General features: G+C 41.2%; 1 protein-coding gene across 2 annotated transcripts; it reads left to right on the top strand.

Moving 5' to 3' along the window:
- The first annotated feature begins 12,450 nt into the window (after nucleotides 1-12,450).
- Nucleotides 12,451-102,396, top strand: GABRA2 (gamma-aminobutyric acid type A receptor subunit alpha2). 2 transcript variants are annotated; one of them, XM_038400372.2, is made up of 10 exons: nucleotides 12,451-13,254; nucleotides 13,931-14,019; nucleotides 16,768-16,883; nucleotides 41,024-41,091; nucleotides 63,934-64,154; nucleotides 66,793-66,875; nucleotides 71,715-71,858; nucleotides 72,731-72,883; nucleotides 84,647-84,849; nucleotides 94,373-102,396. In XM_038400372.2, the coding sequence occupies exons 2-10, from the start codon at nucleotides 13,949-13,951 to the stop codon at nucleotides 94,679-94,681; spliced, it is 1,368 nt and encodes a 455-aa protein (XP_038256300.1). In that variant the 5' UTR covers nucleotides 12,451-13,254; nucleotides 13,931-13,948; the 3' UTR covers nucleotides 94,682-102,396. The 2 variants fall into 2 exon arrangements, with proteins under 2 accessions (XP_038256300.1, XP_043369840.1); XM_043513905.1 differs by lacking the exon at nucleotides 84,647-84,849 and having other exon boundaries at nucleotides 13,060-13,254.
- Nucleotides 102,397-140,325: the final 37,929 nt, after the last annotated feature.

Consider the following 140,325-nt stretch of genomic DNA (forward strand, 5'->3'; position numbering starts at 1 on the left):
AAGTCCCCTAAAGGGTCCCCCCCAGCCTAAAAGGGGGATCCACAGGACCTAGATACCCAAAAAATTCCGGGGGACAACTAATAAAATAACAGGGACAGGAGTGTGGTCAAAGGGTCAAAAGAAGGGAACCGGACGGGGACACCGAGCAGAGAACCCCGGACAGAGCCCACTGCTCCTCAAAGGTGTCAAGGGAGTCAGAGGACGCCGCCCAGAGGAACTCTGCCCGGATACGTGAACGGACCGAGGATCGGAAATAGGCCCTACAGTCACAGGAGACTCCATCGGCCAACCTCCTCACTCTGGTTTTGTAGATGGCCATTTTAGCTAGGGCCAGGAGGAGGTTGACCAGGAGATTCCGGGACTTTGTGGGGCCACGGAGAGGGAGTGCATAAATGAGAAGGTGAGTGGAGAAGTGCAACCAAAAACGTAATAAGATATTGGTGAGGAGCCGGAATAGGGGCTGCAGCCTGGCACACTCCAAGTAGACATGTGCCAGGTAATCCCTCACGCCGCAAAAGGGGCAGGTGTCTGGGATTGTGGTGAACCGCGCCAAGTACAGGCCCGTGCTCACGGCTCCTTGAAGGAGCCGCCAACTGACATCCCCGGCGGGCTTTGGGACTAAGATGGAATATAGGCTGGCCCACCGGGGCTCTTCACCCTCCAAAGGTGGCAGGAGGTCCCGCCATTTTGTATTGGGGCGGGACACGAGGGTGCGGGCATGAAGGGTGTGAAGCACAAGCGTGTAGAGATGTTTTCTTGGCGCGGTTTGAAAACAGACCGGCTGCATCTCGTGCAGCCGGCTTCTAGTGAAGGGGTGAAGGGATCGGTTGGGTCCACGGGGCAGGGGTCCAATTAAAAGGTCCGGCGGGTCTGGGGTAGTGGCTGGGCAGGGCGTGCCCTCGTGCAGGACCCGGTCGAGATAAACCCGAGCAGCGGGCGGCAAAGCGGTCTTCACCTCCTGAAGTATGCGTCGGGGAGTACAAGGTCTGGAAAGCCCCATGCGCTGAGCGAAGGCTAGGGGATCCAGCCAGTCTCCCCGGTCATAGTCCAGGAGGTCTCCGACTCTTGTGACCTCTGCCAGGACCAACCTCTGGCGCACCGAGCGGGACTCCGCCACCTGCAAACAGAGCTGGGGGTTGTGTAGCAGGGGCTCCGCGAGGAGATCTGCCCCCTCCTTGGCCGCCACGGACCTGCTCGTTGTAAAGAGTTTCCAGGTCCGGAGGAGGTCCTGGTAGAAGACCGGCAGCCCGGAGAGGTCTCGCGGAAGACCTCTCGGATGGAGATAAAGGAGCTGTCGGTCGTATCGGAGCCCTCGGAAGCGGCGCAGGAAGGCGTGCGCCAGTATGCTCCACGCCAGACTACCTGCACCATAAAGGAGCCTCTGTAGGGTCTGGAGGCGGAAGACATGGACCTGAGTAAGCAGACATTTTAGGCCCTGCCCTCCCTCCTCCACAGGTAGATGGAGAACCCCTGCAGGGACCCAGTGCAGTCCTGACCAAAAGAACTCCAGAATCGATGTCCGCAGGTTGGTCAGGAAAGCCGGGGCTGGGACCAGGGTGTTGAGCCGGTACCAAAGCATGGACAGGATTAGTTGATTAAGCACTAACGCTCTCCCTCGAAGGGAGAGGCACCGGAGTAGGCCTGTCCATTTCCGGAGCCGCTCTATCACCCCGCCCTCTAAATTCTGCCAGTTCTCCGGCGGAGAGGGATGCGTGGCAGAAAGGTAAACGCCCAGATAGAGCAGCGGATCCGTGCTCCACCGGATGGCTTGAAGCGCGGGTGGGCGGGGGCTCGCCTGCCGCCAGTCCCCTACCACCAAGCCAGAGCTCTTGACCCAGTTGACCCGCGCAGAGGAGGCTGCTGAATAGATGGCCTCGCAAGCCTCCACTCGCACCAAGTCGCCCGGGTCCTGGACCATGAGGAGCACGTCATCAGCGTACGCCGACAGGACCAGCCGCAGCTCCGGCTCCCTTAGCACCAACCCTGTCAACCTCCTTCGGAGGAGACAGAGGAAGGGCTCGATCGCCAAAGCGTAGAGCTGGCCTGAGAGGGGGCACCCCTGCCGTACTCCTCGCCCGAAGTTGACCGGTTCGGTCAGGGTCCAGTTGAGTCTTACCAGACACTCTGCGGAAGCGTACAGCACCCGGAGAAAGTTCACAAACCTGGGTCCGAAGCCAAATGCCTGCAGAGTGCTCAGGAGATACCCGTGATCCATCCTGTCGAACGCCTTCTCCTGATCTAAAGACAGGAGGGCGAACGACAGACCATCCCTACACCCAAGTTCCAATAGGTCCCGGACCAGATATAGGTTGTCGAAGATACTGCGGCCCGGGACGGTGTAGGTCTGGTCTGGGTGGACCACGTCCGCCAGCACGGACCCTAGCCTCAGGGAGATGGCTTTTGCCACGATTTTGTAGTCCGTGCTGAGGAGCGAGACGGGATGCCAATTTCGTAAATCGCGGAGGTCCCCCTTCTTTGGCAATAAGGCCAGCACGGCTCGCCTGCACGAAAGAGGGAGGACCCCGCTCTGCAAAGACTCGGCCCAGACGGTGACTAGGTCTGGGCCCAGGATGTCCCAGAACACACAGTAGAACTCCACGGTCACCCCGTCCATGCCGGGAGATTTATTGGTGGGCATGCGACGGAGGGCTTCCGAGAACTCGGCACGAGTGAGGGGCAGCTCTAGCCGGTCTCGGTCGCCCACGCTGACCGTCGGGAGCTCCTCCCACAGCACTCTGCAAGCGTTAGGATCGGTCGGCTCCGGGGAGAAAAGGCTTGTGTAGAAGGCTCTCGCCCTCTCGCACATCTCCGCCGGATCCGTGAGGGGGGTGCCATCTTCTGCCAGTAGGCAGATGATATGTTTCTTAGCCCCCCTCTTTTTTTCCAGGGCGTAGAAGAAGCGGGAGCCGCAATCCATCTCCCGAAGGAGATGGATGCGGGATCGAACAAAGGCACCCCGGGCCCAATGGTCCTCGAGGGTCCGGAGTTCCTCCCGCTTCTCCCGGCACGCTCCGCAGAGGAGTGGATCCTCGGGGCTGGCGGCCAGACGCCTCTCCAGCTCTAAGACCTCCCATTCCAACTGCTCTATCGCTGCATCCCTCCGTCGGCTGGTGCCCCGGGTGTAGTCACGGCAGAAGAGCCGGGCGCGCACCTTCCCTACGTCCCACCACCGCCGTGCCGAGGGAAAGGCACGCCGCTGCCCTCGCCAGGCCAGCCAGAACTCCCGGAAGGACGCCACGAAGCCCGCATCCTCCAGCAAGCTGTTGTTAAAATGCCAATAGGCCGGCCCCGGCCTCTCCGCGCAGAGGGAGGCTGTCACGGTGGCTATGTGATGGTCAGAAAATGGGGCCGGCCGGATGTTGGAGGAGTGGGCTCGTGTAAGATGAAAGCGTGATAAATAAATGCGGTCCAACCGGGAGTGGCGCGACCGATGGACCTCCACCCGGACAAAGGTGAACGTGGAAGTGTCATCCGGGTGGTGGTCGCGCCAGACGTCCACCAGGGAGTGGTGTTCGACTATCTCCTGGAGGACGGCGACGGCGGCCGGGCTCTGCTCGGTTCCCGAGCGGTCCCCCCAATCCAGCCACCAGCTGTCTTCGGCGGTCGGATCCGTATGGGTCTCCTGCAGGAAAACCACAGAGTACCTCCCCTCTCGAAGGAAGGAGAGCACCTGGGACCTGCGGAGACCCATCTTACAGCCACGGGTGTTCAATGTTGCGATGGTAAAGGGTGCCATGAGGAGGGCTGGGGGGGATCCTCGCCGGCAGGGATGCTCGTGGCTCCCGGCGGGCCGCGCAGCAATCCGTGACCCACCCCGTAGGTGAGTAAGGAGTCACGGAAGTGGCGGACCCGCTGGTAGGCCGCGGCGCCCTGTCTCCCGGTCCTTTTCCCCTCCCCCATGAGGGCCCTTGCGGCCTAGTAGCAGCTTCCCACCTCCCTCCAAGCTAGAAGGCTATGGGAGAGCCGTGGGAGGGAGAGAGAGAGAGAGATTTGCTCCAGGCTAAACAAATCCCTTGTACCAGGATCAGTGAAATGGAAGCTGCTCCAGGTCAATTAAGACACCTGGGGCCAATTAAGAAATTTCCAGAGGGGAGGGAGAACGCTATGTTGATTGGGACACCTGAAGCCAATCAGGGACTGGCTGAAACTAGTTAAAAGCCTTCCAGTCAGTGAGGTGGGTGTGTATGTCAGGAGCTGTGGGAGGAAGTTGTCCTGTTGGAGAGGCTGGTAGTACATACCATAACAGGCACAAGGAAGGAGGCCCTCAGGTAAGGGTGAAGCAGAGCTTGAGGAAGTCCCTGGGCTGGAGCCCGGAGTAGAGGGTGGGCCTGGGCTTCTTCTCCCCCCCCCACACCTTTGCTCCTGATTAATCATTGAGACTGGGAGACAACAGAGACTGTGCAAGGAAGGATAACTTCTCCTCACCTCCCTCGCTGGCTTATGATGAAAATGGCTCAGTAGACTGTGACCCTTGTCTCTAGAGAAAGAAGGGTTACGTGGAGGGTGACAGTGAGCCTCTGAGGCTAGCGAAATCTGCCAGGAAATGAGGGACCCACGGAGTCAAGGATGGAGCTTTGTCACACATCCACTGTTGAATTTAATTCCAGTTACTCTGCAGTGCACTTAAAGGTGATCATCCTTAACTGGAGGAATTATCTAAATCCCTACAAGTCAGAGGTGGGTGATTTGGTTAGAGGTTAGTGATTTGTGGGGAGGGGATTAACACCCAGGCATAATACAGGCTAGGCAGCATCCCAAGAGAATCTAATAGTGAATGATAGAATACAATTCTATTAGCAAATTGTAGAATTTTCACAAGTATTTTCCCACTTCTTGATGCAACCCACATGTAAATCTTAGAGGAGACTCTAGTTTTAAGCGTTTTGATTAAATGAGGAAGGTGTTTGGAGGGAAAGTGCATATAACTGTGAAAAGTCTTTATTCCACTTCTGTCTTCAGAGACCCATACCTTCCACATAAGAATAAATTGCCAAGACTTTCATTTGTGAACACTTCCATGATTTTCTTCCCAAGATAAATGTTTAGGATTAGTTTCCCTCCTCATACACTAGTCATTGGAACATTCACCTTTAAGAAATCTTGATATTGGTTTCAACACAAGTCAGTACTTGTTTCTGCAAAATCATTTAGGGTCAGATTCTGATACACTGGTTCACAATGATTTCACAAGTTGTTCCATTAAGGTGAATAGAATTATTTGTTAAGCAGGGTACTACTTGACATGAATAAAAGGTATAATAATTTGGCTCTTAAATACAACAAAATATTAAATAAATAACGCACCCAAACCTGCATTTCCACTTAATGAAATATTGACTAAAATTTTTCCAATTCATTCTATTTTCTTATTCTTGGGTATGATTGTCATTCCTCACAGTTCTGGGTCAAGACATTCTAAAATGACCAGTTGAGATCAGAATACAGTGAGGATCAGCTAACTAAATTCTATTTAAGTCAATATGGAGTAAAGATAAAAGTTAATATATCAGCCTGACTGAAATGTATTAACATTCTTTTGTTTCAGCCACTCATTGGCACATAGGCTAATAGACAGAGTAAGGCAGTTTTTCTCAGAAAACTAATCTGGAAAGGCATAGGGTAAAGAAGAGGAACAGCAATATGTGGAAGGGTTTCAAAGTGGTAGCTGTGTTAGTCTGTATCAGCAAAAACAACTAGGAGTCCTTGTGGCACCTTAGACACTAACAAATTTATTTGAGCATAAGCTTTTGAGGGCTAGAAACCACTTCATCAGATGCATGGAATGGAAAATACAGGAGCAGGTATAAATACATGAAAAGATATGAGTTGCCTTACCAAGTGTCAGGTCAGTCTAACAAGACAAATCAATTAACAGCAGAATACCAAGGGAGAAAAAATAACTTTTGAAGTGGTAATGAGAGTGTCCCATTTCAGACATTCACAAGAAGATGTGAGTAACAGTAGAGGGAAATTAGTATTGGGGAAATTAGGTTTAGGTTTTGTAATGACCCAACCACTCCCAGTCTTTATTCAGGCCTAATCTGATGGTGTCCAGTTTGCAAATTCATTCTAGTTCTGCAGTTTCACGTTGGAGTCTGGTTTTGAAGTTTTTGTTGTTGAAGAATTGCCACTTTTAGGTCTGTTATTGAGTGACCAGGGAGATTTGAAGTGTTCTCCTACTGGTTTTTGAATGTTCTGATTCCTGATGTCAGATTTGTGTCCATTTATTCTTTTGCATAGAGACTGTCCAGTTTGACCAATGTACATGGCAGAGGGGCATTGCTGGCACATGCTGGCATACATCATATTGGTAGATGTGCAGGTGAATGAGCCACTGATGGTGGGGCTGTGATTAGATCCTATGATGGTGTCCCTTGAATAGATATGCAGACAGAGTTGGCACTGGGGCTTGTTGCAAGGTTTGGTTCCTGGGTTGGTGTTTTTGTTGTGTGGTGTGTAGTTGCTGGAGAGTATTTGCTTCAGGTTGGGGGGCTGTCTGTAAGCAAGGACTGGCCTGCCCCCAGGGTCTGTGAGAGTGAGGGATCATCCTTCAGTATAGGTTGTAGATCCTTGATGATGCGCTGGAGAGGTTTTAGTTGGAGGCTGTAGGTGATGGCTAGTGGCATTCTGTTACAAGACAGGCTCAACAAAAAAAGTAACAGGTGACTTCTGGCTCTGTCAATCTGTTTCTTCACTTCACCGGGTGGGTATTGTAGTTTTAAGAATGCTTGATAGAGATCCTGTAGGTGTTTGTCTCTGACTGAGGGATTGGAGCAAATGCGGTTGTATCTTAGAGCTTGGCAGTAGACAGGTTTCAGAGTAGCAGCCGTGTTAGTCTGTATTCGCAAAAAGAAAAGGAGTACTTGTGGCACCTTAGAGACTAACAAATTTATTAGAGCATAAGCTTTCGTGAGCTACAGCTCACTTCATCGGATGCATTTGGTGGAAAAAACAGAGGAGAGATTTATATACACACACACAGAGAACATGAAACAATGGGTTTATCATACACACTGTAAGGAGAGTGATCACTTAAGATAAGATAATCACCAACAGCAGGGGGGGGAAGGAGGAAAACCTTTCATGGTGACAAGCAGGTAGGCTAATTCCAGCAGTTAACAAGAATATCAGAGGAACAGTGGGGGGTGGGGTGGGAGGGAGAAATACCATGGGGAAATAGTTTTACTTTGTGTAATGACTCATCCATTCCCAGTCTCTATTCAAGCCTAAGTTAATTGTATCCAGTTTGCAAATTAATTCCAATTCAGCAGTCTCTCGTTGGAGTCTGTTTTTGAAGCTTTTTTGTTGAAGTATAGCCACTCTTAGGTCTGTGATCGAGTGACCAGAGAGATTGAAGTGTTCTCCAACTGGTTTTTGAATGTTATAATTCTTGACGTCTGATTTGTGTCCATTCATTCTTTTACGTAGAGACTGTCCAGTTTGGCCAATGTACATGGCAGAGGGGCATTGCTGGCACATGATGGCATATATCACATTGGTAGATGCGCAGGTGAACGAGCCTCTGATAGTGTGGCTGATGTGATTAGGCCCTATGATGGTATCCCCTGAATAGATATGTGGACAGAGTTGGCAACGGGCTTTGTTGCAAGGATAGGTTCCTGGGTTAGTGGTTCTGTTGTGTGGTGTGTGGTTGCTGGTGAGTATTTGCTTCAGATTGGGGGGCTGTCTGTAAGCAAGGACTGGTCTGTCTCCCAAGATCTGAGAGAGCGATGGCTCGTCCTTCAGGATAGGTTGTAGATCCTTGATGATGCGTTGGAGGGGTTTTAGTTGGGGGCTGAAGGTGATGGCTAGTGGCGTTCTGTTATTTTCTTTGTTGGGCCTGTCCTGTAGTAGGTGACTTCTGGGTACTCTTCTGGCTCTGTCAATCTGTTTCTTCACTTCAGCAGGTGGGTATTGTAGTTGTAGGAATGCATGATAGAGATCTTGTAGGTGTTTGTCTCTGTCTGAGGGGTTGGAGCAAATGCGGTTATATCGTAGCGCTTGGCTGTAGACAATGGATCGAGTGGTATGATCTGGATGAAAGCTAGAGGCATGTAGGTAGGAATAGCGGTCAGTAGGTTTCCGATATAGGGTGGTGTTTATGTGACCATCGCTTATTAGCACCGTAGTGTCCAGGAAGTGGATCTCTTGTGTGGACTGGTCCAGGCTGAGGTTGATGGTGGGATGGAAATTGTTGAAATCATGGTGGAATTCCTCAAGAGCTTCTTTTCCATGGGTCCAGATGATGAAGATGTCATCAATGTAGCGCAAGTAGAGTAGGGGCATTAGGGAACGAGAGCTGAGGAAGCGTTGTTCTAAGTCAGCCATAAAAATGTTGGCATACTGTGGGGCCATGCGGGTACCCATCGCAGTGCCGCTGATTTGAAGGTATACATTGTCACAAAATGTGAAATAGTTATGGGTCAGGACAAAGTCACAAAGTTCTGCCACCAGGTTAGCCGTGACAGTATCGGGGATACTGTTCCTGACGGCTTGTAGTCCATCTTTGTGTGGAATGTTGGTGTGGAGGGCTTCTACATCCATAGTGGCTAGGATGGTGTTTTTAGGAAGATCACCAATGGACTGTAGTTTCCTCAGGAAATCGGTGGTGTCTCGAAGATAGCTGGGAGTGCTGGTAACGAAGGGCCTGAGGAGGGAGTCTACATAGCCAGACAATCCTGCTGTCAGGGTGCCAATGCCTGAGATGATGGGGCGTCCAGGATTTCCAGGTTTATGGATCTTGGGTAGCAGATAGAATACCCCAGGTCCTGGCTCCAGGGGTGTGTCTGTGCGGATTTGTTCTTGTGCTTTTTCAGGGAGTTTCTTGAGCAAATGCTGTAGTTTCTTTTGGTAACTCTCAGTGGGATCAGAGGGTAATGGCTTGTAGAAAGTGGTGTTGGAGAGCTGCCTAGTAGCCTCTTGTTCATACTCTGACCTACTACAGGACAGGCCCAACAAAGAAAACAACAGAACGCCACTAGCCATCACCTTCAGCCCCCAACTAAAACCCCTCCAACGCATCATCAAGGATCTACAACCTATCCTGAAGGACGAGCCATCGCTCTCTCAGATCTTGGGAGACAGACCAGTCCTTGCTTACAGACAGCCCCCCAATCTGAAGCAAATACTCACCAGCAACCACACACCACACAACAGAACCACTAACCCAGGAACCTATCCTTGCAACAAAGCCCGTTGCCAACTCTGTCCACATATCTATTCAGGGGATACCATCATAGGGCCTAATCACATCAGCCACACTATCAGAGGCTCGTTCACCTGCGCATCTACCAATGTGATATATGCCATCATGTGCCAGCAATGCCCCTCTGCCATGTACATTGGCCAAACTGGACAGTCTCTACGTAAAAGAATGAATGGACACAAATCAGACGTCAAGAATTATAACATTCAAAAACCAGTTGGAGAACACTTCAATCTCTCTGGTCACTCGATCACAGACCTAAGAGTGGCTATACTTCAACAAAAAAGCTTCAAAAACAGACTCCAACGAGAGACTGCTGAATTGGAATTAATTTGCAAACTGGATACAATTAACTTAGGCTTGAATAGAGACTGGGAATGGATGAGTCATTACACAAAGTAAAACTATTTCCCCATGGTATTTCTCCCTCCCACCCCACCCCCCACTGTTCCTCTGATATTCTTGTTAACTGCTGGAATTAGCCTACCTGCTTGTCACCATGAAAGGTTTTCCTCCTTCCCCCCCCTGCTGTTGGTGATGGCTTATCTTAAGTGATCACTCTCCTTACAGTGTGTATGATAAACCCATTGTTTCATGTTCTCTGTGTGTGTGTGTATATAAATCTCTCCTCTGTTTTTTCCACCAAATGCATCCGATGAAGTGAGCTGTAGCTCACGAAAGCTTATGCTCTAATAAATTTGTTAGTCTCTAAGGTGCCACAAGTACTCCTTTTCTTTTTGGCAGTAGACAATGGATCGTGTGATGTGGTCTGGATGAAAGCTAGAGGCATGTACGTAAGTATAGCAGTCAGTAGGTTTCCGGTATAGGGTGGTGTTTATGTGACAATCGCTGGTTATGAATGTAGTGTCTAGGAAGTGAACTAGTCCAGGCTGAGGTTGATGGTGGGGTGGAAATTTTTGAAATCTTGATGGAATTCCTCAAGGGCCTCCTTCCCATGGGTCCAGATGATGAAGATGTCATTAATGTAGTGCAAGTAGAGTAGGGGTATAAGGGGATGAGAGCTGAGGAAGCGTTGTTCTAAGTCAGCCATAAAAATGTTGGCATACTGTGGGGCCATGCAGGTACCCATAGCAGTCCTGCTGACTTGAAGGTATAAATTGTCTCCAAATCTGAAATAGTTGTGGGTGAGGACAAAGTCCTCATGATGGTATCGGGGATGCTATTCCTGAGGGCTAGAGGGAGAAAGTACAGGGTCCACCTCTTGGGAGCAGCAGACAACAAAGAAAACAGATACACCCAATGTAAAACAGCAAAAATAAAAGAAAAGACAGAGGAAAAAAAGAGAAAAACACACAAAAAGAAAACCAAGATAAAGATGAAAAAAAAACTAACAAATACAAGAGAGAAAAAATAGACAGAGCAATGTAAAGGTGATGGTAAATGTGCCAAGGCACAAGAGGAGGAGATATAACAAGAGTCACCAGTAAATTAATGGCTTGATCTTGCAGTTGTTCCATATGTTAAACACCCAGTTGACCAGTGTGACACTGCTACAAATGTGTATGTACTAGAACAAACTTTTGTGGTGTGTCTAGATGAGCATTTACAAAAAGATAGAGGAAACTAACCTATTAACTAAGTTAACAATTCTGTGCTAGAAGTTCCCTTGTAGTTTCTTTGATTGTAGCAGTAGCCCCCCTATATAACTGAAGAAGTGTCAATATTAAAAAATTTGTACAGAGGCGAGTAACAATGACCTTAATAAAAAGTCTCTCTTTTACATTTGTAATACAATTGCTGGCCTTAAATAATTGATACTGATTGTTAGTAACTCTTGCTTTTATTTGATCCCTGTATCAGGCCCATAGAAATAGTCTGGAAAAATAACTAGTCAAAGATCTTTTTCTACACTGGTAAGAGGCTTAAAATTTAAAAACATATCTAAAGTATTAGAAATAGAGTTTGTAGAAAAAAATTGAAATTTTCAACTAGTTCTCTGGTAGTCAGAAATATACTGAATTTTTCTTTGCAAATTTTATGTAAAATTTGACCTTTTACTTAGGAAGCTAGGAGTAAATATGAAACCTGGGTACAAATACTTCCCGCAAAAGGTAACAAATAGCTAGAGTAGTGATGTTGGAATACAGTTGAAGCAGTTGAGTCTTGCCTTAGCAGTTTGAAGGGTACGGCGAAAAAGCAGATAGCGTGAGGTGAGATAAGCCAAGAAAAGACACAAATGTTGGGCATGGTGCTGTTTAGCTCTACCTCCTAATTTCATGTTTTCTTTAGGTTGAAAATAAATCTAGTTCTTCAATTATCAAACAAAGCATGATCTATTCAGAGTAAAAAATCCAAGATAATAAACAGAACAAGTAACAGTAGTTCAGTCAATATCAAAGAAAGACTGTATACTAGAAGGAAGACAACATGATATAAAAGGGCAACAGCAAGTATGCAAGCTGGGTAGAAAGTTGAGGTTTGTTTCCTCAGCTGTCTGAAGCATGAGCTCCTCTTATTTTCATTTCTCTGGATTTCAACTAGATTGTGCCAATGGACAAGTGGGGAGGGGAATATTAATGATACAGGATGAGACCCATGGTGGGAATTAGATAAGCTGACAAAACTCAGTAATTGTTTGTTTAGGTTATAGCACATCAAACGCTTGCTTTGAAAGTGGTGATTAAGAGGTTAAAAAGGCCACTGCAAATATTATTTAGCATTTAAGGGATTTCTTTCTTCCCTACTTATTCTTGCATAGACAAAGCTAATGTTTTGCTGTGTCTTATCAGTATCTTACCACATTTATGTGTTCACGTTTACTCATGCATTGTCACTAGGGGAGGTCGTGTCTCCTGTATGTTTAATATGCTCATACCATCCTAACTTATGATTCATCAGACGTGAAGAAAGAAATTAACCACGCAGCTCCTCTCTGTCCCGCTTTGCATTTTCACAAGGGTAGCACTCTAAACACACCCAATAAGAGGCTATTGCCTCTCTTTTCCTCTAGACGTCTGCCCGTTTCATCTCAAATGAGATGCATCAACAGAAGAAGGTACCACTTTCGTGCAATCGCCCTGTTTGCATTTCATCACCTGAGATAAAACAGACTACTAACAAGGAAGATCAAACACAACCCCATAGAAGAGGGTGGATAGGGCTTTGTAGCTGAGCTCTACATAACACGCTCTTCAATGCACATGGCGCTGACAAGTGAAAGGCTAAATAAGGAAACAACCCCACCCTCCTCCCCACTCCGTCTTGCTTCAGTCGCTCTAGCTGCTGCTCGGCTGCTGCAGCGGCCGCACAAGTCACATTTCAGCCCCTCTCTCGCTCCTCCCCTTTTCAGTGCAAACTTCTTTGAACACGTTGGGCTGGGGTGCGACCTGGTGGCAGGGAGGGACGGTTGCGGTGGCCTGTCCGGACACATCAGCGAGAGGGATGCCCGGAGGGGGGGGGGGGCAGCGGCAAGGGACAATCGGACTCCCAGGGGGGCTGCTGCTGCCCCGAGAGGCCCGCTGGGGGGGGGGAGGGGGCGCACAGGGGGCCCGTGCTGGGCCCCCAGTCCCCGGTGAGGTCTGCGGCTGCTGCGAAGGAGACGAGGGGCCGGGAGGTTGGGCTTTGCTCCTAGGCGCTCCCTGCCACTCCTGCGAAGTGCCCCGCGCTGGGTGGGGTGCCTGGCGCTGCAGGGCAGCGGACCCAAGCACTCCCTGCGCTCCGCCTTCCCTTGCCCGGGGTGGGCTGAGGAGCGCGCGGGAGCCGCCGCTGCGCCAGCGCGCGGACTCCCAGCCCTCGCGCCGGCCGGCGGAGAGGCTCTGCGATTCCGCCTCCCCCTCCTCGGGGGGAGGGGGAGCGCGCGCCAGCAGCCTGCGCGCGCGCACACTCTCCTCCCCCGCCCAGCCGCCTCGCGCTGCTGGTGCACACAGCACTCCGGAGCGGCTCCTCTTCGCGGCGCCGCTGCAGTCTGGCTGCTCGGCTCCAAGTTCCCCCATCTTCAGCATCCTCCTCTCTGGTGACTAGCGCACGGGGAGGGGGGGGACTCCCCCTCGCCCACCCCTTCTCGGAGCGCCTCCTGCTGCTGCTCCCAGGTAGGGACCCCATCGCCCCTCTCCTTGCGCTGCTGGGCATGCCCCCACCCCCGGAAAGTCTTCGAGCGGAGATGGAGAAGGGAGGGGGGGGCTCCGACATTGGCCCCCTCCCTTAACCTCAGACAAGACAAGCACCCGGCGTTGCATTAGCTAAGCTCCTTGTATTCTGCAACTTTGCACTGCACAGGGGTTGCCCCTTTGTGATGTGAGTCTATGGCCATTATTATTATTTTTTTAAACGGCTGTCCAACATGTTCCGCGTTTGGCAGCGGCTGCACCGGTTGGTTCACAGTCATGCCATTGAACCCCTGCAAATGGGCATGATGATTGTTTTGGGGTGAGTGGGTTGCGGAGTATTGTAGTGAACCGAGGAATGATTGATTAAGAACTGATTATCTGTTCGGTCTTGTCGGGGCGTTCATGTGACAGAAAAAGGAAGCATCTGATGCATTTGCTCACATGCCACTTTTGATTATGAATTACATACTTATTCAAAGCAGGGTCCTTGCAAAAGATGGAGCTATAAGTTGATAGTAAGGGAAAGTGCTTCAGGAATCCAGTGTTTTCTCATCTCCATTGAAGTGGCATGCATTTTTCCTTTGGTTAAGTTGAAAGCCTTGCTTGGTGGAGACTCACGGTAGCTCTGAGTGGGTTTGTATTTTTCTTGCATGGTTAGGTTTTGCAAAGAGCAGCTATGAAGAGGAAACTGACACTCTACAAGATGCAGTTGGGTCTTCTCGTTTTATTGGTGGGGGTGCCAACAAGGTGAGCACAACGTTTCTTATGGCTGTTCAACAGAAACGCATATTATGTTTTGATCTGCTCCTAGTCATTTCCTGTAAGGAGTGATAAAAGCTAGCAGGGGATAATATTTCATAAAAAGTCTTGGTTAGTTGTTTTAATACAATATTTGGCAGATTCTAGATCAGGTGCAGTGACAGAGTTCTGGGGACAATGTCAAGTTAATTACTTATCTTAAACAATTTGCTACACCGGTGACTTCACATTTTTAATTCAGCCATTTGAAAGACAAAAAATACACCCTTAAATATTTTCTTTGTAACATTTTGAGTTGTAAGAGATGTACTGGACTCAGTATGCCACTGCCAATTTACATCATAAGTTAATCACACAGAACAACAGCGTAGGCAAAGTAATAGATTGTTGTGAAGTCAAATAGCAAACTACAATTTCTAAAATAATGTTGGCATTTTTGAGTATGGACTTGTCCTTTTTTTTTTTTTTTTTTTTTGGTCAACACAACAGACCCCAGAAATGATATTTAAGCTTTAAACCTCTAGGTGGAGATAGCATACAACTTCACAGAACCATAAAATAAAAGAATAGCCTGGTTGATTAATCAATTTTTCATGTTGTTGTTTAGAGATCTCCATTTCTAAAGTGACAACATACCAGAAAGTAATTTTAAATATAATTAGTTTAGTGTTGCCTACGCTCCCTAAATATGCAATTAATTGTAATTTGTAACTTCATTTTACTTGTTTCAATTATGATTGCAGTAGGTTTTCTGGGTAATATGATTTTCAAAATTTATAGGGGCCTCATATGGCTGAAAATCCCTTCATTTATTTTGGTCTGGTACAATTACCTGGTGGTTATCTCTCAGTGACCAGAATTACCTAATTTTTTAAAAATAGGTCATCTGTCTTACTTTGCACCCAAACATGGTGCAGTATTAGTTAAATCACAGTGAGCTGAATCCTGTAGTCCTTACTCACATGAGTAATCCCATTGATATCAAAGAGACAGTTTGCTTAATTAAGAGCTTTCGTGTGAATAAGACTTGTAGGATTACATCCTGACGTGATATAACTATCTAAACTGGGTTTTTCAATCACATCTTGACTTCAAAAACTATTCTGTTTTTACAAGAGTAATATAAAAGGCAGATATTCATACTATCGAAGTATAGGTGAAGAACAAACAGCAATAGTTTTAATTGCCACACAGAGCTTTTAATCTTATTTTACATGTGACATCTAGGTGTTTGGTTTGTAAATTAACTGATTATGCTTGATTATAAGGGTAGTATCTTGGAAACCACAGACTGCAATAATTTACATTTAAATACCTCCTGCATGATGATTAATTGTAGGGTGAAAGGAAAATCCTTTCTTTGTTAATTTTTAGGTTGTTTTGTCATAAATTTAAAGATGTCACCTGATTACTTTTGCTGTTGATCAGACAAAATGTGTTAATTTTACATAGTACAAATTGTTCAATCAAAATTCCTTGATCAACACTGCAGTTGCAGAAGATAAGCACACGCAAAAAAATAAAAAATCTGAAAGATAAAAATACCTGCAGATTTTTGAAAAATAGTATACACTGGTAATGCATCTAACATGCTGTTTTATTGCCCTAATGCTCTTCCCAGGTATTAAATAAAGATGGTGTTCTGATATAATTTATTTCACATAAATGATGCTTAAAATTTGGTTACACAAGAACATTTCAATATGAAGGCTCTATATAGGAGAAACAATTAAGGGTATACAAAGCCATGGTTTGGTTTCCACACCCAGATGATATGTTCAGCACCATTCTTGACTGGACAGCAGAATTCTATTTCGTTGGATTTATTGCTGTTTTCCAACAAGAGATGATCAGTGAAGAGAATTGGGTCTCTTTCTTCACCAAGGAAGTCTGATAAATTTAGATGATCTATACACTCTCCTTGATAGATTAATTTATGGTTTCATCCCAACATTTACAAGATGTGATTGGATCTGGTAAAACATAGGGAAATACTCTTGTCTTTTGAAAGACAAGAATTGTTTCTAAATACCATTTAAATCCACTACAGCTCTTGGGCTGTTCACAGCTCTCGCCCAGCTTGCTTGCTGCTGTCAGCCTCATTGTGCCCACCCACTATGTACTGACATCAGAGGACTCCCTGAGCATGATCAGTGGAGTTTTCCCTTATGTCAGTACTTCTGCTCATGTACGTTATATGGCCATTGGGTGGAGGCATAACCAAAGTATCTGTTCGAGAGATAGTGTATGCAGGGGATGAGGGAGTGGGCCAGCAGCTCCAAGGAGATAGTTTTGTGTTAGGACTAAGGACACCAATCCATGAATAATGACCCGTGGAAGCATATGGCATTTTTGGGGGGTTCTGTACTCGAACAGCCATATTTTTAATTGAGTTCTTAGGAAGCCATATTTACTGTATTTTAATATGTACTGAAAATAGAGGCTGTTAGAAAATGAAGTTCTTGAAAATTTAAAACTGTTTTTCTTAGAATCATGTTTCCAAACCATTGTTTAATATATAATTAGTGTATGCGTATACACTTACACTACACAGCACATATTTTTCATTTTTCAGAATACTCCTGAATGTACATTTTTATAAGGAAAAGGTGGTATGATTAGGATAATGTAGATGATTAGATGGCAACAACTGACACATTCAAAGCTAAATGATAACATTAGTTGCATATTGAATGTACATAAACAAATATTTTACTTTGTAAAATGTTGTCTTAGATCAGTGCTGGCTGACTCCCTAGAAGATGAAGCTAAGAATAACATCACCATCTTTACAAGAATACTAGACAGACTTCTGGATGGTTATGATAATCGTCTTAGACCTGGATTAGGAGGTAATAAAACATTAAAACTTGTTTTTTTTTTAAAAAAAATATAAAATCAGATTCTATATTCCATAATTTGTTTAAATAAATATATATTTTCCCTTAAGAACTTTTTTCCAATGATCTGATTACATATTGTTGCTAAATCATTTATGAATCCATATATACCTGTTTTCCAAAAATTAATGGAACAATAAAGGTATAATGGAAATAAAATGTCTTAACTAGTAGCAACCATTTATCTTTTTTAAAAAGAAAAAAAAGTCTGGAGGTTAGAAAACTGAAATAGGATGTGAACAAAGTCTTCTTCCATATAGATAGAACTCCTTCGGTATCGGTCACTTTTTATTGTGAGATCTCGAAGGTGCATATAGGTCTGATCATTCCTTTGCACATCCCAAACCCTCATGAATGTCCATGGGAAATTTGAGTGAACAAGGAACCCTTGGAATTGAATGAGTATATGAATAAATACATGTATTCACAGAATATTGGTGTCAATAACACTTGTTTCAGGCTAAATTCTCTCCCTGTTGAAGTCAGTGGGAATATTGTCATTGACTTCATTGGGCCAGGATTTGGCCTTTAAAGAACATGATGCTAGGCATCTTACCCCTATTTCTTATTTTGCAAGTGCCCAAATAATAGAAAGATTAGAGGGAGGAGTCAGGGGTCTGTTGTGTCCTTGTTGTATGTGATTTTTAAAATATTTGTTAGTTGTATTTGCATTTTAATTTAAAAATCTTATTCCAGTGAAGAAAATTATCCAAGTGGCAAATTTAAAGGATTTGCTTTGGCTACAAGTGATGGCATACGCTCCATGGCGTACCAAGAACTATCAAATATCTTGCTCTTGATATTTTGTGGTTGTGTCTATTTTTATTTTGTTTGAAATTTTGATAGGTACAGTGCTCAAGTGTGAAACTGTTACAACTGGAAAAAGCCATGCATAGTGTGGGCAAGGGCAAATTTGCTGAGAGCCCACTTCTGTTCCCATTCATTTCTTTGGAATCAGGCCCTAACTAAGCAAGGGCCTGCTTCAGCTCTTCTTGAAATCAGTGGGCCAGTAGTTCCCCTGCTGTTCCAGTTTGGAAAGCCTTGGCTAGCATATGACCAGCATAAAGTGGCACGAGCTACCTATAGCTCTCTCATTACGCATTCATCCTGACATGGAATCCCTTTTCATTTCCAGTCCTGGCCTCCCTTCAGTAGATATTTGCAAATACATTATTTTATATTTTAAAGGGCTTTAGATGTAGATAATTCATAAAATGAGAAGTACAGTACAATAATTGGATTTATGCACCTGTATAATGATTGATTGCAAGGAGATACTATTTCTTTGCAGAATTATTCGTCCTTTCTTAACCATTCTGATGTAACAAGAACAGACTGCCATACAGATGATGTGCAGAAATAACTTGTCAGAAAATTGAATTTAATTTGTAATTATTTAAAAAACCTTTTTATTGTAAAAAGTAATGGAAAAATTATCTGCCTGTTTACAAAGAGGAACATGCTAATTAATGAAAACAGTCTGCAGTTGCTTTGCATATGGATCTTTAAACTGAGAAAATTGGAATTAAACATTGAAAGCGTGAATTTAAGGAATATAAACTATATTTTTATCTTTTTCTGATGGATTTTTAAATTTTGAAAATAAGTCTATATAAATATCTTTAAGAAGAAAATCCCCAAACGTCCCAGGTAATTAATACATGTTTGGTGAGTATGAAAATAAAGGAATTAACATCTGTTCAGTATTGACATACATGCCATCAACCAATGCAGAACATATGTGAAATGAAAGTGAGTCATGCATATTGAACCAATAATGATTCATGATATGTGATAATGTTAGTCTGCAAGAATATTGGTAATTTAACAGAACATCAGTTTAATTCAGTTACACATCAAAAGCCTGGTCCTGGATATTATATATCCTACATAGCCTTTTTAGAGATAGTATGTTATTTCTACATAATATTACAAAAATTGTATAGCCTTCTCTCTTTCTTTTTCTTTCTTATAATGGCTACCTATGGTAAGAATTTGAAAACATTGGTTACTGGAGTTTTCTTTTAAATTGCATTCTTAGTAGATGTTGGTAGGTTCTAATTGTGTCTTCATGTAGACTACTGCATTTTAACCTTGCCTCGATGTTAATCTTGGTATATATGTCATTATTTTGAGTTACTTGGACTAGATTCTGATCTCAGATAAACTTGCTGACTCTGAAGGAACTCAACTGAAGTCATTAGAGCATTTACTTGGGCATAACAGATTAGATTACACTATTACAGTATTTATATTAGTATAACTCAGATCAGAACCTGGCACATCAGAACCTGTCTTAATTTATACGAAGACATAACTATCAAACACCTAACATGGATTCCTTTGAAGCCTTTTGAAAGGAAAATCCAGTGCACCAGTTAATTGTTTATCTGACACATTTCCAAAAGTGTCACTTAGCTGAATTTTCTCCCCTATACTTAATTTTTATTGAACTCCACAATTCCCTAATACCTTCGTGCTTAATATCGACACAGGTAGTGTTAATTTAGCACTAAATGTTTTAGCTGATTATTGAAAAATAAAATGCAATACAAGGAAACTTCTAATAACTGCACGTTCTGTCAAAGGGTTTGTGTAATCTCTAGCTAAGTGGGAGTCTGTTTGTACCCCATTCCTAAATTTTGGAATAAATTCAGAAACTCCTAATATCAAGCCTATTGAGAAATTAAGTGTATGTGTATACTACATGACTTGATTTTTTTAAATTATGGGTGCATACGTTTCAGTTCTGAACTTTATACTCTCCAGAGTGTTAAGGCAGCTTTGTGTTGTATTGTTGGTGCAAAGCTGTTGTAAAACTAATAGTATTGATCACTGGAGGCCCATCCTCACAGCAGGAGTCCTCAAGTTGGGTGCACAATCACTGTGGAGACTTATACAGCACTTCCCTTCAGCCAACAAAGAGGTTGCAGTCGGGGGCAAGGGGGCAATGCAGTGCCCCTTGGGGCCATAGACAGCAGGCAGAAGTTAAAGCAGCTCTCAGGCTACTCTAAACTCGTTTCTATGGACCAAGCTGTCATGGAGTAGCCCTAGGACTGAGCCTGCAGATTGGTGGATTTAAGCCACTTCATACCCCCTCTCCAGTTTTGCGTGATACTCCTTGGTTGCAGCTGCAGAAATGGGCGAGAGTACTTCTTCTAAAGCATGTTGTTCACTTAAACTTCACAGTTCCTTGCAATCTTCTGTTGGGACATCAGACTTACTGCAAATGTTGCTTTAAAACAATAAATACATAAATATGTATATCATTGGTAATATTTTATACGGTTTAGACCCAAATTTATTATCCTATTTTCATGCAAATGTTTTAGAAGGAGTGTCTACCTTATGATTATATTTATGGGTAAAGCCCATTATTCCATGCAGAAGTTTTCTTCTGTACATTTGTTATAAGCATCTAAAAGGGATTAAGGAGATTTTGGTGAAGTTCTATTCAAACTAAGCCACAGTAGGAAAATATGGATACATCTGGATTTTTTTTAATTTGTATTCCACAGATGGTATTTGGAATTCTCTGTCCTTGAAAGTATTTCCAGAATGTATCGTAATAGGACTTAAGGAAAAAATGGACAGTTACATGGGCACTAGTAACATCTCAAAGTTTACATACTTTAAGTTGATTTCTGCTGATGTGGATGGGCACCAATAGTCAGATATGGACATTTTCTCCAAGATAATTGATTGCATTGGATCCTGGGGTTTTTACTCTTTTATGGGAGCAGCTAGGTGGGAGTATGCTTTAGGATAAGGTGGGCATATCACACATGTTCAATTTTCTGTGCTTGCAGAGAACAGACATTTGTGGATCTTTGTCCTTCCCTTTTTTTTCTGTGAAAAATGTAAAGACATCAGTTTATTTTAATTTAGCTTCCCATAAATATAAGGTGCCTCCATGTTTTTTGTTCTGTTTGCACAGTACCTAGCACAATGGGGCCCTCATCTATTACTGAGGCTCCTACGCACTACCACAACACAGATTACAAACAACAAAGATAGTACCAACTTTGCTTTCTAAATGTAGTTTTAAAAGAACAAATACACGTGTGACGGGTTCGGTCACAGAGACCCCCTTGGAACTGTCACCTGGCATGCTGAGATTACCTCTGAGCCCGTTTTCCCTGCCAGCTTGGGACTCCAGAACCCTGCCTTGTTGAGCCAGACATGCTAGCCTGCTGCAATAAAGACCCAGGTCTGGTCCATGCCCCCAAAGCTGCAGACTTTAACCAAAAACTGCTCAACAGGTCATCTATCTTCAACACCCAGCTCCCAATGGGAGCCAAACCCCAAATAAATCCGTTTTACTCTGTATAAAGCTTATATATTGTAAACTCATAAATTGTAAACAAAAAGTTTTCCTCCTTCCCCCCCCCCTTCCTGCTGGTAATAGCTCATCTTAAGTGATCACTCTCCTTACAGTGTGTATGATAAAACCCATTGTTTCATGTTCTCTGTGTGTGTATATAAATCTCCCCACTGTATTTTCTACCGAATGCATCCGATGAAGTGAGCTGTAGCTCACGAAAGCTTATGCTCAAATAAATTTGTTAGTCTCTAAGGTGCCACAAGTACTCCTTTTCTTTTTGCAAATACAGACTAACAGGGCTACTACTCTGAAACCTGTTATTTTGCTCTCTTGGATAGTCTTTGCCTAAGACTTGGTAGTATTGTGAAGAAGCCAGGGCTGCACTGGCAGGTGAAAAATGGACCAAGCAATGTATTTTGTCCAGCTCCCACAATACCATGGGATCCTACGAAGTGTTGAGTGCCCTTAGTTTCCAATGAAGTCAATGAGTGCTCAGCATCTTTCAGGGGATGCAGAATACTTCACAGAATCATTCCAGTAAGGGACTAATATGTGATACTAAAGGTAGGTGTAAGAAGTCAGTAGCGGCTCTGGGGATTGGCTGGCATTTGAAGAAGGGAATATTAACACCTTGGAAGAAGGTCTTTGGTATTCTCCTTGAAGAATAAAAACAAAACAAAACAAAAAAAACACCAACAACAAACCCTGCCCTTCTGCACATCCCACAGGCCAAAAACAAACACTCTCAAACCTTCCTCTTCACAAGTATCTTTGAGGCAAATTCTTTCTCTCTTCCCCTTTGTAAAGTTTCCTCTCTCCCCTCTTAACAAAAATCAATCTTTCCCCAAAACTCCACATCATCTGTTATCCTTCCAGAAAATATCCCCCTTCCCCCCTCACCCAAAATTCTAGCATTCGCTTCACTTCATCTGAAAATGCCCATAGTTTCCCAGTGCTGGTCAGCCCCCTCACCCCAACTCCATCTTTGGTTTTGACCCCAATTACATCTCACTGTAATCTTTCACTGTCCCGAACACCAATTCCCTTGTTGCTTTGCCTCTTCCCCTATACCATCTCTCATACACAGCTTTCTATTCTGTTCTGTTCTATGTATTTTCTTATACTACACTAATTACTCTAGTGTACGAGTGCCTTCCAGTAATGCGCTAAGCAGTGTGACTAACATCTGTCGTGTTTGTTCTCTCATCCTCCCACCCCTGCGGGAAAAAGCATATGGAGTGGAGTTCCTTGTTGTGGTAGGTTTTAGGGTGTTTGTGGGTTTGTTTGATTGATTGATTTGTCTAATGAAATCAATCTGTCGTGGGATTGGGTAAGCAGAAAAATCTCAGGGAGGCTTTCTGGCTGGACATGAGAGGATGGGTTCCACCCCACACCCAGCATAGCCTAGGCACTTATTTTCTATTCATGCCAGTATAATGCTGTTGGTACTAGTGGTGGTCTATGGCAGATCTGCTGCTTCTAGTAAAGCTCCTGATTGCATACCAGTGATGCTATCTAAGAGGGATGCCATCATTTCATCACCCTCTTTACCAAACTATCCCTTCCCAACACACTGAACTACTGCATTCAATATTTACAGGTACTAGGGTGTGGGGAGGATGTAGTTTGATAATAGGGTGTGTGCAGAAGGCCAGTTGGTGTCAGTTATGTTGTGTGTAGTAACTTTAAATGTATTGCAACAACATTTTGTGTGTGTTAGTTATTGTAGTTGATTATATATACACTATGGTAGCACTCAAAGATCCCAATCAAGAGCATAGATGAAGAGACAGTTCATCATATTATTAGCATACCAATACAGGTGGTTTGTTAAATCGTTCATTTAGGTCTGTAAATGATGCTAAGTGATCAGGCACAACAAAGGGACTGAAAAGGGGATACCATACATTGGTCAGTGGATTAAACAGGTGACAAATTAAGGATGATAGTATTTTCAAAAACCCAGCTCAAAACTTCAGAATGAAACACTTAACATAATCAGTTGGATCATGATGGTTTATCCCTTTTTTTCATTTCTGACATTAATGGATTCGAATGATGAGTCAGTCTCAAAAGTAGCTATGGAAGATATATTAGTTAAGTTGCTGTGTTATTTTGTAATTCACTAACCTATTAAATCAGAACAACAGACAAAGAATCTGAATTAAAATAGTAAATCTAATTGTTTTTAATTACAAGAATCTGAGAGCTTTAATATGTCAAGATAAATCCTGCAGCAACTGGGTGTGTGAGGTAATATATTTTATTGGACCAACTTCTGTTGGTGAAAGAGACAAGCTTTGAAGCTTACTCAGAGTGCTTCAGGTTTCTGAAGAAGATCTCTGCAAGCTCGAAAGCTTGTCTCTTTCACCAATAGAAGTTTGGTGCAATAAAAGATATTGCTTCACCCACCTTGTCTTCTAATTTCCTGGGACAAACATGGCTATAGCAACACTGCAAAGATAAATCCTCACATGCATTTTTTTTAAATGTCATCTTTTCAGGCTGATACACAAATGAAGTTAATCACCAGAGAAAGGAAAGTTTTATTTACTCCCCAAAATATTTGCTTTTATATTTCAAAATCTGTGGGAGCCAGGTTTCTAAACATTTGGATTTATTGGTAGGGCCTGATCCTGCTAACCTTTACTCATGCATGTGGTTCCATTAATGCTTTGCAGAAGAGAGCTCTTGGATATAAATTCTACTCTTGCATGCCATATGTTTCAGAATACATACTTAAAGCAGGTATTTTAGTAAAATGTGCCCCAAATCAGCATTCTGTTTGGATTATTATGTGAGATTTGGGCCACAAAATATTCTAGGAAAGTTATTCTCTATTCTCTGGACCAAATTCTATCGTTGGCTACACATGTGCAATTTCTGTTGAAGTTAAAGGGAGTTATGTGCATATGTCAGAGGTCTGAATTTGGTACTTCTTTAGGCAAACTAATGCTAATTATAGTCACTCAAGTGAATCTGTGATATATAAAAATGCTAAGTAAAAGTGTTACATATTTAGCAATCTCATAAATATGACTAGTGGAAAAAATCATTGCATACAAAATTTCAGCTACTTGACCTTTGAAAATCATTATATTCTTGTATGTATATTCAAAAATTTTCACACACAGTTATCTAAGCATAATTAGTTAAAAAAAGCATAAATACTTGTGTATATAAAATATAACTAATCACATGTCATAGCATGTCTCAGACCTGTAACTAAAATCAGAAATATGGGATGTAGATCTAAAATACCAAATAGCATAGGTATATAAACATAATATATTTTAATTGAATATATTATTTCTATATATGTTCTCTTTTTTTATATAGATTACTTTTCTCATTGAAATATACAAAGGCAGTGTCCACACAAAGGGCCTATTCACGCAGGTAGTTGTGTGGTTTACATGGGACTACTATCATGAGTAGAACAATGTGTGTCCCAAAGATGTTTTTGATTTTAGTTTGAATTTAAAAAAAAATTGCACCCACCTAGTTCAGTTTTCTTCCACAAAGATGTGGGAGAAAAACAATATATCTTGTGATCCAATGACTGCTTTGTCATTTAGAAATTCCTAATCTTCTTCTTGGGTCTCTTTATAGAGGAAAAGCAAGGTAAACTGTAAAATAGGACAAGTTGCAGAAATTTTGTGATTGGATATTTATTTATATATTATATAATTAGCCAATCACAACATTTTTAAAAAGGTGACCCTACTCTGTTAACTTGTCAGGTCTACATAGGACTTCGGTTAATATTTCATGCTGTTTTTGACCTGTAGAATGCTCTTCCCTTCAGCTGCATAATTACAGTCTGGGAACGTCACTGTTTTTACAGAATGACTTCTCAGAAATAGATAATTATTTTTATGGATGAGCTGCATATCTTGAATTATTTGAATTGGTCATTCTCATGTTGCTGAGTCTCTCATCCAACAGAGGCAATTCTCTCTCAACACATCCATTGCTCTTGCACCCATCCTCTGGTGTCCTGAGATGATAGCTTTTTTTAGACCACTCTTTGCCAGGAGATAGAGAATGGTTAGACCTCCATCCATTTCCACCCCTTCACAATTTACAGGGTCACTGATTGAAGGATTAGACATCTCTGGATGAAACACAAGTAAGTGGCTGTAATGGGGAGTAAATGACAGTGAAAAAGGAGAGGGAAGAGTGTTGGATTCAATATTGTCTTGATAACAGCTCAGTATCAGGCTGAAGACATACTATGCTATTTTCACTGATGTCTTTACCAGTGTCCACATAGTTGATAAAGTGCAGAATGATGAGCTTCTTGCTGCTGGGTCTTTCTTTTGGGCTTGGTTCTGTGTCACCAGGTACCTTTTGTGGGCGAAAGGGAAAGTATTAATACTGGAAAAGTTTTTAAAGAAGGAAAGGGGGAAAATATAATCTATGATATTGGACTACAGAGCATCACATCATTAACTATCTCTTCTGTTCTGTGTAAGGTTTTAAAGCTTTTCACCGAGTGTAGAATGCTTTATTCCCACTCATTCATTACCTTGTTGATCATAGGACAATCAAAGAGAAAACCTTGCTGGTTACTAAATAATTGGTTACCCTGTACTTATAAAACAAGATATTGTGTTCTCTGGTAGTGCACACAATGTGCTAGGTGCTGTCCATGTACTCATGAAGGTATGATCCATGTACCAAAGAGCTCCCAAGCTAAGAAACTGGATCATATTAATTCAAAGTGATGGACTCATATTACACATTTATTAGACAACATTTTGAAGAACAATTAAACTTTGTGCTTTCTATGTGCAAAAGCTTCATGGTTAAACGTTCAGGGTGAGATCTTCACCTTCCTCCCCATTCCAGCCTGTTTACACCATATAAAAGTGCTGAAAAGTATAAAGGAGCCCCAAAAGCCCCATATCCAGCCAGGAAAGGATTCCTATGCCGTAGAAATGGTGGAAGACAGCAATAAGGCTGCCTCCCAAGGGCCCACCTTGCAATCCCTGTCATGGGGGAGCATGCTGAAGGTGGGAGAACTGTCAAGGGCCAGGATTCCAGGCAGCCCATAAGACAGCCTGGGGAGGGTGCTGTAACTTGGATACAGGACTGTGAGGTCTGTGCTGTAATGCTTACAGGGGCAGCACAGAATCTCTCCCTAAGTCTTTACTGTTCTTTTTATTTTTAAGTTTCAACTATGAACGTGTATTAATGGAGAAATAACTGAAAATGGTAACTTACATATGGATGACATGTTCAACTTTTGGTTACAAAAAAGATGTACAGTTACCCAAATGTCCAAATTCTGATTTCTGGCTTCTTGATAATGATTTTTTCCCATTTGAATTAAGTCAGAAACTAAACATTCTTAACATTTGTTTAAATTTTAATATGGACCCAGTCCTAAACCCCTTGTTTTGTCAAATCTCCTATTTGGCAAGAAGCTCGATTCCCTTCTCCCGCTCCTTTGATTTCTGGGGAAATCCTGATGAATGAGGTGTGTTAGGATCAAGAGAAGGCAGGCCTGAGGCTGCTCTGACCTGTGCTAGGATACAGCCCCAGGGATCGGGAAGTGTAAAGGTTACTTAATTGCTCTGGTCCATCTGAGGTTCTGAGCTGTTAACTTTAATGGGAGTTTTGCTGGAGCAAAGAGTTCAGGATTTGGCCCTAAAAAAAGCTGCTGTAAAACATGTAAATAATATAAACCAAACCAAAATCTATACAAAATTCATCAAGGACACTGCAAAGCTCCCTGCATTGGAGTAGCTCCCAGTTAAGGCTTAGCTACACTGTGAACTATAGATAAACAAGGAGATACAAGGTGAAATCTTGGCCCCATTGAAATAAATAGGAGCTTTACTGTTGACTTTAGCAGAGTCAGGATTTCTCCCACAATATGTACAAAAAATAAGTAGTAAGTAGGGCTGTCAAATGATTTTAAAAAAATCACAATTACTCATGACGATTAATCATGACTATTTTTTTAATCTCGTTTTAATTACCCTGTTAAACAATAGAATACCAATTTAAATGTATTATAAATATTTTTGGATATATTTCTATATTTTCAAATACATTGATTTCAGTTACAACACAATACAAAGGGTACAGTGCTCACTTTATATTTTTTTTAAATTACAAATATTTGCATTGTAAAAAGGATAAACAAAAGAAATAGTATTTTTCAATTCACCTCATACAAGTACTTTGATTCACGGGCTTATAGCGATCCTGAAACTCTGTAAGTGTACTCTGTTGTGGTTGCCGGCATTCATTTGCTACCCATGGGTTATCTGTAGCACAAGAACTTGAGGCAAAAGCATGTTTAGTGTGTAGGTGGCACTACAGACTTGAAGCACTTTGATGGTATTGGAACTCAGCCTTGCAATAGCTACCAATAACCATTTTTTTTATCCAGAGAACCATCTGGAAGTTTTTTAAAAATAAACTTCCCATTCAAAAGACCTGAACTTTTGCTTCTTTCCTCCATTAACTTTTTCCTGATATTTAATCACTCCAGATCATGAGAAAAATCAGTAGAACTGTGCCAAAGTCCGCCAAGCGATGAAGCACAGTAAGTGAAGAGGGTCAAAACAGAGGTTTGTGATTAACTCTCATTAAAAAAAAGGCAGTAATTTTTGTGTTAATCCATGGGTGGGCAAACTTTTTGGCCAGAGGGCCCCATCTGGGTTGCCAAACTGTATGGAGGACCAGGTAGGGAAGGCTGTGTCTCCCCAAACAGCCTGCCCCCTGGCCCCTATCCGCCCCCTCCCACTTCCCCCTGACTGCTCCCCTCAGAACCATGGACCCATCCAACCCCCCCCCCCCCGCTTCTTGTCCCCTGATTGCCCCCTCCTGGAACCCCCTGCCCCTAACTGCCCCCCCCCAGGACCCCACTCCCTATCCAACCTCCCCTGCTCCCTGTTCCCTGACTGTCCCCTGGGATCCTCTGCCCCTTATCCAACCCCTCTCACCCTCTTAATAGCTGGAGCCAGCCATGCTGCCTGGCAGGAGCTCGCAGCCACGCCGCCCAGAGTACGGGCCACGTGGCGAGCTGAGGCTGCGGTGGAGGAGGGGTGGACAGCAGGGGAGGGGCTGAGGGTTAGCCTCCCCGGCCGGGAGCTCAAGGGCAGGACAGTCCTGCGGGCCAGATGTGGCTTGAGGGCCATAGTATGCCCACCTCTTTTGTTACTTGCTTGCTTTAACTGTGATTAATTGACAGCCCTAATAGTAAAACTTCTAATTCTTGTAGAAGAGAGAATATTTCAGTAAGGCGTCTGATACCGTGCCACATGGGGAATTATTAGTTACATTGGAAAAGATGGGGATCAATATGAACATTGAAAGGTGGATAAGGAATTGTTTAAAGGGGAGACTACAACGGGTCCTACTGAAAGGTGAACTGTCAGGCTGGAGGGAGGTAACTAGTGGAGTTCCTCAGGGATCAGTTTTGGGACCAATCTTATTTAATCTTTTTATTACTGACCTTGGCACAAAAAGTGGGAGTGTGCTGATAAAGTTTGCAGATGATACAAAGCTGGGAGGTATTGCCAATTCAGAGAAGGATCGGGATATCATACAGGAGGATCTGGATGACCTTGTAAACTGGAGTAATAGTAATAGGATGAAATTTAATAGTAAGAAGTGTAAAGTTATGCATTTAGGGATTAAAAACAAGAATTTTAGTTATAAGCTGGGGACGCATCAATTAGAAGTAATGGAAGAGGAGAAGGACCTTGGAGTATTGGTTGATCATAGGATGACTATGAGCTGCCAATGTGATATGGCTGTGAAAAAAGCTAATGCAGTTTTGAGATGCATCAGGAGAGGTATTTCCAGTAGGGATAAGGTTTTAGTACCGTTATACAAGGCACTAGTGAGACCTCACCTGGAATACTGTGTGCACTTCTGGTCTCCCATGTTTAAAAAGGATGAATTCAAACTGGAGCAGGTACAGAGAAGGGCGACTAGGATGATCCGAGGAATGGAAAACTTGTCTTATGAAAGCAGACTCAAGGAACTTGGCTTGTTTAGCCTAACTAAAAGAAGGTTGAGGGGAGATATGATTGCTCTCTATAAATATATCGGAGGGATAAATACCGGAGAGGGAGAGGAATTATTTAAGCTCAGTACCAATGTGTACACAAGAACAAATGGGTATAAACTGGCCACCAGGAAGTTTAGACTTGAAAATTAGACGAAGGTTTCTAGCCATCAGAGGAGTGAAGTTTTGGAATAGCCTTTCAAGGGAAGCAGTGGGGGCAAAAGATCTATCTGGCTTTAAGATTCTACTTGATAAGTTTATAGAGGACATGGTATGATGGAATAATGTGATTTTGGTAATTAATTGATCTTTAAATATTCATGGTAAATAGGTCTAATGGCCTGTGATCGGATATTAGATGGATGGGATCTGAGTTACCCAGGAAAGAATTTTCTGTAGTATCTGGCTGGTGAATCTTGCCCATATGCTCAGGGTTTAGCTGATCTCCATATTTGGGGTCGGGAAGGAATTTTCCTCTAGGGCAGATTGGAAGAGGCCCTGGAGGTTTTTCGCCTTCCTCTGGAGAATGGGGCATGGGTCACTTGAGGGAGGCTTCTCTGCTCCTTGAAGTCTTTAAACCACGATTTGAGGACTTCAATAGCTCAGACGTAGGTGAGGTTTTTCGTAGGAATGGGTGGGTGAGATTCTGTGGCCTGCATCGTGCAGGAAGTCAGACTAGATGATCAGAATGGTCCCTTCTGACCTTAGTATTTATGAATCTATTAAATAGATTCCAGACCCAGAAATATAATTACTAACATATCAACAACAGTTGGCTCACTACAGATGGTCTATGCTAACTTTTTTTGTAAGTGTATTTATTAGACTACTCAGGCTCAAGATTAACTTCCTGTGCTTAATAGTTCTTTCACCTACCATGAAATAGGAACTGCTGTCAGGTTGATAAATAGATTCAAAGGATCTCTAGTTTCGTTTGGGCTTCTCTGATTGCTCTGCCTCAGCATCCTCTGCCGAAATTCTCTGTTGTAATTTCTTATAACGTTTCTGATTAAAATAAAACAAATATTTTTGAGCCTCTTATTGCAGCAGTACATTGTCAGTGTTCCACTGACACAAAAGCTATACTTAATGAAGACACTTAGCTTTTCTACCCTGGTATCAGCTTCTGTATTTAAAATACTGAGCTAAGAAGGAAAAATAAAGGTGTGTGAGCATTTTTAATCCACCCATCACTATAATAAAATAGTCTGTCTGAAAGGACCATAGTCTCCATCATTTGCAGTATTTTCATAAGCGAATATTCTCGCTTTTTCTCCAGGAGAGACTGTCAGCCGTTCTATATATGTTTTATTCATGGAAGGCTTGTGCAGAAACATACAGGCAGAAAGACTTGGGCTCATGCTGACCTCTGGTGACACATGAGGGCTTGTCACAGAGCAAGCATGGCCTTTGGCTTCCCAGAGTTTCATCCTGGGCTCCATCAACTGCAACAGCCCAGTTGATTGTATGTGTCGTAGTGGCTCACAGAAAGTGGGGGAGGGAAAAGGTTGTTCTCTAAGGGCCTCATCCAAAGCCCATTGATGGAGTCTTTTCCACTAATACCAATAGTCTCTGGATTGCCCTTCACTGCACAGTTAACTTAGGTCTGATCACCTGGGTTAGCCTAGTCCAGGTGCGTATTGCCAAATTCAAACATTTAAAAAATATCAGATAAGCCCTTTGCATATTAATTTCTAACTTGAAATGCTGACCTGATATGTTTTCAGTGTTTAAACCACTTTGTCCTGCATGTGTATTATGGTACCATTCCAAGTAGCCCTGAAAAGAGTAGGAATCTTAGATGAAAACACCCCAGGATGGCAATGACAAGCAAGGTGGGTGAGGTAAAATCTTTTATTGGACCAACTTCTGTTGGTGAGGAGGACAAGCTTTAGAGCTTACCCAGAGCTCTTCTTCAGATCTGGGAACCATACTCAGAGTGTCACAGCTAAATGCAATCTGTTCCACCATGTATTTAGCTGTGACACTGAGTACGTTTCCCACACCTGAAGGAGAATGCTGGGTAAGCTCGAAAACTTGTCTGTCTTACCAATAAAAGATATTACCTCACCCACCTTGCGCCTCTAATATTCTGGGACAGACTACTGCATACCAGGATGGGAATGGATATTTTGATTCCCTTTTTTGCCAGTCAAACAGCATTGATTCAAATGGGCCCATATCGATTCCTCCTCACCTCTCCCTCACCAGAGACTTCTATCCTCCCACCCCCAGACTTACCCCAGAACTCTCTCTCATATTTTGGACAGTGATGCAAGCCCTTGGGCTTTCTAGCCCTTTTTAGCTTTACATCATGCCCACCCTGTTGATCTAAACATGATAATCTAAAACCTGGTTATTATATGCAAGCTCTTTGGATCCTGGGGGAAGCTGTAATGGCTCAATGGATGAGGCTGATTGCCAAAAGGTTTGCTTTTTACTTTGGTTGACATAGTTTTGGTTCACTGCCAAACACCTTTTTTTCACACCAGATAACTAAGCTTTACCTCAATCTTGTGACGGTTGGACTATCTCAATACAATCAGACATTTTAGAGCCAAACTCTAATTTCCTTTCAGCTTCCAATTTTAAATCTCCAGTGCAATTTTTTTCATAACCTCTGACTGAAAAGAAACAAGCAGAACAGGACACAACTCAACAGCTAAGCTTTACGCTCTTTAATTATCATTTTAGAGCAAGATTTTTATATGTAACTGGATATTCCCTGTTTTGGGGGTTTTTTTCCTTTGGTTTTTGCAGCACATGAGTGGGCAAGATGCCTGGATTTTATTATGAATTTGTGAGGAGTGTTTTATCTTCCTTTTAACAAAGCCATTTCTGTTTTAGTCAAAAGCTAGCTTTATGGAAAGATAATTAGTTTTATCTTCAGGTCACAGAATCACAGAAGTGTAGGACTGGAAGGGACCTCGAGAGGTCATCTTAGTCCTGCCTTGAGTGCAGGGGACTGGACAAGTATTACCTCCACAGAAGTGAGCTGTAGCTCACGAAAGCTTATGCTCAAATAAATTTGTCTCTAAGGTGCCACAAGTACTCCTTTTCTTTTTGCGAATACAGACTAACACGGCTGCTACTCTGAAACCAGTCCTTGACAGGTGTTTGTCTAACCTGGTCTTAAAAACCTCCCATGACCCAGATTCCACAACCTCCCTAGGCAATTTATTCCAGTGCTTAACTACCCTGACAATTAGGAAGTTTTTCCTAATGTCTGATCTAAACCTACCTTGTTGCAATTTAAGCCCAATGCTTCTTGTCCTATCCTCAGAGGTTAGCAAGAACAGTTTTTCTCTCTTCTCCTTGTAAACTTTTATGTACTTGAAAATGGTTATTCTGTCCCCCATCAGTCTTCTCTTCTGCAGGCTAAATAAACCCATTCTTTTCAATCTTCCGTCATAGGTCATGTTTTCTAGACCTTGAATCGTTGTTGCTCTTCTCTAGACTTTCTCCAATTTATTCACATCTTTCTTGAAATGTGGCACCTGGAATTGGACAAAATACTCCAGGTGATGCCTTATCAGCACAGAGTAGACAGAAGAATCCGATGAAGTGAGCTGTAGCTCACGAAAGCTTATGCTCTAATAAATTTGTTAGTCTCTAAGGTGCCACAAGTACTCCTTTTCTTTCTGGTGTCTTGTTTACAACACTCCTGCTAATTCAAGAGTGAAATTTGTTCCTTTTTTTGCAGCAGTGTTACACTGTTGACTCATATTTAGCTTGTGATCCACTATGACCTCCAAATCCCTTTCCTCAGCACTCCTTCCTAGGTATCATTTCCCATTTTATATGTGTGTAACTGATGGTTACTTTCTACATAGAATACTTGCATTTGTCCTTACTGAATTTCATCCTATTTACTTCAGACCATTTCTTCAGATCACTTTAAATTTTAATCCTATCCTCCAAAGCAGTTGCAACCCCTCCCAGCTTGGTATTGTCCACAAACTTTATAAGTGTACTCTCTATGCCATTATCTAAGTCATTGATGAAGATATTGTGTAGAACCAGACCCAGAACTGATCTCTGCAGGACCCCACTCAGTATGCTCTTCTAGCTTGACTATGAGTCACTGATAACTACTCTGGGAATGGTTTTCCAGCCAGTTATGCACCCACCTTACTGTAGCTCCAAAGTAGGGAAATACAACCTAGATAGGTTGTATTTCCCTACTTTGTTTATGACCTGCAGCACAAGGAAGTGCCTCAGGGTAGCTGATCCTGTGGATACATGAGGCTCAGCACCCCTGGATTAGCGCAAGTGAGTCCAATCGAGCCAATATAAAGGGCTGCTAGTAGTTGTATTTCTTTATATTCATGAGAAGGTCATGCAAGACAGTACAAAAAGCCTTATTAAAGTAAAAATATACCACATCTACCACGTACCCTCCCCACCCCCATCCACAAGGTTTGTTACCCTGTCAAAGAGACCTATTAGGTTGGTTTGACATGATTTATTCTTGACAAATTTATGCCGACTGTAATTTATCACCTTATTATCATCTAGATGTTTGCAAATTGATTGCTTAATTATTTACTGAAATTTAGCTGTTTGGTCTGTAATTCCCCAGGTTGTCCTTATTCCACTTTTTATAGATTGGCACTATATTTGTCCTTTTCCAGTCCGCTGGAATCTTTATCATCTTCCATGACTTTTCGAAGATAATCACTAATGGCTCAGATATCTCCTCAGTCAGCTCCATGAGTATTCTAGGATGTATTTCATCGGGCCCTAGCCACTTGACATCTAACTTGTCTAAGTAATTTTTTACTTGTTCTTTCCCTATTTTAGCCTTAGATCCAACCTCATTTTCACTGGTGTTCGCTATATTAGATGTCCAATTGCTATCAAACTTTGGTGAAAACTGAAACAAAAAAAGTTGTTTACCACTTCTGCCATTTCCACATTTTCTGTTATTGTCTTGTCTTCCCCCTCCCCCAATTGAGTAACAGGCATCTCAAGTAATTTATTCACTTGTTTGTTATGCATCTCTTATCAGTTTCTCTATTAGTTAATACAAAAAATCATGCACAATGAAGTACACTATCTTAAGTACTTTTATGGACCCCATTGTCTGGGCAACTGAGTCTTCAATGGATGTTGTGAGGATAAATACATGTGGGGTTGGCAAGTGCTGTTACAGCTGGGAACAGAGGCACAGAGAGACTAAGTGACTTTCCCAAGGTGACTCAAGAAGTCTGTGCCAGAGCGAAGAATTGCGCACACGTCTCCTGAGTCTCAACCTAGTGCCCTAACCACTGGACCATCCATAAGTTAAGTTTATTTCATTACAGTAAATAGGATTCCAAAGTATATCTCTCATGGCAAACAAGAGCAAAATAGAAAAGTTTAAGTGAAGGGTCTCTATTATGTCAACGTTTGTCATAGATTCATCAATCCATAGATACCAAGGCCAGAGGACACCATCTAAGCTGACCTCCTGTATAACACAGGCTGTAGAACTTCCCCTAAATTTCTAGAGAAGATCTTTTAGAAAAAAAACATCCAATCTTAAATTTAAAAATTGCCAGTGATGGAGAATATGCCATGACTCTCAGTTGAATGTTCCAATGGTTAATTACCCTCATTGATAACAATTTATGCCTTATTTCCACTCAGAATTTGTCTAGCTTCAACTTCCAGCCATTGGCTTGTGTTACACACCATTGTCTCCTAGACTGAAATATCAAATATTTATTCCCCATGTAGGTATTTACACACAGTGATCAAGCCACCTTTTCATCTTCTTTGTTAAGATAAATTGACATATGGGGGATTCCCAGGGTTTGCACAAGGATCCCACGTCCCAGCCACGTACCTCTGCACGAACACCAACCCTGCCATGAGGAGGGTCAGAGTAACCCCCTGGAACAAGCACCACACTGAACAAAAGAACAACAGCATTATCTAACCCATGCAAAACCAGGAGTAGACCCAGGTCAGGCTATCTAGCTCTTGTTAGTAGTGTGTCGTTCCCTCAGATTTGTCAGTCTAGGTCTCCAGCTCCGTAAGCGGTGGCACAACTCATTTATCCTTAAAGACTGTCCATAAACTGGGTGAGTTGCCTTGGGATGTGACCTGAGGCTCTTCGTTGATATTTTGACATGGAAGCCCTTCCAGAACTATCATATTTCAGCACCATGCAAAGGGAAGCCTGTTTAAAAAATGACTTCATGCTTCTGTGCCAGCCTGGGTCTCTTCCCTCCTTGGTGATTGGGGAGTGTTTGGAATTCCCCAAGGGAAAACTTGGTGGAAGTGGATCATGATAAGGTTAAGGGTTGACTAGATCACCATTTAAGTACCTAGAAGGGGAACAAATATTTGATAATGGGCTCTTCAGTCTATCAGGCTAAAGTATAACACACTCCACAATCAAGATTGGATGTTTTTCTCAAATTTATGCTTGCGGAATTATTTTGGGGAAGTTCTATGGCCTGTATTATAAAGGAGGTCAGACTAGATGATCACAATGATCCCTTCTGGAATCTATAAAGCTGTAGGTGCTACTGTATAGAAATAGATGATAATAATACAATGCAGATTCATTGGTTTTCTGGACTCCAACAGACCTTTGTGGTCTGCGTCACTGCGCGCGCGCGCACACACATACACACACACACACACACACACAGAGATATGTGCTTCAGCAGCTGGTTTTAAAGAATCTCCATCTTGGCTGGTTACTTGTGACATAGGTATCTCTGTCTTTATCTCGTTGGTGATAGGTGCCATCCTCTGTTCAAATATCTAACCTAGCTTCTTTCTTTGGGTTTTTACATAAGGCTGAAATTGTAATATGGTATTGCCAATAATAAAAACTATCCATTCCTTTTGATTGCATAACTTGATATGCTTACACTTCAGGAGGTATAAGAACAACTTATAATTTTTTGCCTCAATCTTATTCCCATTGGAAGTGGGATCAGACCTTTCCTACTTCTGTTCCAAAGAAACAGTGAAATTGATTTTCCTCACACTTTTGCCAGGTTTATACCAGTGTAACTTCATTGACTTCAATAAGAATATCTCCTAATCTACTCTGGTGTGAGATTAGAATCAGGCATGATAGTTGCTTTATCATGGCATCAGTTTTGAAGCTATAATATGGCCATCAAGTAGCTTTGTTCTGTGGCTACCTTTTTGGGACTGGCAATACCATTTAAATAGCTTTTGTTAAGCACTCCTATTGCTGGAGTGGACAGGAGTGGTTAAATAGAGTCTAGTCAAGTAGACAGAATATGTACGGGTACTTTCACATATAGATAGCATTAAGAAATCTTCTTGAAAACGGATCAAGGGAAGGCTGAGGAGAGGGCAGATGAGGTATTGCAGTCTGGAGTGGGGAAAATTAATCTGTTCCCTTTTCTCCCAAAACCCAGCTTCAGTTTACAAGCTGAAATCCCTATGTATATCCTTACTTTAGTACCCATACATGGTTCAAAAGTGTTCTATTATAACTGATGACAGTGGGTAACAGTAGAAAAAGCTGAATAATTGGACAGGTATGGCTGTCCTTAAATCACTGAAGCAAAATATATACTGAAATATTTACATTTCCTTTCCTTCCTCCACTCCTGGAGCTCCCAAATATCTATGCCCCAGCCCTAAAGTGTCTTCAGCTGGCACTTTCAGCTATACTAACAAGCTTGTCAGCTAAGGAGAGAATGTTGAGTTGGAACACTGATGGATTAAGGCTCTTGCTGTTCTACTTGTCCAGCTCCTGGATTGTATTATGAATCACAATTTCAGTGTCTTTGGGCAAAATTGCCAAGCAAGTCTGTGGAGACCATATTACGATGTCAGAACAGTGTCAATTCGAATTAAATAATATATTGTAATCAAAAATAATAAAAATAACATCAGGGTTTTGACAGCTTTTCCACCCAAGTTTGGAAATCCTGGCTTAAGGCTCCCATAGCATTTTAAACTTGACCCTCTTTTTAATTTTATGTTGACATAATTAATAAACAATGCTTCATTTTCACTATTTTATGCCATAACAGCTCTTCAATCCAATTACAACATTGCAGCATTCTCCAGGATACTATTTATTGGACATACAAAATCTTTATATGATAAAGAGAAATTGTTGCATGTTGTGCATTAGAATTGTGTGTTTGCATATTTTAGATGCCCTGTCCTATTAAGAAAAAATTGGGTGTTTAGCTTTGTTAAAACAATGTATTTTCCTAAAGGCCACATGTTATTCATAGATCCTCCCAACACAGCCAGTCTGAGCTTGGCTTTGGGGTCCATGTAAAACCATGGCATAGGTTCTTTCATTTTCGGGGGGAAGACACCAGATCAATTTATAGCTGAAGGGGCCAGTGCTATTCAGGCTGTCACTGATGGCACTAAGGCCATTGCAGATTTCCTGCCAACTGCCTTCAGCTGAGTCAGCTCTTCTGTCTACCAGCCAGACTGCATGACTTGAGGCCACAAGGAGGGCCACCTCATGAGAGGTGGCATGGTCAGGCTGACTAAGCAAGGGCCTAATCCCAATGCTGACACAGACTCCCTCTGTACCCTTTGTCCTATTACACGCACACAGGTCAACATTTTCAAACTTGGCCCTGATACAGTTTAGATCAGCCTAAGTGGTGCTCTACATTGCATCTGGCTGACATAAAGTTCTAGCAGCTGAGAATCACTGTAGTGTTTGTCTTTTCCTCCCAGCCACATCCTTGACCTGCTCTGAGGTTGGGGCCTCTAAAGGAGGTAATTTAGGGACAGCTAGAGGAATCTCCAGATAGTTACAACAGATTTTCAGCTGTTCAGTGTTGCCTCTTTGATCTCCCTCAACATTGCACATTCACTTTCTGTTTTTCAAAGGGGAACCAGGAGTTTAACCCTACTAGTGTGTTTATAGTCTTAGAATTTTGGACTGATTTGCTCGCATTGAGACGTAAAACTGAAGCCAAGTTCAAGGATTGTGTGCATTATAGTTTACTGTATGCAAAATTGGTAATGAAATTCCAGTTTGTATTATATATTGTATTATTTGACAAATAATGTATAACAATATAAAGATCTATTGTAAGATATAACAGGACTATGTTGAGGTCCCTATCATAGCTCTACTTTTTTTGGATCAGATTCAAATCTGTTATACTGGAGTAACTCCCGAGTAACTCTTTTGCCTGCAGTGGTGTTACTCCAAATTACACCAGGGTAACTGAGATTAGATCTGGCTTCCTGCCTTTTGAAAGCTTGATTGTCAGTAATGCATTAACACCTTTTTTGCATAGAATTATAATTAGGGTTGTGAGTTTTGGGAATAGTGCAAGCCAACTTTCACAGTTAATCTCTGTAGCACTGTTTGGTGCCCTGGAGGGAGAGAGAGATTCTGTCTTGTCACTTTTAATTTCCTCTCAGCCTATAACAGGTGCTCATTTGGAGAGGACTATCCTTGTTTTGAGACTTTCTGACAGACAATATTCAATCTCTGTATTTTTGAACCATACTTGTGGTTTTCACATGTTGTTTCATCGAAACCTATGCTTACTCCTAGCCAAATACTGAGAACATTAACGCACCCCAACATAGAATCATAGAATCTCAGGGTTGGAAGGGACCTCAGGAGGTCATCTAGTCCAACCCCCTGCTCAAAGCAGGATCAATCCCCAATTTTTCCCCCAGATCCCTAAATTGCCCCCTCAAGGATTGAACTCACATCCCTGGGTTTAGCAGGCCAAAGCTCAACTCCCTTGTCTTATACTTGGATTGCAAGCTCTTTGGGGCAGGGACGGTCTCCTTGCTATGTGTTTGTACAGCACCTAGCACAGTGGAGGCCTGATCTACAACTAAGGGCCTAAGTGTTAATACATAATTCAAATATATAATAATCCTGATTTGGACACATTGAGGAAGGATCTTTTTTTTTCTTTTCCTTGTTTTTCTTTTTGTTTTCTAAAAAAGCAGATAAAATATAAATAATCCCAAAGTAAAAGTATTGTGAGGAGCAAAGAATATATTGAATACTATACTATAACAAATGTATAGCTATCTAGGAACTTTTGCTACTGAATATGGCCACTTGGAACTTCATGGTAGCTGTGGGGACAGAATTTAGATTGCTGTACTCCAAAAGCACAGGCCCTCACCACTAGATTGAGTGGCCCCTTTAACGTGTACAGGCGGCAAGGCAAAAAAAGCCTTTTCCCACTTTTCTTTCACTTCACATCCCCCTGTGTAGCAGCAAGGCATAATTACAAGTTCCGTGCTCTCCTTCAAAAGCTTCTTTTAGGACCCACTGGGCACAGCTGGTGGGCTGTGAAGGGGAGTGCATGTTTCATCATAAGCAACAACGCAGGGATGCATTTCCTCTATGCTCCAAGAAGCTGCAGAAGGGATTGTACCAGCACAGTTCCTCCTGGTGTTCCCTCTTGGGTGGGGGTGCATCTCTACACCATTCCCAAAGCACAGCAATATATAATGGCCCTTAGCTGTTAATAAAAATAAAAGGGACTGTTAGCCTATAGAGCCTATGTAAACAATTGATCACTTCTGATTTTATGCAGTAGAGGGCAGTGGCGCATATGCACACTAGCATGTTCAATTGCACTGCTCTTTGTCAGGAAAACATTGATTATATCAGAAACTAATCTATGCAGGTCTCCATGTTGTGCTTCTAATGCAAAGCCTACATTATTGTGTTCATCAATGGAATGAAAAATTTTAAATCTTATCGTACAACATCTTGATCAAAAGATTTTTTTTTATAACAGCTTTTAACCAGGAAAAGAAAGGACTAAATGTCTCTTCCTGTGTTTTGATCAAATATGAAGGTCAAGATACAGCAAAGAGCAGTTACAAGGTGCAATGCTCTTTTTAGGAAAAGGCATGGTACTTTCATTGTCAAATTGCACGTAGCTGTGTTTAAGTATCCCTTTTTTTTCTTCCTTTTTCATCTAAAAATTTGTTGTAAGGTGGAATATTCAGCATTCTAGGTGCCTGACACCTAAGTGGTACTTGGAAACTGCTGTGGGAAATTTTCTGCTGGTGTGGCCCATCCCAATTAGCTCACATTATTTAGTTTTGAGCCTCACTGAAAACTGAAGATAGAAAACTGAGCAATTATTTTTGCCTACAGCACAACAGATAATATGCTGGTGTCATGGCTGTCCAGCTATAATCATTAGGAGGACATTTTTTTTCTGCAGCTATAACAACAGTTCAGCAGCATGGTGAACACAGGAAAGGGACTATTGTGCTTAAACATCTGTCACTTAAAAACAATTAAAATATAGGATGCTGTTGCACAGTTATTTTTAGCAGCATTAGTAATTATATTGTAAACAGTTTTTTTGGCTTTGAAAAAAGCTGTTCAGTCTGAAAAAAATAGCCTTGAATTAGAAAGTTTTTAACAGCAGTGATCTACAATACTAGGCATAATAGCTCTGCAACAAAGGTGTTTTATGTTTAGAATTGTGGCACCTTATTAAATACCAGGCAATGTAATTATTTTTACTGGCTGTGAAAATGGGAAAGATGTTTGTATTTGCTGTAAGTGAAGCACTCGGTGGGGGGGGAGGGAGCAAGTTTTCTTCTAGTTACACCAGTGTAACAGCAGAGGAATTCTAATGAAGTCAGTGGAGTTACCCCATATTTGCAACAGTATGACTGAGAGCAGAATCTGGTTTAGAATGTTCCACATCATTCTGTGTGCAGAATACAGAAAATGTATATGCTAAATATGTGTTTGTTTCTCTCTTCTCTTATCAGACAGTATAACTGAAGTCTTCACTAACATCTACGTAACCAGCTTTGGACCTGTTTCAGACACAGACATGGTGAGTTCCTGAGTGAACTAATCTTTTGCTTGCATAGCACAGAAAGGCTGAAGAGAGCTACTGTTGACCTTAAAGAATGTTTATATTCTGCTCCCATTTACACTGGAGCAAATCAGGAGTATAATTGAAATCAATAGAATTATGGCACTATAAAATTGATATACATGTCAAAAGATGTAGTGTGTGACTTAGGTGGTCATAGGTTTTCTTTTGGTTCTCTGCACTTGGGTGGATTTCACCCAGAGTGAAGTCAAGGCAAGGAAAGCCTATCAGTAACAGTCCCCAAGTTATAAATGTTTTGTTGAATGGCTTTGTTTATATCCACTCTTTATAAAGAAGAGCATATATCCCTAATCACAGGACAAGTTGAGGAGCTTTCAAGGACTTTGGGTGGATGGCTTGGGACAAAGATAGAGAGTGGGCTGTGAGGTATGTTCTGGGTGGGCCTCAAACTCCGCCCCCACAATGAAATGCTCTGAGAAGAATTACTGGAAGGGAGGGGGCCCTTGTACTTTTGAGTTTCTGACAGGCAATTTTGAACAATGGCTCCAATCCAGCAAACACTTGTGTAAATTATTCTTAGGTAATCTCCTGAAAGTCATTGGAACTACTCAGGTCAGGAAGAACCAGCAGGATCAGGACCAATTAAAAGAAAGAAGCTAACAATATTGGCCTACAGGGCCAGTCCTAGGTGTGCTGTCACCCAGAGTGAAAAATGTTTTCCCCAAATGGCTGCGAAAACCCCCCAACAATCTCCTTCCCCCATAATTATGTCAATTTGCCACCCCCATAAGTTGGCATCCACAACAGATGCCCTGAGCTCCTGCCCCGAAGTCTGGCCTCTTCCCCTGTCTATGGAGAGCTTTCTCAACTGGCTCCCTGTTCTGGACTCTTTCTGTCTCTGAATCATCATGTTATGATATGGATCATTCTGTAATTGACAACTATTAACAGATTAGTTGGTAATAGGGCTGTGAAAGATACAAGGAATTTGAGAAATTCATAACATGAGGTTTTGGAGGGGTTTTTGATTCATGAAATGGGTGCAATTTTGCAAAGAAATACCAATTTTTTTTTTCTTGAAAGAAGCACTGTTTTTAAATAAATATTTACCAGTTGCAACTGACATACTATATACTGGATTTTATTAGATATTTCAAATAAAAAGCTGATTTTAAAAAAAAAAGTATGTTTGTTTTCTTGGGCGGCATTATAGATGGCCTTGATTCTTGTGAACAGCAGGAAATGTTTTTTTCCCCCTAAGGATATGAAATGAAGCTTCTAAAATAATTTGTATTTTATTAGCTAGCACTGTAGGTTTGATTATCCACACAATATACACCAGGGCAAAACAGGTATAAAATTCTATCTATCTTAGGTACTTATATGGCCCCCATTACCGTAATATCTGAGCACCTCACAGTCTTTAATGTATTTATCTTCACAACACCTCTGTGAGGAAGGGAAGTGCTGTTATCCCCATTTTACAGATGGGTTATTGAGGCTCAGAGAGACTTAGACCTGGATCCACAAAGGGGCTTAGGCACCTAAATCCCACTTTCAGGTGTGATCCACAAAACTCCTGTGTAGCTGCCACCTAAACTTGTAGGTGCCTAAACTAACATGGCACATAAGTTCTGTCTGAAAAGGTTCCCTAGGCACCTATATTTCTGCCTCAGGGCATGCTCATTGCTGCCTCACTCTGGGCACTTGGAGACCTATATCCACCTAAGCCCCAAAGTAATCTATGAAGCAGGAGAAGAAGGGCTGAGGATAGGATCCCACATCCCAGATGAGTATCCTAACCACAGGACTAACGGCTCCTCCTCCACTACTGCCGTCACTACCACCTGCCATTTTGTGTGGAGCAAGGCAGCTGCCTAACTCTTACTCGCAAGAAACACCTTACGCCGCAAACTGCTTGACTCCAGCAGAGGGGTTCCCAGTTGTGGCTCGGAAGCTGAAATATTGCCTCCTTGCAGCCTTGAGATAGACACTGAACTCTGTGAGAGGGACTGGGCTTAGAACACACTCCTCTTCTGGGCATCTCCCTTTGGCTAGCTTAGGCAATTTGCTGCCTAGCCTGCTGGCTTTTGTGGATTGTGTTCTAAAGCAACTGTTTCTCCCCATTCATTGTATAGGGAGCTAGGCAACTAGCTTAGGGTTTGTGGATCCCCTTGTTGTTCAAGTGATTTTCTAGGTGCCTAAAAGTGCAACATCCAAGTCCCTTTGTGGGTTTGGGTCTTAGTGACTTTCCCAAGATCACATAGGAAGTCTGTGGCTAAGTAGGGACTTAACCCCAGGTCTCCCAAGTCCTGGCTGCTAACCATTTGGTCATCCTTCCTCTCCAAAATATTGTCACTGGTGTAAGTGGAGAAGTTTGACTTTGCAGTAAATGATCACACAAGGTGTGTGACAATGGAGAATCAGGTCATATGATATCAGTCCTATTAATGCAGTTTTCAGGGGAATACTTGTGGAAATGAACTACAGTGAATCAAAATGACAGTTGTTACCATTGGCTGTAGATCTGTTTGCAGATATGTAGATAAATAAAAGTGGTTTAAGTGTTCACTAACATCAAAGTTTCAGGCTTAAATAACATGTGCAATTGACTCTTACAAAATTACGTTGTAATGCCTACCAGGAGTCAGCTTAAAAAATTGAGTTTAAAATAATTATTGATTTCCAAGTAATCACAGATCTGTCAAACATGAAAATGATAGTTGTGTAAATGCCATAAATTATCTTTCAAGCAAATATTACGTTCAGCTGGACTCTGTGTAAATTTAAACCACTATACCTGGGTCCACAGAATATCTGTATAAGGAGGCTCTGAAGGGAGGAAAACTTTTTGATATTCCCATGACTGATAGGCAATTTCCTTCAATATCTTTGGAAGACCTTATTTTATTAAGTTTATGTATTAAGTTGGGCAAAGATTGTATGTAACTTCCCTTGGGGAGAGAGATGACAGATGTGAAATCTGGGAAGTTTAAAGGGGTTCAAAAGACTATATTGAATTGTGCCAGATAAATATGGACTTCTGGGGACAATAAGAGTTAAGTGGATTCCCTGGGGAATTCCTAGAGAGTAGCTAATGCAAATTCCACATCTCCCATTATGCAAAAACCCAGCCTTTTGAATCTATGCCCTGAGGAGAGGGCCCTTGTTTGCTGATTACCTGTTACAGAAGGTCAAGATCAAAGACCCAAGCTGTATAAATGACTGATCTGCTCAGACTTCATTCTGGTCCTAGATCTAAGATGAATGAATGTGTAATCATGGGGAAAACCCAGTTGTGAGTTTTGAAGGACTAAAACCTACCAGAGCCCTAGATTTGGAGCTGGGGGGTGACCTCTGGTAAACTTTTTAGAATGCATGTAGGTTCTTTTATTGTTTTAATATGCTTCTCTGTAATGCTTTTTACCTTAAGAATAAATATGCTGTATGGTGACTTACATATGCAGACAATACACTGGTCAGAGCCCTCAAAGAAAAAGCAAATTGCAGTGCTGGCCTTTTAGGGTGTCTGGCTTGTTGGGGATATAACAATGGAAGGCAGGGAGTTGGTCTGCCTTAAGATCCCTAATTAGGAGGGAGTGAGATGCTTGTCTCCAGCCAAGAGAGGTTATGGCTGAGAAGCCGGAAGCCTTAAGTGGATGCCCTTGGTTGACTACAGACTGGGAAGACAGGTTCAGTTGCTCTGAAACCGACTGTTCTCTTTCAGAGTTTTCCCCAAATTTCACCAGGAGGATGGTTTTGATCCCCCCTGGCCTTCAGGGGTGGCAGGGTTGTAGAAATGTTGGTGGTGCCCAGAACCCACCCCTGCTCAAATTCCACCTCCCAAATTCTGCCCCCACCTGCCCAAGGCTGTGGGAGGGATTTTGGGTGGGGGAGGAGGAGGTATGGGGTGCAGGCTCTGGGAGGGAGTTTGGGGATGGGAGGGGGTGCAGAGGGTAGGGGCTGCAGGTTCTGGGAGGAGTTTCAGGATGGGAGGAGGTGTGGAGGAAGGGGATGCAGGGGTGAGGGCTGTGGGGTGAGGCTGGGGATGAGGGGTTGGGGGTGCAGGGATGAGGACGTGGGGCAGGGCCAGAGATGGGGAGCTTGGGGTGCAGACAGGGCTAGGGTAAGAGAGAACTCCACCACTCCGCTCCCTGCCGGCAGCAGCGAGCTCCGGGTGAGGGACCCCTCCTCTTCCCTCCCCCCCCCAGCACACTCACTCTGCACCACAGTCACTGCACATGGTCCTAGGGCCCCTCTCAGGTCCAGGAAGCCCCCTCACATCCCCTATGGTGTCCCCTATAGTGGGTACAGGGGCGGGGGCTGCCATCGTGTGTGGCCTCCCCTGCTGCTGCCCCTCAACGTAGCCTCACTTGGGGTGGGGGATGGGGCTGCCCTTTGCTCAATGCAGGAGTGATGGCTGCGGGCCAGGGGGAGGGCAGGGTGTCACAAAAGTCACTCAAGCCTCAGCTGCTCAGGTCCAGGAAGCCCCCGACCCCATCTCCCCTGCAGTGGGTGGGTGCTGGGTGGGGGAGGGGACTGCCATCACATGTGGCTTCCTTCCTCCCCTGCTGTCCCTCACCGTAGCCTCACTGGGGGTGGGGCTGCCCCTTTGCCAGCGTGGGGCAGGAGTGGTGGCTGCAGGGGGTGGGGGGTCAGATTATAGGTCAAACACTCACCAAAGCCCCAGAAGCTGCTCAGGTGAGTGAGGTCCACTGTAGATGATCAGGTCTCCCGCCGGAAGTCCCCTCGGCGTCTCCTCCTGGTGGGTGCCGGGGGAGGGGATGGGAGGGCTGCCAAGCACGTGTGTGCCTCCTCCCCGTCCTGAATGCTCAACCTGCTGCCAGCGTCACTTCTTGCCATAGGCAGCAGCAGCAGGCAGCGCGTGCAGGCAGGCAGGCAAGGGAGAGCCGCCCACCGCTTTCATTCCAGCAGGGACGCTGTGGAGCGGGGGGCAGGTGGGGGTCGGGGCCCGCTCCAGGCAGGGCTGTGGGAGAGACCAAGCTCCAAATATTGGTGGAGCAGGGCCCCCGGGTCTGAATATTCCTGGAGCATGGGCATCACGAGCCCATATAACTCACTGCCTATGCTGGTCTTAGTTCTCCAATGGAATGGCAGTAGTCCTGCTCCCAGACCATCTGAATCCCAGGGTATCTTCAGGAAAGTCAGATTGTTATTGCTGCGGTCCTGCACCTTCAAGTCAGGCTCTCTGAGAGTGCAGCTTCATTGCCAGGATGGTCCCATAGCTGGTGCTGCTTCTAGGACTCCTTTTAAAGGCTTTTTCCCTCCACAGCCAGAGGTGGGCTGGGGGTGGTAGAACATTGACTGCAGTCTTGGGTGGCGTTAACATTCTGCCAAGTTTTCTACTGGCATCTTGGGATGGAAGAACGATGCATGTAGAGTTAGGTCTGCAGAAAAGTCTGTGGAATAGTGCGGGTGTGGTTCACACTGACCTCCCCCTCTGTATGGAACAGGGGAGATCCACACTGGAAATGATAGGAATGGGGCAAATGGAATTGTGGTGGAATAGCATTGGTTATTCACATTGTTAACAAAACAGTTCATGATCATTATTACTGTTTACTATGAAATTAATAGTAATCAGTTATTGCTCAATTTCCATAAGCGCTAATTTATTTTGTATCTAATCTGCCACTTGAAGCCAATGCCATAATACAGGTTTCCATTGAAATTCCAATTTTTTTCAACTAATTATAATTTTGGCAGAAATAAACATTACGCTGTGAAGCTTTCAAAACTTGCTATCATGCTGTCAAGCAAATATTGTGAGTAAATCTGACAAAATGTAGTTCAACCATTTAACATTGGAAGAATTAAAAAAAAAATGAAGACTTTTTGTACTACTAAGCTGTGCTAAATCCTTTAATAGGGCATTGCTTTAGTCCTCGTCAAGATTTAATTAATTTGACCAGTATGAAAAAAAAAATCTTATCTCCTGTACATAAACTGAGTTACCTAATGTCCCAGTTGTGGGCTTCAGAATTGTTGCACAAACTGAATTTCAAAAGAACTACTGCATGAATATGTGCATTTATGGTAACTGTTTTTTCTCTGACGTTCAAAACTATTTACGGTGTGTCAATAGAAGGAAATGTCATTAGTGCTGATGTTTTGTCATGGTGGGTCACAAATTCCACATCATGGGAGCTCGTGTTTTTTGTCATGGTTGGTCATAGCCTCCATTTCTGCTTTTATTTAGGTTGGGGAGTCTGTGTGACTTCTTCCTGTTGCTCTGCCTCCTTTCAGAGGTGCAGATACTTGTTTCTCCCTTCCAACTACAAAAGACAGAAGTTACAAAACAACATTCTTCAAAACAAAAATCCACAGCTAGGCTATACATTTGCAATTTAATCAAAACTTGCCATGACTCACTTGTGATTGTTTTTCTTTTTTTGCACCACCCCCCCAAAAATTATCCATTGTAAAACAGCTTTAATCATTTCCATTTTATTTTCTGTGGCGTCTTTATAAATGTCAGGTTTCAGTGATTCTTGTGAGTTGACACTTTTGTTTTCTTAATTATTTGAAATGTTTTTCTTAGGAATTTGACAAGCACACAGGGGCTGAGAGAACCCTGAAATCATCAATGTAGTTCATATATATACCCACTACAGAACTTGGAAATTGAAGTCATAGTCACTCTTGCCCAGTTTTCCCTGCATTAGCTTGTTAGCTATTGCACTTCTATGTTATGATACAAGCCTCAGTGAAAAATCCACAAAGAATATCAGGATTATTCAACCAGTTATGGGCTATATCACCATCTTTATTACATTATTGGTAGACTATCTGGGTAAGCTTTAATGCCTGAGTCTTGTGTCCTTTCTCCATTTAGCCCAATTTTCATTTTCATTTTTTTCACATGATCATTACTTTATACATTTAATAGCCAACCAAACCAAAATAAATGCCTGGTTTAATTCTGAGATGGATAAACTTTGTGAGATGAGGTTCATGCAGTTCAGGATTATGGGAAAGTGAAATGGGATGACTCTCTTCTATAGTACTTAGAAAAAGTTGTTTGTATTTCTATACTGAGAGCTAATGGAAATTATTCTTCAGCTCTATTGCAACAGCTACCTCTGTATCTAAATGATCTTGGTTTAAATTTCACCTTGTAGTATTCTTTACTAGTAAAGAAGCTTCAAAGTTCAAAGTAAATAAGCTTAAATTTTCAGGTGGCTGTAGTGTTGAAGATATGTAAGGTTTAGTCTTTTTTTTTTTACTGTCACACAGAGTGCTTATGGACAAAAGATACACTACAAAATTCACTACTGCTTTACTCCACTTTTATGTTGGCACAACTCCATCAATTCTGATAGTTATACTTGAATATGACTGGAATAATTCTGTGGTGAATTGGGCCTATTACTTTTTGAATATTTTTGGGGGAAATAAAGTACCGTAAATGCTACTGCTTTGTAACATAGTTCATCTTTTTTATTTTTAGTCAGATTACTCTGCTTTTGAATAGATTTGAGTCCAGCAAAAAATAAATTGGATAACTAACATTAAAAATCAAAATCTGTTACCATTTTGAATATGGATACGTGATTAGAAGAAACTGTTCATTCATTGTCAAAACACCCTTTAGTACTGAATTTTTTTTTTAAAAAAAGACCTGAACAGCTGCATGTCACCTGACATTTAATGTATTAGTGCAATTTTTCTTTAAACTACATTTTGTTAATTTCAAATTATGAATTCCTTTTCTTGTGCTCTCCTCTGCCACACTGAAACTCTGGCACGTGTATCTGAATTCAAGACCTTAGAATTGCTTTCTTACAAATAATACTATACCTTTTCATCAAGCCTTGCTTGAAGGTAAACAGTGTTATTTACAGTTACTATTTTAGCAGTCTAACCTCATGTCCTGTCTACAATGAGAATTTTTAGCATTTCTCCCACTGATGCATTGGGGTTAGACCAGTTGTGGGAGAATTGCTATAAATTTTTTATATAATCTGAAATCCAGATCCACCTGTACTAGCTGCTTAATAAAGATATGGAAGTATATTGGCCACAGAGTTTAGTGTCAAAGAGAAAAAATGGGAATATGCTGGAGTTGTTTTTCAACTTCATTATGCTAAGTAATGGGGACTAATCCAGAGAAGCCAAGTGCAGAATAGAGCAGATTGCACCTTTAGAACTTCAGTTGTTGCATTGTTATTTCTATGAAACGTATACGTTCAGTATTGATATAAAGCCCTAAAGGCTTCCACCCAGGTCAGTGACGTAAATTTATTGTGACACTAGCCTGAGAGGAAAAAGCTGAATACTTAAACAAAAACAGAGCAACTGAAAAACAAAGCAGTATCTCTAAATTGTTAATTATCATAATTGTCCAAGGAAAGTTATAGGACAAAATGGTAATTTAAAGCAGTTAATTATAGCATCTATAATTAAGCTTAAAAAACTTTAACATTTGAAAATTCTGAGGTAGAAGGTAATTGAACTTTGGATGGAACATGGCTGACAAGACGACAAAATCTGAAGTGGGTTTGTGAATTTAGGCAATTAAAATTGGCTCTTTCTGTATGCCCTTTTCAAAAGTAATACTGAATTAAAGAGATCTTTATTTTTTCATTGTATATTTCCTCCTCGATTCTCAGTGTTTTTACAGTTTTTCCTCAGAATTGAGTTATTGTCTGACAAAGCCTCCCTGTCATTCACCCATCTAAAGCTTCTCAAGAAGCAAAAAGTGTTGATCTCTTCAAGAGAAGGGACTGTAAATTTTAAATGGAAAATATTATTTTTTACCTTCTGAGCAATAGTTGTCATATGGAGCACAAAATACACAGCCAGATTATAAAACTTGTAGAGTGCCACTGAGAGGAAACCGCAGCCAAGTTCCTCTCATGGAGTTTCCTCTTCTCTATTTCTAGTCTTCAGTGGCAGTACTCACAGAGTGAGATATTACGTGTGTAAGGTAACAAAATCTGGATATGCATGTGCAAAAACTGGGTTAAGCTTGGTCTGAATATTATAACAGACTTCCTGACATTTTTGTATTTTATTTTTTACGCTTAACTTTGCATCAAGAGCCTCCACAAGGACCCTGTTTTGAGGCCCAAATGGGACTTCATTGGTGCAGAGACTTTGTACGAGACCATGCAGCTGGATGGAAAAATTAAGGCTCGTAATGGAATAGATCTTTCAAATATAGGAAGGTTTTGCTATAACTCAATAGAGTAATATTACCCTCTTTTCATGCTTCTAACATAGCAGAAATTACTTTTCAAATAAAAAGTTGAATACAAATTCCCTGAAAGTGAACTGATCATTTTGAATGGTATTTACCCCTGCGTAGTGGGGCTGGTTGAAAATTTCCCATTTTTTTGACAAAATGATTTTTTTTAAATGGTCTGCTTTCCATATTAAATTTAGATATTTTATCAAAAATTCCCCAAACCCAAATAGTTTGTGGCCAAAATATGTAGGTTTATTTTATATTTTATTGAAAAATCAACATTTGCTGTAGAAGAATATTTTCCACAAAGGAAAAAACCTTATTTTTTCCATCCAGCTGTATGCTGCTGTGGTCTAGCACAAAGCCTTTGCACCACTCAAGTTTCATTTGGGCCTCAAAATAGGGTCCTTGTGCTGGCCCTTCAAACAGGGATGAATCTCACCCTTTATGAAACTAAGGTGAGTTTGTTGCCTACAGATGTATGTTAGTTTTTACTTCACTAGTAAGCATTCTTTTTTCCTCTAGAATCTGTGAGGGTATGTTTGTTATTAATGCCTAAAAAATGTGTGTACAACAAAAAGTTGTTAGCCTGGTTTTAGACAAAAAGCAATGGGTCCCCTGTCTTCCAAGTCAGGGAGGGGAGCAAAGAGGTGGAAGTTGGCCTAAAGGGAGGCAAAAGTAGTGGAGGGGGAGATGGTTACAGACCACATTTCCCCCACCTTTCTGTGACCCACAGGAGCCCATGTAAGTCCCTCAGCATGGACGCCGCAGGGATGGGAATCCATGGATATAAGGATAATCTTTGGACAGAGAAACAAAGGTCAGGATAGCCATGCTATGCTATGTGCTCCTATGGAAACCCCATGGAAATACATGTGAGAGATACTCTTGACCAGCTCTAGCTTCCTCAGAACTGGGTTGTAGAGAGCAGGCATATGGATCAAAGCCAGTGTACTATATTACTGAGGCTATGAGTTACATGGAGCTCTCCTGCATTTCTGGACCCATGGGATTAGACTTGAGTTCTCTGTGCACCTGGTGAAGCTATGCAGTTTCTGGCCAAACATTTTGCCATCAGAGAGGTCTTTTTTGGTAACTACAATTTTAGTTTCACAAATTTTCCCAGCGCCTTCTCCCCCATGTTTTCCAGGCTCAGGGAACATTTAGTCCAGTGTCCTGTGTTATGAGAAAAAGTACTGGGAAACAGTACTTCAATATTTACAGTATCTCCACTAAACAATGGTAGAATTGCCTCAAATCTCCTGGAGGTTGAATGAAAACATCTGACTTCCAGCTACTTGTCCTCTACAGTCTTTGGCTTGTAAAGATTAGAAGCTTGTCAGGCTTTGGGGAAAGAGAAATTGACTTTTTTTTTTTTTTTTACTTGTATGGAATCAGGACTTACTGTCAGGCTAACAGCTAATGGTATGCAACGTAAAGTGTTTGGTCTTCAGATGGTAGAGGGCAGAAGAGTTGGAGGTGGAGAAATCCATCCCCAAGCCTTGTCTGCTCTTCAGTGCTGTGGCCTCAGTTTTGGCTGCTATTCCACTCCTGCTATTCAAGTTGCACAAATTGTTGGTGATCATTGGATTAGCACAAATATTCCCATTGCAACATAGCATGCTGATTTGTGAAGTGCCAACATGGGGTGGGGTGAGCTCTCCACACAACATGGTGAGTGTGCAGGTAACCATCTGCCTGCCGTTCTATGCACATCCCTGTGTGTGACATTGGCAGTGCATAGAGCCTTGAACTGGTCATCTGCACTGTGAGTAAAATCTTCCTACAGAGAATTAAATGATGAAGCCAAATAAAAGTTGGCTTATTGCTACCCCTGCAGAACTTACCTCAGCTTGAGTTTGGAAGCTGGGCCCAAATGTTTAGCATTTATTCAAAGGGAGCTGTGATGAATTATTCACCAGTAAAATAAGTTGCAGGATTTGCATTACTTTCTCTGAGTGCTCATCACTCTGGCAAATATCACATTATAACAAGGAGGCAGATATGTTCCCAAGGCTCAGATGAGTCTGCTTTGAATAATTGCTTTTTCTTATGGGTCTTGCCTAAAACTGTTCCTTTGGTTTCACAGAAGTGTTTGACAGTTAGCTGCAGAGTAACATTGTTAATAGCTTTGAAACTAAACTGAAAAAGGACTAATTTAGTAGGCTGAATTGCCTTAAGACTCAGTAAGAAAAATTAAGATGTGACACCAGGAGCATTGGTATTTTTGTCATAAATATAAAGGGAAGGGTAAACACCTTTAAAATCTCTCCTGGCCGGAGGAAAAATCCTTTCACCTGTAAAGGGTTAAGAAGCTAGGATAACCTCGCTGGCACCTGACCAAAATGACCAATGAGGAGACAAGATACTTTCAAAGGAGGAAGGGAGAAACAAAGGGTCTGTCTGTCTGTGTGATGCTTTTGCCCGGGACAGAACAGGAATAGAGTCTTAAAACTTAATAAGTAATCTAGCTACATATGCGTTAAATTATTATTTCTTTAAATGGCTGAGAAATTAGACTGTGCTGAATAGAATGAATATTCTTGTCTTTGTGTCTTTCTTGTAACTTAAGGTTTTGCCTAGAGAGATTCTCTATGTTTAGAATCTATTTACCCTGTAAGGTATTTACCATCCTGATTTTTCAGAGGTGATTCTTTTTATCTTTTCTTCTATTAAAATTCTTCTTGTAAGAAACTGAATGCTTTTTTCATTGTTCTTAAGATCCAAGGGTTTGGGTCTGTGGTCACTTACGCAAATTGGTGAGGATTTTTATCAAGTCTTCCCCAGGCAGGGGGGTGCAAGGTTTTGGTGAGGATTTTTGGGGGAAAGACATTTCCAAACAACATTTGCCCAGTAAACCTGAACTTTTGGTGGTGGCAGTGAAAGTCCAAGGGCAAAGGGTAAAATAGTTTGTACCTTGGGGAAGTTTTAACCTAAGCTGGTAAAAGTAAGCTTAGGAGGTTTTCATGCAGATCCCCACATCTGTACCCTAGAGTTCATAGTGGGGAAGGAACATTGACAACTTTAAACAACAAAACAAAACAACTGACAGTTTGTAAATAAATATCCAGGACCCAGTTCTGCCCTCATCTACATGGATGCAACTCCCAGTGGGGCCCGTTCTTCGAAAAGGAGGTTTGTAAAGGTCTTTTGTTATTCTCAACAGTTTATCAACCACATATAAATTAAAGGGAGGGTGAGGGACTGTTTCTCCACACATTTTTGACTGCCGTTGAAGATTCAGTAAAAAGGTAGTTTAACTTCTCATTGCTCCCAATTTACCTTATTTTAAATCAGTTTACATAGATTGTTTGTGTATTACTTCAGAGAGTTAATACTATTAAAAAAAAAAAGGCCAATCTGAATATAAAGGACCAACTTGGACAAATCTGAACAAGTCACTAAATGAGGAATTTTGGCTTGATCTAGTCACAGAACAAAAAAGCTGGGTTACAGGACATGATTGATAAATGTTCAACCTGCTCAGTGTCAGTGCTGCATGTGGATGGGCACTCGCAATATTTGAAGTGTTTGGAATGTTTCCATCTCTCCTCCAGATGCAAAGGCTGCCACAATCTGTCAGCCATGGACAGATGAGACAGATAATTTATTCCCCCATCCTTCCCCAAACTCTTCCTTTCCAAGTCTAGCCTTCATAATAAAGATTGTCAAGTAAGGGGAGAGAGTTGCTCAGACTCGGCTCAATTCGAAACTTTGCTCCAGAGATACTGACTTACATCTAATGTCTTCACTCACACAGGCATCAACTACAACAACTTTTTACTAGAAAAAGAATGAAATCCCTATCATGATTTTACCCCAGTGTCCAGTCACTGAGAAAACAGGCCCAACAATTCTAACCATGTAATATAAAATATTACAGCAATTGGCAGGATACAAATTTGATAGCTAATGCAACTTGTATAAATGTACAGTATTAGAATCCAGCTGAGACACCATGATCTCAAATACAAATCAACAGGGAGTATTCATTAGATCAGAAATCAGCACCAGAAGATTTCCGTAATACTGAAAGTATGCTCTTCTACTTTAATGGAGGTACTGTGCTGAATATATTTTGACTAATACCAAGTATATAGACAATACATCTTTCTTGATGAAAGAGTACCTGTAAAATTTACAATATAAATTCAAGTTTAAGGCTCTTTTTTTTCCTAGAGTCCATCTCTACATTTATACAAAGCGGTAGTCAGCATTAGGAAGTGTTTGCCATTAGATACCATACAATGGGATCTAAGAACACAGTTTCCCCTTCTATTTAGACTAGGAAAGCATTCGGTAAATGTGTGGTATCTTTTGGCAAATGCTGACTTTTTTTTGCTGGAGACCACTATATTTCAATAATTGAAGACTTGCATATGTGACCAAATATTTCAATCCTCTGTATAACAATATAGACGACCAGATTTGTAGGAAAGAGCAATATCAAAGAGCACAAGGAATATCACTTTACATACCATCCATTCCCCTCAGGCTGTATTTTTTGGGGGGAAAGTTATTCTTTTTGATCTTCTGTTGCAGTGGTTCTTATGCTGTGGTATGTAGAATACTTACTGATACTTACTGGTCCACCAAGGTCTCAATGTGCTGATTTTTTTTTTTTGGCTCAAGTTCAGAAACAGAAAAGAAGGAAAAGGGCAATGAAATGAATAGAATAAACAAATGGATTAACTTTAGTCAAAAAGGACAAAGCATTTATCACACTAAAGGCCGCCAAAATACTTTCCTAATATTATTTTTCCAGTCTAAGTGCTGAAGTTGCCATGGGGACATTATATGATTGTGAATAGGGTAGGAATTGGTCCAGGTGATTGCAAATGGAATGGAAATCTCCCCACTGTATTTTCCACTGAATGCATCCGATGAAGTGAGCTGTAGCTCACGAAAGCTTATGCTCAAATAAATTTGTTAGTCTCTAAGGTGCCATGAGTACTCCTTTTATTTTTGCGAATACAGACTAACATGGCTGCTACTCTGAAACCTGTAAGGAGAGTGATCACTTAAGATGAGCTATTACCAGCAGGAGAGTGGGGGAGGGCAGGGTAAAAAACCTTTTGTAGTGATAATCAAGGTGGGCCATTTCCAGCAGTTGAAAAGAAAATCTGAGGGGGGGGGGTAAACATGGGGAAATAGTTTTACTTTGTGTAATGACCCATTCACTCCCAATCTCTATTCAAGCCAAAGTTAATTGTATCCAGTTTGCAAATTAATTCCAATTCAGCAGTCTCAGAGCTTATGCTCAAATAGATTTGTTGGTCTCCAATGTGTCACAAGTACTCCTTTTCTTTTTGCGAATACAGACTAACATGGCTGCTACTTTGAAACCTGTCATTATGCCAGGCACTGAAATTAGCCGTATGGAGTGGAAATCTATCAACTTCATGAAAAAACTCGTACAGATACAGACAGACATCATCTTCCTTTCCAAATGCAAACAGATGGACATCATACCAAGAGGATTGACGATAAAAAATCCATTACAATCTACATACCACACAGACTATGCTGACAGCTTGTGCCACACACTCTCAAAGAAACTGCGGAACCACCTGATCAACATCCTCTACAGCAAACAGGAAAAGATTAAGAATGAGCTCTCAAAACTGGATACTCTCATAAAAAACGAACCTTCCGCACAAACTTCCTCGTGGCTGGACTTTACAAAAACCAGACAAGCCATTTACAACACACACTTTGCTTCTCTACAAAAGAAAAAGGACACTAAGCTATCTAAACTACTACATGCCACAAGGGGCCACAACAGTGGTTCCCTTAACCCACCCAGCAATATTGTCTATCTATCCAACTATACTCTTAGCCCAGCAGAAGAATCTGTCCTATCTCGGGGCCTCTCCTTCTGCCCCTCCACCCCCACGAACAGGATACAGTTCTGTGGTTACCTAGAATCCTATTTTCGACGTCTCTGATTCAAGGAATATTTCCAACACACCTCTGAACAACATACTAACCCACAGAGACCTTCCTACCAAGACTACAAAAAGAAGGATTCTGGGTGGACTTCTCCTGAAGGTCAACACAACAGACTGGACTTCTACATAGAGTGCTTCCGCCGACGTGCACGGGCTGAAATTGTGGAAAAACAGCATCACTTGCCCCATAACCTCAGCTGTGCAGAACACAATGCCATCCACAGCCTCAGAAACATCTCTGACATCATAATCAAAAAGGCTGACAAAGGAGGTGCTGTCGTCATCATGAATAGGTTGGAATATGAATAAGAGGCTACTAGGCAGCTCTCCAACACCACTTTCTACAAGCCATTCTACAACCCTCTGATCCCACTGAGAGTTACCAAAAGAAACTACAGCATTTGCTCAAGAAACTCCCTGAAAAAGCACAAGAACAAATCCGCACAGACACACCCCTGGAACCCCAACCTGGGGTATTTTATCTGCTACCCAAGATGCATAAACCTGGAAATCCTGGATGCCCCATCATCTCAGGCATTGGCACCCTGACAGCAGGATTGTCTGGCTATGTAGACTCCCTCCTCAGGCCCTACGCTACCAGTTCTCCCAGCTATCTTCGAGACACCACTGACTTCCTGAGGAAACTACAATCCATCAGTGATCTTTCTGAAAATGCCATTCTGGCCACTATGGATGTAGAAGCCCTCTATACCAACATTCCACACAAAGATGGACTACAAGCCATCAGGAACAGTATTCCCGATAATGTCACTGCAAACCTAGTGGCAGAACTTCATAACTTTGTCCTCACCCATAATTATTTCACATTTGGGGACAATGTATACCTTCAAATCAGCGGCACTGCTATGGGTACCCGCATGGCCCCACAATATGCCAACATTTTTATGGCTGACTTAGAACAATGCTTCCTCATATCTCGTCCCCTAATGCCCCTACTCTACTTGGGCTACATAGATGACATCTTCATCATCTGGACCCATGGAAAAGAAGCCCTTGAGGAATTCCACCAGGATTTCAACAATTTCCATCCCACCATCAACCTCAGCCTGGACCAGTCCACATAAGAGATCCACTTCCTGGACACTATGGTGCTAATAAGCGATGGTCACATAAACACCACCCTATACCGGAAACCTACTGACCGCTATTCCTACCTACATGCCTCCAGCTTTCACCCAGACGACACCACATCACATGATCCACTGTCTACAGCCAAGCTCTATGATACAACCGCATTTGCTCCAACCCCTCAGACAGAGACAAACACCTACAAGATCTCTATCAAGCATTCTTACAACTACAATACCCACCTGCTGAAGTGAAGAAACAGATTGACCGAGCCAGAAGAGTACCCAGAAGTTACCTACTACAGGACAGGCCCAATAAAGAAAATAACAGAATGCCACTAGCCATCACCTTCAGTCCCCAACTAAAACCTCTCCAACACATCATCAAGGATCTACAACCTATCCTGAAGGACGACCCATCACTCTCACAGATCTTGGGAGACAGGCCAGTCCTTGCTTACAGACAGCCCCCCAACCTGAAGCAAATACACACCAACAACCACAGACCACACAACAGAACCACTAACCCAGGAACCTATCCTTGCAACAAAGCCCGTTGACAACTGTGTCCACATATCTATTCAGGGGACACCATCATAGGGCCTAATCACATCAGCCATACTATCAGAGGCTCGTTCACCTGCTCATCTACCAATGTGATATATGCCATCATGTGCCAGCAATGCCCCTCTGCCATGTGCATTGATCAAACTGGACAGTCTCTACGTAAAAGAATAAATGGACACAAATCAGACATTAAGAATTATAACATTCAAAAACCAGTCGGAGAACACTTCAATCTCTCTGGTCACTCGATTACAGACCTAAAAGTGGCAATTCTTCAACAAAAAAAACTTCAAAAACAGACTCCAACGAGAGGCTGCTGAATTGGAATTAATTTGCAAGCTGGATACAATTAACTTAGGCTTGAATAGAGACTGGGAGTGGATGGGTCATTACACAAAGTAAAACTATTTCCCCATGTTTATTCCCCCCCCCCCCCCACTGTTCCTCAGACGTTCTTGTCAACTGCTGGAAATGGCCCTCCTTGATTATCACTACAAAAGGTTTTCTTCCCCCTCTGCCCCCCTACTCTCCTGCTGGTAATAGCTCATCTTAAGCGATCACTCTCCTTACAGTGTGTACGGTAACACCCGTTGTTTCATGTTCTCTATGTATATAAATCTCCCCACTGTATTTTCCACTGAATGCATCCGATGAAGTGAGCTGTAGCTCACGAAAGCTTATACTCAAATAAATTTGTTAGTCTCTAAGGTACTCCACAAGTACTCCTTTTCTTTTTGCGAATACAGACTAACACGGCTGCTACTCTGAAACCTATCATCATGAGTGTCTCTCGTGGTCAACGTCAATGCCCATTTGCAATCACCTGGACCAATTCCCACCCTATCCACAATCATATAATGTCCCCATGGCAACTTCAGCACTTAGACTGGAAAAATAATATTAGGAAAGTATTTTGGCGGCCTTTAGTGTGATAAATGCTTTGTCCTTTTTGACTAAAGTTAATCCATTTGTTTATTCTATTCATTTCATTGCCCTTTTCCTTCTTTTCTGTTTCTGAACTTGAGCCAAAAAAAAAAAATCAGCACATTGAGACCTTGGTGGACCAGTAAGTATCAGTAAGTATTCTACATACCACAGCATAAGAACCACTGCAACAGAAGATCAAAAAGAATAACTTTCCCCCCAAAAAATACAGCCTGAGGGGAATGGATGGTATGTAAAGTGATATTCCTTGTGCTCTTTGATATTGCTCTTTCCTACAAATCTGGTCGTCTATATTGTTATACAGAGGATTGAAATATTTGGTCACATATGCAAGTCTTCAATTATTGAAATATAGTGGTCTCCAGCAAAAAAAAGTCAGCATTTGCCAAAAGATACCACACATTTACCGAATGCTTTCCTAGTCTAAATAGAAGGGGAAACTGTGTTCTTAGATCCCATTGTATGGTATCTAATGGCAAACACTTCCTAATGCTGACTACCGCTTTGTATAAATGTAGAGATGGACTCTAGGAAAAAAAAGAGCCTTAAACTTGAATTTATATTGTAAATTTTACAGGTACTCTTTCATCAAGAAAGATGTATTGTCTATATACTTGGTATTAGTCAAAATATATTCAGCACAGTACCTCCATTAAAGTAGAAGAGCATACTTTCAGTATTACGGAAATCTTCTGGTGCTGATTTCTGATCTAATGAATACTCCCTGTTGATTTGTATTTGAGATCATGGTGTCTCAGCTGGATTCTAATACTGTACATTTATACAAGTTGCATTAGCTATCAAATTTGTATCCTGCCAATTGCTGTAATATTTTATATTACATGGTTAGAATTGTTGGGCCTGTTTTCTCAGTGACTGGACACTGGGGTAAAATCATGATAGGGATTTCATTCTTTTTCTAGTAAAAAGTTGTTGTAGTTGATGCCTGTGTGAGTGAAGACATTAGATGTAAGTCAGTATCTCTGGAGCAAAGTTTCGAATTGAGCCGAGTCTGAGCAACTCTCTCCCCTTACTTGACAATCTTTATTATGAAGGCTAGACTTGGAAAGGAAGAGTTTGGGGAAGGATGGGGGAATAAATTATCTGTCTCATCTGTCCATGGCTGACAGATTGTGGCAGCCTTTGCATCTGGAGGAGAGATGGAAACATTCCAAACACTTCAAATATTGCGAGTGCCCATCCACATGCAGCACTGACACTGAGCAGGTTGAACATTTATCAATCATGTCCTGTAACCCAGCTTTTTTGTTCTGTGACTAGATCAAGCCAAAATTCCTCATTTAGTGACTTGTTCAGATTTGTCCAAGTTGGTCCTTTATATTCAGATTGGCCTTTTATTATAATGCACAGCAGTGATTTCTTCTCTTGAGTACTTAGTACAGCTTCTCTACAACTGGGCAGAACCTCAGTTGAAAATCATCTTGAAGCTTTTTGGACAATTTCTGAATTACCTGGTATATCTAGCTAGGTTTCACATATTCCTCTCATCATTGAATAGTTGCTGCTCTTGATCTCCTCTGACTTTCAGATTTCTGATAACTGAGGTGTATTAGGCAACCTGGGATTTCTAAATAGGCTCTTGAGCCACAAGAAATATAGCAGCCAGACATTCAGGATAATTCACCCTGGCCTGCCATAGGGGAAAAGGAGTAATGAGGGAGTGTCGACAGAAAAGAACAGAGGCCTTTTACCTCATTCTTGTCGTACATTAAATATTTGAGAACTATGTCCTTTCCTTACTGCTACTAAGGCCAGGTGTTTGTAACCTAAAACATAATAGTATCTTGGAAAACTATGGCACATCTTAATTTCATGGGAGCACTCATTAATAAATAATGTTTAAATAGGATATTTTAAAAGAAGTCCCACCATATTTGAGACTCGTCTCCTATTCAGCAAAAAGTCAGAGGCAATACCATACCAAAATATATAAATCTACTTACAGCAAATTCTGAAACATGTAGCAACTACTGGAGGAGAAACACATTGGCCGGTAAAATAAAGTTATATAAGGTATGCATATTAAGGGAGAAAATATGGCAGTATGATTTGACACAATTTTCCAGGTTTTAATACGTTTTATAAATACTAAGGAAGATGGAGTTACTTGTGGATTTAAGCAAGCTTTTTCTTTTTATGATTACAAATAGAAGGTAGCATCAGAGGAAATAGAACTAATAAGTGAAAGGTAAACCATTATCTGGGGTATATTCAGTGTAGCTCTGGGATAGTTACCTTTGTGTCTTCCTCTTCCCGGCCCTGCATGAATGCAGTGACATGGTAGCCATAAAGGTTTCAGCAATAGGATTCCAGGATAAAGCATTTTAGTAAATTCAAAGTCAAATTGATTTTGAAGTTCTGATTTTGCTTCCTTTTGTATTTCATGTTGTGTGCAACTTACTAGTCCACTTTTTGTTAAATCACAAGCCCAATATTTGTAATAGATATGGTGTATTACAAATACCTGGTTGAGAGTTTCTCACAGTAGTTCCACTGAACTAGGTGGTTGTTTCTACCTCTGCAGAAAGTGGGGATATTGAAAGTGGGAATTGTTATGTTATATGTGCTTTCTCTGCCCAAGAACACTTGCTAATTTCATAAGGTTACTAATTAACAATATTTATTTTGTGTACTCATGCCTGTGTCTTTTTATTTCCTTTTTTCAGGAAAAATAAGGGAATACCTGTAGATTTGGATTTATGATTTACACATCAGACTCCCCACAACTCTTCTTGTAATTTTAGAATATTCTGTATGTGTTGTGGCTGTTCAGATAAGGCTGTTTACTGGTTCAGAATAGCAGGTCAGGGTTGGATTGCACTGGCAAAACTGAGGAAGTTTCCCAGTGCTTGTTCTTACTGTGCCTGGCTCAGCTCAGTGCCTTCAGCTCCTCACTTTATTGAGTGCTAATGTTGCCCAGTGTGCTATGTGGGTACATTGCAGGCACCACATAGTAGTTGTTGTTTTTATGAAGGATGATGTCCTAGGAATGTTTTTATGTTTATGTGCTTGGGACAGTATTTCCAATAGCTCCTCTTCTGTATGCAGATCATCCGAGTGAAATCCTGGTCCTGTTGAAATCAGTGGCACTTCAATAGGGCCAGGATTTCATCCCAGGTGTGTAGTTCCTGCCCGTGATCTTAAATCAACATAGTCCTGCCCTGGCTGAAATCCACAAGGTACCCCCATCTTCACTAGTATTTGTAAACAAACATAGAAGGCCAGTGTGAGAGTTTTATCAAAGGCCTGATCTCCTATCTCTACCTCTCCCTGTTGTAGGGAAGTTCTGTCAACTTCAAAGATCCACTTCTTCAGTCATTGACTTGTATAAATGATACTAGGATTCAGTCAACAGAAACTTTGCAACTTGTACAGAAATTAATTTTATTTTGATACTGAAACTATGTATCAAATCACTCATCAGCAGTTTGGTTCATTCAGTAGCTGCATTTAGCAAAATTTCTTCTAAGGATTTGGGAGGAAATTTTAAAGGGATACCATCAAATTAAAACTCACACATCTGCCTGAAAAAATACTGGATTGCTAATTTTACAATATCTGTAAATGGAAATTCTCTTTTTTTCAGTTCATTTACTTTTTGCATATTTGTAGAACTAGTTTTGTTGTTTGCTTTATACAGTCAGGTAGGTCCCAATTTTACAAGCAGCTCTTTGCAGATGGACCCCTGAAAGAGAGCCCCATTGAAGGTCCATGTGGGCACAGAGCTGCTTGTAGGATCAGGGCCTGTGTGAGTTTCCTCTGTTTGCATGGGGCTTTGCAGAGGGGTTGGAGGGGGACACACACACACACACACGCGCACTCACACACACACACACACCCCCCTATAAGAACTGAAAGTGGCAGAGGCAGGTATAGTAACAAACTACTTTTAACCAATTTTTTATACAGATTGGAATATAAGAGGACATTTAATTGTCATTCAAGCATAATGTGCACATAAGACAATCTCCATAAAGTATAATATTTGCAAAGTAATTACAATAGAACAGATTATTGGAACATACTGATTATTTTAAATGTACAGCTACATTTTGCAGCTATACAACAAAACTGCTGCTGCACCAGAAGATTTACAGTTTTATGCCTATAAAATTTTCATGCCCTTAAAATTCCAACTTATCTGCAGTACTGATAGTTACAAACCACTCAATAATTTGCACGTACAATTTTAACTTATTTGATATACTCATACTTTTAATCAATATTTTTCTTAGCTAGAAGAAACAACAATCATAAAGATGTGTACAGAATATCTATAGAATAGTGGGATAGCAGTTAGTGACTCATGCACCTGGAAGTAGAACATCAATCTCCTTCCACAGCCTCCTTTTCTGAGCACAAATTCCTCCCAAGATTAAACACCAAGGCATACTTCTATCAGCCCCTTCATAGGCATGGATTTCAGCGGACAATCTGCCCCCTTTTGTTCATCAGATGTCAGTGAAGTAATATAGCTCACTGTTCCCTCTCTATGTATGTATGCTAATCAAGCCCATAATTATTCAACAGCCTTGTTACTGACTGTGTTTTCCCTTGGGAAGAATCTTTCTTATGTTAATGTTTCTGGATATATCCTGCCCTTTCTGAACATGCTTGTTTTCTTGGCTCAAAACATGGCCATTCTCAGTGCTACTGAAGTACTGGCCTCCTTCTACAGGCATGTTTGCTGCAGTAATGCATTCTAATTTGGTCTGTATTGATCTTCATTTCTTTGGAACAAAATGCAAAGCTGTTTATGAAAACTAATTTGCACTACAGTCATCTAATCATTAGGCTTATATATACTAATGTAGCATGTCTATTAAGGTTAATGAGCATTACTCTATACTCTCCTTGGTAAGGGCACATAGACCCTAAATGCTTTCTCTCAGTTATTCTTCATTAATTTCGATATTATACAATTATAGCTGTTGACCACTCTTCCCCTTCAAATACTTTTATTAACAGATTTTATAAAACCAGCATTTTAGTGTGCTGTGCTTGGAAAACAGACTGCTGTTCATTATGACAAAAATAATGTCTTTTTCCATTATAGGAGTACACGATAGATGTTTTCTTCCGTCAAAAATGGAAAGATGAGAGGTTAAAGTTTAAAGGCCCAATGAACATCCTTCGACTGAACAACTTAATGGCTAGCAAGATCTGGACCCCAGACACATTCTTTCACAATGGGAAAAAGTCAGTAGCTCATAACATGACAATGCCAAACAAACTACTACGAATCCAGGATGATGGAACTCTCTTGTATACCATGAGGTATGGCTCTTTATCTGTTTGTATTCACAGTATTTATTTACATGGCTTTTCTAAGGAATGAATGCTTTATGGCTCATGCTTTATGCCTTAGTCCAACTGGAGAGATGGAGTCCACTTTCACAGTCAGTACAATTCATTAACTATGTTAAAAAAAATCATTTAAGAGTAAGTCAGAGGTTTCTGGAGATTGTTATACAATCATTTTCAACTGACCAGGACAAGTAACAGTATTGCAATAGAATATGGAAATAGGAAAATTACACATCATTTTCAGTCTCCAAGCTACTCTTTTGCTTCACTTGTGGCCTCATGGATACAACTCTGGACTGGAACTCAGGAGACCTGGGTCTTATTCTCATCTCTATCACTGCCCTGCTGGGTGACCCGAAAAAGGATCCTGGTTGCTCCGGTCAGCACCAGCGACTGGGACGTTAAGTCCGGTCATTGGTGCTGTGGGTGTAAGGTAGGCTAGTTCCTACTTGGCACCGCATTGCGCCCTGGAAGCAGCCAGCAGGTCTGGCTCATAGGCAGTGGGGAGCCACAGGGCTCCACACACTGCCCAAGCATCAGCTCTGCACTCCCATTGTCCAGGAACTGCTGCCAATGGGAGCTGGGAAAGCGGTGCCTGCAGGCAAGACCTAGGAGCCGGACCTGCTGGCTGCTTCCAGGGCGCAATACGGAGCCAAGACAGGCAGGGAGCCTGCCTTAGCCCCGCTATGCTGCTGACCAGGAGCCACCCAAGGTAAGCCCAGGCCCCAATCCTGAGCCCCAACCCTCTGCCGAAGCCCTGAGCCCCCCACAAACACGGAGCCCCCTTCTGCACCCTAAATCCCTCAGCCCAACCCAGAGCCCATACTCCCTCCTGCACCCCAACCCCCTGCCTCAACCTGCAGCCTCCTCCCGCACTCTGAATCCCTTGGCCCCAGCCTGGAGCCCCCTCCTGCACCCTAACCCCTCATTCCTGGCCCCACCCCAGAGCTCACACCCCCAGTTAGAGCCCTAACCCCCAGCCCCAGCCCAGTGAAAGTGAGTGAGGCTGGGGGAAAGCGAGCCACCAAGGGAGAGGGAATGTAGTGAGTGGGGGGGCAGGGCCTCAAAGAAGGGGCGGGGCTAGGGTGTTAAATTTTGTGCGATTAGAAAGTTGGCAGTCCTAGTTTAAAACCATTGTATAACAATTTCCCCAAATCTCTGACTTATTTTTAAATGATTTTCTTTGAACAAATTTAGTGAATTGTACTGATTGTGAAAGTGGACTCTATCTCCCCAGGTACAGTAAGGCATAAATCATGAGCCATAAAGCAATCAGTTATATTGCAGTCTTCCCCATACAGCTCTGCCAGTGCACCTTAATCCTGATTTGCTGTACAACTGCCAAGCAGTTACACTTCTGAGTCTTCATAAATAGACTGCTAATCATATTGAATTATGTGATAGTTTGAAGATGCATAGAAAAGTTTACTAGGAACTAAATTGAGGCTACCACCATTTATAGTATTTTCACTTGTGATCAGATCAATATTTGAATCCATGTTTGTATTAACTGACTGAAATGTCAACCGACCAGAAACTTGTCTTTAATCCTGTGCGGCAAATCAAAGAAAATGCCGTTTCCATCCAATTTGAAGAGATTAGAAAAAGAGGCAGCTAATGTAAACTGATAGATTATGCCAGATAAAATTAATCATGCAGTTGTGTACAATTAGTTAGAGATACGTTGCTCTTGAAGCTGTGAAATTCATGTCTTAAACTACTGTAATTTTATAAATTCAGAACTGGCCATTGTACATGTACTTGTCTCAAATTACCGTATGATTAATACAAGCCTTCTGCTTAACTTCTAACTACGAATTTTGAGAAAATAAAGCTAAAGGAAGCACTAAACCTATGTGATGGAAATTAAGGTGCATGCTTTAAAATAGACAGTTTTGTTTTTCAGTCTGTGATTACTAGTATTTATTCTTTTTGTGACTTACTATAGCTAGAGATGGTCTGTATTGGGGACCTGTCCATTCATGCAGTTTAGTGTTGAATCAAAACTAATCCAGATTAAAACATTTGGAATAATTTCTTTCAGATTTTTCAAATTACGTTTATCCTTGAGTTTGATGTAAGCATGGTGCTCATGATATTCCATGTATTTATTGTTAACATTTTGGCATTAGTGTGTGCACTGTAGTCAGCTGAGGAATGGGGAGAGCCATTTTTTCACTTTCCATTTAAGAAGTCAAAAAAACCCAAATGTTCAGAGGCTAGTGCAGCACATTCCTGGAGCAAATCTAGCTATGCTTTATGTGCTTTTGTAACACGTTATTGGGAGCCATACAGCATGTGCCTCTGAATATTAGGAGAAGAAAATGATTATGCATAATCAATCTGCCATTATATAATTCATGTTTTTATTTAAATGGCCTTTCCTCATAGTTTTGAGGTCAGCTGCAAGTTTTTGATGTGATAAATCAATGTCTTCTGAAGGACCACAAAAAAGTGAAGAAGCAAGAGGTGATTTAAATTTTAATTAGTTTAATATAACACTGCAACTTCATCTCCTTAATCAGCATGAACTCTGTTCATTTTTTGTGGAATTGATTTTCTTGTCTTGTTAACTGACTTAACCATATAGTGGTGTGTTGCCTTTTAGGCTTACAGTCCAAGCTGAATGTCCAATGCACTTGGAGGACTTTCCTATGGATGCTCATTCATGCCCATTGAAATTTGGCAGCTGTAAGTACATAGCTAGAAGTATAGCCGTTGGCTAATGAATATCTTGTGTGGTTCAAGATCACTTTGTTTCACAAATTGTCATTACCCAGGTTTATGTAGGCACAGAAAGTTATACTATATCATGTATTTTGACATGCTGAGATCTTTTTCAGTGTTCTATCCTGTAAGGCATTTGAATAATTCCTGGACTCTGCTTTAACTAAAAATATTATAGGGCTAATTTACCACTGCATTGTTTCAGTTTTATGCTAGTGTAACTCTGTTATTTTCAGTAACACAGTGGTGAATCAAGACCTGTGTGTATGACATATAAATATTATATTTATACAAAGCAAACTAAAGCCTTCTAAACAAAGGTACATATTCAAAAATATATCTATGAAGTTTCTAAAGATTTTAACTGGCATAATTTAGAATGCAGTGCATTTTCTCTGTTAATGGTATGTGTTGTTTCATTCTTAGTCAGTGAAGGCTGCAGCAAATGACTTATTGAGATTAAATCATAGAATCATAGAATCATAGAATATCAGGGTTGGAAGGGACCTCAGGAGATCATCTAGTCCAACCCCCTGCTCAAAGCAGGACCAATCCCCAATTTTTGCCCCAAATGGCCCCCTCAGGGATTGAACTCACAACCCTGGGTTTAGCAAGCTAATGCTCAAACCACTGAGCTATCCCTCCCCCCATAAGTTACAGTATACATTTTGTAGTTTAATATGTAGGGTCTGATCCTGATCTCACACCACTTTTATACCAGCATAACTTCATGAACTTCAGTGGCATTCCTCCTGTTATAAGAAAGATCAGAATCAGGCCCGTATTTTATAGTAGCTGGGGATTTTTAAATATTGTATCTCTTTCCTTGGTTTCTTGCATTTATTTTCCTTTAAGAGATAGCAGCAGATTCACTGCTGGGCACAAAACAGAAGGTGAATTTCAAGGGGTTGGTTACTGCTGTCTGATTCTCTGGCTGATTTCACACTTGCCTAATAGAGTACAAAGCAACCCCCACATTCCACTGGGTGGTTACTAAAGGGGTAATTTGGTTCATAAGCTAGGCAGTGTCAGAGCCCTGTACATGCCTCTGATGTGTACATGCCCTTCCCCAGGAGTGTATGGGGAAAAGACATAGGAATAGGCTGCACTAGATCTGTACCCTCTGGGATCATCTCCATGCAGGAGAATCCCCGGTTGGAGAGATACAGGTACTTTTTATTGTGCCTGGTGAGGACTGAGTAGGATTGACTCTTACAAGCCTATTTTGAATACATATCAAATTTCTTTCTTGTGGAAGTAATCTTTTGCTTTATATTCTAATTTAGTTGTGTGTTACCCAAACCACGTAACATAACAACATAACCCCAGAAGTCTTACATAAAATCAACTAAGAAATAACAGTATATGGGTCTTGCAGCCAGTGCTGTCTGTGTGCAGAGAGAGCGCCCAGGATTTGGGGTACAAATAAATGCATATTTGCCATGTGTAGTAGTAAAATAACAAGTTTTATATAGCGGTGAACTGGTCTGAAGACAAAGCATTATGAAAGGCTGAATTCCAAAGGGAAAGTTTAAAACTAGAGGTAATCCCAAAACATGAAACAAACCCATTGAAATATATACTTGAACAAGGCTATCACTGTATAGCAGTACTTCATTTGTACACAGCGGTTTGAAGCGTGTCTGTCTGGAACTGAATATGTTAGACTGAATGAGTTTCTTCTGCTTTTTGGTAATTGAATTGTTCTGTGTCTGACAGTGCTAGTGCTTATTTTGTTTATTTGGCATCCTCCCAAGCTTTGGGTTCTGTAGGAAGAGGAAGAATTGAAACCTGTTCACAATATTTTCTCTTTTGAAAAGCTGACTCTTTTTTCCTGCAGATTGCAGTTCCCAGTGCTACAGAACTGCTGAAATTCTCACATGTCTTTGCGTATGCTCACTTTCCGTCTCTCTCTCTTGTTCTTACTCTTACTTTTTTCATTGTTTAATTTCTCTATATTAAAATTATTTGTAGAGTCCCATGTATATTTCCATTTTCAATGAGGGAGAGAAAACAAGGAAAAAACTACTGAATAATTATAAAAACAAAGCTGAGTGCCTGAGGGCCTGTGGTATACACATATGAGGACAAATCTTCAGCTGGTGTAAATCAGCATAGCTCCATTGAACTCAGTGTCGAACATTACTGTCTGGAATTTCTGTATGAGGAAAGCTCAAGAGAGTCTGGCTATGCCAACTAGGGTTCTTGGTTTCTTATCATGATCAGCATTATTATCAAAGGGTACTGACGAGCCTAAAAAATCACAATGGACACTTAGGGTATGTCTACACTACAATAGAAGACCAGTGACTGGGGTGGGTCGGGCTGCAGGACTATAAAATTGTGTAGAATTTGGCTTAGGCTGGAACCTGGGCTCTGGTATCTGTCTCTCTTGCAGGGTCTCGGAGTCTGGTCTCCAGTGTAAGCCCAAATGGCTACACTACAATTTTATAGTCCTGCAGCCCAAGTCCTGTGAGCCGGAGTTAGCTGACCTGGGCTAGCTGCAGCTGTGCTGCGGGTCTTTTATTGCGGTGTAAACATGCATCCTCTGTCTAGGAGGATCATCAACCAGCAAGACTGTTGCAATCTCTCTGCCATACTCAGAACAAAAATCAAAGTGAAAGAATCAGAGAAATCATAAGATAACAACAGATTATACCAGCATTGCCTTACTTCATGCTTCTCAATAACCTAACCCTAAATGGGAAGGCTAGGGACAAGACTGTAATGGTGATTTGTCAGGCAAGAGACTTCCAGCTGCATATATGTAGGAAGCTGGCAACACACTATCCTTCAGGGAAATGTTAACAGTCTCTGCAATATTGGTCTCTGCTAAATTTTATTAGCCATTAGCTCCTCCATGACCTCTAGAGCTTTCTCAAATGAAAATGACTGAAACTCAGCTAGGTGATATGTTGTATTTCTTTCTCCACCTGCACTATAGCCACAGCATAAGATTTAAATTTACTTATCACTATCAGACTCTGAACATGATTTCTTCCATCAATGCTTTAACCTCCTCTCTTCACGCCCCATTTGCTGATTGGGGATATCAAACTGGAAAAGTGTGTTCTTTTCTTTGACAAAATAAATGTAAGGGACAGGATTATATTATTTCTTGAATTTTATTCCCCTCGGTGGTTTTATTTGGATTACATGGACAATTTTTCTGAATCACTTGCTAAGTGTTGTGTACAAACTGGAATATCTTTCCCATCTCATGGCCTTTGTTCTGCACAAATCTCCCTCCTACTGTTTCCTTTGTACTTTCTCCCACTCTGCTCTTCATGTCTTGCTTATTGCTGCACCCCAGGCTTGAAACACTCACCTACTTCTTGTATAATAAACAGCCCCAAGCATCCCATGCAGCAAGTGTTAAGCCAGTGTCCTAACAACACATAGAACAACACACTCATACTCTGTATGACCGCATCCACCTTTAAGAGAAGCTAGAATTGCTGAACATACTCATCTTTTCCTGTCTCCCAGTCATTGAAGATGCATTAATGCTGGCAGTTCTAGTTACTTTTATTTTTAGTTTATGTTGGCAGTGCTATTAGTTTTGCAATAAAGTTCCTGTGGGAGGGTTGGGGCTTCCCTGAGCCCCCAGCAGACCCCAGTTTAAGTTGTTTATAATGTCCTTCCCCTGTTTGCAGCTCATGAGGGGTTCTCCAAATAAAATCAAACAAACGAAAGAAAGGCCCTTTTCTTTCTCTTTCCCTTGAGCAAGAGGGGAATCAGAGTAAAAGAAAAGAAAGGCAAAGGTGGACTGTCTCTTAGGCAGTCTTTTGGGGTCACCCCTTTGGGCTTGGCTTATCAACTGGTATTGTGTCTTTAATTAGGGTCTACATACAGCTTCTTCTCTTAGGGTACCCTGTTTTTGAACTTGTCCATGTGGTTTCAAGGGCAGTGAGGCCTGCGACTGTCTCCCTCTTGGTTGATCTGTCTCTGTGGTCAGCAGTCTCTGAGATGTAGCAATCTTCTTCCTGTTCACAACCCCTTCCTATGGTGGTGGTCCATTTTTAAGCTTCCCCGCTTCAGGCAGAGTAAGTCTCACAAGTGTGCCTGGTTAGTGCTGAATGAGCTCAGAATAGCTTGCTAGTCTCCTCCCTACAGGAGTGAGGGTGGGCCCCTTCATAGTGCTTCTTGGCAAAGTGGGTATTTTCCCTTTTGCTATCCTCTGAAGTGGACTGTATGAGCAGCCGCAACAGTCTGCGTGTCCCACTCCTTTCAGAGGGGCCCGGTTATGGGGTGAAATTTAAGGGAGAAAAACAGGCCCAGAAACAGCAGGGCACAGTGACTCTTGTTGCAGTGTTAGGCAGACCCCTATATTTAGATATGAACGTCAAACAAGCAGGAAAAGCTTGTAGCTCATTTCAGACTCCATAGATAAGCAGAAACCAATTTCCAGAAAGTTAATCTGTCCTACACAAACAAATCATTGTCACAGGCACCCACTCCAATTCAGGTTTTAGGGCACATTAAATAAGTAATCGCCAATGAATATTTTTACAGTTTATAAATAGATTTTGCATGTAACTTAACAGCAATAATGTTCAGTTGGTTATATCAATGAAAATTAACAATATATAGTCCTGTGCTGCATGTATACTGTGAGGCTTGCATACTTATATATTCTCAAGCAATTTAAATATTATTTTTCCCTATTAGTCTTAGACTATGATGGCAGTTTTAGGAAAATAATTAAGTAGTTCTCCTAATTATTTATGCCCTGAAGTTGCACTTCATGGACACGTTTTGTTCTAAAATGCTGACAAAATATTTTCTTAATATTTCCCATAGATGCATACACAACTTCAGAAGTGACCTACATTTGGACTTACAATGCCTCTGATTCCGTACAGGTTGCACCGGATGGCTCTAGATTGAATCAGTATGATTTGCTAGGCCAAACAGTTGGAAAGGAGACAGTTAAATCGAGTACAGGTTAGTAAAATGCATTGGAAGAAAAGGATAGTTGCTTTACAATAAGAAGCATAAGATGCTGGTGGTATTATGTCATTAGACTGCCAAAACCAGTATTGGCAGTAATAAGATTACTCCATTTCAGTAATATTGTATATTATGAGCAGCCTGTAAGAACAATTTGCTAATTCCTTGAAGCTTAATGAAATTACAAGTGGCAGTGGAAGTGAACTGCTCCCTATTGCTGTTTCCATAGGGCTCCCGTGAAACCTAATATCAAGGGTTTTTATGAATCTTTGTAACCCAAACCTTGGTGAAGGTGAAAGATGGGAAGTGCCATTTTTAGTCTACTACCTTAATGGTATGATTTGGGGTTTTTTTTCCTCCTGGACAATGGATTATTAGCATTTCCTATTGGTATGTCCCACAGGCTCATACATGTAGTTGACCCTTGCATCTGCATAGAGCCCTATTGACTTCAGTGGGGCTTTGCGTGTTCACCAGTGTCTGCCCATGTGTATGAACGTGCAAGATTGAAGCCTAAGGTCTTTGTCATGGCACACAGTTTTTTCTTTGTAAATACAATATAAAAATTCACTTCTAGAATATATTGTGCAGGACAAATATTGGATCCAAGTTTGCTCTCATTGAACCCCATGACAACATTTTCCTTGAATTCAGTGACAGTAGGATACAGCCCACAGAGTCAGTCAAAAAGTTCATTTCCATTCAGTAGGATTTTTCTACCTAAATAGTTTTGTATACTGCATCTACAGCACATTTGTTTCACATAGATGTACCATGCTACCTTTAATTGCCAGGAAAGTGAATTGTCTATATAGGCTAATAGTTCATTTTATAGGGTTTTTTTGTTTTTCTCTTTCACGTACTAGGTGAATATACAGTAATGACCGCTCATTTTCACTTAAAGAGAAAAATTGGTTATTTTGTGATTCAGACTTACCTTCCCTGCATCATGACAGTCATTCTCTCCCAAGTGTCGTTCTGGCTGAACAGAGAATCTGTACCTGCAAGAACAGTCTTTGGTGAGTATTCTGAGGAACACATGGCATGTGCATTAGGCAACATCTGCAGCTGTCAGTAAGCATTTCTGAAACCAGCTGAAGCCCATTTAGTTCTTTTTATAGGGTGGCTTGCCCTGTATGGGCTGGAGGGCCTGGGGCTAGCCAACCCGGCTGACTGAAAGAGTAGAATCAGATGATTCCCCTATTAAAAGCATTCAGAAGTGGCAAGCATGTGTGCATGCTTAGGGAGAGCAGAGACTTTCAGGAGCGAGCAGAGTCTTGGGATCTGGGACTAAGACTCTAGCTAGGAAGGGCTGGGAGTGGTCTGCTGAGGCTGGGGACACCCTGAGAAAACATGTTTGTTGGACTTTGTTTTATTTTGAGTTTACTTTCTGGGCATAACCCACAGCCCAAGGAGGGTTCTTTTGACCACAGAAGAAGTCTGTGTAAGGGGCCCTGAAAAGGAGGGAGCAGAGGTGGGGTTCCACAGATTGACCTCTGGCTGTGAGGGGTGCTCAGGAGGTAGAGGAACTTGTCACAAAGACCCTTTCTGATTCAGGTTCATTATAGAAAGTGACAAAGTGCTGTTGTTTGTAGTCCATAGACCCTTCAGGTGCAAGCTACAGATCTCCTGACAGCCCTTTCGAGAATTAGCATATGAAAGTGGCATACAGATATTTCCTTGACTTTTTTTTTTAAGGGAACAGTTTGCATATAAAGTAATAAGGTTCTAATCTGGAATGTTTTCAAGTTAAATATTGTATTTATATTGAGGTTTGGTTCTGAAAGATTTCATCTATACTATCAAAGAGTGTTAGTGTGGTGTTGGTGTATATATACTTCTAGCTCTATTTATAAACTAAGCAGAATGGAAGTCCCACTTCATTTCAAAATATTGCAGTGTGCAAACCGCAGTTCTTTTTCTAGTGAATATGTGCTTCTGGGCCAAATCCTTCTCCTTCAGCCAAACCAGAATGTGATGCAAGGAGGGAGGTAGTGAATGAGTTCAGCAGCTGAGATCAAGGAGTTCTGTCTATCTAATACACTTACATGCCCCCTGTTACTGTAGTATCTACGAGCCTCACAGTTTTGAATGTATTTATCTGCACCCCTGTAAGGGGTAGAGGAGGACTGTTATCTCCATTTTACAGATAGGGAATTGAGGCACAGAGAGACTACATGACTTAGAGTCATAGAAATGTGGGGCTGGAAGGGATCTTGAGGCCATCTAGTCCAGCCCCCTGTGCTGAGACAAGACCAAGCATACCTACTCCATCTCAGAATGATGTTTGTCTAACCTGTTCTTAAAAAACTTCCAGTGATGAGTATTCATTATTTCCCTTGGAAGCCTATTCCAGTACTTATCTATTCTTATAGTTAGAAAGGTTTTCCTAATATCTAACCTAAATCTTCCTTACTGCAGATTAAGCCCATTACTACTTGTCCTACCTTCAGTGGACGTGGAGTACAATTGATTACTGTCCTCTTCATAACCACCTTTAACAGATTTGAAGACTGTTGTTAGGTCCCCGCTCAGTCTTTTTCCCTCTCAAGACTAAACATACCCAGTTTTTTTTTAACCTTTCCTCATAGGTCAGGTTTTCTAACCCTTTTATCATGTTTGTTGCTCTTCTCTAGACTCTCTCCACATTGTTCCTTAAGTGTGGCACCCAGAATTGGTCACTGTACTCCAGCTGAGGCCTCACCAGTGCCAAGTAAAGACCGTTACTTCCTGTGTATTACATATGACGCTCCAGTTAATATGCCTCAGAATATTAGCTGTTTTTGCAACTGCATCCCCTTGTTGATTAATTTGTGATCCACTATAACTCCCAGATCTTTTGCAGAAGTACTATTGCCTAGCCATTTATTCCCTATTTTGTGGTTCCTTCCTAAGTGAAGTACTTTCCATCTTTGTTGAATTTCATCTTGCTGATTTCATTCCAATTCTCCAATTTATCAACATCATTTTCAATTCTAATCCTGTCCTCCAAGTGCTAGCTTAGTTCCATACACAAATTTTGTAAGCATATTCTCCACTCCATTATCCAAGTCATTAATGAAAACATTAAATAGCACCAGACTAAGGACAGACCCCTCTGAGACCTTGTCAGATGTGTCCTACCAGTTTGATAGAAAACCATTGATAACTACTCTTCTAGTATAATTCTTCAACCAGTTGTGCACCCACCTTATAGTAATTTTTTCTAGTCACGAGGCTGTGATAAAAGCCTTACTAAAATCAAGATATATGACACCTACAATTCCCCCCTCCCTCCCATCCACAAGGTCATTAACCTGTTCAAAGAAAGGAATTAGGCTGGTTTGGCATGATTTTTTTTTGACAAATTAATGTTGGCTATTCTTTATTACCCTGTTATTCTCTAGGTGTTTACAAATGGATTTTTAAAATATTTTGTTTCACTATCTTTCCGTGTATCAAAGTTAGACTGACTGATCTATAATTCCTTGAGTCCTCTTTGTTTTCCATTTTAAAGACAGGCACTATGTTTGCCATTTTTCAGTCCTCTGGGATCTCACCCATCCACTGTGAGGTCTCTAAATTGATCAATCACTAATGTTTCTGAGATAGCTTCAGATAGTTTCTTAAGTACCCTAGCGTTCAGAGTTCCATTTATGTCCTGCTAGTGTGATTTATTGATTTAGAAGTAAAGTGTGCTTATGAATAAAAGGGAAAATATTATTACCCTTTTAAAATAAGATCATTTATTTGTCTAATATGGAGTTAGATGCCTATATTTGAAAATGTTAGCCAAGGTATTTTATGTTTCTGTAAGAATATTTCTTCTTTGCTATTCCATAGATATAATCGACTATCTTTATATTAATATTTTATACTAGTCTAGCATGGCATTGCCACCCTTACTTCTGTGCTGCTGATAATGGCAGCACTGCCTTCAGAGCTGGATGCCTGGCCAGCAGCCACTGCTCTCCGGCCACTGAGCTTTGAAAGCAGCAGCTGCCATTCTGTTCGCTCTGCCTTCGCAGCCGAGTGGCTGGAGAGCAGCGGCTGCTGGCTGGGTGCCCAGCTCTGAAGGCAGTGCCGAGATCAGCAACAGAACAGAAGTAAGGGTGGCATGGTTCAGAGGCGGATTAAGGTTTCCTGGGGACCTGGGCCAGAGAAAGTGAGGGGCCCCTCCCCACTCCTTCTGTCTGCAGTACCCTCCCCTGTTCTGCCCCTTCTGTCTGTGGTGCTGCCCACAGCCCCACCCCTTTCTGCCTCTTCCCAAGGACCCTGCCCCTGTTCTACCCAGGGGCCCCCAATTCTGCCCACCCTACAACCTGTTTGCTCCTTTCTGCCCCTCCCCCCTCAAGCCCCAAGACTGGAGAAGCTTTGTCCCTGCACGATGGCCATGGGGCCATAGCGTGGAGTGAGAGCTCCTCTAGTCCCAGGGACGCAGTGGGCGTCCGAGTGCTGGGGTTTCCACTGCCACCTGCCACGGTTCTGCAGGGGACCAGGGTCAGGGCTCTGGGAATCCTCCCTCCCTGCCACCCCGGAGCTTCTGCCAGGAAAGGGGTCAGAGTACTGCGGGCTTTCTCTGCTGGAGGCAGGACTTGGGGTTGCTGAGGGACTTCCCTCGTCCCATGGCTTCTGCTGTGGACGGGTGGGGTGGGTGCTGCAGGGGTCTTCCCCCATCCCGCGGCTTCTGCCGGCTATAGGATTGGGGGACACAGGGGCTTCCCCCACCCCACCCGGTGGGCAACAGAAGCCAGTGGCCTCCCAGTTGGTCTGGGCCCAGTGGCTAATCCAGCGCTGTACCCATTGCTCTGGGAGGAGTGGCTACGGGGAGGCTAAGGCAAATTTTGGGGTGGTACAGCTCCTGTGAGCTCCTCTAGCACTATTCCAATCACCTTCAGAAAAGGCAAAGTGAGGAGCATCAAAAGGAAGTTGCAAATAATATTTTTACACTTCAGTTAGTGTTGTTTACTGTAGCAGTTACCCACATGTCCAGTGTATTGAGGGCACTCTCGAGTATTCACATTTGTACTAGAAATTAAACTGAAATGAGTTGATATTGAATTCTAGGACATTGTGAGTCCCTCTCCTGTACACTGAATAGGAGAGGGAAGATAGGCCATCCAGTCTGTCTTCTGGGGCCTAGGACCATTTGATGCTCATTTCTATGCATCACTAGTAATTTTTATTTTTATTTGCTTTCTGATTTGGAGCTACATCTGTTAGTTCATGCATGTAATGCTAAGATATAGATAGGGTTCAGACTAATACAGAGCTTCTCAAAATGTTTACAAGGTGGAATACTTTTTAATAGCAAGATTTTCTCCTAAACCAACTCCTGTCCTATATGCAGTAATGTAAACCACATTCCACTCCCATTGCAATCATATAATATCCCTATTGCAGATACACTTCTTTAAAAGAATCACTGCCCAAGTGCAGGAATGGATAGGAGATGGGGCTGCTGCACAAGTATAAATAAGGGAAGTATTTGGCCTGGAAAACCTTTATTACTGGTTGTGTGGCACAAGAAAGAAAAAAAAACAGCTTGGTTTTCAGATCACAGATTGGGTTTGCAGGGCTGACAGTTAGAAAAGACATCTTCAGACTTATAAACTAAGTATATTTGACATAAAATCATTGAAACATTAAACATGAAATCCCACAATGTCATTTTTATAGACTAGAACCATATTTTAAACAGTAAAATTAGAAAATGCCAAAATTAAGGTTTTGTCTATCACTGTTTGTGGCCATCTTACTGTCTGACATAAAAGAAAAGAAGCGTTTCTTGCCATTGATTTGATGCCATATCTGCAATATGATTGGGAAAGGGTTAGGATATTATTGCCTGAGGTCAGGTGTAGTTGGAGACTGTTCATCTCCTTATTAACCTTCTCTCTTATGAAAGAGTGATTAGTCATTGGGCAATGTTTATGAGGCTTGTTGAATTGGTAGCATTGTTCAGACTGTTGCATGATTGAAGGCAGGAGACTGCTTTCCTCCAAAGAGGTTTTGTTTGTGTTACTTACCAGAGGTCCCATCCACTCATGACTCTCACACCAGTGTTACACCAGTATTTCTTCACTTAAATTAAAACTTGGGTAATGGAATGGAAAATCAGATCCTTAATATACTGTTTACAGCCACATGCATTCTATGTGTTTGCTAATGTACAGATGTGAATTTTCTTCCATCTTTGTATAGTAGATGAAATATATGTGCTTCCTTTTACACTAGTTAGATCTGATTCCTCAGCTTTACTGATTTTTTCAGTCATAGTAGGTCCAACAGTGAGAAATAGGTAAATTATCTTTATACAATGCTTTGCCCTAAGGGAGACCTTATGATGGAGAAGGTTTTTACATTTTCATTAATCCTAATAATTCAGAATCTGTTGTCTGTTGATTGAAGAACAGAATGCCACAGATTTCCACATTGGAAGTCTGGCATTGCAATATAAATTCTCTTTATTTTTTTCTTCAATCAGTCCAGGTTATACAAATGTGATGACTTGGACATCATTCAATTTATTGAATGGATAAATAAAAGTCCAGAAACCTTCATTAACAGCTGTTTGGTGATTTTGCAATTTGAATAGGATTTAGGACGCAAAGTGTGCAGCTGAACATTTTAGAGGAATTGGCAACCAGTAGCAGTTTATAGGATGCAAACTAATGACATTTAAAACAAGACTAGAAAAGATCACCAACGAAGCTTGCATTAGAATTCCAAAGAAGCCAATAAGAAAAGGAGTACTTGTAGCACCTTAGAGACTAACAAATTTATTAGAGCATAAGCTTTCGTGAGCTACAGCTCACTTCATCGGATGCATTTGGTGGAAAAAACAGAGGAGAGATTTATATACACACACACACAGAGAACATGAAACAATGGGTTTATCATACACACTGTAAGGAGAGTGATCACTTAAGATAAGCCATCACCAACAGCAGGGGGGGGAAGGAGGAAAACCTTTCATGGTGACAAGCAGGTAGGCTAATTCCAGCAGTTAACAAGAATATCAGAGGAACAGTGGGGGGTGGGGTGGGAGGGAGAAATACCATGGGGAAATAGTTTTACTTTGTGTAATGACTCATCCATTCCCAGTCTCTATTCAAGCCTAAGTTAATTGTATCCAGTTTGCAAATTAATTCCAATTCAGCAGTCTCTCGTTGGAGTCTGTTTTTGAAGCTTTTTTGTTGAAGTATAGCCACTCTTAGGTCTGTGATCGAGTGACCAGAGAGATTGAAGTGTTCTCCAACTGGTTTTTGAATGTTATAATTCTTGACGTCTGATTTGTGTCCATTCATTCTTTTACGTAGAGACTGTCCAGTTTGGCCAATGTACATGGCAGAGGGGCATTGCTGGCACATGATGGCATATATCACATTGGTAGATGCGCAGGTGAACGAGCCTCTGATAGTGTGGCTGATGTGATTAGGCCCTATGATGGTATCCCCTGAATAGATATGTGGACAGAGTTGGCAACGGGCTTTGTTGCAAGGATAGGTTCCTGGGTTAGTGGTTCTGTTGTGTGGTGTGTGGTTGCTGGTGAGTATTTGCTTCAGATTGGGGGGCTGTCTGTAAGCAAGGACTGGTCTGTCTCCCAAGATCTGAGAGAGCGATGGCTCGTCCTTCAGGATAGGTTGTAGATCCTTGATGATGCGTTGGAGGGGTTTTAGTTGGGGGCTGAAGGTGATGGCTAGTGGCGTTCTGTTGTTTTCTTTGTTGGGCCTGTCCTGTAGTAGGTGACTTCTGGGTACTCTTCTGGCTCTGTCAATCTGTTTCTTCACTTCAGCAGGTGGGTACTGTAGTTGTAGGAATGCATGATAGAGATCTTGTAGGTGTTTGTCTCTGTCTGAGGGGTTGGAGCAAATGCGGTTATATCGTAGCGCTTGGCTGTAGACAATGGATCGAGTGGTATGATCTGGATGAAAGCTAGAGGCATGTAGGTAGGAATAGCGGTCAGTAGGTTTCCGATATAGGGTGGTGTTTATGTGACCATCGCTTATTAGCACCGTAGTGTCCAGGAAGTGGATCTCTTGTGTGGACTGGTCCAGGCTGAGGTTGATGGTGGGATGGAAATTGTTGAAATCATGGTGAAGTTCCTCAAGAGCTTCTTTTCCATGGGTCCAGATGATGAAGATGTCATCAATGTAGCGCAAGTAGAGTAGGGGCATTAGGGAACGAGAGCTGAGGAAGCGTTGTTCTAAGTCAGCCATAAAAATGTTGGCATACTGTGGGGCCATGCGGGTACCCATCGCAGTGCCGCTGATTTGAAGGTATACATTGTCACCAAATGTGAAATAGTTATGGGTCAGGACAAAGTCACAAAGTTCTGCCACCAGGTTAGCCGTGACAGTATCGGGGATACTGTTCCTGACGGCTTGTAGTCCATCTTTGTGTGGAATGTTGGTGTAGAGGGCTTCTACATCCATAGTGGCTAGGATGGTGTTTTTAGGAAGATCACCAATGGACTGTAGTTTCCTCAGGAAATCGGTGGTGTCTCGAAGATAGCTGGGAGTGCTGGTAACGAAGGGCCTGAGGAGGGAGTCTACATAGCCAGACAATCCTGCTGTCAGGGTGCCAATGCCTGAGATGATGGGGCGTCCAGGATTTCCAGGTTTATGGATCTTGGGTAGCAGATAGAATACCCCAGGTCCTGGCTCCAGGGGTGTGTCTGTGCGGATTTGTTCTTGTGCTTTTTCAGGGAGTTTCTTGAGCAAATGCTGTAGTTTCTTTTGGTAACTCTCAGTGGGATCAGAGGGTAATGGCTTGTAGAAAGTGGTGTTGGAGAGCTGCCTAGTAGCCTCTTGTTCATACTCTGACCTATTCATGATGACGACAGCACCTCCTTTGTCAGCCTTTTTGATTATGATGTCAGAGTTGTTTCTGAGGCTGTGGATGGCTCTGTGTTCTGCATGGCTGAGGTTATGGGGTAAGCGATGCTGCTTTTCCACAATTTCAGCTCGTGCACGTCGGCGGAAGCAGTCTATGTAGAAATCCAGGCTGCTTTTTCGACCTTCAGGAGGAGTCCACCTAGAATCCTTCTTTTTGTAGTGTTGGCAGGAAGGTCTCTGTGGGTTAATATGTTGGTCAGAGGTGTGTTGGATTTCTACATAGACTGCTTCCGCCGACGTGCACGAGCTGAAATTGTGGAAAAGCAGCATCGCTACATTGATGACATCTTCATCATCTGGACCCATGGAAAAGAAGCTCTTGAGGAATTTCACCATGATTTCAACAATTTCCATCCCACCATCAACCTCAGCCTGGACCAGTCCACACAAGAGATCCACTTCCTGGACACTACGGTGCTAATAAGCGATGGTCACATAAACACCACCCTATATCGGAAACCTACTGACCGCTATTCCTACCTACATGCCTCTAGCTTTCATCCAGATCATACCACTCGATCCATTGTCTACAGCCAAGCGCTACGATATAACCGCATTTGCTCCAACCCCTCAGACAGAGACAAACACCTACAAGATCTCTATCATGCATTCCTACAACTACAGTACCCACCTGCTGAAGTGAAGAAACAGATTGACCGAGCCAGAAGAGTACCCAGAAGTCACCTACTACAGGACAGGCCCAACAAAGAAAACAACAGAACGCCACTAGCCATCACCTTCAGCCCCCAACTAAAACCCCTCCAACGCATCATCAAGGATCTACAACCTATCCTGAAGGACGAGCCATCGCTCTCTCAGATCTTGGGAGACAGACCAGTCCTTGCTTACAGACAACCCCCCAATCTGAAGCAAATACTCACCAGCAACCACACACCACACAACAGAACCACTAACCCAGGAACCTATCCTTGCAACAAAGCCCGTTGCCAACTCTGTCCACATATCTATTCAGGGGATACCATCATAGGGCCTAATCACATCAGCCACACTATCAGAGGCTCGTTCACCTGCGCATCTACCAATGTGATATATGCCATCATGTGCCAGCAATGCCCCTCCGCCATGTACATTGGCCAAACTGGACAGTCTCTACGTAAAAGAATGAATGGACACAAATCAGACGTCAAGAATTATAACATTCAAAAACCAGTTGGAGAACACTTCAATCTCTCTGGTCACTCGATCACAGACCTAAGAGTGGCTATACTTCAACAAAAAAGCTTCAAAAACAGACTCCAACGAGAGACTGCTGAATTGGAATTAATTTGCAAACTGGATACAATTAACTTAGGCTTGAATAGAGACTGGGAATGGATGAGTCATTACACAAAGTAAAACTATTTCCCCATGGTATTTCTCCCTCCCACCCCACCCCCCACTGTTCCTCTGATATTCTTGTTAACTGCTGGAATTAGCCTACCTGCTTGTCACCATGAAAGGTTTTCCTCCTTCCCCCCCCTGCTGTTGGTGATGGTTTATCTTAAGTGATCACTCTCCTTACAGTGTGTATGATAAACCCATTGTTTCATGTTCTCTGTGTGTGTGTATATAAATCTCTCCTCTGTTTTTTCCACCAAATGCATCCGATGAAGTGAGCTGTAGCTCACGAAAGCTTATGCTCTAATAAATTTGTTAGTCTCTAAGGTGCCACAAGTACTCCTTTTCTTTTTGCGAATACAGACTAACACGGCTGCTACTCTGAAACCAAAGAAGCCAATGTGGCTTCAAGAAAATTAGTCTTCTCCAAACATTATGAATTAAACAGAACATTGTTGGCCTCTGTATATATTTATATAGGAGTTCTTGTCATCTTATCTTTGGGAAGCAAAGATCTTATCTACTTCATAGATATCTGTATATAATGAAATTGATTTATCTGAATTACCTGAATAGAGGTACAGTTTGTATGTATTACTTCTAAGTTTAAGGTGTGGAGTCCCCTTCTCTCTTTTGGGGAAGGAATCAAAAGTAATCAGTAAAGTTCTTTGAGCCAGATAATAGAAATCTAAGAAGGGAAATAAATGCTTGAACAAGCATTTAATGCATATCAGCATGTTTTCATAAAGTATTTATTCTGCATTGCCACAGTGTACAGTGGGATAGCTCCCACCTGACACAACAGTATTGCTGTTGATTTTATAACTATTGCTACCTCCCTAATAGGTGGATTCTAAAAATAAAAATATCTGATGTGTGGCCTGATGCCTGGAAACTATGTGCAATAAGCAGTGTGTTTCTGTAACTTCTAGAGAAGTCCTCTTAATCACTGTGGGGAAGAGAAGAATGGAGGTTGTCTGCCTAGCCTCCTTTTCCCCTCACAATCCTCTCAGAGAATGAGATTCCTTGCTTAGGGTCTGAAGGGGGACAGAGACAGCAAAGGCAGAAGGGGACTGAACAGACCCACTCTCTGCTTCTTTTTCTTTCCCAATGGTGCTTAAAAGTACCTTGCCAGTAGAGGAAACATACATGGTGGAGCCCCATTCTGCACAGCCTGGACAACTGATTTCCAGTGATGGAGGATCTTGCTGAGTTTCCGTCCATGAATTCTCCATTCTTTGTTTGATGCTGGTATTCCTTCCTGTAATCCTGTGGAGTTAATATTTATTGCTGCTCTTTTAGGGATCTGGTTTTATTTCCTCTTAGTAACTGTAACCAGTTATAACAAATATTTTTTGTTTGTAATATTTGAATTGTGAGCTATGAGATGCTATTAGTAATTCTTTTTTTTGTCACTGAGGCTCTTTTGACTACATGTCAATATTAGTCTGGATATATTTATCTCTGGTATGTGTACAAGTTTGTATTGTTTCTTATCCAGGAGAGAGAGACATTTTTAATGGCATTCCAGAGATGGAAGAGTTAAGGGTGTCTGAGTGTAACTTTGGTGACTCTGGTTGGGTAGGGTTGATTTACTAGGGGAAGTGTTGGTGTATTTGTGTCAATGGGTGGATTTATATTGGCATATGGCTTTTTTCTGTATATCCTGTTTTTTGTATTGTTTTGAGTATGGCTTTATCATCCACTGTGGGGTTTCATGAAGTGCAAAGTATTTTTGTTTGTTTTCCCTGTTTTTTTTTCAGTGTTTAAAAGCAAATAGTAGATCTGAAAGTTTCAATTAATTTGTCGTACTATAATATTATCCGTTTTACCTCAATGAGAAATTGACCAGCTTACTTCACTTAATAATTGTACGTGGAAGTGAGACAGCCACTAGCAAAGGTACCTGCAATCTCCTGTTGTCCCCCATAGGAGTGAAACCACAGGCTGTACTTAGTCAGAATGGCTGCCAAACATGTATAGTCTTTGACAGTGGACACAAAAGACTACTCCTTGGAAAGATAGCCATTAATTCTTTTCCATTGTTTGCAATGCAGTTGAAGCCAGGCTGACCTCAGAAAAGTTGACCATCTCTTGGGTTCTCTAGTTGGGAAACTGGGCAGTTGTGAGGAGGCAGGGATTATTGGCACTGCAAATGCTCATCAACATGTCCTTTTTGCTATACTGCTGCAAAGTGATTTGACACACTTCATAAAGAAAACTAGTTAAATTTAGTTGCCTCACTGTGGGGTTTTCTCCCAAAAGTCTGATTAATCAAAAAATGAAAAAAAAAATCTGTATGTATTTTCAAGACTGTATCTTCAGATATTTTCAACCAAAATTTTATTTAAAAAAAAAAGTGAATCAAAACTAGGTTACAAAGGAAAAGTCTGCTGCCACCTTCAATATGGTGCACCTAGTATGCCACTATACTATATGAACATTACGTAAACATTTTTATAATTCTTAGAAATGTACTGTAAGATGTTCCTGTTCTGAATTTTTTATTCAATTTCAAAATTCAATTAAAATTGCTGACATTTTCTTTTTTTCCACCCTCTACAGGAGTAACAACTGTGTTGACAATGACAACGTTGAGTATCAGTGCACGAAATTCCCTCCCCAAAGTCGCTTATGCAACAGCCATGGATTGGTTTATTGCTGTTTGTTATGCATTTGTATTCTCTGCATTGATAGAATTTGCCACTGTAAATTACTTCACAAAACGAGGATGGGCATGGGATGGAAAAAGCGTAGTCAATGATAAGGTAAATGATAGTGAAACACATTTATATTTCCAGTCAATTCTAAGAAAACAGTTTAACAGATATTTTGATAGTTGGTTACTACTGAAAAATACTTGATATTTCAAACCAAAAGAAAGATTACGTCTTGTGAGATGAAAGTAGGTGTGGATAGAAAGATATTGTAAAGTGTGTGCTCAAATTGCCAACCTCTCGCAGAAATTAAACTGCATACAAGAACTTTCTCTAGCAGGCTGTCCTTGGAGAAATGATTATTGTGTCAAGGCTCTCGCCACATTAATCAATAGCCTATCTGAGTCTTGTTAAATGTCAAAAATATAAAATCTGAGGTTACACCACATTATGCTCCTGAGTCCTTCATGTGGAAATGAATAAAATCAGAGTAATATTTCTGTAAAAAATCTTTATTCAGACTTATTGAAAATAAGTGTAACCCTTCTGCCCATCGGAGTTGGCAGCAACAAGGGCCGGGTTCAGTATCTAGGGGTTCCATTCCAATAACACAATGAAAAAACCGGCTCAAGCCCCCACCCAGTGACCTGGGACAAATATATACCACCCTCCGCTGGGCGCCACCAAGAGGCAATTCTTCCCCTCTTGCAAGCACAGAGTCTGAGTGTAGCAAAAGCCTTTTAATAACAGAGAGAAACAATGTGGCATTATGTTGTGGAAACACCACCAACAGGATTCATAACGCAACCCAAGAGCAAAAAACCCACCCCAAGCAAATTGGGGCATGTCCTTTCCCTTTGGTTCTTGAGTCCAGCAACCCAAAGTCACAAAATCCAACAATCCAAAAGTCTCTGTCCCTAGTCAGTGCAGCACCAGAGTTCGAAAGTTTATCTGCAGAGTTTTACCTCCCAACCTGGGTGGAGGGGGGGTGTTAAGAGGTCCAAAGCCAATTGCCCCACCGTGCTATGGGGCTCTGCTCTGCTCCGCTCCGCTCCACTCCACCAGCCGTCGCACAAACTGCTCCGGTCCACCAGCCGCTCTGCTCTGCCAGCCATCCCATGAACCACTCCAGCTGTTCCGCAAACTGCTCTGCTCCAAGAGTTGCTCTGCTCTGCCAGCTGTCCCACAAAGTGCTCCACAATATATCTTCAGGCTCCCCCACTATTTAACACAACACTCCGTGATTTCAGCTCTTAGTAAGTTTAGCTCTTTTGTGATTACAGCTTGTAGTAGAGGAGCCTCAGTGCTGGTGCACCATTGGCCCAAAGTGAATTCAGCTCAGCAGCCTGTAACTAGACTCCTAATAGAATTAAAATTAGCTCTGATATTCCAAAGTGGAGAGAGGAGGAAGTGTAATTAGCATAATGGGGTCCATATCACCAAGTATTAATACCTGTCCCCAACCTCTCTCAATTCACTGAGTTTTGGAACCCATGTCCCTTGCCTAGCGAGTGCTACTAGGTTGATGGCGAGTCCCTCCATCATAACAAAAGGCCAAGCACAGTTCCACTATCCTTGACTCACATAATCAGGATAATAATTTATTCTTCCTGCCCCAATAACAGAAACTGGGGATCCCACAGCAGCCAAAGTGACCATTTGAGCAGCTATGGGCTCATGCTAGGCGGGGTGGGTGTGTCTATGCAAATGAGATCAGCCCCTGAAGTTCTCTTCCACAACTTGCCACAACTCACCACCAGATGTCAGGGTGGAGCTCATCCTGACTCTGCTTACATCACCTTCCTTAACTTGCATCCATTACATTTCAAAATATTGGAGATACTGTCACAGTCACCCAACTTCTTTATTTCCTTATTTGTTTTATAGTTATCCATTTCCCTCTTGTGCTTTATCTGCATTACTGTGAAGAATGAGGAGTTATATGTAGGGTTTTATTTATAAATATAATTTGCCCCTCAGGTTATGTCTGATATTAACCTGCCCAAGTGCCAGGAGTTAAATCAAAGAGGGTGTTAAGGGGAAGCAAACAGGAACCAAAATAGTGGCTCCTTAAGGGGTTAAGGGGGGGTAAACTTTTAATTAGGGAATGGCCCTGCTTGGCTCCCACCAGGCTGCATAGTTTACTCATCCTAAGGCTGAAGGCCTAGGATCAAAGGGGGTCCCAGAATCTTAAAGATGCTTCCCATGGGAATGAGAGGGGGCTGCCCAGGGAATGTCAGGGAGAGCTAACAGTCAGACAAGGAGAAATACGTAGGCGAAGACCGCATACTTCAGGTAGGAGAGTCTGCTCCTCCCAGCTAGAGATGGGAGTTAGCTGGGTTAAGGGGAATTTACAAAAATGTTCAAGGAAAGATTAAAGTGTAGGTAAGGGACAATATACTTGTGGGACTCTGTTCTTTAGCCCTTTGCTCTGTGTGCTTTCTACCTTTGGGTGAATGAATAATGCTTTGTTTTGAAGACGCTATTTCTGGGTCACTTCAAACTTATATTGTCGTGGACACCTGAAGGGAAAAGGTTTACAGGTGCCAAACTCAACTGGGGCTGTTTAGCTAGCAGGTTGAGAAATCGGGGGTCGGGGAAGGGGCCTGCAGCCCAGAGACCCAGTCTTAGAGTGGCTGGACAGTGTGATTCCACTCAGAACAAGGTGCAGGAAGCTAGCTTTGTCACCTGAGGCATGACTCAAGAGAGGCTGTCCCTAACCATGGGACGTGCAAAGTTGGCAAATTCTAGGTGGACCAGAGTGTTGTGAGCAGCAGTGCAAGTAGGGCGGTCTGCTCCAGTACACCGTACCAGCAAGATATTTATAGCTGGTATGGTGCACCAGAAAGAGGAGCAGATTGTGGGGCTGTTGGGCAGCTCCACGCTGGCAGCTCCTCTGGTGCAGCTGTACTGCCCCAGCCCTTCCATGCAGGGTCTCCTCCCTCTGTCCAGCAGCCAGCCCCACTGGAGGACAGGGCTGAGGGAGGTACAGCTGCTGGCGATGCTGCCGGTGTTCTGTTCCTTTCCCTGCTGTGGTTCCCGGGAACTTCAGGGCTCTCCCGGGAACCCCAGTGGGGAAAGGAGCAGAACATGGGGCTACCTGGTGCCCCATGCCGGCAGCTCCTCTGGTGTGGCTGCTGTACTGTCCCCAGCCCTGTCCTCCTGTGGGGCTGGCTGCTGTACAGAGGGGAGTCTCCAGCACGGCACGTCAGAGACTATCCCTCCCGCCCCAAAGTAAGGGGGGGTGGATCATGGGGCGGGGATGGGGAGAACGTGGGGGCCCTGGGCTGGGGGTGGGGTGTTGAGGAGTCGCATGGAGGGTCACATGAGGAGGTCATGTGCCCCCCCATGGCGGGGAGGGGCGTACCAGTAAGAAATGGATTTCACTTGTATCACTGCTTATGAGGAACATTGCAAAAAATAATTAAATTGAATATGGGCCTGGTATCTAAATCCCAGAAAGCATGGAAAAATGCAAGCACATAATGGTCCTCTGACCAATTTAATTTCAGAAGATGAGGCCTTTTTAGTTTTTATGAATCTTACGCTACCTGAAATTTCTTCTTGTCCATCTTATCATTACCCTAATCAGTGGCTTGGTCTGGCAAGGGTGCAAGTAAGTGCTGACCTATTGGTAGGACTTCTAAGCATGGTGGAGGAAGCTGAGAGTAGGAGGCAAGACAGCCGGGTGGGCTGGCAAGAATAGCCTGTCCAAAGTAGGTCACAAGGCATTATGCAGCTAGGAGTGAGAGAATTTTTTTCTTTAGAACTCAGGTCACATTTTTCAGTGGCTGGCTCATGTGGCTGCTCTCCCTCTGAGTTTCTTTCAAGTGCAGCTCATAAACACTCTCCAGACAAGCTGTAGGAGTAATGGAAAATCATTAAAATGCCAGCACCGTACACATGGTTTTCACTGATTTGGATTTCATCTAAACAGCTGTGCTCTGACCACATGGTGTCTCAGGCTCTGTTGCCCTTGGTCACGGCCACTTTCTCCCTAAGCCATCAGTTCTGAGTTTAGTGCAGTTCCAGTTTGTTCATGGTGCTGATCCTTGTGCGCATTTGTCTGCACTATGCGGAACCCTCTTTGCTCAAGTTCTCAGTAACATCTCGTAGGAGTGGGTGGGTGAGATTCTGTGGCCTGCGTTGTTCAGGAGGTTGGACTAGATGATCAGAATGGTCCCTTCTGACCTTAGTATCTATGAATCTCTTTTTGCACTTTTACTGGCAGCTCTCATCAATCTGCAAGAGAGTCAAGAAAATGTCATTTGGGTCCCTGTGGCCATGCGGTTTGCTAAGGAAAGCGAGACTTCACTACAATCGTTACTTTGACTCTGGTTCAATTTGTTTAATATTCAGTTGAATATTAGGCTTTCTGAGATATAGAGAGTAAGTGTTAATAGTTTGCTGTTCTTTAGCATTCTTCAAATACCACAGAGCACTTTACAAACCTTAAATGTAATTAAGCTTAGTAGCACCTGTGTGAGCTCCGAAGTATTCTCATTTTACAGATCAGGAAAAAAGACTTTAGTAAAGTAACTTGTTCAAGGTCACACTGTGAGACTGTGGCCAACCAGAAACCAGGACTTGCCATTCCTGACCCTCCAGTCCTGTGCTCTAGCCTCTAACATACACTTTATCCATTCGGTTAATTGTAACTTCTTGTTGGTTGAAAAGCTCAATCTCAAATCCTTTTTTCCACTTTCAAAGTAGGAGTCTAAGCAGCACTTTCAAAATAAGAATGCCATTATTAAACAGTTATCTTCGTGCATTAAATAAGTAGTTGCATGCACAGAAACTTGGTTTGCATAAATAACTACATATTTTGCACTTGTAATCACCTTTTTTGTGCTTACAGGATCTGCATATTCTACAGGCACAACTTCGGCACTTGTTATTGAAAATATGGTCCTGTATATTTTACCCTGCAGACTCCTTGCCTATTGATAGCTTTTAGGCCCAAACCCAACACCCATATAAGTTAGTGGAAAGACTCACATTGACTTCAGTGGGCACTAAATTGAATCTTTAGTTTCCACAATGTGACTGCCTGCCTTCACAAACAAGCTGAAATTAGTATATGTTCTATTCTTAGTGCCAACAAATGACATCTGAATGACTCAATGCAAGATTGAATCTTCAGTCATATCCTTGGATTTATTGAAAACATATAGTTATAACACACAGTCGTTACGCTGTAATAGCAGTAGCTGAGACACTGAGACTTACAACAATATCTTGCAATAACTCTCATTATAATATTTCATTTAAGAAGTCTCCACACACCAAAATTTTGTGTGCTCTCAATTTATATATTATCAAATCCTAAACATACTTAGTTTAAGACAAAATTCCTGCTGAAGTCAACAGAAATTTTGCCTGAATTAGAAGTTCAGGATTTAGCTCATTTATTTTAATGTCTGAACAAAAACATACTCATATTGATGACACTTTGGCTTGTTGCACCTGTTTTCAAATCACTTATACTCCATTATTAAACATCCTTTTAAAATGAAGTAGGTATGGGTTATTGTCCAGTTGTGTTTCTAGCTCATCAGACATTACTCACTTTATAATTTATTTGAGAAACAATATACCAGTAAGTTAATTTGATTCTTGTCATTTTTCAAGTCCAGTGCAGTTTAATATAATCCAATTGGACTGAAGGTAGCAAAGAGATCACAGAATATGAGAAATAATGTATATTAAAATGAGTGATGTCTGAGGACCAGAAACACAATCGGATGATACCAGACACCTATTGCTAATTGTAATGGATTCTGGAGGATTTGAAAACAGCTCAGTTAGCCAAAAGCAGTGTAGACATACTCTCAGGGACTCCTTAGATCAACAGAAGTTTGAATCAATTGAAAACATAAAATACTTTTGATATTGGTATAGAAGGGACAATGTGTGTGGAAACTTTTAACTTAATGTAAGAGTGTTTTAATCACCTGAATATACTGGTGTTATTGTAAGATTTGATGTCAAGTCCTGTACATTGTTGTTGTAAAAAATACAGAACAAATGCTATTGCTGTCTCTTGACTTTATATTATGTAATTACTCTCTCTACCATACCCTCATTCAGTAAATGAGAGAGAATCTCAGCTAAGAAAAACTCCAAGTTGTGGTTGCTCCTGACCCAAATCTGGGTACAATATTATGTATTTCCCTAATAGGAGTGAAGCAAAGATTAACAGTTAATGTTTGCACAGTGCTTTGAATGTGTAAAGTGGTGCATACAAGTGCAAAATATTATATTAATAATAAGGAAGAACAGTAGAAAAAGTGACAGCGCATCCTTTTTAACTCCTCTTGCTTCTAGTGAAGAATGAGACACCCTCAACTTCAGGCATCACTCTCTAGATTCTAGAACTAGATCCTGAATCACTTACCAACAGATTATCTGCATGTCAAACCAATGCAGCTTTTCTGACTGGCACATTGACGCTCCATTATAAATGATATAGGAAGACTTATGAACGCTCCAATCAACCTTCAGCTATTTCTTTAAATTAGTGTAAGAGTGTTCTTGCATGAGCTCAGAAGTGGCAGCTGCTTAACAGCTAAACTATGCCTTCCCTGAGCAAAACAAGCAAAATTCAAGTGACCCAGCATCAACAGCGTGTCTACTCAGGGTGTCATTCTTGATCTTAAATGCCCTTTCCTTATAAATAGGGTAGTTGATCTGTTCCCTATTTTATTTCTTACAACTCTCAAATGTACTGATGAGGAATCTAGCTCTGTTCCTCTGTAAGTGACTACTGTAGGAAGCCATTCCATCCTTTCTTTCAGTATTGCTACCTTAATTCTACTGCTCATGAACTGTCCATTCTGAAATTCATCTCGTTCATATATGACAAGATTAGTTCTGTAAAGGCTACCTACCGATTGTCAGTTGAAAATATTCTATCTTCTAACAACCTATTCAATAATTACAGTCTTCCCATATCCAATTGTCTAAATATTTGAAAATTAGAAATTGCATTCAGAACAAAATCATGTTGGGGTTTTCTACAGTACTGTAATATCTGTTTCCCTGAAATCATCTAATGACTAAAAGTTAAGCTTTCAATATTTCAATTGTTTCTAATACAAAACCCACAATTTACCATAATATGAAAAATCCCATTAATGGGACTACAAATACTGTAATAGATTTTTTTAAAATCACAGTTCTTGGGTATGAAAGAAGGGATTTTGCAGATTAGCTCATATGCACCTATCTCTCTGTTCTTTTTCTCTCTGGTTTTACACACCCTGATCCTGAACACAATACAAAGCTCAGCCACTTTCAATGTGTCAGGGTCAAGGAGAAATGACTGTGTTTACATTCCACTGAGGTTCTTTTCTAACTCTGGAGTAGGCTTGGAACTTGCATTTCGTTGGGGAACTGAGATGAGGATCATAGGAATTTCCATAGTACATAACAGTCCACATTCACACTCCAGTCAGTACACCAATTCACACCACGCCTCACATGAGGTGAGAACTGGAATGAAACTCAGCCCTCCCCTAGACCACCTCCAGCAGCTTTTTTTCCATGGAACATAGGCTACATCTACAGTTCACACCACTGTTGTGGTGTGTGAGGGTATGTGTAGCTACACACCGCAGTGAAAGGCAGGCTATGTCCACACTGCCATGTTTAGCTGCCTAAAGGGTGATGGTCTCTTGGAAAATTTAGCCTCTGAAGTCCAGATCTTGACCCGCCTTGCATGTGGTCGGACTCTTGAAGCTGGGCCAGTGAAGTCAACCTTGCTCTGTTCAGACAGAACACTTTGCAGGGTGTGGGCTTGTTTTCCAGGGGAAAAAATGACCCAAGACATGGCTCAGACTTGTATGTGTTTACCTACATTTGCTCACTCATTCATATATCTGATTGACACTATTTTAGAAAAGGTAGATTATCAGGGTCTACTATTACATTTGCTTTTTGCATAGTCAAAAAGATGAGTCACCATCAAGGAATATGGGCCAAAATACAGGGTTTGTGTAACTTAAGTCTTACAAAATTTAATATTAACAGAAATATTTTTCAGGTGGTTGAATTAAAAAAAAAAGCCAATAAAGACAATGTTTTGTTTTTGATTTTAACATTCCACTACAGCGTTTGCAACGCAAACATTGCAGCATTGTATTAGCACACAAGAAAAAATGGAAATTGAAAAAGCATGGAAATTATTTTTTCAAAATCATGTGCCAAGCAGAATGAAATACAAAACGTAAGCAAATAGGAAAGATGGTGATTAGATTTAAAAAATGTGGGTTTTTTGTATAACCTAGGAGCTGATCCTGCATAGTACAGGAAAGAGTGGAAAGGTTTTTTGGGCCACAATTGTTGAAAAGACATAGCTTTGTTAGTTCACATCTTGTTCAGGTATCTATGTTATGGAACATAGATAGCCAACCTACCTTGTACAGACTACAGGTTTGTACTCTTGTGTATTAAGGGGATGAAGGGACAGGGTACGGAAGTGGCCAGTGACAGGCCTCCTTAACCTTACCCTCACCCTCAATCCCGACCATCCAATCTGGGGCAGGGGTAAGTAGATCATACCTCACGTAGTGATGATAATGGGAAGTAGGGCTGTTACTCACTCACAGATGTCTCTTCCACAGGTCCATTGCAGGATTTTAAAATATCCTTAGCCACCCAAAAAGAAAAGGAGTACTTGTGGCACCTTAGAGACTAACAAATTTATTTGAGCATAAGCTTTCGTGAGCTACAGCTCAGCTCGTGGAAGCTTATGCTCAAATAAATTTGTTAGTCTCTAAGGTGCCACAAGTACTTCTTTTCTTTTTGCGAATACAGACTAACACGGCTGCTACTCTGAAACCTGTCGTTAGCCACCCAAGCAAGAAATATAAATATAATTAAAATATATGCGAATAACTGGAGTATTTTAAATAATTGAATTACAGTAAGAGTTTGTATTTTTATTGGTGTGGGATTATGGGGTTTATGAGTAATGCAAACATTAGATGGGGGGGAGAGATGTCCCACTTCCTAATTTTTATATTAATGTACTGACAGGTAACCTTAGTCATCTGGCTGTGCAATCAGTCTTAAATTATCCCCTTCAGCAGTCATTGTAATCCTCCTTTTGCTTCACTGTGGTAGGAACTGGGCATTAGATCAATGAAAGTGGATTGTATCATTCTCAACTACATTTTATTCTGGTGGTGGCCTTTTTCCTGATCCATTCCCTGTTTCCTGTTTACCGTTAGCTCTGTCAGAATACTGGGCCTCAAGACAAGACTAGAGACTGTAATCCTTTTCTGAAGCTGGCTCCTACTCAATCAATCTAGGGAGAAGACAGTCCTTCAAAGATATGCACAAGCATGGACCCTTTTGCCCCTGGAGACTCCTGTTGACTTCAGTGGGACTCCGTGTGGGCATAAGGGCCTATGCTTGCAGATTTCTCTACTAGATTGAGACACTATTCTGTAGCTTCCATATAGAAGACTGAGGGCATCATCTACACATGCTTTGTCGTTATAGTAATCACCGATATTTATTTTCCAATCTTCATTATTTTTAAAAAAACACTTGAAATGCTGTTTTATTGAATCTGATTTGGCAAATGTCCCATGCAGTAAATATTTAACCCCATGCTGTCTTCCAATAGAAAAAAGAAAAAGCATCTGTCATTAAGAAAAACAATGCCTATGCAGTGGCTGTTGCCAATTATGCTCCAAATATTACCAAGGACTCAGTGCTACCAACAATCTCCAAGAGTGCTACAACCACAGAACCCAACAAGGCAAAGCCAGAAGCCAAGCCACAAGAAGCAAAGAAAACATTCAACAGTGTTAGCAAAATTGACAGAATGTCTAGAATAGTGTTTCCAGTCTTATTTGGTACTTTTAACTTAGTGTACTGGGCTACATATTTAAACAGGGAACCTGTCTTACTTGGGTTTGCTCCCTCAACCTAAAAGCTGAATTACACTGGGAATGTATAGCATCATTATATCAGATAGGTTGTTTTGCTATGTACAGTACGACTAATAACTGCTAATCTGTGAACCAATATGTACAGAGTGTATATAGATATCTTATCCGTGTATCTCCAAAGGAGAGACACAGTGTTTATTCATGGATCTGTAAACGGATAACACCCATGGCTAATATAGCCAGCTCTTTAGAAGTTCTACCCAGGGGATTTCCTTTAAACTGGGATTCAAATGCACAGAATTATATCTTCTCCATACAATTAGAGGAAAATATGGTCCTGCATAACTATTTAGGAATGATATTTTTTTAATTTAAAGTTAAAATATTTTTCTATAAAATAACTGATTGATTCTACTTTAATGGGAGAAGCCGTCATTAAAAATGATTTTTTTTTAAAAAAAAATCTTATTTCATACAATGGGAGTGCCCATGTATATATTATAGACTGATGAGCTCAAACTATTCTGTTGTTCACAACCATTTTGGAAAGTAGTTATGTTTAAAACTTAGTAAAGACTATTGGAATGCTAAAGCCATTAGTTCCTTACTTCAAGACCTGCTTTGAACTTGTTAATGAAGTATTCCAACTCATTTAAGTGAGCAGTGGAGAGCATCAATCAACTTCCACTAGAAAAACTTTTTTTTTCTCCTCAGTGTTTGTTTTTCTGAGGTTGCTGAACCAAGTTCTCCTTTCCAGCAAGGTCAGAAAAGGTATTTTGGTTTTTTTTTTAATTAGATTGACATCAGGCTCATAACTATTGGTAATTGACACTCAAATTTTTTAGGGTCAAGTATATCAGAAATATAAAATGCTCTTTTTCCTCCTTAGTATTTACAGGAAAATCTGCCTTAAAAAGGCTTCCTCACATCTGCCCATAGAAGCCACTGTTTTCAAAGGAAACTGCAGTTTGTGATTGCAGTCCAGGAAGTTGTCCTCATCGATAAGATTTATTGCTGCTTTTGTAAATTGCAACTTTACATTTCACTGACATCACTTAACAACTTTGTATACTAGAAAGGGTTTTGCTAAGATTTGAGTGTTATTTTTAATAAACTTCAGTGCACCATCAGTAACTGTCAGTTATTTCATACACAAAATATAACAAAATTGGAGCTGCCATTTGCAATTTTATATGAATATTTAATGTTAGTAAAATTAATTTTCATCTGAACCTTTGCAAATATTCCGTATGCCCTGAAAGGCCTGGTAAATCATGGCATACCTAATAATTGTGCACTGTATTTAGATTTTAATATACTTGGCTAATCAAAAATATTTTGATTCACATATACATTAGCAGTTACTAGTTGGCCTTTTAAAATAGATACACCTTTATGATGGTGTGTTTACAGTAGAAACATATGTCATCGTATAGTGTCATTTATTGCAGTTTTGTACAGTACTTGAGTATAGTGCATAAAATAGGTATGTTCAAAGTTTGACAAACTGGTACAAATATTTCTAAAATGAATAAATGAATTATCTTAAGACATGGAAACTAGCAAAAACAAAGAAGAAGAATCTAACATTGCTTTTTTTGCTGTTTAATTTTCTTGTCTTTTTCTTTGTTTTTAATGTGATTCTATTTTGTGCTTTGCATGACAGTATAGATGCCAAGGTCACAAATGCATTTTATTAGTAGACTTTACAATGAAGACAGACTTGACTTTAGTCAAGCAAGATATTCCATATAACATCAGTAAAATAGAAAGGAGAACCACTGGTGAAATGTGTATTCCCTTCATCCCCTCTAATAAAACCATCTTTATTCATCAACGGTAGTTGAAAAACAAGCACTTTACTCAAAACATTAAAATAGAAATATCCTTATTTTCATATATATATTTATATATAAATGTAGATCTTCCATTTAATACAGAGATGTGTGCAATAGGGTGATAAAGTGTAAAAGGTTTGAAGGCAAGCAATAAAAAGGTTTTTCATGGTATAATTATACATTTTAAAAATGTTTTATTTGTAAATTATAAAAGATCCCTTTAATGTCATAGTTTCCAGGTATAACATATGTACATATGTAGAATATTTGTAAGTATTGGTTTGGTAGAAAAATCCTTTCATGTTTCTCTCTGTTTCTGGTAAAGGGCTGTGACTGTGTAGTATAGTGGAGGCCCAAGCTTATCTGCTCTCAGACTCAGAGTGGGTTGATGGCTGTTTTCATGTACCTTTCGGCACCATCCTGCAATCTGATGGGGGCTCTCAACTCCCATTAACCTCAACAGGAGTTGAGGACTATCAGCACCTCACAGGTTTGTGCTTATAAAGAGTAAAGTCTGTATTCTACCCCAATTACATCCCAGATAGCTCAGCAACGTTAGGTTTGCTGTCTCAAATAATGGGAAGTCGGAACTCTGCCCTCTAGATACATGAGCAGTGTTTAATTTGTGCCAGGGCTGAGCCCCAGCACCTCTAGGCTTGGCATTTCATAGCCCCCGGCACCTCTGTGTTTGCTGTATCAGTCATGAATGTAAAAAAAAAAAAATGGTTTGAGCCCTGGCACCTAATTGCTAAAGCTCTGGCGCCTCTTTCATTACAAATTAAGCACTGTATATGAGTGTGTCCAGAGGTGCATTTGATTGTGTGACGGGAGAGGGCTGTATATTTTTTTTTACACACAAAGATATCTGACTTACAGAATCAAGCAAGTCCTGTCTTCGCTTGAGAAAAATAACATGTTTAATTTATAGCTGCACTGGGACTGCGGTAAATTGTGCACCCTCAACTTCACAGAGGGCCTGCTCCTGTTCCCACCTAAATCAATGGGAGTTTTGGGAGCAGAGTCAAAAATAATGCCTTAGGAGCAACTATTTAATTCACTGAACAGTCCCTCTAGACTTGTGCAACACCTAGAGTAAATCGCATAACCACCAGACCTTTATCGCATACTTACCACATAGAAAAACAGACACCATGTCAATGCAATCTGTGTGCATAAATATGCTTTCAGAGAGCTACATGCAGTCAGTTGAATTTGCAAGGGCATTTCTCAAAGCAGAGTTTCAGCTTGAAGCCTTGTACAGTTGGTCTAAATTTAATGTTGGCTTCTTTTGTTTATTGCATTTTAAGCAATTTCTATCAGTTGTCCTTATGATTCCAGCGTTAAATCATTTATGATGATGAAAATGACTAAAAATAAAACTGGTGAGTTCTTAAGAGTGACAACTGTATAGCTGAATGCAAAGATTTATGTGAACACAAGTATCCGGACGTGAATTTTGAAATGCCAGCCTTAGGGGGTTTTTTTAATTCATTTTAGTCTGTGGCCAAGATTTTTCAAACCTTAAAAATTAGGCTCCTAAATTCATATTTAGGCACCTTCATAGGAGCTGAGCACTTGGAATACATCTACAACAAGGGGAAAAAACACATGGCTGGCCTGGGTCAGCTGACAGTTGCGGTGTAGATGTTAGGGCTTGGGCTGGAGCCTGAGATCTGGGACCCTCCACTCTCCCAGGGTCCCAGAACTCAGATGCCAGCCCAATCCCGAATGTCTGCACAGCAAATTTTAGCCCCACAGGTGAAGCCTTGTGAGTCCGAGTCAGCTGACTCAGGAGAGCTGCGGCCGTGCTGCGGGTCTTTTATCCCTGTGTAGACGTAGCCTTGGAAGCCTGATCAATTTCAATATGATTTGTTGATGTTAAGCATTTCCAAAAATCAGCCCACTTTTATTTAAGAGATTAATTTATGGATGTAGGAACCTAAATTTGAATTTTTGGCCTAACTTCTGTCCCTTTCTAGTTTATTCCCACCCCCTCTGCCCTTCCAAGGCTATTCTCCCAAGCCTTCTGGTATTGCATTTCTTACGTGACCCCAAAAATAAATAATTTAAAATTAATTAAAATTAAATATAATAAAAATTATTTAAAATATAAATTATAACAAATATTCTAAAAATATTAGAATTAAAATTTAATTCTAATAATTTAAAACTATAAAAAAAATAAAATTGCCTAACACTGTGGTACTGGGCTCAACATGGTTCCAAGCTAGGGTTAAAGAATAGCTTTTCGATGTAGGGACTGCAACATTTACTCCTTGATGAATAAGGCTAGAGAATAGTACCCAAATATTAATAGTAATTTGGAATTAGGGGGTGAGAAAAGATAGAGAGCCCAGGGTTTATCAATCTTGGCACCCTCTGTGGTAGTCTCCTATCTTAGTGTGTCTGTTGTAATGCACTGGCTTCCAAACATTCTTGTTGATGCTTTCAGACCGACAAAGTAACTTCACCTTTTATTTATATTTAATGCAGCTGCAAACTCCTGTGCTATTGTGATTTTTATTTATGTCCTTATGTTCTCCCAGCACTTTAGTGTACATTTTTTGCCTTATTCAAAATGGCCACCAGGTCCTATTATTTGAATTGGTGTGAAGTTACATGGGCCCAGATATTCACAGGTATTTAGTCTCCTAACTTCCATTGAAATCAATGGAAGTTAAGAGTCTAAATATCTTTGAGGATCTGAGCCATGATACTCTCAGGGAAAATGTCTGCCATGAAGGCTCTGTTGTAGTTTGGAAACTTAGAGGAGAAACTATATGCAGTTGGGGGAGGTAACCAGAATTCTGAAGGGAGTGCAAGAGAAGAATGAGAAGACTGAGGGAGAATGTGAAGAGAAAGGGACTGAAGGGACACAGAGGCAGGATACGGGCTCAGGAGACTATGGGTACTTGAAGTGAGAATGTGAAAGGGACAGGAGAGTGGTTGAGATATGTGGGGAGCAATTGTGAAGAAATGGGACAGCGAGGGATAGCATAGCAACTCCACTTCTCCAGAGGAGATGGTAAGTAGAGTCCCTTTCTAAAGAGCCCTTGGGAAAGCTTACGTACCTTTGTGTGCATTTGAGGTTGGATTTTGAACTTGCAGTTATCACACACCAATTGTGGGCAGACAGCTTTGCACTAAAGGCTAAAAGGCAGATCAGACCCCAATGGATTTTTGTAATCATGATCTTTTGGTGATCTGACTCATAATCTTGAATCCTCTGGATTAGCAATGCCGCTAACCACTTCATAACTATAATGTGCTTAATTTTGTGCTCTTCCATCTCTCTGCAACTCCTGAAAAGAAAACAGATATGTCAGGAATAAAGTAAATCCTATTAGTTCCCAATACGTTTTCCTCAGGTTGTATGTAATGCCTTATTTTGAGGGCCTAAGTGGAGCCTCAGAGGTGCATTGGCCCTCTGCACAATCACAAATATCATTATTTGCACTTTTTAAAAAATGTGCACTCCTAACTTAAGTGTTTATGTGAAAAATAAGTCCATATCTGGATATGAAATTATGATCAGTCCCAATCCCACTTTGAGTTAACACATGGCCCATACTATCAAAGTTCAGATCAGCAGAACACAGAGCCATGAAGCAGAGCAAAAAAAGATGATAAAGTGAGTGTTATCAGCAGAACCAGGAAAATTATTTAATGCTTCCTTCAAAAACAGCAAGTAGAAGGATAAGTGTACAAACATAGGAACAAGTCTAAATAAAGTTCAGTGATCAGGGCTTTATCATTTGATATCACAGAAATAAGGAACTCTAAATTTTGGTTAAAAATAAGTCTTTTGCAAAACCTAGAATCATTAATCAAATTATGTTTACCTGAAAAACTATTACTAGTTAGGGTTCCAAATAAGGGAACCTATTAATTTTAAAATATCAAACATTTTCCCTCAGAAACTGTATAATGTGTCTTCCATTGGATAACTAATTCTCAACATAATTTTATGCTTTAAAATACTTTCTGTTATGCTAATTGTATTATATATGGCGGGAGACCTTTTTCCTCATTATTGTAAATAAATCCAAATCCCTAACAATTGGAAAATATGGTTTTATTATCCTGAATTTAGATTTCTAAATTACAGCTTCATAAAGATTTTCAGGAATCCATGATAGATTCCCCACTTCACAAATAGAGGTGTAAAAGGCAAACACTTTGAGACCTAATTTTGGGAATGGCCCATGCTAATTGCATTGGTAGCTTGTTTTGCTCTGCTTCTATTGTTTAAATATTTATCTTTCACTTTATTTTCAACTAACCCCCCTTTATTTTTACACTTAGGTCATGCTTCTGTGATCAGAGCCACTTGGTGGATCCTTGTGCCCATGTGGTTTTCAGTGCAGGACTGGGGCCTTACTTGAGAAGTATTCACTTTGAGGGCCTGATCTTGCTCCCACTGAGATCAGTGTCTAAACTCCCATTGATCTTAGAGGACTTTGATTAGATTTTAAGGACCTGTCCATGCACTACAAAAGTCAATAGAAGTCTTTCCATTGACTAATGGGAGTCAGATCCAGCCCTCCCTGGGAATTCCTCTATTATTTACCTTTTCACATTGAGAAGATGAACTTTTAAATAAAGGAAGCAAATACATTTAAAACTGGGCCTTGATCATGCCTGTTTTACTCGCAGTAGTGTATTGATATTGGATATTCACAATATTGTGAAAATACTGTGAATTACAAGTCAGGAACAACACTTGTGAAAAATAATTTGAAATGTGTTTTAAAATATGCAAGATGTTTCATACCCTTCTGTTAGTGCTGGTGTCTACATACACACTCTCACAAATATTTTTATTCTGTAACTTGATGATTAATTATTTAAATTAAGCTGTACTTTGAAATGTTAATTGCTTATTTTACATAACTTTGTGAATTCTTCACTCTGTCAGCTGGCCTGGGGCTCATGAATATGCATTAAAGGTGCTCAAAGATTTCACTAACTGATTTTGTAAACTGTTAAAGGAGGTAAGCTTCAAGGGTCATCTTTGTTTTCCATCTTATGTTTTTAGGCTTTTGGGGATGGATTCAAATATAGAATGGAACAAGATATTGCGTTGATCTTCTTGTTTTGGTGGTTTTGTATTTAGATGTTCATTTTGGCTGAATTAATCAGTTAGCAGGCTACTGTAGATTAGCTTTAGAACAGAATGCAACTTAGTACTTTACAGCTATATATTAGAATACATATGTACAGTTCACATAGTATAAATTATTGAATAAATAATATCCAGCTGCTAAACAACAAACTTCCACACATAGTCACTTTACTCAGAATTGTTTGAGGGCACTTTAAATTTACTTATCGAAAGTGATCACACTAAATATTAATGCACGTGCATTTACAAATTCAAGTTTGATTCAGAGAGGAATCATTGGGAGTAATTTCTCAACTAAACAGGAATCAGAACATACCTAAACACTTGATGGTAAGTGTATTTCAGTGTGTCACCAGGGCTTGAAAATGTATAGGAGCTTGAAAAATAGCTGCTTAGTATATATTGCTAAGTAACAGGAAATAATAAGAATGGAGTCGATGCATACAAAAAATAGTCACAATTTTAAATATAAAGTACATGCACAATAAAGAAACTGCATGTTAAATGTAAGTATACTTAACCTTGAACATCAACATCCTATAAAAACTTCTGGGTGACAGTTCATTTATCTATCTAGTAGTATAAATAAGTAAAGGGGATGATAATATTCTGTAATTTGTGACCTTGTTTTAACTGGACAGAGTGGTTACTTTTTTAAAAGTGTAAAAGAAATAACTTGACTTATGTTTGAATGTGTCACTTTGCTTGCTGTTAAAGAATATTTATTAACCACATGCAAAATATTGCTTAACATTATTTTTTGTACTTCTTATTAAAAGTTAATTTAAATATACTACATTTTGTTTTGTTTGTTTTTAATTGAACAGCATAACTAGTTGAGACTGCTCATGACTTTTCTCTACAAGTGAAAGAATTTTAGCCTCTGCAAGGGTTTTTTTTAGTTATAGATGGAGTTTATAGCAAAAAATAATATTTTGGAAGAAAAACATTCTTTGGGGTTTTCTGATGTTGTTTGCTATTTCATTACGGAATTTTTTTTTCATTTCAAACATTAAACTGGTTGTTGTATGCCAACACATTGACTCAAAGCTTTCATTAATGAGAGTATATTAAAATTAGTGAGACTCTAATGGGAGTAGGGGTTCCTAACATTTTAGCACTCGCAGTCTTAAAAATACCAACAAACCCATATTGCAGAATATTTTGCAGCTTCTGGTTTATTCCCAATCTAATTCACTATTTCAGAACAGACACAACAGTGAAACATCAATGCAACAACTGAACCAATGCTTAGATTCTATAACAATCTAATACTATATTTATCATCTCTTAATTTGTTGCATCATATCAGATTATATAGAAAGTCCACATTACACAGTAGTTCAGCACATTATGGATGTAACACTATAAGAAACTGCATTTATATCACATTTATTTATATTAGTTGTTAATATTATTTAACATTTATATATATAGTCAAATAGTTGTGCATGATACTTTACATAGAAATAATAAGATGCAGTCTGCCCTGAGGAGCTTTTACTGGAAGGATATTATCTTGCAAATCCATATGTGAATAAATAGTCCTGTGATTTTTTAGGACTGGGTCCTGTGCTGAGTATTGCAAGATAGGATGCAGAAGAAGTTGACACATATCCCAACTAAGAAAGGTTTGCCTCTGGAATCTCATCACTGAAAACCAAAAAAATCCTACACTCATTCAGTTAGAAGCATAGGCAGGGGATAGATGAGGGGGGTAGGTGACAAAGATAAACAGGCAGCCTTGGGGCACCAGTTGTCCCACTTTGCTAGTTGGTGTAGGTGAGTGACATCATTAAAAAAGACCCAACTGGCCAATGGGAATGAGGCTTTGAACAATCAGTGTCCCCAGCCATGCTAGGATTCAAAAAGTTTATTCATGTATGTGGATAATGAGAACACTGGCATTTATATTAGATGTGTTTGGTTTTTTTAATATAAGAGAAGAAAGCTCTCAATAGTCAGTTTATTCCATAAATTGGTGTGGGGGAAGTGTGGACTTAATGAACCTTCTTCATTGGCTACTATCAGAGACTGGATACCAGATGACATGGCCCACTATTATGATCTAGTGTGGTAACTTCTGTGTACTCTGCCACCCTCTATCTGCCCATGTCCATTCTTGTCTCACCATTACTCTAACCAGAGGCGGGAAGTAAAATTATCAGAACCTTTAATCCTGTTTGTTATTTGGACCAGGAAGCTTTTCATGTCTCCAGCTCACATTCAGCGATGCAGAAAGACCAGAGGACAAAAAAAGTAAGTACAGTATCTGCTTTTGATCTTAAAGGATCTCAGTGGGATAGACCAGGGGTCAGCAACCTTTCAGAAGTGGTGTGCCGAGTCTTCATTTATTCACTCTAATTTAAAGTTTCGCGTGCCAGTAATACATTTTAACATTTTTAGAAGGTCTCCCTCTATAAGTCTATATTCTGTAACTAAACTATTGTTGTATGTAAAGTAAATAAGATTTTAAAAATGTTTAAAAAGCTTCATTTAAAATTAAATTAAAATGCAGAGCCCCCCAGACCAGTGCCAAGGATGTGGGCATTGTGAGTGCCACTGAAAATCAACTCGTGTGCCGCAGGTTGCCTACCGCTGGGATAGACCTTAAATATTTCAGAAATGGTAACCCCACATCTGCAACTGCAACCTTCCAGGGCAAGTAGTGCTGCTTCTTCGAGTAGTGTCCCTATGGGTGCTCTACTGTAAGAGCAGGTTTCAGAGTAGCAGCCGTGTTAGTCTGTATTCGCAAAAAGAAAAGGAGTACTTGTGGCACCTTAGAGACTAACAAATTTATTAGAGCATAAGGTTTCGTGAGCTACAGCTCACTTCATCGGATGCATTTGGTGGAAAAAACAGAGGGGAGATTTATATACACACACACAGAGAACATGAAACAATGGGTTTATCATACACACTGTAAGGAGAGTGATCACTTGTCTCCCAAGATCTGTGAGAGGGATGGGTCGTCCTTCAGGATAGGTTGTAGATCCTTGATGATGCGTTGGAGAGGTTTTAGTGGGGGCTGAAGGTGATGGCTAGTGGCGTTCTTTTATTTTCTTTGTTGGGCCTGTCCTGTAGTAGGTGACTTCTGGGTACTCTTCTGGCTCTGTCAATCTGTTTCTTCACTTCAGCAGGTGGGTATTGTAGTTGTAGGAATGCATGATAGAGATCTTGTAGGTGTTTGTCTCTGTCTGAGGGGTTGGAGCAAATGTGGTTATATCGTAGAGGTTGGCTGTAGACAATAGATCGAGTGGTATGATCTGGATGAAAGCTAGAGGCATGTAGGTAGGAATAGCAGTCAGTAGGTTTCCGATAAAGGGTGGTGTTTATGTCACTCTCACAGATCTTGGGAGACAGGCCAGTCCTTGCTTACAGACAGCGCCCCAATCTGAAGCAAATACTCACCAGCAACCACACACCACACAACAGAACCACTAACCCAGGAACCTATCCTTGCAACAAAGCCCATTGCCAACTCTGTCCACATATCTATTCAGGGGATACCATCATAGGGCCTAATCACATCAGCCACACTATCAGAGGCTGGTTCACCTGCGCATCTACCAATGTGATATATGCCATCATGTGCCAGCAATGCCCCTCTGCCATGTACATTGGCCAAACTGGACAGTCTCTACGTAAAAGAATGAATGGACACAAATCAGACGTCAAGAATTATAACATTCAAAAAGCAGTTGGAGAACACTTCAATCTCTCTGGTCACTCGATTACAGACCTAAGAGTGGCTATCCTTCAACAAAAAAGCTTCAAAAACAGACTCCAACGAGAGACTGCTGAATTGGAATTAATTTGCAAACGATACAATTAACTTAGGCTTGAATAGAGACTGGGAATGGATGAGTCATTACACAAAGTAAAACTATTTCCCCATGTTATTTCTCCCCCCCGCACTGTTCCTCAGATATTCTTGTTAACTGCTGGAATTAGCCTACCTTGCTTGTCACCATGAAAGGTTTTCCTCCTTCCCCCCCCCGCTGCTGGTGATGGCTTATCTTAAGTGATCACTCTCCTTACAGTGTGTATGATAAACCCATTGTTTCATGTTCTGTGTGTGTGTGTGTGTGTGTGTGTGTATAAATCTCCCCTCTGTTTTTTCCACCAAATGCATCCGATGAAGTGAGCTGTAGCTCACGAAAGCTTATGCTCTAATAAATTTGTTAGTCTCTAAGGTGCCACAAGTACTCCTTTTCTTTTTACTGTAAGAGTGTGGCTGTGTCCCTGCACTGCCGATCAGAGAACTTCAGTAGCAGTGTCCATTAGGTCCGCGCAGGCGTGCTGTTTCTTTGTGCTGCACCATGAGGTTAGTCAGTGTGTGCAGGCTAATCCCCTCAGTTCCTTCTCAATCACCCCTGGCTAAAGCCAGAAATACTCACAGTCCGCTAGGCCATTACTTTTGATTTGCATTTCTAAAGTTAGCCTTCTACTTCTTAGTCGTAGTTCTAGCTGTAGCTTTTTCTGTTTTCTTATTTTTTTCCCTTTTAAAAAAAATGAATAAAGGACTAGTTTCTTTTTTTCCTGCTTCTTTTCCTCATTGGGGACCCTTCTCCCAGTGGGGAATGCTGGCTCACTGGGGTTCAAGAAATGCCTCTCTTGCAAAGAGGCAATCTGTGTCAAAGACAAGCACTCCCAGTGCATTTTCTGCCTTAGGTTAGGCCACATTCAACAAAAGTGTGACCTTTGCCAGCAACTCAGGCCCTGGTCTCATAAGGATAGAGAGTAACACAGAAGATTATCTTCATGGAGGTGGCTCTCTGACCCTCTCCGGACATGAACCATGAGTCAACTGGCAGATGTCAGTCTTCCCTGCAGCTCTCAACATCTAAAGGCTGTGGGGTGAAAAAATAAGCCGCTGACCTCTCTCATAAATCATTGAAAAAGAATGTGAAGTCTTCACAGTGAGCACTGAGATAGCCGCAAATGTTCTCCAGCACAGTCAATATCCTTGGTACCTCTGGCACTGAGACCTTCTCAATCCCGTATCTATGGCTCACAGAAATCCTCAGCGGCAGGTACTGTTGACAAGCCCATGGCCCCAAAGGGTATGGGCACTGAGTCAATGACACCAAGGACAAGGACAGGAGTAAGCACTCCTCTAAGAAGGCATTACTGGAATGTGATTTTACATCAGTACCATCATCGACACCTCATTTGGCACCAAAGTGACTAGTAGAGACAATATTTTCATCTCCCCCTAGTACTGCCAGTGGCATCAAGTCAGTCAGCACTGCCAGAATTCCGACACTCTAATGACCGCCATGTATCAGACTTACTGGAGTCTCCTCTTCTTGGTGCTGAAACCTCCATACAAGTCTTTGATTGGCACAGGTATCTTCCCTGCTGCCCTGTCATGCTCCCCCTCTTTAGTGTAGATTCAGATAGTGAACCTGAGGAGGTGGCATCACAGTACTCCTTCCAGGCTCCTTATGGTGCCCAGTATCAGTAGGGTCCTCGCGCATACCCTCAGATAGCCCCATCACCACCATCTTGCTATGGTCACCCATGGGCACTACCACCTCCCCAGTGGCCATATTGGGACACATGGACTACATATTGGCACCATACCTCTCAAGATTCTAGCCCCACCCAAGAACCCACCCACACCCCTTTGGCCACAGCTTCCAGAGTTTCGGAACCTCTGGAAGAAATTGTGGAGGAACATGAGGGTGCAGTTGAGGAAGCAGTGACCCCGAGGACCATATTCTTCTCTTCCCCGGATGAGGCCGTCATGCCTCCTCCGCCATCCCTGGTGGACGACTTTTTTGCCTTTTCCAGGACCTGGCAAAGAGAATGGCAGAAGCTCTCCAAATACCACTGAAGGAAGTCAAGGACACTCACCATCATCTCCTTGACATATTCCACTCATCCTCTTTCTCAAAGATCCTCCTACCCATTAACGAGGCCATTCTGGACCTGGCAAGAACCATCTGGCAGATCCCAGTGTCAGTGGAACCTACCTGCAAGTGGCAGACAAAAATATTATGTCCCAGCAAGGCAGTCTGAATTCCTTTTCTCCCACCCTCCACCCAACTCCATCATGGTGGAAACCGTTAACTCTTGTGGCTGTCCACACCAGATGAGGTCCACTCCCTATGACAGGGAAGCATTTGTACCTTTTTGGGAGGAAGGCCACACTTCAGTTTCAAATTACCACTTACCAAACCCTCACAGTGAAATATGATTACATAAATTATTCAAAATGGAATGATTTTATTGAACAACTGCCCAAGTCGCATAGTGACCAATTAATGCCATCATTCAGGAGGCACATGTAACCTTTTATTTTATTTAAAATTAATTTGGTAATGTGGTATTACACCTCTGTGTGTTCAGCTCTGGCAGCTACAGTTTCAAGCTTAACAGAGTGAAAGTCACCTCTTCTACTTGCTTCAGATTTAGAGTTTCTAGGAACACATAAAGACCCAGGGTAGTGACCACACATACATTCACAAGTACAAGGTCTATCTGTTTTACAAGTTTTATTAAAGTTACTATTAAATTTATGATTACCCAGGCATATAACAATTCTATACAGCCCTTCAGAAGGGATACTGCTTGGGAGTCACCTACAGTGGAGCAACCATAGGGACACTACTAGAAGAAGCAGTTACTCACCTTGTGCAGGAATGATGGTTCTTGGAGATGTGTGTCCCTATGGGTGCTCCACAACCCATCATCTGCCCCTTTACTTTGGAGTTCCAGTCAATGACTCTGGTACAGAAGGAACAGAGGGGGGTTAGCCCATTTGCACTGACTAGCCTCATGGTGCAGCACAAGGAGAGACTGTGCACATGTAGGCCTAACAAACGCTGCTACCGAAATTCTCTGATCAGCAGCTCAGGGAAGCAAACACACCTAGAGTGGTGCACCCATAGGGGGACACATCTTGAAGAACCATCACTACTGCACAAGGTGAGTAACTTCTCCTCCTCCTCCAAGGGACTTTGCCCAAGGTGAAACCCACAAATGCAGGGAACTGGACTTTCTCAGTACTTGGACCAGAGCTATGGAACCTTCTTCTCCAATATATTAGCATGACCACAGATTACACTACCTTCAGAAGAATATATAAGAGCCATTTTTAAACACCCTGCTCTGAACAGAATATATACATGCTCTATGTAGTCCAAACTTATTCCCTGAGGTTTGACTTGACAGGTAACTTACATAATATAATACCTAAACAAACTCAACTTCAAGTTTGGCTGTTAGAGTTTTCTCTGTGACATCTCCTCTGCCCCAGTCCCTTGTTTACTGAGACTCAAAGAAATATTGGATGGAGTGACAAACTCCACCTGTCAGCATGAATCACAGAAATTACCATATATCTTTATGAAGGCTTCTAGCAACTGAGTTTAGGGTGACTCAATAAAACAACCTGGCATTCTCACACAGGGACCCTAGCACCCTAGCTATGTTGACACACCATGATTTTACATTAGCCTTCACACAGTAACTCCTCTGAAGACAGAAGAAAAGAAGGCAGGGTGGAAGAGGAGAAAAATGTTCCTTGTCTATATAGACTCTCATTGATCTGGAGGTTAGGCCTACAATCTGACTGACTGCACTGTATAACTTTGGTTGCATTCAGGAACTTTGTTACCATGCTCGGTTCCTGATGTAGGAGCCAGAAGAAGATTGGATAGGTACCCAGAAAAGAAAAAGAATAAGGGGGAAAATGTTATTCAAACTCTTCCAATTCTCTAAAATGATTTTTGTTCAAGTTTCGCTTGGAGGTTTGAATTGGGTCCTTTTTTTTTTAAAATGTATCTTGATTCCTTCATCTAGATGAACATGCGCTGGGAACGTGTATGCAGTGAGCAACGCCATTCTTCAATCATACTGCATACACGTTCCCAGCGCATGTTCATCTGAGATAGGTGCTCCTGCAGCTTCTTGCTTTCTTCACTATCAGATTGAGTGAATTCGGAGCAGCACAGGTTGATGGACAAGACGATAGCTTTGCGGTTATCAACAGAGTCTCCGTCTCCCATCACATGTGAAAATGTATTAAAATAACTATTGACAATGCTCAGGAGGCAAAGAGAGTGAACACGGTGTAGCCTTCACTGAGCTGCAGGTAGTTATTAGAAGCTGCTGGAGCAGTGATAACTTGCGCCAGAAACAGTGATGGAGTTGCAGGTAGCAATCTGCTCCTGCTAGGCTTACAATACAACACCCTCCAGGCTAAAAATGCAAACATACTCAAGCTCAGAATGCCTCACCCTCCTATTGGCACCCTCCACCACCAGGACCAGAAGCTCCTTCAGAACAGGACCCACCATAACCACCATTTGTTGCTGGGTCTGGAAAATTAGGGGTAGCTACAGTGGGGCACATGTGCAGACAGATTTATACGTTGCTTCTGCCAGGCTAGCCCACCTGAAGCTGGTAATTCCCTGCTCTGTGCTTCCTCCCTCTTCTGCATGCAGTACCTCAATGGCTGTCAGGTAGACTGCAGATTCCAGGGGTCAGAAGCACGACAACCCTGCCAGAAGTTCCCAGTGCCAGCAAGACATATAGTACTCTGAAGTATATCAGGCACACTACATAGCTGTGGCTCTAATAGTGTGACTTAGCCCCATGAGCCTCCAGTGACCACCCACCCCTGCTCCACAGCCTCTTGTTATGTCAAAATATTGATGGATAGTTGAGGTGATTTCTTGTCCATCTCTGTACACTGTTAAATCATCCCTGCTAGAGATGAATGATCCCTTGGGCTCTTAACACCGCTTCTGAAGAGCAACTTTTTCTGCCTTTGATTGCACCAAATGGGACGTTTTCCCACAACTGTTGCTGGGGTGGACAGCTCTGGACCCTTCTACCCCTCACCTCTCTTCAATGTGGAAACATTTCTCTGGTATAGCATATAAACATTTCCAATAAGAGTACTTAATATAAGTTTGCTTGACACGTTTTCTTGCCTTCTTCCTTCATTATGCCTAGAAGACATGAGGAAAAGGGGGCCTCTTCCCTACTCTCTGCAAGCACACAGATGCAGGCAGAATAATTTTGTGGTAGAGCCTTGTTAAAATACTGGCACATATTTTTGTCAGTGGCAACCACCCAAGGGCAGCTTGTTCGAACAAGTGGAATAGAATTTGACTGAAAACCTGGCTATTGATCTGATTGTTGTTCTCTCTAAGATTCACCTGTCCCAATAGAGAGTTGCTGTGCAGTTACAGAATGCACGAAGATTAGCATTTCTGTGCTGGTTTGTCTACAGCACGATGCATTTCTCATGACATTTTTGCTTTGAATCCAAAATCAGATTTTGTGGGAGTGAAGGTTTTGTGGCTTTGGGGTTTTTTGTGTTTTTCATTTTGTGTGTGGTGGTGGTAGTGTTTTTGGGATGTGGGGGTTACGTACAGGTAGTAATTAAATGAAGGACCATGTAACGTTTTTAGAATCAAGGGGAAATATGGCAAAAGAGAGACCAACATTTTACCCAGCAAAGCATTTAAAACATTTTGAACAGTTGTGCTTGTCACCTGTGGATGTGCGAGACCACTAAAGTGGAAAATGAATATTCATAATGTTTGAAATATTAAAAGCAACTCTAACTTCAATTTCTTTGCAGATCTTTAGAGTCCCTGATATAAATTATTAAAGAGGATAGAGTTCAGTATCTCTCCCACTTTGCATAGACTAACACAACCTCTTGCTAACGCTGTAGAGTAGTAGTAAGTGAAAAAGGATGCTACTGAGTTTTATTAAGGACCATTCTTTTGTATTGTGCTACAGAATATTTATTAGCTGTTCAAAAAAATTCTAGTTTCAACATTCCAAAATGTCCACAATTTTAATTAAAAGCTACCATTTTTCAACCAGCTCTGTTTTTTATCACTGTAAGGGACTGCGGAAGACTTTGTTAGGGCCTAGCCAGGGAACTTCTGCTTTCTCAAGCCGAGAGGTTACTGTGGGACATAGCTAGCTGCTTCGTTATTGTGGGATAGAGAGAGTTTTTGAAGGATACAGCTGCTTTGTTATTGTAGGAGATAGTTCTTGAAGGACACAGCTGCTTTGCATGGCCCTTCGCCAGGTTGTAGAAAGCCCCCCTTTCAGAAGCACCTAACTTTATATTCATGAGCTGTTTTTGTATAATGCTTATTAATGCTGACTGTCTGCCCCTCCGTCGGACTCCGTCCCAGGCAAAGCTCCGGTGTGCTGGGTTCCCCACCTCCGTGACTGCAATGCTTGGAGTCCCCGTTGCGGGTGAATCACTAACCTCAGTAAAGCCAATAACTCACAGCTGTGTGTAAGCCTTGTTTTTCTCAGAGTACTTCTGCCGGACCTGTGGTGCTTAGAGCACTGTGGCCCAGAACAATCACTTTGCCTGGCACATTGCCATAGCCAGAGTTTTTCATTTTTGGATGGAACAATTTTATACCCCACTTCTCTTCCTCCAGTCCACTGTGACCACACCACTGTACACAGGCCTGGCTTTACAGTTTTGGGTTATGCCAACAACATGATTTTGTGAGGGGGTGGGGGAGAGGTCAAGCCTAGCCTCCAACTGCAGGAGAACCAGAATCCAACTGTGCTTTTGCTGGGGTCTGTGCATAGTGGCCAACACTTAGAAACAAACATGCTAGGGACAAATATGCTAATAAGATAGAAGTCTAGAAGCCCCTCATCCATCAGCCACTGGAGGATATTGTGAGAATTCTGGAAAATCTTAACCAAACACTAATTAACCAATCATAACCCTGCCACATGGCAGAGATAAAAATTATCCCTAATTTACAGATGGGTAAACAAAGGAAGAACAGTTGAGTGAATAGTCAGAGCCCACATTAGAGTTAGGTGAATCTTTCTAGCTGAATCTTTATTAAGTAAAAAATGCAGATTTAGGTTTACTGAAATATTTCTCAAATTTGTATTGAATTTCTCAAGTTGTTTTGGTTGAAAACAAATTTTGAAATAAAAAAATTAACATTTTGGGGGGTGAGGGCACTTGACTTTTTTTTTTTTTTTTGGCATGGCCAGTGAGCTGAAAATCAATCATTTGCACATCTCTAGTTGTCAGCAGAAGGTAGGATTCACTTGTCCTCAGTCCCATTGTAGTTAAAACTAAATGAGGCCTGGATCCAATCCTACTCTCTGCAAAAGTGCACCTGGGTCTCCTGACTTCCTGCCCTGAAAAGCTACCTCCTGCACCTTAGTCCAGACCACATTATCATTGGATCCAAATTTTGTAGGTCTCTGCATTCCTTCCCAGAGAGGGACCGTTCTGCAGATCAATCTATTGCTGGCCACAAGTGGCCACGTTACCTGCTCAAGACAATTGTTGCAAGTAGCAAGTTGGGATGGACTTTGTGATGGCCTTAACACCAACAGTGGCAGGGAGTGTGACACTCCAGGCACAGAACTGAAAATTGGTCTGCACTTCCACACACAACCAATCCAGGGACATTGGCAATTTTAGCCCAATAGCTGATTTGTTTTCCCTTCAGAAAATTATGAGCCTGTCAGATAAGTTGGTGTTGAGGGAATATCTTAAAAAAGAAAATCTCAATACAATCTTCACCATAAAGTTCTCTTGGCTGTTTAACCGGCACTAACCCTCGCCATGTTACTTTTCAGACTCACTTTCTGTGCACCTGCTTCCCAATTAAATTTACTGCAGGTATATGACTTCACTTCCACCCATTACATAGCAGCAGTTCATACTTTCCAATACAACTGCTAGCCAGTGAAGATGGACATGCAGTCTCACTTTTCACACCATCATTTGAGTCAAAGTGTACACCTACACCTTGAATACTGCAGTTCTGGCTGTCTCACCTCAAAAAAAGATATATTGGAACTGGAAAAGGTGCATAGAAGGGCAACAAAAATTAAGGGTATGTAAAGAGACGACTAAGTGGGGCTATAATAAGGGTCTACAAAGTCATGAATGGTGTGAAGAAAGTGACTAGGGAAGTGGTATTTACCCCTTGTCAAAACACAAGAATGAGGGGTCACAAAATGAAATTAATACGCAGCAGGTTTAAAACAAAAGGAAGTATTTCTTCACACAATGCATAACCCGTGGGACTCCTTGTCAGGGATTGTTCTGAAGGTCAAAAGTATGATGGGGTTTGTCAAGGTTCCTTCCCCACTCTGAACTCTAGGGTACAGATGTGGGGACCTGCATGAAAGACCCCCTAAGCTTATTCTTACCAGCTTAGGTTAAAACTTCTCCAAGGTACAAACTGTTTTACCTTTTGCCCTTGAACCTTTATGCTGCCACCACCAGAGTGTCTAAGAAAAATAACAGGGGACATGCCCACTTGGAAACGTCTCCCCCCAAAATATCTCCCCAACCACTACACCCCCTTTCCTGGGGAAGGCTTGATAAAAATCCTCACCAATTTGCATAGGTGAACACAGACCCAAACCCTTGGCTCTTAAGAACAATGAAAAAAACAATCAGGTTCTTAAAAGAGAATTTTAATTAAAGAAAAAGTAAAAGAATTATCTCTGTAAAATCAGGATGGTAAATACCTTACAGGGTAGTCAGATTGAAAACACAGAGAATCCCTCTAGGCAAAACCTTAAGTTACAAAAAGACAAAAAACAGGAATATACATTCCGTTCAGCACAACTTATTTTATCAGCCATTTAAACAAAATAGAATCTAACACATATCTAACTAGATTGCTTACTGACCCTTTACAGGAGTTCTGACCTGCATTCCTGCTCTGGTCCCTGCAAAAGCATCACACAGACAGAGCCTTTGTCCAGCTTTGAAAGCATCTTGTCTCCTCATTGATCATTTTGGTCAGGTGCCAGCGAGGTTATCTTAGCTTCTTAACCCTTTACAGGTGAAAGGGTTTTTCCTCTGGCCAGGAGAGATTTAAAGGTGTTTACCCTTCCCTTTATATTTATGACAGGGTTCAAAACAGAATTAGATAATTTCATGGAGGAGAGGTCCATCAATGGCTATTAGTCAAAATGGTCAGGGATTCAAGCCCATGCTCAGGATGTCCCTAAACCTCCAACTGGCAGAGGCTGGGGCTGAACAATGCCCTGTTCATTCCCCCTAAAGAATCTGGCTCTCAGCACTGTCAGAGACAGGATACTGGGCTAGATGGACCACTGGTCTGACCCAGTATGGCTGTTCTTATGTACTTCTCCAGTTCAAAATATAACATCTTGCTCATCTCATTCTAATCTGGGAGTATGAGCTGTGCATTTTCAAGGCTGCCATTTTATAAATAAAATGGGACATATTTTGCTTTGATTTACAACCCATGCCATGGCACTTAAGTAAGCGGTTGCAGTCAGTGTAAAATCAAGGCAGATTGAATCCCAACAAATCCAAAGGAAGAGATAAAGCAAAAACACACAAAGAATAACCTACTACAGTGCATCTTACTACTAACACATAAATGTACTTCATGAAATATGCTTTTAACCCACAATTCTATAGGAGTTATGCTTGAGCAGTAAATTGTAAATTACTAACAGCAGCAGATTTATTCCTATTGGTGAAAGCTTAGTAAAGCTTTAAAAATGTTTGTTTTGAGTCTCTAAGTCCAAAGTATATTACATAAATCAGATGATTCCTTCACTTAGAAGAATAAAGAAGTCTAAAATATCCAAACAAATACCAAAGGTCTTTTCTAACGTGTCAGTAGCCTTAATCTTAGTCTTTGGTATTTTCCTCTTTGTTGGAGTCCATGGGTGAAATCCTGGCCCCATTTTATTCAATGGCAACATTCCCATTGACTTCAATAGGGCTGGGATTTAACCCTTATCTTGATTGCTGCCATATACATTGATCTATAACCTTTCTATTGTGTTTGAATGATAAAGAATGACATTAGAACACTAGTGATTTCTCACAGTAAGTAAGTTGTGAGTTCCAACAGTTGCTTTTTGGTCCACTGAGTTGTTTTTAAGTATAACAAAATCTTTTCTCCTACCTATGTGGTTGGAGAGTAATTCAAGCCCAGTTAACTCTATGGACCAGCTCCTGCAAATATGCAGATGAGTATTTGCATTGAACCACTGGGATGATTCATGTGAATATAGTTACTCACTTGTATAAGTGTTTGCAGTATTTGGCTCTTCCTTTTTAACAGTGTGAGCCATATGCAAGAGCCTATTTGGATCCCCCTTATTAAAAGCTATAATTAAACCAAATGGATTTAAAAAAAAATTCTGAAGATGTTTCCCTCATAGACTGCATATAATTTTTGGGAAATGTGTTTGATTTTTCACATTTCCATTGGCTGTATTAGTTACCAGTGACTGAACTGGACCAGCTCACTTTTTTAAGTGATCCAGTACTTTATTTGTATCTTGCCATTTTGTACTCCAAAATGTATTTTTATTTAAAAAGAAAAGTCTCTAGCAGCCCTTATTTTTGCAAAGAAAACTTTCACATTGTAAATGGAGTGTAAAAAGATGCAGTAGTGTCTGGCTGAGCCTGAAGAGTGTCTGAGCTAACAGGTCAACTCTGAGAAGTATTAGCTACCCCACTTTGCGTAAATGGGAACTCTTAAGCCTAAGGATGACAATGCACATGTCAACATTAATTATTTCATGGCTGACAACCTCATACAAGAAAGAAGAGGGGGAAACCTATTAAAGGTCTGTGAAATCTGCTGTGAGCAACATCTCATTTGGGGGTCTCAAATACCTGAGGCTGGTGAGTGAGCAAAGCCTGGAAAAATAGCACTACTTTTTTACCCATACTTTTTTTCTATTTCAACCCTTGATTCTAAAATCAAGCTTTCCACCTGCTTGTTTTCATTGATTTGTTTTCTAAGGGGCTTAGTTCCACATACACAAAATTACCATTTTCATTTAATGTTAAGGTTGTTGGTGCTTCGTTTCCTATAAAGGCAATCAGATCTACCTCCATTTTATATTCAGGGGCTCCAATTATTCTAACATTCATGCATCTAATTAGGTTTTCCAAGAAATGCTTGCCATTGCTAATAAATTACTTTTGATAGGTAATTGCTGTTCTGTGATTCAGTTATCAACACATAGAACCATAGGGCTAGAAGGGACCACAATGGTAATTTAGTCTAACCCCTGTCAACATGCAGAATTTGTTGTGTCCAAACCATTCAAGACAGATGGCTATTCAGACTCCTTTTGACAACCTCCAGTGAAGAAGCTTCCACAACCTCTCTAGGCAGTCTGTTTCATTGTCTTACCGCTCTTACAGGTAGGAAGTTTTTTCCTGAGATTTAATCTATATTTGCTATGCTGTAGTTTGAGCCCGTTGCCTCTTGTTCTGCCCTCTGTGGCGAAAGAGAACAACTTTTTCCATCTTTTTTATGGCAGCCTTTGAAATATCTTTCATATCCCCCCTTAATCTCCTCTTTTCCAAACATATCCAGTTCCTTCAGCCTTTGCTCATATGGCTTGCATTCCACGCTTTTGATCATCTTTGTCGCTTGCTTCTGGATCCTTTCCAGTTTCTCCACAACCTTTCTATACATTGGTGACTAAAACTGGGCACAGTACTCCAGCTGAGGTCTAACCAGTGCCAAATAGAGTAGTACTATCTCCTCCCGTGATTCTTGCATGCTATGCTTCTGTTAATGCAGCCTAAAATTGCATTTGCTTTTTTTGCAACAGCATCACATTGCTGACTTATGTTGCGGTTGTGATCCACCACAACTCCCAGATGCTTCTCAGCAGTGTTGCTGCCAAGCCAGTTTTTCCCCATTCTGTATTTGTGCATTTGGTTTTTCTTCCCTAAGTGTAGCACCTTACATTTGTCTTTGTTGAATTGTATTTTGTTGTCTGTAGTCCAATTCTCTAAATTGTCATGAACCCTCTGAATTTTAGCTCTATCCTCCAAAGTACTGACAACCCCGCAACTGCTGTCTAAGACTTATACCAGTCTCCTCCATCAGAGTTTCTTTTTTGACCAGTGTTGAAGAGAGTCAGTTTTAGTCTTTAATAGCTAGATTCTCCAACATTTACTCATGTTAAGAAGTATCTTATTCTGCAAGTTGTGCCATTGATTGAAAATTTTTAAAACCCAATCAAAATAAAAAATCTAATGCTGAATTCTTCTAAACATATTCCAATGGACTACTTTATTATTATATGTCAGAATTATAGACAAAAACTGTCTAAAATTGCTTACAGTTGAAAGTACAGTGCTATGCAAAAAGATAGTGTAACGCCAACAGACCCCAGTCATCGGTGGACAGGATTGAACCAGGGATCTCTGGAGCTTACTGCATGAGCCTCTACTGCATGAGCTAAAAGCCAACTGCTTGTTAGCTAAGGCTGTAGAGAAGACTCATTTTATCTCTCTCTCTGTGTGGTCTTGGTGCCAGTAGATGGGACAGAACTCCACACCCCGAGGTGTATGGGTTACAATAGCATATAAACACGGAGTCAGACTGCATTCTAATGCACGCACACACACAAAGGCCAAATTCAGGTTCCCATATATAAGCATTTCCTAACTCTTGAATGCCTAACTTTGCAACCTAAATAACATTCTTTTAGCATAATTTTTTATATAATTTCCTAAAGTTATATTTTAAAGGAAAAAGTTAAAAGCAAATTATATTATGTACAACTGTAGCAAACCCCAACAACATGCATTATCAGCGGGCTTTAACCCTAACCTTTCAGCACAGGGACTTCTACCCCTTACTTACAGGACTAGCTGCATTAGCTAGCAGGAGAAATGGGTATGAGCTGCTGGTACTGTGTACTGGGACAGAGGATGATCAAGGGGAGCTGCCTTCTCCTTGCTGAACTTCAAAGGCCTGCAAGTAATGGAGTTCTTAGAGCTTCTCAGAAGCAAGTAGCAAGAATCCTTTATAATGGAAACTGTTAGGTGAGCAAAAATAGGGGTTCACTGTTAGCTGCCCCTATAAGTTTTTGAGGTACTGTTCCAAGAACTTTTTCTTTACTCAGTTGGGGTCAGATTTTGTCACCCTTATTCTTGTTGAGCTGTACCTTATTGTGCAAGGAACTCCAATGAAATCAGTGGAACTTCTCACAGAGCAACATACTGTCCAGAATGAATAACGAGGGCAGAATTGGAACCTGTATTTTTTTCTAAACTTAGTTTTTGCAACTCTCCTTCTGTTCCTGTGGGTAACATTAACAGGATGACTCACAGAGTAAGGTACTATTCAATGTGAGTAAGAGAGACAAAATTGATCCCTAAGGTTGCAGTAGCAGATCACGAATCTTAGCTTTTAAGGCCAGAAGGAACCACCAGGTCATCTAGTCCAACCCTTATGTCCAACCTAAACTGCCCTTGCTACAATTTAAGCCCATAGTTTCTTGTCCTATCCTCAGAGGTTAATGAGAACATTTTTTTAAAAACATTTTAGGTACTTGAAAACTGGTATCATGTCCCCCCTCAGTCTTCTCTTCTCCAGACTAAACAAACCAATTTTTTTCAATCTTCCTCATAGGTCATGTTTTCTAGACCATCAATCATTTTTGTTGCTTTTCTCTTGTACTTACTCCAATTTGTCTACATCTTTCCAGAACTGAACACAATATTCCAGTTGAGGCCTAATCAGCGCAGAGTAGAGCGGAAGAATTACTTCTTGTGTCCTACATACACCCTCCTGCTAATTCATCCCAAAATGATGTTTGCTTTTTTTGCAACCAGTTTTACACTGTTGACTCATATTTAGCTTGTGATCCACTATGACCCCCAGTTCCCTTTCTGCAGTTCTCCTTCCTAGGCAGTCATTTTCCATTTTGTATGTGTGCAACTGATTGTGCCTTTCTAAGTGGAGTATTTTGCATTTGTCCTTCTTGAATTTCCTCCTTTTTACTTCAGGTCCTTTCTCCAGTTGTCCAGATCATTTTGAATTTTAAGCCTAGCCTCCAAAGCACTTGCAACCTCTCCCAGCTTAGTATCATCTGCAGAGTTTCTAAGTGTACCCTCTATGCCATTATCTAAATAATCGATGAAGATATTGAATAGAACAGAACCAGACCCAGAACTGATTCCTGCGGGACCCCACTTGATATGCCAGCTTGACTGTGAATCACTAATAAAAACTCTCTGAGAACAGTTTTGCAACCGGTTATGCACCCACTTTATAGTAGCTCCATCTAGGTTGAATTTCCCTAGTTCGTTTTTGACCCGTAGCACAAGAAAGTGTATCAGGGTAGCTGGTCCCTGAGGATAGATGAGACTCAGTATCTCTGGACCAGGGCAGGTGAGTTCAATCCAGCCAACATAAAGGGCTGCTTTTGGTTTGGTGTGGGGGATTGATTGGGACAGGCTGTGCTTGGGGAAGGAAAGCCAGAGTGGAGGGGAGGGGAGCTAACTACTGTGGTGGGTCCCCTGGAGCAAGGAGGTTAGGTGCTGCCCCAGAGAGGAAGCAAAGCTGGTCAGAACTGGGAACCAGCCACAAGTCTTTGAGAAGGGTAGAGCTGAAACCTGAAGGTAAGGACTGAGTAAAACAAACTTTTTCTGTTTGTTTGCTTGCTTCTATTAAGAGAATGAATCTACTCGCCAGAGACTGGGCGTGGCAGTGTATGTTTTGAAGCTAGGGAGAAGCCCGGCCTAGGGACAGAAGGATAGAAAAAAGTCATTCAAATGAATGAATGGGGAAAAATTATCTTGAAGCAGAAACTCAAAAGAACTACCTCCTTTTTTAATTTAATTTAATAGCAATGTCTAAATAAGTTGTTTGGAAACCCTTGAAGTAAATTCAGCATTTTAAACCAACCCAAAAATATTGAACATAATTTAGAAAGGCTCTTTCATCCTAAACTCCCTCCCCCACCCATGACCTACATTTAAAGATACCAATGGTGTTCCTGTTCCTTTGAATTTCAGAAATGACTAACTGAAAGAAATGTGCTTTTTTTTTTAAACCTCAGTAATAGTCACAACAGATATTTCTTTTACTCTTTTAAACAACTGACCCAAGAGGATGACCAATTCAATGAAATGTTAAATTAAGGTTAAAATGGAGTTCTTTGAAACCATGTTCAGTACACATCCATGAAAGAAAAGATCTGCATTTATGAGAAGCACCTATAAGTGAAATATAGAAAAGCCTCAGTGAAATAGATTACTGATGCTTTGAGGATCTTTCTGAAATGTATGCTTAATATTACAGAATATATGAAAACAATCCTGCATTTCTTCTTGATAATCTGACCAGCTCAAACAAACATTCAAATCATTTAAATATTAAATAAATGTTCAATAAATGTAATGTGGGATCACACAAATTTGCATTTCATGATGCATGCTGCTCATTCAGAATGACACATGTTCAAACTATTGCTAACTAGTGAGTTTTCATTAGACTGGTAATTAGTAGGTGATTTTAAAGTATTCTGTCCTTGATGCTATAGCTGGAACAATGTTAATATCTATATCTGTCTTCTTTGGGAATAGTTTCAACCATAAGAATCAATGATTTAATAATTAAAAAACATATGGCTAAATTCTGTGTTGATTTACACCCCATTGACATTTGCTGGAAGTCTGAAGTCAGCACAAAGTCTGTCTCACATACTCTAATATCTTTGGGCTAAATTGTGACTTAAGGCCCACCACTGAGCACTGTGATTCAGAGACACACCTCATAGTCATAGTTACTCCCCTGCTGGCCTATACCAGCAGCCAATTATAACAACTCTGCCCTAGCTCAGCTGTGCTTAGCCATCAAACCGAGGGGATGGGGAATGGGTTGTATGTTGGCTCCACTTTTCCCAAGGTGGGCAGTAGAAAGACAGGCACACACCAGCTGCTTACTTATACTACATGATGACCCAAGGTCTGGAAAGTGCTCACTAAGGTGCATAGGTGATGGAACTAAGAGTGCTGTTGCACCCCCTGGCTTGAAGTGGTTTCCATCATATACAGGGTTTACAGTTTGGTTCAATGACTCTTAGCACACCCACTATATAAATTGTTCCAGCATCCTTGCCAGGATGTAAAGGCAAGGATGTGCTGGCTTACTTTATACTGGCTGGTTGTCCAAGTCACAGACTAGCCTTTTGTGGTTTGGTCTCCGTGGCAATGCCAAACTGCTAAACTGTAATGTTAAATCCGTTTGGATTCTTATAGCTGTCAAGTATACAACACAGCGATGCCCATATAGATGTTCATTACGCATTCTCCTAGTCACTTCAAGTCAATCAGTGGAACACAAGTGGCCCCCAGATGTGCACTATGTGTAACACCCCAGTGGTTAAGGCAGCTGTCCGTCCTTTCAGGGGTTATCAGTAAGATGAGAAGCTGGGCAAATACTGTTTTTTGATTATATGACCTTGTACTGAAAAAAGGGGACTTTGAGTTGAGGGACACGGACATCTTACCTTATGCTAGAGCACAGAAATGTGGCTACCCTTCTACTGAGCAGAGAGAGAGGGAGATATCAGTATGAGGATAGGGCAGAGACCCCTTTCTGAAGTGATGTTTCACCAGTGAAGTAGAGTCTGACCTGCTGTGTGTTATGAAATGAAATATCCTAGGAAATGTATCATGTCATGGCTCTGTGAAATGACAGCCCTGCTCAAAAAGGCAGTAGCTAAGTTTCCTAAAAACCTGCTATACCTCTACAATGGGGTAGTCCGTTCTCTCAGTACAGTCAGCCTGGCAAGCTGCAGGGGTGAGAGGGGGGAGGCTGCAATGCCTCCTCTGAGGCTGGTATTGCTACTAGCAATGTTAGCCCTCCCCAGGTTTCTCAGTGATGTGAGGCTGAATGATCTATGCTGTGCCGGATATAGTGAATAGGGAAGGAAACTCACTGATGTCAGCAGGATTACAAAGGTGTAAATAATTCCCTAGTAATGAGTTTATTTTTTTTTCAAAGATCAAAACCGAGCCCTTTATTTGTACCATTTTAACTGGAAGCTACAATGCAGAAAAGCTGGAGAAGTTGGTCAGATGTTTTATCTAGTACTGACCTTGTGATGCACTTGCTGTTTAGAAAACCTCACTCTCACATATAACTTGTCTCACTTTCAGGGCTTGCAAGAGTGCAATAGCTCTCATAGTATCATGAGTGCTACAGTAAATTGAAGGTTAGCTAACAATTTTGTTGTTTCAACCAAAATGTATTTCATGTTAATTCAGCATTCACATCGCACTCCCCATTAGCTTCCCCAGCCCAAGTCTGGTATCGATGATCCTTCCAGTGAATCAAATTCGGTGATGACTTCTCATCATGTACCACCTGAGGCATGTTGTGCATACACTAAGAAGACTTCAGTATAGTATATCTTTGTCATATTAAGCACCTAGTAACTGAGGACAGAGTGGCTAAGATCCACAAATTCAGAACTAGATTGTGACCTGCATAGGAAATGTAGCTGAGTTTCTCTTCCCCTCCCCTTCCGCCGCCCCCAACTTCTCTATGATGTATAAAGAAAGCGTAGAGGGATTTGTGGAAAGAAAAATATTCAGCTTATTTTACACTAGAAATTCAGATATCAACTACCCTAGAAAACACCATAGCGACTGGAGAATTGGAGAACTTATGGTATCTCAAAGAATAAAAGTTGAGTAACTGAGAAGGAAAAGGATTTTGAATTAATGAATTTAAGCTCTATTTGTTTTGTTATGATTTATTTAATTCAAAAGTCTAAAATATGTTTAGGAGACAGGAAGTATTTGTTAAAGTTTCCACTGTCAACCCCTTTACTCCTTCAGTGAAAGTGTTATAGCTCACAACAAACATTTCTGAGGCATTTAAACATCCTCCAAGCAAAGAGACTTGACATTCCTAAGGTGAAGAACAGTCAGAAAGAAAAGAAGTTTTTTGGGAAAAACAACAAAAAAACCCTTTCAGGCCTTTTTCATACAGCACTTTTACCCTGAACTAGCTATGGAATCAGAATCAGTATGGAAGGAGTGGGTAGGATGGGAGCAGATCCAGACCAATATTCATCCCCAGTAAACCCTGTGTGAGCATCCTAGAATAAACATAATTTGGTACAGTTTAGATGCCAAAATGACAGGTGCCTTAGAAATGCCTATGAATGTAAAATACCCTCTAATCAGACATTTGCAGTCCTCTTACTCTCTGTATTTAGAGATTTAGCATGTTGCTTTTTTTCCATTCAGAAGCAAATGTGATTGTTGAAATATTGAGATAACATGGGAGACCACCAGTGATCGTAACAAGCATTAAACAGCCCTAAAGGAGCTTCTTGGGTCGTAAACTTATGATATTCAAGCCTCAAAACATCTACCATGGGATATTTAACTTACTTTCATTTAAGACATTCTCCACCTTCCCCAGATTTCCTGGTGCCTCAAATCATTTCTGAAATCTTGAGTAATGACTAGAATATTAATTCTTTCACTTGAATGCCTTGAACTGGTGTTCAGGGAATTCTTCTTAAGAAGAACATATTGTAGTTTTTGATAAACTATAGCTCATACTTTTACCACTTACTTTACTTTAGTATATCTATTTCCTAAACTGTTCTGAGTCGCTGGAACATAATTGTATTCTTCTTTCCCCTTAACTTGTCTCCAAGGAATTCTTCTCACTTTATTTGCTTGCACAAAATACCTATACTTGTCATAAAGCATCATGAGAAAAAGTTAAGTGTTTCCCAGATTTCTCTTTGTGAAATTACAGTAGAGCAAGGATTCTTTTAAAAAATAATTTCTAATAAATGTTTATTTTTATATCAAAGTATTAATCTGTAGTTTAACCAATACAACTGTAAAATAAGTCAATAAAAATCTCCTATAATATTTTTATCTCCCACTCAGAATACATAAAGTTACTATATTGAGTTTTGCCAGTTTCAAAATAATTCAAGTTATTCTTCTAGTGAGACTAACATTTCAAATTATTTTATTTGAAGAGGAGACAATTTCCTCACCTTATATCCTAGTTTCCTCAAATTACATTCTGATTTCAGCAGTGCTGAAGAATGCTAGGAGATAGCACATTCTCAATTCCATTTAATTTTATTTTTTTTTCTAAAATGTGCTCAAGGCACATACAATCCGATCTGTAGGATTTGAGGGGCTCCCATAGCCTTTTATTCATGATTCCTCTGCTTTAATCATTACCTCTAATAAAAGGTTTTGGAGAAAACTCGGCTAAAAGGAACCCCACAAAGTTTGTTGTTGTTGTTTTTCTTCCCTGGGCCCTCTCTTAGGAGTTTTAACTCTGGAAGTCAAGATCTATTCCATAGCCATGCACGCCTAGCAGAAGTGATCTAGAATGAATATTTACTTCCTGGGGTTGTGTATAGAGCTGTGGGAAAATGATCATATTTTACAAATTTTGTGTGTTCAAATCCATGTTTTCATCATTTGTTTTCATCAAACTCATGGATTCATAATGAAAATGGGAAAGCATCACCCTAAACAAATGTATGATATTTTGCTGAAATTGACCAACTTGCACTAAGCCAAAATGTTACAACAGAAATATGCTGAAATTTCATTTTCCCCTGTGTCCCATTCCTTCCTAGTCAAACATAGGCAAGACCCATAACAAATATAAGACACATAGATAACTCTGCAGGTCTCGTGCTCCCCTAGCAGCATGTCGCTGATCCTGACCATTACTCATAATCCTTGTTAAAATCCTCCATGCCCTGGTGGAATGGATAAGCAACACAAAGCATCCTTTCAGCTGCTTCCCTCCACACCAGCACCATTACAAACAGAAATAGCCTGTCTGTTGTCTTGACCTGTCCTTGCCCTGCCCTGTCCTTTCATGGGGATAAAACTAATAGGTATACAGAAAATGAGTAGAACTCTATAGAAATTACTTAAAAAAAACCTATGGAATTTGAGAGAGTTCAAAACATGAATGACTATCTTGTACTGTTCTATAGAAGGGATATACTTTTTATTAAATTCTACAACACTTATCCCTGCCTCCTGTACAAGCCTTGTCTTGGCAGCCTATAAAAAGCCCCTGCTCCCTTGGAAGGAACTTCCAGCAGCAAGGCCACATCTTCACCGCTTATAGCAGCATCTTGCCCATATCTCCAGTTTTGTTCACCTCCCTTCCCCATGTCTGCCTCCCAATCTTCTCACCAGAAGTGCAAGGATTCCAGACAGTTAATGGTCTATAACTGCTTTGACTTTACTCTCTCCTTTGGAATTAAGAGCTGTCTTCATAGCTGCTCACTGATTGTCTGTAGCATCATCGCCATTAATTGACGGTATTTCCCTTCGGTTTGCCTCTGTATTTCCTCCTCTCATCCTTTCACCTATGTTTTCCTCATCTTTACCCCTAGTCACCATCACCCTATGTCTCCTTCCCTTCCTCCTTCCTTTTCCTCATCACCTCAGTTCAGTGCAAAAAGGAATAAATAAACAGCAAAGAAAATGACTTTTTAAAAGGACTCATTGAGATAAGCATATAACAAATCAAAGTCCCTCTCTTTAATGTTATCACTAAAATTTTTGTCTCAACTTTAATGTCATGCTATTTGGCAGAGACAACGTGTTTGAATTGTTTGTAAAGTGACATGTACCCTTCTGGTGCTTTATAAGTAATAATTGTTTGTCCACAGTTGCTAAGTCCCTCCCAGTGGCCACAACATCTTCAGAATATTGAAGAATCATACTTTGTGAGTTTGCATTCAATTTTAAGTGAAAGAGGGATAGCTTGTTTGCTGCTAAAGCAGTATTTACAACTGTTTGAATAACTCATAGACTCAGGCCATGTCTACACTACCCACCGGATCGGTGGGTAGTGATCGATCTATCAGGGATCAATTTATCGCGTCTAGTGTAGATGCGATAAATCGATCCCCGATCGCTCTGCCGTCGACTCCGGAACTCCACCACGGCAAGAGGCAGAAGCGGAGTTGATCCCATGCTGCAAGGATGCAAAGTAAGTGATTCTAAGTCGATCTGAGATACGTTGACTTCAGCTACGCTAGTCTCGTAACTGAAGATGCATATCTTAGATCGATTTCCTCTCCCCCCCCCGGCCCCCAGTGTAGACCAGGCCTCATAAATGTTAAGGTCAGAAGAGACCATAATAATCACCTAGTCTGACCTCTGGCACATTGCAGGCCACAAAATCTCATCCACCCACTACTGTAATAGACACGGAACCTCAGGCTGAGTTACCGAAGTCCTATAAAAAGATTTATAGAAAATTCACCATTTACACTAGTTTCAACCTGCAAGTGACCCGTGCCCCATGATGCAGAGGAAGGCAAAAAACTCCCAAGGTCTCTGACAGTCTGACCCAAGGGAAAATTCTTTCCTGACCCCAAATATGGCAATCAGTTAGACCCTGAGCATGTGGGCAAGACCTCCCCCCAGTCAGACACCTGGGAAAGAATTCCCTGTAGTAATTTAGAGCCTTCCCCTAGTGTCCTGTCTCCAGCCATTGGGTTTTTGGCTACTGGCAGTCACTGATGGGCCACATGCCATTGTAGGCAGTCCCATCATACCATCCCCTCCATAAACTTATCAAGCTCAGTCTTGAAGGCAAGTGAGGCACAAGCCAAATAGACCTTGTTAGCTGCCATAGCTTGAAGATAATTCTGCCAAAAGAATTTCTGTTCTGAAGCCATATACTGTGTTCTACCAGATAGTTGTGATCTATAAGTCTTTAAGTGCTTGGAGGGCTATTATGGTATCCAGCAAGAATTTCTCCTCCCCTCTCCTCTGAGGTGGATTTGCACCTGCACATTCGGAAGCCAATTCAGCCACAAAGAACTTTGTTTAACCTACTACTTTAAATTGTCATATTTGAATGGTCCCCAAGGGATTTTAGGAACCACTTAAAGTCCTCTTTTATAGTTCTCCTGTGCTTTATGACCAACATAGATACTTTAAAATGGGCAGAATGTGTGCAAAGGAACTAAAGGGCAAAAAGAAAATAACTATGCTCTGGCAATTTAGAACAGATGCAGGAATAAAGTAAATACATCAGATAAGTATTTGCTAGATCTAATCAGAAGCTACAATATAGTTCTTTAAAGGAGAATTCTCTGAAGACATTCAGCTCAAGAATTAATCTCCCATTCCAGCCTAACTCAATATTTGAGAACTCTTGTAGACTAGAGACATCATACGCTCTGGATAATGTGGAGGATGCACTAACACCCAGCAACGTGCTTTGTGGTGCTGTATATTTAGGGATGCTTTTTAAAAAAAAAAAAAAAAAAAGTACTGTGGTGTGTAAAGAACAGATCAAAGTGCCCTCCCAGGAATCGTTCATTGGCCTGACTGCTAATTTTCATGAAGGAATCTAACAATGTCTTCTAAAGGTGTTTAATGCTTTTTTGAACATTAGTTATCCACAAACTATCTCCAATAGTGCTACATTGTGATTTATCCCAAAATACATGTAAAAGGTATGGGGCTTTGTCCATTTGTCTCAGATTCTCCATCTTTGGGATAATAAACTTATTCTTGATCTCCATTCAAATCATTCTCTGGTTGGGAAGGAGATGATCCTCTTTGCAAAGAGAATAATTTGACCTTATGGGGGATTACCAATATAACCTGGAAGCATACTTTGGCTGGAGAGAAGTTGGATGCCTGCGTCCCTCAGCCATGCTGTTGCAATTGAGGTACTGGCCCACAGCAACAATGGCACACACAGCAGAGTGCACATGAACCTTTCAGAAAAGTTACTCACTCCAATTTGTGTGTGTGTACACATACCTGATCCAGTGAGGATCTGATCTGGTACAGCTCCAAGTGCAGCTACTAATACTCTTAGTTCTTGAGGTCCCTACTGTGTCAGTCAAGATATCAGCCATCACACATGCTCTTCCACAAACTTATTTTCACCTTCACTGTATGCAAATTGTGGATGTTTGCAAAAAGGTCTCCCTTTGTAAAGACACACAACTATGCACTTAAGCCCTCTGATATGCATGATGATTATTCAATTTAAAAAAAAATCTGTCTCGGTATATGCCTTTTTCCCCTCAAGAAAATATATGGTTGCATAGGATATCTGTATTATGAGATAAAAAACTGAAAAATACCTAAGCATGGAGATATGCCATATCTGTATGGAAGGATATCAAGTTGCTAGGATGGGAATACCTATACAAAAAAAACTTTATGGCATGTTAGGTTGTGAGAAACTATGCTAATGCCTGTTTCTAGCCTCTGAGTATGTCTAGTGTGAATTAACTCTTTCCCAAGGTCATAGCAGATTCAGAGAGAGCTGAATGTTTGTGCAGTTAATTAACAGCATTTTGCATTCTCTTCTGACAAACCCAACTCCTGGGCGCTTCTTAAATGTTACATGGTGTCAAAAGTTATATTGAAATAACGATGGAGCAATTATGTCTAAGTCCATTGGATTTGCAAAATTCCTCCCAGAAAATAATAACAACAGTTAAAACATTTTCTGATTTGGCAGACTGGAAGCTGGGCCTTCTGGGAAAGGGGCCAGGATTAGAAGAGGCAACCTCCGTCTCAGTAGGGGAGACTGGACAAACCCATCCCAGGTTTTGATTCCTGGCAGGGAGAGTGGACAGGAGCAGAAGTAGTAGCTTACTGGTGGGAGCTCTGGGACCAGCAATGGGGTTCTCTGAGGAGGGGTAATTGGAAGAGGAATCCAAGTATAGTGGAGAACTGCTGAGAAGAATGCTCTAATTAAAGTGATCCTAGAAAGCTGTGAAGCAAGGTAGATTAGAATTGAGGATGGCAGCTGAGCTGAGAGTAGAGGTCTGGGCTCCTATTTTGTGCCACCTAGAGGCAGTGATAAAATCCCCAGAGATGAGAATGAAGGACTTATTCTCCGTTGTGTAGGTGTAAAGGTATTGTAAAAACATCTGTGACTGTGAGACAAGGACTTAACCTGGGGAGGGCAGGAAGATCAGTTAAAGCCCTAGAGACACTACAGGACTGGTTAGCTCGGGGAGGGCCATGGTCCACTGAACCCTGCTGCATGGAAAGGGGAAAGGGAAGCCTTTATATTGAAGGGTGAGGGATTTTTCAGCTTAAGGAAAGCAAAATACTATTAAGCCCCTGTAATAAGGGGGTCCCGAGGTCTCTGCAACCACAGGGGAAGGATCTAACCATCAGACAAAGACTAGGCAGAGAGCTGTGACCCAAAGAGGGTGACAGATATTGGTGTGCTATTTGAACTTTAACTCAGAAGGAGAGAACTTTGGTTTTGGCTGGAGGGCCAACACACCAAATCGCCCTACCAGTGTGGAACACTGAGACATAGGCATGCAACTGGTGATGGCAATGGCAATGAGTAAAGCCTACCCTCTAACACTAATCAAGAGAAAGCACCAATGGTGCGGACAATGTCACTTCACCCCATGGCAGGATTAGCATCGTTGCATCTATGTGATGAAAGATTTTCAGAGAGCAGCCTGGAGCATGAAGCAATAAAGCAGTGGGCTCACTTTTGGCTGCTTTTGGAAATCAGAGGAATTTTCAAAGTTTAGGACAGGCAGTACTAAGGACTCAACAGGAAGCCATGCTGAATCTGTGATGAATGCTGGGTTATAGGCAGAACCCACAGAGATCCAGGAGCCCTGCAAGATGGTGACAAAGGTGCTCAGATGAATGTTGGCAATTCCTCTCTCCATTTTTAATTGCCTTGCCTACAGTGCCTGCAGGATAAGGGACTGCTATACTACATGTTCACTCAAGATAGCTGTATTTATAAAGATGGAAAACCATGACAGGAAATACCTTTTGCCATCAGCATCTCAGAACACGAAACATCCCACTGACTGGGGAACTCAGTAACTCACTGTACAGTGCTCCAGGTGTGATCTCTTAATGAGATATGGGACAGAGGACGAGGATATGGGTAAGAAGGTCTGACTGTGAAATTGCCAGGAACTGAGATACTCTCCGATTTCATTTCATTTTTAGGTACACAGAGGAGGAATAGGGTTGCCATCTGCAGAAAAATAAACTCATCAGAGCCCCAACAAAAATCAATTACATATCACATTCAACCAGTCACCTGCCAAATTTGCCCTCAGATTATTCAATACCCGAGTGCTGAACCATTAAAATATCCAGAGCACTTGAATTACATCTGCTTTGGTGAAAAAATAAAGGGAAAGTTTAAAAATAATTTTATAGGTAATGGGTCAAAATACCATTGCATGAGAGGAAGGCTCAGAGGACTTTTGATGACATATTGAACCTTTTATGTCTGGGTCATCAGGCTGGCCATGGCTAAAAGGCATCACTATTGTCATGAAGTGAGAAGATGCTTCTCAGACCACTTCCTAAAGTCTGCAACAGAGGAACCAACATCACATTTAGCACAGCTTTGGGGTCAGCTTGAGAAAAGAAGGCAAGATTGATTAGGCCTAAGGAATGAACTCTCTTTCACCTGTACAGGTAGTCTCTTCACTTCTGGGTTAAGGTACCTACATGGGACAATGTATAGAACTGTTGCTTGTGCTTCACCAATTTTGTGGATAAATAGAAGAATTCAGTCCCCTGGGCTGTCAGCTAGGCATCTATCATGAACGCTACATTCACACCAAAAACAAAGGTTTTGCAGCTATACTAGAGCACCTGAGTTTCTTACCTTGCTTTCTTAAAGCATTTTAAAAACATTAAAAGGGATTAGATTAACTGTTACTTCTTTAGGAAACTACATGAAGCCAACCCACATGATTCTTACTGGCTCTAATGGGAGTTTCACTACTAAAAACCACTGGTACATTTTTTTTTAAATGTACCAATAAGTGCTTATGTTTATAGGAGTTGCCTCTTGTTTGACCTCTGGATTCCTGACCTATTTTAAAACTGCAGTAGGAATGCCATAGTTATAGTTGAGAAGACAGGACCAATGCAACATAGTACTATTAAGACAGATGTGTTAATGTAGGAGTGTAGTAGCTTAAATAATTTAGCCAAATAAATCAGTTTGGTTTTAACTCAGCATTTGGTTATTTGTGTAATTTTACCCATTCAGTAGTATCCTTTCACTTGCAGGTGTTGGTGTTTAATGAAATTGAGTTGTCTTACTGAAGACGAGTTATGTCTTGAACAAAATCAACTTTGCTTTTTAGCAATACATTCTAGCAGAGCACAGGGATTACTCTTAAAAACTTGTCAATTGTTCCTTGGAGTATAAGGAAATAAAACAACTTTATTTAGAGTAGTTCTCTAAGGAACAATTGTCAAATTTTAAGGGCAGCCATTCTAACAAGGTAAAAGTATACTGAGCTTCCTCGAAAATCCTATAAACAAATATAAAATGCAATGAAAACAACATAAATTAGGTAAGAATTTGATAGTAAAAGCCATATTGTTTTACAGCCTTGGACTTTGTTGCATTTTAGTCTGTAAACTCTTTTTCAATATATAAATACTGTCATGGGCTCAACTAAGATGGTGCTGATGGCACCAATTTTATGACTCCTCAGCAGATACAGCAAATGTTATAAGGATGTTACTGTCCCCGAAAGAGATAAGCATAAGGATGAAGAACTGGACTTGAATCCAAACAGGGTTAGACCCATTATTAGTCTCTCTCACACATACACATACACACACAAAAATCTTAAGGAAGGCTTTTGATAATCTCTATTTGGCCAAGGGACCACACCCATTCTTTCTTGACAACTATATGGCAACTGTACTATATGCATTTATCACCTTTAGCTTGACTACTGTGATTCACTCTGCCTGGGGTTTATGACATAGGCTACGAAGAGGCTATAGTTCATCCATAATGTGCCAGCATTCCTTGCTGAGAGACGGTGTGGATGCTTCCCTTAAACCTGTGCTCTGCTCTCCCCCGGTTTCATCCTCATTCTATTCTGGGTCCAAGTCATGGTGTCGGTGTTGATTGACAAGGCTTGAAGCTGACTGGGGCCAGACTAACTCAAGAACTGTATTCTCGTCCATGACTCACTGAGAATACGTTGGGGCTGATGCAAATAACAAGATCAAGAGTGAAGCTATCAAGAACTGGAGGCACAGTACTCTCACCATAAGGCCTCGTAGACTATGAACGAATTATCAGAAGAGAACTACCTGATCCTAACCCAAGCAATGTTCAGGACAGACATGTCAGTGAACTGGCCTTCCGAGAAAGATGAGCCTTCAGAGTATTGGCACCTCTTTGTTTCTCACAGATTTTTATGCATCCAATACCCTTTCAGTAATAGCATCCTACAGAGTGCTGAGCTCCTTTGTGGAATTTCCTATAATTTTATGTCAAAATTAGTGGTTCTTTTATCGATAAGGATACAGAGAAAATGTAATTATAGGGAGAGGGAAGTTGGAGAATGGAGCTGTGAAGGTGCGGTGTCAATGTTAAGTAAACTACTTTGAGGCGGAGAGTGTAATATAGAAAGAGTTTGCATTGCTTTGTAAATAAACACCAGGACCTTTATTTGCATCTGCAATAGGATGAGGAGCCAGGGATGTGGAATACGGATGTGAGAGATATCTCCAGCTAGGGTATGTGCTCCTACATTATGCATGAGCCTTTCTGTGTCCACCCCATCATAAGCCAATAATGGAGTGATTGATATTATGGTTGATGTTAATACACTCCAGTCTTTGCACTGCTTTTTTGGGGCAGTTCATTGTCTTTGTTTATTGTTTGATGCCAACACCTAATGATCGCTGACTAGTGCAAGAAATCAAAGAGAGAACCATTTAGAACAAATATTTGGAAGCAATTAAAGGAGCTCTGAAGTGTTACATAAATCATTACTTCTTGAAAAGTATTTATTATCTAGCTGTGACAGGTGTCCTTCAACCATGGCAGTAAGTGTTTCCATGATTTGTACTTCATTGACTTAATAGCATGTCTTTCTAAATCATAACAAATTATGATTAACTTCTATCTTCTGTTGAAAAGTTGGAGTGGTCACCAGGGCATTTACACTTACTGATTTTTCTAATATTTCATAGTATCTATTTTTTTAAATTCTATTTTATTTAACAGAAAATGATAGTTATCTTTTTATCCCAGGGGGAAAATCTGTACTACACAGTTAGTACAGCACACCAACTATAGTATGCAAAGACTAGATTTTGCTAGTTGTTCTGTATCATGCAGTGGGGGATTGGGGATTAGGCACTGGGCTGATGTGGCCCATGCCCATGAGCTCCAGCCAATTAGAGGGCTCCAGAAAAATGGGCTCCCTGACCCTGTTTCCCAGCAGGAGTTCTGGGCAGATGGAGTGGGGCAAGCCACTGTGCCTTGACCCTGATCCCCGGCACTCCTGCAGGCAGAAGGAGTCGGGAGGGGCCCCACAAAAGCTTAATCCACCTCTGGTACCATGAATTGATATGTGTGAAAATAAAAACGGATACTTGAGACTTACACAGGGCTGATGATAAAGTTGAGGGAATAATTTACAAAGAATAGTTATTCACAAATGTTACCTTTTCCCTCTTTATAAATGGCTCATGAACAGTTCATAAAATTCTCAAGCGAGTTCATTATGTGAAATTGCACATTTCTTCAGCAAATAATTATTGATCTGCAGATCATTTGCATAAAGTTTATTGAAAATATTTGCAATTTGTGCTGTTGTTCTCGTAAGTTGTGTGATACTGAGTGGATGACTTAGGCAACCAATGAAAATTGTGCAAATTGTGAAGTTTAAGATCAGTACACACATAACCTTATCTGGAAAGTTAATTTTTAGTATAACTATTGACAGAAGAATATTTTAGCATTGTCACACATCATGACAATAAATGTATTACTCTTTAATAGACACACAAATCAATGCACATCCATATAGTGACTGGTTATTATGGGCTAGATAAAAATTCAACTGAAACTGAGTATACACATTGCTAGTTAACTTGTGCTTGGCAATTGATCTACAACCATCTACCCAAAGATCTAAAAAGAAAACTAGCAGGATTTGATAAAAGATACATGCTTAATTGGTCAAAGAAAGTCCAGTAGTTTTCCCCAAAAAACACTCACATCAGTTGTCTTTAAACATGAAGGAAACACACTTTACAAAGGAGTTTATCAGTGTAGTAATGACTGAAGTAAGGTTTGTTAAGAATTCTATCTACAACCCAGTAAATTGGGCTTCAAGTAGGCCAATGTTGTGGGTGAAGTTTCATGAAAATACACAGCACTTTTAACAGTTATTACTCTTGATTTTTTTCAAATTATAGCATCCAGTGTAGCATTAGCAAGACTGCTGAAATATAGGATAGTGTGAGTATCACCTATCGTGTTGACAAGATAATTTAAGGAGATGCTCTCAAGACAACGGACAAATAACTGCTGGGGAATGGTTGTATTCAATGATAAAATAGAATGGTTGGTTTATTGGCCCCAAATTAAATGAGACAATGATAATGAAATCTGGCCCTCTTGAGAGCATACCATAAACTATCAGACAGTTCTTCCAGATATGTGACTGAAGAGTTGCATTTCTACAACACTCTGCCCTATGCAGAGCAACAACTTTCAGCATTCTAGCATGATGAATTTTCATCATGCATAGATGCTTCACTTGCAAAGCCAGTGATTAAAGAGAATTGCAGTGTGCCTGGTGGTAAGATCAGGTGAACCAAGATGTAGGTAGGATGACAAATGGGAATGAGGGTATGGAGGTAGATATTACCATATCTGAGGTAGAAGCAAAACTCAAACAGCTTAATGGGACTAAATCGGGGGCCCAGATAATCTTCATCCAAGAATATTAAAGGAATTGGAACATGAAATTGCAAGCCCATTAGCAAGAATTTTTAATGAATCTGTAAACTCAGGAGTAGTACCGAATGATTGGAGAATTGCTAATATAGTTCCTATTTTTAAGAAAGGAAAAAAAAGTGATCCGGGTAACTACAGGCCAGTTAGTTTGACATCTGTAGTATGCAAGGTCCTGGAAAAAATTTTGAAGGAGAAATTAGTTAAGCACATTGAAGTCTTTGGTAAATGGGACAAAATACAACATGGTTTTACAAAAGGTAGATCGTGCCAAACCAACCTAATCTCCTTTTTCAAAAAACAGATTTTTTAGATAAAGGAAATGCAGTGGATCTAATTTACCTAGATTTCAGTAAGGCATTTGATACTGTGCCACATGGGGAATTATTAGTTAAATTGGAGAAGATGGGGATCAATATGAACATCAAAAGGTGGATAAGGAATTGGTTAAAGGGGAGACTGCAATGGGTCCTACTGAAAGGCGAACTGTCAGGTTGGAGGGAGGTTACCAGTGGAGTTCCTCAGGGATCGGTTTTGGGACCAATCTTATTTAATCTTTTTATTACTGACCTTGGCACAAAAAGTGGGAGTGTGCTAATAAAGTTTGCAGATGATACAAAGCTGGGAGGTATTGCCAATTCGGAGAAGGATTGGGATATTATACAGGAGGATCTGGATGACCTTGTAAACTGGAGTAATAGTAATAGGATGAAATTTAATAGTGAGAAGTGTAAGGTTATGCATTTAGGGATTAATAACAAGAATTTTAGTTATAAGTTGGGGACGCATCAATTAAAAGTAACAGAAGAGGAGAAGGACCTTGGAGTATTGGTTGATCATAGGATGACTATGAGCTGCCAATGTGATATGACTGTGAAAAAAGCTAATGCGCTTTTGGGATGCATCAGGAGAGGCATTTCCAGTAGGGATAAGGAGGTTTTAGTACCATTATACAAGGCACTGGTGAGACCTCACCTAGAATACTGTGTGCAGTTCTGGTCTCTTATGTTTAAAAAGTATGAATTCAAACTGGAGCAGGTACAGAGAAGGGCTACTAGGATGATCCGAGGAATGGAAAACTTGTCTTATGAAAGGAGACTTAAGGAGCTTGGCTTGTTTAGCCTAAGTAAAAGAGGGTTGAGGGGAGATATGATTGCTCTCTATAAATATATCAGAGGGATAAATACAGGAGAGGGAGAGGAATTATTTCAGCTCAGCACCAATGTGGACACAAGAACAAATGGGTATAAACTGGCCACCAGGAAGTTTAGACTTGAAATCAGACGAAGGTTTTTAACCATCAGAGGAGTGAAGTTTTGGAATAGCCTTCCAAGGGAAGCAGTGGGGGCAAAAGATCTATCTGGTTTTAAGATTCTACTCGATAAGTTTATGGAGGAGATGGTATGATGGGATAATGTGATTTTGGTAATGAATTGATCTTTAAATATTCGGGGTAAATAGGACTAATCCCCTGAGATGGGATATTAGATGGATGGGATCTGAGTTACCCAGGAAAGAATTTTCTGTAGTATCTGGCTGGTGAATCTTGCCCATATGCTCAGGGTTTAGCTGATTGCCATATATGGGGTCGGGAAGGAATTTTCCTCCAGAGCAGATTGGAGAGGCCCTGGAGGTTTTTCGCCTTCCTCTGTAGCATGGGGCATGGGTGACTTGAGGGAGGCTTCTCTGCTCCTTGAAGTCTTTAAACCATGATTCGAAGACTTCAATAGCTCAGACATAGGTGAGGTTTTTCGTAGGAGTGGGTGGGTGAGATTCTGTGGCCTGCGCTGTGCAGGAGGTCGGACTAGATGATCAGAATGGTCCCTTCTGACCTTAGTATCTATGAATCTACACTTGGAGCTATGGGTGTGATTCTTGGCTGTTGTTGATATACTAGCACTAGCTGTCATCAAGCTAAAGCACTAAACGTAGTACTTTTGCTGTGGTAGTAGGGGCAATATTGAGCAGTGGCATGGGTTAGCAGCCCCAAGTACAAACCCACCCCTGACCCCATGGGTACATAGTCAGGACAGCTAGCCCATGCCACTGCTTATTGCTGCCTAGGTTATCATGGCTACACTACTATTTGGGGTGCTGGAACAATTTTTATAGTTGGGGTTCTGAGAGCCATTGAACCAAACTGTAAATCCTATACATAATTGAAACCACTTCAAGCCAGAGAGTGCAGCAGCAGCATCTATGCTACTATTTTTAGCATGCTAGCTCAATGTTAGTTAGCTTGAGTAAGTCTATGTGAGTTGGGAATCACACCTCTAACTGCAAGTTTAGACATAGCCGTAGGATCTTCTGTTCCTAGCTTTAAGAAGCTACAAAACTAATAGTACTTGAAAGACCAAAATGTTTTTATTTGTATTGCCTTGTGAGCATATATAACAATTCAAAGCACTGGCAATTGTGAAGAATTAGAATATAAGGGGGATATAAAGTACAATTAGCTTTTAAAAATGAATAGTATTACTGCTTCATATACAATGAAATAGGGGGAAAAGGGAACATACATAATTTTTGTATTCTTTAAGTTTCCATCTTCCTTAACATTCCTTAAAACAGCCAAATATGAGAGAGTCAACAAATGTGGCTTAACAGTTAACTGTTTAATAAATTGATCTGTATTTTCTTTCCAAATCCAAACATGAGCTATAATGATATACTAATTTTCTTTTCAGTAATTAATCTTGAAGTTATACTAGCCTTCCATTTTAATCTTTTGGTTTAGACCCATCTCCTCTAACTTAAGCAAAACCTTCTGAAACCATTTTCCATATGTGATCAAATATCATATTATAAGGAAAGTCAAAGATCTGAACATTTTTAATAAAAATATTTTTTTCATTACTTTGAAAACTTTTCCAACTTTTTGCAGTTCATTGATTTGGCCTAGAAACAGAAGGGACAGGCAGCCTCTCCCATCGAAAAACTCAGAAGGTTGCTCTGGTGAAGGAAATCTCTGCAACAGTCCCCTCAGAACTCTGATAATTCAGTTGGTCCATGGGAAGACTGCTGGTTGCAACTCCTGTGGCTTAGATAAAGTGGCTAGCCTGGAATCCATGCAGATCTTGGAGTACCTGTGAGATTCCAGAGTCATATCTGCAAAATCCCTCCGTCTCTGCAGCTATTTTAGTCTGGGCACTGCCTCCTAAGCACTCCCATATCGGCAATATATCTCCATGTTTAAATGAACATAAATGCAGTTAAGGTTATCCAAACAATAGTAACTGTCCCCCCACATAACTATAGCCAAATGCCACCCAAATACTATAATCACAATATGCAATAACCCAGTTTCCATTTGCAAGAGCGACACAGAAATCTAGCACCCAATACTTAATTTCATACCAGCACCAAAGAAATAAGCAAAGACCTTTTCACACTGCAAACGGAAGACAGAGCTACCATGAATGGAGACTGTAAATACCTTTTCAATCCTCTAGAAACAGCGGCTGTTTGGGTACCCACAGATACAGTTAATTTACAAATGTATAGTTTTCTGGATTTGCTACATATATCGTGCTACGCGCTGAACTTTAGATAATTCTAACCATATGTTCCAGGCTTCATTATATCCATTTGTGAATGCCTTACAAATAATGTTTGGGGGATTTTTGTAACGCCCTCAGGAGATATAACACAAACAAATGGTGGAATGGCAGTGGATTCAGCAAATGGCGTAGTGTACCACAGTGTTCTTCATTGCAAAGCCCGCGAGCCAGTGGTGGCTCCCATCGATCCTAAGTGCGGCTCCTTAAATTCCCTCTAAGCTGCGCAGCCGCACAGCAGGCTATCAATAGCTGTGTGTCAGCTCTGAAGGGCCACACAGCAGGGACCTGGAGAGAAGAGAGGTAGGGGGTGGGTGGGAACTGGGGAGGGGAGTAACTTGGTGCTTGAAGGGCTGCTGTGGGGCTCTCCCCCGGCCTTGGAGCTCCCTGCTGCCAGCAGGGGGCAGAGTGGGCCCCTTCTCCCAGAACTCCTGTGCTGCCTGCCAGCAGGGAGCAAGCTGCAGGGAGTCCTCTGGCCCCAAACCCTGGGGCAGCCTGCCTGCACTCCAAACTCCTCATCCAGAGCCCACACACCCAGCCAGAGCACTCACCCACTCCCTGCATCCCAACCCTTTGCCCTAGCTCTGAGCCCCCTCATCCCCAGCTCCACCCTAGAGCCCTCACCCCCAGCCAGAGCTCTCACCCCCGCACCCCACCCTCTACCCTATCCTGGGCCACCTTTCACACTCCAAACTCCTCGGCCCTGCCCCCCGTGGCTCTCATATTGAAGGTTTTTTGCCAAAGTGGCCCTCACTTCAAAAATAGTGAAGAGCACTGGTGTACCAGATGGGGAGTGGACATGTGTTGGATAGCAACAATAATAACATACTTCATTTACATTTGCTTAGAGAGTCAGTTAGTGAACTGACACACTGGTTTAATCAGAACAGCAATTCTCGAGAGAGTATATTGTCATTCATTAGACAGACTTCATTCTTATCAAGATACAAGTAAGTTAATCTTTTTTAGAAGTCTGTGATAATGCAGTCTATTTACATGATAAGGAAGGCTAAATAGGTTGAGATAAAATTAAAAAGCAATTAAACTTCCATTCAAAGCTTGAACCAAGTATGAACTGAACCTCTTTTGATGTTGAAAAAAGTTCAGCTCACAATCTTTCTCTGCACCATTATTTTTCTTTTTCTCGTGTCTCTATCCTTACTGATTCTGGCTGGAACAGTAAGTGCCCATTGTATTCAGACAGAACAACTGCCCCGTTAGCCCCTAATGAAATAAGGCCAGAAAGCTAATCAAATATTAGCCTCTTGAGAGCATCTTTAAACCATGAAACAATTCTTACTTCTATCCTCTCATGACATTTTCCATTAAGAATGGAAGTGATAAACATCAACCAAGGTGATAATCTCTTTAGGGCAAGCACTGTCTCTTTACGAGATGTATGCAGTTTTTTTGTAGCCTTGTTAGTCTCAGGATATTAAAGACACAAAGTGGATGAGGTAATATCTTTTACTAGACCAATTTCTGTTGGTGAGAGAGACAAGCTTTCGAGCTTACACAGAGATGGTTTTTACAGCACATAACAAATGGAGCCAGAGGCCTTACAGAGGCCTCTCTGTGCTA

Source organism: Dermochelys coriacea, chromosome 4 (genome assembly GCF_009764565.3).
Source record: "Dermochelys coriacea isolate rDerCor1 chromosome 4, rDerCor1.pri.v4, whole genome shotgun sequence".
In the NCBI taxonomy this organism is placed as follows: domain Eukaryota; kingdom Metazoa; phylum Chordata; order Testudines; family Dermochelyidae; genus Dermochelys; species Dermochelys coriacea.

Coding starts and splice junctions, on each gene's coding strand:
- GABRA2 (XM_038400372.2), top strand. CDS start 13,949: ATGAAGAGGAAACTGACACTCTACAAGATGCAGTTGGGTCTTCTCGTT. Junction 16,884..41,023: donor TCTTAGACCTGGATTAGGAG/GTAATAAAACAT, acceptor TTCTCTTATCAG/ACAGTATAACTGAAGTCTTC. Junction 72,884..84,646: donor ACCTGCAAGAACAGTCTTTG/GTGAGTATTCTG, acceptor CACCCTCTACAG/GAGTAACAACTGTGTTGACA.